Source organism: Bos javanicus, chromosome 11 (genome assembly GCF_032452875.1).
Source record: "Bos javanicus breed banteng chromosome 11, ARS-OSU_banteng_1.0, whole genome shotgun sequence".
Classification (NCBI taxonomy): domain Eukaryota; kingdom Metazoa; phylum Chordata; class Mammalia; order Artiodactyla; family Bovidae; genus Bos; species Bos javanicus.
In genome coordinates, this window is record NC_083878.1 from 66,440,824 (window position 1) to 66,578,672 (window position 137,849).

The 137,849-nt window shown below is 38.8% G+C and overlaps 3 protein-coding genes across 3 annotated transcripts; 1 reads left to right on the forward strand and 2 right to left on the reverse strand.

Annotated features, from left to right (window-relative positions):
- Window positions 1-222: 222 nt before the first annotated feature.
- On the reverse strand, window positions 223-29,533 carry DNAAF10 (dynein axonemal assembly factor 10). Its single transcript, XM_061432831.1, has 8 exons — window positions 29,196-29,533; window positions 15,739-15,839; window positions 13,258-13,388; window positions 10,654-10,755; window positions 8,402-8,517; window positions 7,559-7,693; window positions 4,302-4,399; window positions 223-1,211 (listed from the first exon to the last, which is right to left on the reverse strand). Exons 1-8 carry the CDS (start codon window positions 29,376-29,378, stop codon window positions 1,004-1,006), a joined length of 1,074 nt encoding a protein of 357 aa, XP_061288815.1. The 5' UTR covers window positions 29,379-29,533; the 3' UTR covers window positions 223-1,003.
- Window positions 29,534-29,760: 227 nt separating this feature from the next.
- On the forward strand, window positions 29,761-39,418 carry PNO1 (partner of NOB1 homolog). The gene is made up of 7 exons (XM_061432832.1): window positions 29,761-30,106; window positions 30,331-30,480; window positions 32,636-32,719; window positions 32,907-32,967; window positions 33,207-33,324; window positions 37,710-37,780; window positions 38,675-39,418. Exons 1-7 carry the CDS (start codon window positions 29,900-29,902, stop codon window positions 38,740-38,742), a joined length of 759 nt encoding a protein of 252 aa, XP_061288816.1. The 5' UTR covers window positions 29,761-29,899; the 3' UTR covers window positions 38,743-39,418.
- Window positions 39,419-46,234: 6,816 nt separating this feature from the next.
- PPP3R1 (protein phosphatase 3 regulatory subunit B, alpha) lies at window positions 46,235-108,026 on the reverse strand. The gene is made up of 6 exons (XM_061432833.1): window positions 107,466-108,026; window positions 69,938-69,977; window positions 53,583-53,759; window positions 52,455-52,514; window positions 51,054-51,238; window positions 46,235-46,434 (listed from the first exon to the last, which is right to left on the reverse strand). Exons 1-6 carry the CDS (start codon window positions 107,466-107,468, stop codon window positions 46,387-46,389), a joined length of 513 nt encoding a protein of 170 aa, XP_061288817.1. The 5' UTR covers window positions 107,469-108,026; the 3' UTR covers window positions 46,235-46,386.
- Window positions 108,027-137,849: the final 29,823 nt, after the last annotated feature.

A 137,849-nucleotide genomic window follows, 5' to 3' on the forward strand; every position in this document is an offset into this window, starting at 1 on the left:
AATTTTCTGAAGTTAATATTATTCAAACAAGTGACTTTCTAAGAACCCCTGAAATCACAAGAATTTTATGAGTGTTTTAGGTGGTTCTGTCTCTTGAAGGAAGGGGAGTAGTTACTGAAAGGGTGATGAATTTAATGTCTCTGAGCTTAGTTGCAGACATGGGCATTGGACAAACAAAGTGACTTAAGAGATACTTATTAATAAGCATTTACAAAGCAAAAGAAGGGATGATGCTGGTTTTATTATTCCCGTTAAAAGAATCAAAACTTCTACAGACTTCAAGAACAAAATTTATTCACAAAATATATTAAAAAGTTTGACAAAAAACAAGACTACAAAAGCCCCACAGTTTTACACATCTCAACATCATCACAGTCAGCAGCTGAAAAGTCTCCAGTATTCAACTTGTTTTTTAAGATTAAAAAAATTTAAAAAAGAAAAGTCTTTTCAAAAGTCTCAATCACAGCATTTCATTCTGAGTTAAATCGCTGAAAACTGATGACCATGTCACTTTGGTATTTTATAGAATAATGTTCTTTTTGGAGATTTATTGACACTGAAATATCTCAAAGTGTATTTATTTATGAAGGTTAATTCACAATAGTCTTACCAAGGTAACTATTTTAAAACAAATTAAATCACTACTACAAACCTGTAAAGACTAAAATGCAATACAAGTGTAATTACAGTATATGAAACTCTCAGGACATAGAACAAATTTAAAATAATTAATTATAGAAAAGTTTCAACTTTTATTGGAAATGGAGGGAGAGGAACAGGATTGGCTCTGAAGACCTTGGTGCCAAGAGCAAACCAACCACCCAGTCAGGACGCTGGTCAGGCCGTGTGACCTCCCATACCCAGAGAGAGGCTGGCCCAGAGGTTTGCATCTGAGGCCTTTTCTCATCAGTCAAATCGCACTTTGTTCAGTGAGGGTCAGAGGATCCCAGAACGTATTCTACATTCTCTAAGTATTTGCTTTGGAGGGTTTCAAGTCCAAAGATCAAATTTTGTGGAGTTTCGTAACGATCAGTACTCTCACCATCTGGTCAAATGAACTACAGATGCACAGACCCCTCTTATCCGGACTCCAGTCCAAACTTGAAACGGGCTGAGTAGACAACGTAACATTCTGCAGAAGGCTGACGGAGCCCGCAACTCCCATCTCTACACCCTCGGAATCTTTCTTTGATCGCTGAATCGGGTATTCGCTGAAAATAAGATCAAAGTGTAAGAGGAGATAAACCTAAGTATTTGTCATTTTATTCTTACACATGTGCTCCAACAGCTATTTTTATTTCTCACTTGACTACTGGAACTGATAAATCCTAAGGCATCTTTCTTGGAGAAGGAAGTGAATACATTCTTGCCTGGAGAATTCCATGGACAGGGGGAGCCTGGCGGTCTATCGTCCATGGGGTTGCAAAGAGTCAGACACGACAGTCTGCCTAACACAAGGCATCTTTCTAATGTTGAGTTGTATCGCAATAAGGAGACAGTATTTCAACCTCAAGCCCAAACCCCACAGATCTCATAAAAAGCCATTACTTCTACTAAAAACGTTGAAACATCATTTCTGTTCAGCATGAGTATTTTTTATTTTACTATAAAAGTTCTAGATTGATCTAGCATCTTTAATAAATTGACCTGGTGCTCTTCATCATCTTTTACTATAATTCTCTAGATGTGGATTGTTAGATGCCACAAGTAACCTTTGCCTTACAAGTAACATTTGCAGAACCTCATCTTAATACTTCCAGAAAGGGAAACTGATGCTGGTTTCTAAGCCCAGAGCTCCTCCAAGCTGAAGGACCTTCTATGTACCATTTCTAAGGGAAAGAACTACTGGGAGGAGATTTTAGATCTAGACATCATTGCCTCAAAAAAGAAAACAGTGAGTTCTAGAACGTTTGATCTTCTATCAGCTAAGAATATAAAATTATAACAGAAAAAGAACTGAAGGTTAACAACTCATAAATACGATTTGGTCTAGATTTGAGAAAGTGAAAAGTGAAACACCTGTCCCCCATGGAGATATGCTCCTAGTGAAACACAGGGGTATTCCTCCAAAGGTCTTTTAAAGCCTGTTAGGTATCAACTATGATTACCTTTATTTCAAAAGTAGTAATAAAGGCCAAGACTTTAAGAGGCATGAAGCAACTCAGAAGCAGAACAGAAACAAAGAAATGATAAGCAGATAACTGCCTATCCTTTCTTTCTCTCAGACCCTACACCTCCTTTTAATTTTTAAAAAGAATACAACATTCAGATGAATAGACAGATTACAGAACATTTTCCATGTCTCTTGGCAAAGGCTGCAGTTGTTTAGTATTTAAAAGATAATAAAGATCTTTTTTTTCCCCCTAAATCCCCCATAACACCTATTTAAGTTTTAGAGTGGAAACTGATCACAATGGCTGAGAATAGGATGTGGAGCTCACCTCTCCCCACAAACACATCAAGAACAGGAAAATTCTTACTGAAAACTAACTGGAAACTGGCACAAGGATTTCTGTACAACCACGGCTATGAGGAGAAACACACGGAATTGGGAAGGGAAGAAAAGAAAAGTGTTCAGGTCAGGACCTGGGCCCCTGGGAAGGGACTCAGAGGAAAAGGGAAGATACACAGGCAGACACCCACCCTGGGAAGTAGGTGATGAGAGCTATAGAGCGGGTGCCTCCAGGTCCTATGTTGGGGAGACAAGTCCCCTTGGCTGCTTGGAGGGCCATGGGACTCACAAGAAGGCTGTAGCCTGGGCCCACCTCCCTGGCTTCTGTTCAGCAACTTGGGATCAGACCCCTACCCTAATAGGGCAATAATGGCCACTGAACAGAGGGGAGGTCCTACCACATCCCTGGCTCCAGCTCGAGCCCCTCCATCTCCAGCCATACCCCCTACCAGAGTGATGGCTGCCAGCTACCCGGAGGAGAGATGCAACTTGTGTCCACATCAGATCCTGCTCTCTCACCAAAGGAAGTGGGCACACGCAGTCTCCCACCTAAGAACCCCCTTTAAGACTTAGATAGGTACAGAGGCAGAGAAAGTTAAGCAAAACAGAACTGCACTCAATTGAAAGAGCCAGAGAAAATCTCTGAAAAAGAATAATGAAACAGAAATAAACAATTTACCAGATAGAGAATTTAAAGCACTGGTAAGAAAAATGTTAACTGAATTAGGGGAAAATCCAGATGTACACAATGAAAATTTTAACAAAGAACTAGAAAATACATAAAGACCATTAAGAACTCAATAGGTGGAAAAAAAAAATACTAAAAGGAACAAATAACAGACAGTGATACAGAAGAATATATAAATGACCTGAAAAACAGGATGATGAAAATCACCCAACCAGAGAAGCAAAAAGAAAAACACATTAAAAAAAATGAAAACAGTTTAAGAGATCTCTGGGATGACATTAAGTATACAAATATTTTAAAGGGAGTAAGAGAAAAACAGAAAGTCACATACAAAGGAATCTCAAGAAGGCTATCAGCTCATTTTTCTGCAGAAACTTTGCAGGCCGGAAGGGAGTAGCACAATACACTCAGAGTGCTGAAGGGGAAAATCTGCAACCCAGGATGTTTTGCCTGGAAAGATTATCATTTAGAATAGGAGACATAAAACAACTTCTTAGACAAGCAGAAACTAAAAGAACTCAACAATACTAAACCTACCCTAAAAGAAATGTTAAAGGGTCTTCTCCACGTGGAAAAGAAGAATCTACAGGAAAGGCGAAAGCCCACTTGGAAAGGCAAATATATAGTAAGAGCAGACGTGCAAACACAACGACAAGGTTCTTCCTGGAGGTTGGTCAGCGTCTTCAAGCTCTGTTTCTGTCCTATCATAGTGACGTCACCTGAACTTGGGCAAGTCAATTATCAGGCTCTAAAACTAAGAATTTCAGCCCCTTTCCTTTCTTCCAGAGGTACTGTTCTGATGACCGAATAATATTTCACAAAAACCTTCCATCAAAGTCTTCCTACTAAAAAAAACAAACTAGCAAAAACCACGATTTCAAATTTATGAAATGAAGTGTTCATGAGCTACTCTAATGTATGGAACATACCACTAAAAAAATATTTGTTGTGTTAAAAGGTTTACGTTGATATTTATAAAATATAAATAAGTATATTAGTAAAAAAAAATGCTTAGAAATTAGTTCTTATGTAATACCATGACATTTAAAATCATATCAAAATGAACTAAGTCAAAGGAGGAAAAACAGAGAGTTTAATCGAATCCTACTTTACGCCCACAAGTAACCTAAAACAGAGCACCATGCACTGGGAGAGACTTACTACTTCCAGAGGTGCAGGCTGCCGGCGCCTCCCGCTGTCAGGAAGACCTCTCGGTTCTGTGGCAGGTGTCGGACCTGCCACACAGTAGATTTATGAGCCTGAACAGAACAAGAGGCACACAAGCGGTGTATAAGTTTTTAGGATAAAGAAAGACTACCCTACATAGAGAACAGACTTCCGGTTGCCAAGGGAGAGGAGGGGTGGGGGTGGGAAGGACTGGTAGTTTGGGATTAGCAGATGCAAACTCTTATATACAGAATGGATAAACAACAATGTATGTCCTACTCTAGCACAGGCAACTAAATTCAATATCCTGTGACAAACCATATTGGAAAAGAACATGAAAAGGAATGGATATATGCATATAACTGAGGCACTGTGCTGTAGAGCAGAAGTTTATACAACATTGTAAGTCAACTCTACTTCAATAAAATAAATTAGAAAAAAAGACTGTCCTAGAAGAGAAACCTGTAAAAACACAATTTTTACCTCTATCAATGACAATTTCAGTAACTTCGATCATTTCAATTACTGTTATAAAAGTAATTACTTTCTGGCATGTCTCTCTTTTTAAACTTTCTTATTTGTAAATTAAAAAAATTTTTTGGCTATACTACATGGCTTGTGGGATCTTAGTTCCCCAACCAGGGATTGAACTTGGGCCCTGGGCAGTGAAAGTACCAAGTCCCCTGGCACTTCTCTTTATAATGGCTACAGAGATTTATAAGGACCCATCAGAAATTAGGAAAAGAATAATTTTTCTTGTTTTATAAAGCAAAGTTCTACTGGACTTAAAAAAAATATATATCAGATTAAAAGTCTTAACATTTAGCTTCACAGTATCATATAAATTATGCAAATAGATCTTATACATTTAAATATCTTTAGCTCACTCTATGGAGGAAAAAACCTCAAAATACAAAAAAAGAAAAATATTTTCTAAGGGGAAAAAAGGATGGACTGAACTTCTTTTTAACAACTTTACTTTTTTAGAGCAGTTTTATGTTCACAACAAAACTGAGTGGAAAGTACCAAGAGTTTAATGTAAAGCTCCAAGTCTTATCTGTAATTTACACCACTGGACTTGTCTAGTCTTCAAAACAAGGGTCAGGAGGACTTACAGACGGTGTTTATGGTTATAACAAGCCCGGTCCTTTATCACTGATATTAAAGATAGAAATAGCAACTGGATGAATGTTAACAGCTTGTAAATCAATCCTTATGGTGCTATATTCACTGTGGGGAACTTCAGAGAGAGAGGGTGGAGGGGGAGACAGGAGGATGGGGGAGGGAGAAAAGACTTGTGCTTCATAGCAGTAGTGAGACCAGCTAACTTGATTTAAGCCACACATAAGACATGTGCATTTCAGTTGATCAGTCTTGACATATGATTTTAATAGCCTTTTAAGAGAATTACCATCAGCAGAGAAAAACACATATCTCAAAATACACACTTTAAGTATGTGAGAGTCCTCAAGTGACTAGGTTCAAGCTGTTAAACCTTAATTTGTTTTGTAGCTTAAACTTCTATTTTTCTCCTGGAAGCTGATAAAAAGCAAAAAGTAAGAGGGGAAATGACTAAAATACACCAGTCTTTTATTTGACAGATTTAGCAATTACTGGATTAACTAAATGTAACAAAAAAAATTTTTTTTGGAGACACATTGTACTTTCCAGTTAAGGAGAAATGTGTTAAGGACTGTACTGGGGACAATTTAGTAAGTGCCTTATGTTGCATATGGACTTCCCTTGTGGCTCAGCTGGTAAAGAAACCACCTGCAATGAGGGAGACCTGGGTTCGATCCCTGTGTGGGGAAGATCCCCTGGAGAAGGGAAAGGTTACCACTCCAGTATTCTGGCCTAGAGAATTCCATGGACTGTATAGTCCACAGGGTCGCAAAGAGTCGGACAGGACTGAGTGACTTTTACTTCACTTATGTTGCAATAGATACTTAATATATCCTGGAATGACAAAGGCAAAACAAAATTACAGTGGCTAGCTAGTTACCTTAAGATTACAGTTCATTGAGCAGTAACAGTAATTTGTATGCAATAATAATTAGTTTAATAATATTAAAACAAAATATGAAGGTCTAAGAAGTACTACTGACTCCATGATAGAGGGAAAAGGAGAAAGGGAGTGAATTTTTATTTCCTGAGCAACTTACATAATTTAATATTATGGAAACTACAAATCTGAGACTGATTTTTCTTTTCTTTTATACTCGAGGAAGCTCAGAGTCACATTTCCAACTCATCTCTGGCAAATGACAGGATGTTTCAGCAGGAACTTTATGCCAACCCCTTACTCCAGATGGCAATTTCATTTTTTTAAACCAGTGCTTTCCACTTGTGCTGCTTTCTTCAACAATTTTTCTAATGTTGTAATACCAAATGTTTCCCTCTAAGTTCCCTCAAATACTATTTGGAACAAGGCAAAGTATACATATGAGGCTTCTCTGGTGGCTCAGCGGTAAAGAATCCACCCATAATGCAGGAGACGCGGGTTTGACCTCTGGGTTGGGAAGATCCCCTGGAGGAGCCTGGTGGGCTACAGTCTGTAGGGTCGCAAAGAGTTGGACATGACTGAGCACACATGCATATATATGGGTACATTTTTGAAAAGTATATAATTAGTATTATGTTAAGGTATATATAGGGCTTCCATGGTGGCTCAGATGGTAAACAATCTGTCTGCAATGCAAGAGACTGGGTTTGATCCCTGGGTTGGGATACTCGCATATACCTAAAAATATATAATTGGGTATTAACACAAGTATATTTATTAGGAAACACAAGACTATGTTTTGTTAACCAAATTCTTTTTCTTCTTAATTAAAAAAAAAAAATCTGATAGTTGCTTTACAATGTTGTGTTAGTTTCTGCTGTACAAAGTGAATCAGCCACACATATACATACATACTCTCTTTCTTGGATTTCCTTCCCATTTATTGTTGACTAATTTCTTAAACCAGCTAGTTTTCTTGTGATTGCTCTTAAACTACAAAATAAGAGTCATTACCAACAAAGGCCTTAATTATTAATATAATCAAGAAATACGAAACTGACAAACTTTAGGAAAGTATTCTTTGCACAGAATAACTTATCAAGATCCTACAAGAATATATTAAAAATAGCTCCCTTCATGCAAAAAACCTGGAAGGAACTTGGTGACTCATTCTATTTATTAGTCTAAAGCAAGCTATTAATACGAACACTCCTCTTCATAGAAAGGTATTTATTTCCCTCATCTTTACCTTTTCTGAAACAGAAGCAAAACCTTTGGTTGGATGCTGTGTTCTCATGTCAAAAACATGAAACTTTCCTTCCAGAGATGTAGCTACTAACTTATTCATACTTATGTCTTTTCTGTCAAACTCCAAGCTACACACCTGAAAATAGAGAATATTTATGAGTGATGCTCCAATGATTATATCCAAGAGTTTCTTTCAAACCAAGTAAAACAACTTTAACATTACTGGCTCATGTGAAAGCACTTAAAAAAAAAAATCATTTTATCTTTTGAATCTGTATACCAAATACTTGTAACTAGAAAATTTTCTTTTCGGTTAGTAAGGTCCCAAAATCATCAAAGGCACTGAGGTACATTTGGAAAGCCATAATTTAACATTTTACCATTATTACATAATGATTTTATAAAGTTAAGTCAAGGCTGACTAGAGGAAACAGGAAGGAACCACATTCTTCACTGAAGATGTACAACCCGGGAACCAAAAACCTACAAGTACCTGGGAGTCAATTACAGTCTCGGGCTTCCTGATATTACCAGAAAAGGGCCTGGTACCAGCTCACTTTAACATCACACTGCGTAGCCCACAGGCGTCTAGAGATGGGCTACAGGGGCGGTGACCCACTAGGCACTGTCACACCACATCTGGGTGTGTGTTCTCCTTCTGAAGACAGCGGCCCTGATTTTTAATCAGATCCTCAAAGGACTTCACAGACACTAGAGGTTAAGAACCATCCATCCATAAAGGGGTTTTACTGAGACGAGTTATTAGGGGTGCTTTCCTTTTGTAGTTCAGAGGTACTTGGAAAAGATATTCAGAGAAACTGCAAAGAATGTAAATGCACATTACCCCATTTTTTATATTTGTCTCCCACCGTAAGGACATATTTCTGAGATCAAACAGCTTGATGTCTCCGTTGTCATAGCCAGCACACACAACACGTTCCTCTTGATTATAAGCATTGCCTGGAAATCAGGACATGATATTTCAGATCTTTTTAAATGCTGATTTGAAGGCTGCTTAAAAAACTTATGGACATCTGAAACTAACATAACATTGTAAATCAACTATACTCCAATAAAAAACAAACAATAATCTTACAAAACTACACAGGTAACTTGTACCAAATCAGGTGAAGAAGTCACATTGGATAGAATCTCATTTTACTAATCCTACAGGACACCAAGATTATTAATTTAGTATCTGATATTGTTTACCAAAAAAGCTCTTTATTGAGATTCTGTGCTCAAGAGATATATGAAAGTGTTTACTGGATTTTAAATTGAAAACAAATATTCTTTCTATACTCTGTTTGCAAAGACTAACGATTTAAGCATAGCAGAGTTTGGTAGAATAAATACAGTTATACTTCCAATGCTTTCTTGGAATGCAAATGGAAACTAAACTTATTTATTTTGCAAAATGTTGTTCTGGTGTTATCAGATGCTCACAGTTGAAGTAAATCTACAACCTGCAGTTGAATTCACCTTGCTCAGATCCAGGAATTTTTGGATTATTCCCTTTTTTTATGAACTCTAGCCCTGCATTTCCACTGGAGGGTTCACCGAGATGACATGACAGCAGCTGAAACTCCTGATGTCTAAAACTGATGGCATCGTCTTCCTTTAAAAACTATCATATACTCTGTGGAACTTCTTCAATATACATCATTCACTTCATAGTCAACCTCAAAATTCAGTCACTTTGGACATAATCCTTTCCCTTGTTCCTCATCTCCCAAAAAACTGCCAAACTATATTTATTTTGCCACATTATTTCTGAATTTACTCCTCTGTTCCATTCTCACTGCTTCTTAAACCTACATATTTCCTGGAATACTGCAAAGAGCTTCAGAACTCACATTTCCTCTGCCACTCCTCCTGCCTACACGACCACAGTGTAAAGCTAAAGCTCTGATCCTATCTCATCCTTGCAGAAGCCTTCAAAGGTTTACCGCTACCTCCAGACCATCTACACACCTCTGGCTGTGGCCACGTGCCATCTTTAAGGCTATTCCTACCTCCATTCCTTCTACATACTCTTCTTCCAGTGCTTGAAATCTCCCAATTTCAGTGTTTCAAATCCTACATGTCCTTGGACTGAGGGCAATATGTTCTTTTGCCTCCCTTGGGATTCCTTCTGTATTGATCCATGCCTCTGTGACCTTTTATCCCTCTGACCTTGTACGAGTGATACAATTAATGTATCACTTTTCATACTTGTAGCGCTTTTTATTAAAGTTACCAGGTTCTTTAAGTTAAAATAAGAGTCTGCTTCGGATAAATGTCCTTTCTTTAAATTTAATGTCCTATATTTAAAACTGTACTTACATCCCTTAGAACAATGATTAAAAAGCCTTTAATGGACCCAAAGTTAATTATTTTTTAATTATTACATAAATTTTACATGATGATTCTAAACATTAATTCTGAAATTTCTTCCCAAGTGTGCATGTTTTTGGTTTATATCGTTACTTATACACACACAAATACTAATTATAATATATACACATAGAAATCTCCCAATTTCAGTGGTAATTTAGTTTTAAAAGTATATTGATAGAGGAACATGGTTATAAAATTTGTAAGATATAATTTTGTAACAGTGTAACTATTTTTAGAAAATAAACACACACTGTGTAGAGCATAATGTAAGATTGGTTAGGTTACCATCTAAGGCTCTACTTAATTTCACTAACGGCATTTGGCTCTCAACTAGGTCAATATTACCAAGTTAAACAGAAATAAATAATAATAGTCCATATTTTTGAACACTTGATATCTAAGCACAGTTCCAAGCATTTTACCTGTATTAACTCTGAATCCTCATAACAATACTATTAAGTAAATTCTATTATGACTTCCTTTTTATAAATGAAGCAAGCAAAAATCAGAGAAGCCTGATAACTTGCCCCAGGTCACAAAGCCAGTAAGTAGCACAGTGAGAATTCAAACCCAGGCCCAATCACCATGTCTATTTGCCTCGATAAACTGCCAGAATAATGTACACAAGAGATTCTAAACCGACTATCAGGACTTTCCTAAAGCACTGTGCTTTTTATAATCTGGTATTTCAGGTGTAAGAGTCCTTTGGTAATTTACCAAATGCCACAGTCCAACAGTCTCTCTTGTTTTCCCCCTGCACAGGTTCCATATTAGCAACAGGATCATCTTTCTGCCTTGGGTCCCACACCTTTACGGTTCCTGACAGAAAAAAAAAAGGAGTTGGCAAAATTCAATAGTGAATGATGGCATTTCTTTCTGCATTCTCTTCACATGGCTTCCTATGTACATGGAGATATTATAGATGTTACAATATCTGAAGAATAGTCACGTATTTCTGACTTGTTATTGGGCAAGTTGTACTTAATATAAGAGATACAACCCACATGTTATACCGTCTGCCTTGATTTCCAACTAGTAGATACACAACAAAGCTAACAACTGTTCTTAAGTCATCAACAAGGTATGACTGATAAGGTAAACACAATGTTATGTAATTTAAACCATGCCTTACTTTCTTGATTTAAGCCTAAAACAAATGTACTATTTATTTAGAATAAAGCAAGTGTCATTTTAATGTTTTCTCCTTAGTACCCATATATCATTGGCATTTTTCTTATACATATAAATAAACTAATTTTTACACCTATGATTTCTTATATGAAGCTTTAGAATACCATTTCATATACAATTCAGTTTAATTTCCCCATGACAGTAAAGAAGGAAGAAGTTAATAAAAGTAACCAATAATTCTTCTCAATTTAATTTTAACTCCCTCATTTTAATGCAAGTTATGGGAAAACTAACTAGTGTCACTGATTTTGAGAAACACAAAGACATGTAATAAAATGGTTAAAAGGCAAGTACCCAAGTGAGAACAGAAAAAGGGTTAAAAAAATCCTTGAAAAGGATAATAAATGCAGGAAAAGGGGAGATATTTCAGTAGACTTATGGCCAAGGATAAAGTTGGTCATTATAAAGGTTACTTCAAGGAAAAATAAATTTCCTATAAATGTGTAAGTTATTGTAATTTCTCTATGCACTTCCCTGGTGGCTCAGTGGTAAAGAATCTGCCTGCCAATGCAGGAGACACCTGGGTTGGGAAGATCCCCTGGAATAGGAAGTGGTAACCCACTCCAGCATGCTTGCCTGAAAAATCTCATGGACTGATGAGTCTGGGTGGGCCACAATCCATGGGGGTCACAAAGAGTTGGACATGCCTGAGCATGCATGTTATACATGACAGAACTCATAAAAATTGGTAACATTAAGCTTGTAATAGTTAAATGAACAAAGAACATAAATAGATAATCTGCAAAGCAAAATTAACTAAAAAAACAAATACAGAGAGACGTTAATGCAAGTCAGGACAGGATAGCATTTTTATCTCTAAAATTAGGGGGAGAAAGGAATCAATGCTGGTGGGTAGACTGGCAATCTACCTCATCTACCATAGCTGATAATGGTAAATAGGTACTTTGGGAAGTTTGACAAGTTTCTTAAATGATAAAATATGATTATTCCAAGAGTTACATTCATGATGATACTCATTTCATTGTCAGTCTCCCAAAACAACAAATAAAACCTTAATGCAAATCGAATGCTCATTAACAGGGGCATCGCTAAGGAACTGTGATACATTCATAGGATGGAATATTATAAAGCATCAAAATGATACTTATGAAGACCACACCAAAACAGCAATATGATATGACAAAACATTAAATATAAAAAGATTAAGATACAAAATTGAGAAAACTGGGAATTCCCTGGCGGTCCAGTGGTTAGCACTCCCTTACTTCCACTACTAAAGGCAAAGGTTCAATTTCTAGTCCGCATGCCCTAGTGAAGCCAAAAGAACAAACAGACTAAGACAGAACAAAACTAAACCATATTAACCCTGATAAAACAGTGTTAATTAATAAATTGTATCTTAGACTGGAAAGGAAAACCAACCTGATATTTATGCTAGTGTGGTAGACTGTAATTTTTCCTTCTATATTCCATACTGCTTCTATGATTGGAAAAAATATTTGATTTCTAAAACACAGCTGCTCTTAAGAAACTGTTAGAAAATTAAATTCCACTTTTCTGTGAAAACAATTTCTTCATGGTCTTGAGCATTAAAAAAACCTAGCCAAACCAATAAAGATACCAATCACTTAGGTCCCCCTTCTGCAGCAACAAAAATTCTGACTCTGTTATAGTCACAACAGCTCAGGACCCCAAAAGGCCTGTTGCTTGTTTGTCACTGCGGGGGAAAAGCAGAGTTGGAGCTCCGGAAGCTTCCTGCAAAGCTCAGCGGAAAGACCACAGACTGCAATGTTCAACCAGCTGTCAATATGACAATTTTCACAAGTACTAATTCTGCTTTTTAAAAAAAGAAAATGAAAAGCTGCCACCCACAGTATATCGTCAGCTACCTCAAAAATTTCTAGAGACTTTTAAATCCTCAAGGTTCAGAGGAAACTATGGTTGTTAATAGCTGAACTAGCTCAAGACTAAAATAGTAAGTGCTATGCCTCTATCTCAAAATCTCCCCAAAGCCTGAAACAATTGAGGGATATACAATCAAACTTGCCCATCAAAAAAAACAGATTTAGGGGGTCAAAGACTGAGGAAGACTTCCACATATATTGTTGCACAGAGACTTAACTAAAAAAAAAATAATAATAATAATGTACACAGAATATTCTGACTTACCATCTCGGCTACCAGTCACAATTTCAGGTGCCCCTTCCCCGATTCCAAGTCCACCAACACCATCTATAGTATTTATAATTTCTTTATGGCCCTTTACAGAATACACTGGGACCTCTGGAGCTTCCAAATTCCTGGAATTTGGAACAGAATACAGCTTCTTACTTACACACACCCCAAATGTTTAGTTCACTACTCAAATCTAAGAATGCAGGCCATATTGAGATTTTTGATTAAAAAATAAGGGTTTTTCAATTAAGATAATTTATACATTTACTTCCAAATTTTCCTCCACACTTTAGCTTCTTTCAAGGCCTCTGTGAGAGCTGTCATCATTCAACTTGGAATTCTAACTCCTGAGCCCATTTTACTCAATGATCCTCAAAGACGACTGATCCAGGACCTGTGCACATGAATCCACCAGGGATGTTTCTTAAAAAAATACAGATTCACAGGCTCTTCCCCAGACATAATGCACAAGTATCTCTGGGGTGGGGCCCCAAAACTGTTGACTCTCTAGTACACCAAGGCTGATAATACTGCTTTAAATACAGAGTAAATTCAAAGTGATTTAGAATGTTTCCAAAGTGGGCCTTGGTAGTTTGATCTTGAGATCTTTTGAGAGATAAAACATGAGTAGCGTTTGCTTTGTATACATTTCTTCCTTAATATTATTTTCTGAGTTCCACACTGATTTTCATCTAGTTACACTGTTCAGTTTGTCGTCATGCTGATCACAATAAATATTACAGGCAAACTAGCTGAAGTCTCTAATTCTAGGTTAGTTAAGTGAAGGGAGTACTGGAAAGCACCTACTTTTATGTGTCTGAATCTATGGCTGCTGAGTGGCTCAAATAGGTTATGCTAATACACCTTTCTCTTGTCTCTCTCCATTCCACACCCCTCCTTCTGCTTTTGTATTGGAGCCTCTACCCACATTTCTTTTCAGCAAGTCAGTTTTCAACAATACTTATACTTTTTCTCTTTAATGAACTTAGTTCTTCATGACATGTAACCTCAACTTACTACTAGGCCTAGATTTATCAGTAAAATCTTGCAAATAAAATTTGAGACATTCACCTGGTTCAGAGGTGATGTTTATCTGTGGCGTTAATTGTGAAAGCGTCAAGAGACTAAAGAGGACTGAGCTTCTGTTTAAAAGAACTGGTTTACTCTTTACATAGACTTTGAAACATCAGTGCTTTTAACATGAAATTATGACTTACCAATGAAAATAAAGCAGTAATACCTATACTAGGAAGCTCCGTTAGGAAGATAGTCAACTGTTATATTTGTTGCACACTTTTGTGCTGAAATGTATCTATTTAAAAAAATAACACTCACACTGGTCTCTCTCTAAGTTCTTTGTAAGTACATGACACAGCAGGTAAAAATTAATGCATTCTGCATTCTAGTAAACACCAACTTAATTGCATGTGTGCTCAATCGCTCAGTCGTGTTCGACTCTTTGCAACCCTGTGGACTGTAGCCGGCCAGGCTCCTCTGTCCGTGGCATTTTCTAGGCAAGAAAACTGGAGGGGGTTGCCATTTCCTACTCTAGGGGATCTTCTCGACCCAGGGATCGAACCTGCATCTCTTGCATCTCCTGCACTGGCAAGCAGATTCTTTACCACTGCTCCACCTGGGAAGCCTGCTAATTATTAAGAAATTAAAGCAAATGGAATTAAAATAGCTTCATTCTATACTATATTATGATTCTAAGACAAATAAATATGCCAAAGTAACTCAGTTACAAAATAGCAGATTCTAAATTAGAATCAAAAAAGATCACAAGGTAGGGAAGACAGGTCCTCTAGAACATTATTGTATACTTTACATGATTAAGAGATAGTCTTAAAAAGTTTTTACAGAGGAATTTTGATTCATTCAATTCTAAATATGAGGAAATAACTCTAGGTAAAACATGAAAATTAAAAGCATTTGGTACTACTGAGATTTTGCTTATTCAAAACAGGTTTGTCTTGATTTACTCAAGAGATGTGTTCCTAAAAAGTTGTGCTCAGATGTAAGTTAAAGCATAAAAAGAAAAAAGTTTAATGAACTGGGAGTTCTATGTTAAACAAATTAAAACATACAAAAATATATTATTGTGTAATGCCAAATATCTTCTTAAAATGTAAACAACATCTGATTTTTCAGTGTTATACATGAGCATTGTTATATAATGTATCCTTCATTATATGAGGGAATAGCCCTTTATTACAAATATAGGTGTTAAATGCTAGCACTAAACAGCATGTGTGGAAACAAATATTAATATTATTTGAAAAAGCTAAAGAAAAATGTTAGTATTTTGAAATAGATTTGAAATGTGAAATCTAAAAGTATATATTAAAAGGTAATTGCAATATTCTTATAAATAGTTAAAATTTAACAAAAAACATCTTAGAATTCTTTCAGTGGAAGCGTAACACAACTATCAAAGAAACTGCTTCTGTCTTCACACTGATGAAATAATCTTACCATATATGAAGGTTTCCAGCAAAATCTCCAGTGGCCAGATATCTCTGCTGTAAAGATGTTGCGCCAAATGTTCCACATTTAATGGGTTTGGCCTTTTCAATCTTAATAGAAGGGAGGGAGAGAGGATACGTTATTTAGGTAAGCACCTATTTATGGCTCTATTATGGGAATTAAATAAGGCACACAATTTTAAAAAGCAATTAAAATGTTTTCTGATAAAAAATTATCATGCTTTTCCTTCAGTAATTTTTGTATAGTCTAAAAGTACAGGCGGGCTTCCCTGGTGGCTTAGCTGATAAAGAATCCACCTGTAATGCAGCCATGAAATTAAAAGACGCTTGCTCCTTGGAAGAAAAGCTATGACCAACCTAGACAGCATATTAAAAAGCAGAGACTTTACTTTGCCAACAAAGGTCCGTCTAGTCAAAGATATTGTTTTTCCAGTAGTCATGTATGGATGTGAGAACTGGACTATAAAGAAAGCTGAATGCCAAATTGAACTGTGGTGTTGGAGAAGACTCTTGAGAGTCCCTTGGACTGCAAGGAGATCCAGCCAGTCTATCCTAAAGGAAATTAGTCTTGAATATTCATTGGAAGAACTGATGCTGAAGCTGAAGCTCCAGTACTCTGGCTACCTGATGTGAAGAACTGACTCACTGGAAAAGATCCTGATGCTGGGAAAGACTGAAGTCAGGAGGAGAAGGAGACAACAGAGGATGAGATGGTTGGATGGCATCACTGACTCGATGGACAGGAGTTTGAGCAAACTCCAGAAGTTGCTGATGGACAGGGAAGCCTGGTGAGCTGCAGTCCATGGGGTTGCAAAGAGTCGGACATGACTGAGTAACAGAGCTGGACTGAACTGAAAAGTACAGGCAGATCTTGGGAGATTTTGGAAGTTTGGTTCTAGACGACCAAAATAAAGCAAATATTTGCAATAAACTGAGTCAGATGAATTTCTGTTTCTCAATGAATGTAAAAGTTATGTTTATACTGTCCTGTAGCCTATTAAGTATGCAAATCATTATGTCTAAAAGACAATGTACACACTTTAATTAAAAAATGTATTATTGCCAAAAAATTGCTAACTCCTTTGATCATCCATGAAAAGAAACTCCTTATCCATTATTGTTTTCTAATGAGACTGCAGCAATTCAATCACATCTTCAGGCTCAACTTCTAATTCTAGTTTTCTTGCTGTGTCCACCACAACTTCAGTTACTTCCTCCACTGAAGTCCTGAACCCCTCAGGTCATCCATGAGGTCTGGATCAACTTCTTCCAAACTCCTATTCGTGTTGATATTTTGATCTCCTTCCATGAATCACCAACATTTTTAATGGCATCTAGAATGGTGAATCCTTTCCAAAAACTTTTCAATTTACTTTGGCCAGATCCATCAGAGGAATCACTTTCTTTGGTAGCTGTAGCCTTAAGAAATGTATTTCTTAAATAACAAGACTTGAAAGTTGACATTACTCCTTGATCCATGGGCTGCAGAATGGATGCTGTGCTAGCAAGCATGAAATCAATGTGAATCTTATGGGTATATCTTCATCAGAGCTCTTGGGTGAGCAGGTATATTGTCAGTGAGCAGCAATATTTTGAAAGGCCTTTTTTTTCCTGAGTAGTAGCTCTCAACAGTGGGCCTAAAATATTCAACAGTTTGTTGTAAAACAGATGTGCTGTTATCAAAGCTTTATTGTCCCATTTATAGAACACAGCCAGAATACTTAGAATAACTCTTAAAGGAACTAGGATTTTCAGAATGGTCAATGAGCACTGGTTTAAAATTAAAGTCACCAGCTGTATTAGCCCCTAACAAGAAAGTCAGCCTGTCCTTTGACTTGAGGCATTGGCTTCTCCTCTCTCGCTATGCAAGTCCTAAATGGCATCTTCTTCCAATAGAAGGCTGTTTCATCTACACCAAAAATCTGTTGCGCAGTGTAGCCTCCTTCCTGAATTATCTTAGTAGGTCTGCATAACTTGCTGCAGCTTCTGCAGCACCTGCTACAGCATCTTCTATCAGCACCTGCTACTTCTTTAGTTTTATGTTAAAGAGACGGCTTCTTTCCTTAAACCATACGAACCAACCAACTTCTGCTAGTTTCCAACTTTTCTTCTGCTGCTTCCTCGCCTCTCTCAGCCTTCAAAGAACTGAAGAGAGTTAGGGCCTTTGCTCTGGATTAGAACATTCACACCTTGGCTACTATTTGATGCAAGATGCCTAACTTTTGGCCCATCTAGGCTTTCAACATGCCTTCCTCACTAAATGTAAACATTCTTGGTTTTTTTATTTAAAGTGAGAGACCTGTGACTCTTCCTTAGAGGCCACTGTAGGGCTAATTTCAATAGGGAGCCCTGAGGAGAGGAAGAGGGCTGGAGAAAAGTCAGCAAGTGAAGCAGTCAGAACACATACAACATTTACCAATTAAGTTTGCAGTCTTGTCAGGGTGTGGTTGATGGCATCCCAAAACAATTACAACATCATCATCAAAGGTCACTGACCAGAAATCACCAAAACAAACATATTACAAGAATTACCAAAACATGATACAGAGACACAAAGCGAGCAAGTGCTGGTGGAAAAACAGTGCTGATAGACTTGGTCAGCACAGGGTTACCAAAATCCTTCAATTTGTAAAAGATTCAGTCTCTGAGAATTCAATACAGAGAAGCACAATAAAAGGAGGTATGCTTGTATGTCAAATGAATGAGTTTTGCCTTTCTTCTCATCTCGCTAATAAGACATTAAAATGCTGATACCGCTAATATCTCCACTGGTTTGCAAATATGAGATTTCAGCTTTTAATGTGGTATTCTTCTTTAAGAGCCTCAAATAAAAGGATATAATGAAGATATTACTCTTCCAGGTGACAACAGGAAGAAAAAAAAAACTTATGTGTCTTGTATAGTTTTCCCTGCAGAATCCTATAAACTGAGAATGGTTATGTCTGATTCTCTCTGAGACCGTTTTAGTGCAAACAGATGTGGATACCTGTGTGCACCAAAGGCACAGCTGTTAGCATGGATTAGCCCATGTTTTGATATTTCTTTAATTTAAAAGACTGTTGGGAATTCCATGGAAGTCCAGTGATTAGGACTCTTGAGCTTTCACTGCCAAAAGCCTGGGTTCAATCCCTGCTTAGGGAACTAAAATTCCACAGCCACTTGGCCAAATAAATAAATGTAAATAAAAATAAAAGACTATTGTTCTAAGTCTATATATAACAGTTGATCCTTGAACAGCATAGGAGTTAACCCACATGTAACTTATGGTCAGCTCTCTATATCCAAGATTCCTCTGCATCCGTGGATTCAACCAACCATGGCCCATGTAGTAATGTACTATTAACTCTTGAAAAATACCTGGGTATAAGTGACCCATGCAGTTCAAATCCATGCTATACAAAGGTCAATTGCAGTTACATCAGTAAAACAGCCACATGCAAACTCCACCTGTGCATGTCACTGAAGTCCATCGTGGAGTCTACATGTCTAGCTGCCTTGGCCCCTGGAAACTCTAGAGGACATGGAAGTGAGGTTCTATGGAGTCACAAACAGTTGAACACCACTGAGTGAGTACACTCACATATATACACACATCCACACATCACACTCTAGCTGCAGAATAGCACCTTCCATTTACTGTCAGCTCAACAGGGCAAAACTATTGCTCTTATTTAGTCTCTTGCAATCTTTAACTTTTTTCTTTTTTGAATTTTTACTGCAGCTGATTTACAATGTTATGTTTACTTATTCATTTTTAATTTTTGGCCATTCCCTGCAGCATGTGGCATCCCAGTTCCCAGACCAGGGATCAAACACACACCCGCTGCATTGGAAGGTGGAGTCTTAACCATGGGACTGCCAGGGAAGTTCCCTTTTTTTTTCTTTTATTCTTAACAAAAATAGTACATGTTCCCTATAAAGATGCAAACAAAACCAAAGACCTGAAGGGTGAAAAGTAAGTTTCCCTTTGACACTCCCCAGAAGTAATCCCCATTCTCTTAGACCCTTTGCTACATATAGATTTGGTTTAATACAGAGAGCATCATAATATCAATATATTATCCATTGACTTGATTTTTTTCACTTAGAGATATATCTGGATGAATTTTTTTTCTCTCTACAGAGTTCCCCAGTTTCTAGGGCACTTTCCCTGTAATCTTTGAGTTGCTGGGCCAATCTTCAACCCTACCACTAGGGTTGGCCTGTTTCATATATTTTGTGAAAACAATTTTCCTACCACTTTCAATGTCTGGTTGGGTATTTCCACATAGGATATATGTAGCAATTTTCAAAGAAGAAAATAAAAATTCACTTAACACAAACTATAACTGAACTTCTCTTTCATGATTCAAAAGAAATCATCATGCTCCGGGGCTTTAGAAACTCCCAGCCTGCTGAGCTTTCTGCTTGGGATCTGGATGAACTAGCGGTTACTAGGTAGCCTGGCCTAAAATAAAGCTGGGACTCTTTGGAACTGTCCAGGACCTTTTGATTAAATTTTGTTTAATCAGACACCTACAGTAACATGGTGGTAAAAGATTATATTGATGAGAATAGAACACAGAATGTTAATTTTTTCTCCTTTTTAATACACTGGTGATCTGAGATAGCATCAGTTACATTTGACATCAGAAAACTGCTATTTATCTATTTCAGCTATTTTTCCAATTTTATGGAAAACGTATCTTACAATGGGACACCATGGAGGATCAAAGTTTCGTCAATTTAATAAAGCAGTTTCCAATTCCAAATCATTTACATCCTCCCCACCATAGGTTCAGTCAGTCAGTTCAGTCGCTCAGTCGTGTCTGACTCTTTGCGACCCCATGAATCGCAGCACACCAGGCCTCCCTGTCCATCACCAACTCCCGGGGTTCACCCAAACTCATGTCCATCGGGTCGGTGATGCCATCCAATCATCTCATCCTCTGTCGTCCCCTTCTCCTCCTGCCCCCAATCCCTCGCAGCATCAGAGTCTTTTCCAATGAGTCAACTTTTTGCATGAGGTGGCCAAAGTACTGGAGTTTCAGCTTTAGCATCAGTCCTTCCGAAGAACACCCAGGACTGATCTCCTTTAGAATGGACTGGTTGGATCTCCTTGCAGTCCAAGGGACCTCTCAAGAGTCTTCTCCAACACTACAGTTCAAAAGCATCAATTCTTTGGCGCTCAGCTTTCTTCACAGTCCAACTCTCACATCCATACATGACCACAGGAAAAACCATAGCCTTGAATAGACGGACCGTTGTTGGCAAAGTAATGTCTCTGCTTTTGAATATGCTATCTAGGTTAGTCATAACTTTCCCCACCGTTCCCTTCCCCCAAATAAAATACCTGAAACAATATGTTAATACTGATATAGCTAATCACTCAATTAACTAATTAATCATTGTAGCTAATCACCTAGTCACACTATTAGAACACAATTTCTATAGCTAAACTAATTCAGACTTCCAACTTGGACCAACTGAAGAAACAGCTCCCCTCTCCTTCCTCCCACTTGTCTCACACAGGGCCTGGCTCTCCCCCAGCTCCAGGTCACTGCTAATGACTCCCTCAGTCTAAGGCAGAGGATGTGAACAGGCCTCTCAGGTAAGAAACAGGTGGGCCCTGAGGGACAGGAATATGCTTCCAGGGACTTGGGTATTAAGAACTAGAGGAGGGCTTGCACCGTATATTGATATAACTCTCTGGGAAAATTCTTCCCCAAATAGCCTTGGGAAGACTGGTCACCCATTGTCTTCTCTTCCACTAGCTAGAGATTCTGCTTCCCATAATTCTACTGCTTTCCCCAGGAGTCTCTGATGGAGTCTCTCTTCCTCCTAGGTCATGAAAGAGAAAAAAGTTGACCCCTACTTTTCAGTCCCTGTAGGAAGCACACAGTTCTAAGTGTTTACTGCTACTAATAAAAAATTGGGAAGCCAAAGTTTTCCTCTGTTATGGCTTTACCTAACTTTTGCCTTTAGACCCTGTGGAATAGAGAAGACAGAAAACTGCAACCACTGATCTTCCAGTACCAACATCAATTCACAGATACACAGATACACACACACACACACACACAGAGCTAATGGATATTTTTTTCTCAGGTTTAAGTTTTCTTCAATAATTTTTTTAGTTTGTCTGTTAGGAAATACCAGCTAATAAACACCAATAAGAAAACCTGGAAATGAGGATTAAAATTTTTATGTATGGTTACTTCTTGTGATGCAAATATCAAAATATATATAATATATATACTCAGAGTATATGTATTTTTTTCTACTGAGAATATGTATCCTTGTGCAGAGGTGGAACTGATTATTACAATATTTCATGTTGTTCTAAAAACCACACCACAATGGCCAGATGTACTGACACCTGAACACATCTGAGAATCCCTACCTTAGGAGAAAACAACCTGAGAACTACTCTAATATTAGTACATGGTGGGGCCTATACTAGATAATTTAATGTGTATCATCACATGAATTCTAAAAGAGGGGTTTATTGCAAATAATGAATGGAATGAGATAAAAATGTATCTACATTTAGAGGCACAGACCCACAGGAGTAGCACCAAGGCCTGTGGTATATAAATGTACAAAGCCCTTCGAAGGCTGACCTTGCAGGTCTCTCTGACCTCATTTCCTGCTTCTCTCCTTTCACACTCCAGCCACACCCGCGGCTGCATTTTTGCTCTTCACCAGTCACGCTGCCTCAGGGTATTTGCATTTGCTGTTCCCACTGCCTGGACTGGTCTTCCCTCCTGTCATCATGATTTCTACCAACGATTTCAGCTTAGATTTCAGCTTAAATGTCAATGCCTCTAAGAGAGCCTCCCCACCCCTCTAATCTTAAGTGAAACCCCCAAATCCCAATCACTTTCCCTGTTTAATCTTATTTCACTTATCAACAAAACTCTTTTATTCACTCAATTATCTATTTCCTCCCTTCCTAGAATGAATACCACAGGAATGGGGCCCTCAACAACTTGTTCAACACCTAATTGGTGCTCTGCTGCTGCTAAGTTGCTTCAGTCGCGTCCGACTCTGTGCGACCCTAAAGACGGCAGCCCACCAGGCTCCCCTGTCCCTGGGATTCTCCAGGCATGAACACTGGAGTGGGCTGCCATTTCCTTCTCCAATGCATGAAAGTGAAAAGTGAAAGTGAAGTCGCTCTGTCCTGCCCGACTCTTAGCAACCTCATGGACTGCAGCCTTCCAGGCTCCTCCGTCCATGGGATTTTCCAGGCAAGAGTACTGGAGTGGGGTGCCACTGCCTTCTCCTCAACATTTGTTAAATGAAAGTATAAATGAACATGGATTAACTTCTCAGTCCCAGTGCTGGATAGAGGGAAACCACTGCTGGAGGTCATGTTCCCTTTTCTCCTGTCTTATTTTCACCTGACAGACCATAGTTTTCAGTGTCATTTTATATGCAATAATAAAAACAGCATCCATATATGGAACACCAATGTATCAGATACTGTTCTAGATGTCCTTCTGTGCTAGTCCATCCCTTCTCTAACACACGCCACTGCAAATTAAGTGTTTGGGACACCCCTTTCCAGATGACAAGCAGGTTCAAAAGATGAGGAGACTCGCCCAAGGATCCTACAGTCAGGTAGATTCCAAGCTCTTTCTACGACACTAGGCTGTCTCCAGGACTATATGTAAATCAGTTAAATAAACATTTCCTATGTAGCCCCCATTCTATAAACCCGAGCCCTTAGAAGTCCCAAAGAAATGCTCCAATCCTTAACTAGACTGGTGAGGTAAGTAAGGCCTGACTTAAACCTACTTTCAGATTTGTGTCCTTTGGTTTTTACCTTCATTTTATGTCTTCATAAAATGTAAACATGATATTTATGCTTCCTGTTATTTTTTTATTCTTGTGTCCTTTTATCAAAGGATAGCCATATATTCTTCTATCAAAAAGATTTAACTAGTGGTCCGTTGCAAATGATGTTTAAAGAATCAAATTAAAGATAAAGAATCAAATTAAACTCAAAATACAGAACCATATTGAAAAATAAACTCAAATGTGTAAACATCTTGTTATCTGCACAGCAGGGAGGGCTGTGCTTTGCTCAGAAAGGCTGAGCTAGGTTGGCAAGTGGACTTAAAAAAGCAGAAGTGTTTGCTTTTTCCTTAGACATTCATGGAAATGATAACATTAGCTAAATTAAGAAAGGACATTGGAGTAAAGTTAATTTTTCTTTTTAATAGTTCATAAAAGGGACCCCTCCTTGTCCCTGTTAAATGTTTTACCTTTGGAAAAGATGTAAAGAATTCAGAGGACACTTAAGTTTTCCTGCTAGAAAACTGGTTTAAAAAAAAAATGGAGATCTATTTTGCAAAATGTGTTCCACAAAGTAAATTAGAATATATTAACTTTTGCTATGATACTGAAAATGACCGTGGATGACAGACATATTTGACCCCCAGTTGTTGGTTCTCTTTGCTCTAAGTTAAGGTGATTAAGGAAGCCATGATCGATAATTCCAGCAGAGCTATTTTTATTCTATCTGTGGGTGGGTCTAGTACAGCTTGTCAGTATTTCCTCCTCCACATCCTGGCACTACTTAATTAACATTAAAAGGTTTAGTCAACCAAATGTTAACAAGCAGTAAATTCAGTGGCACAGGGGCTAAAAAAGCAGAACTTTATTAGATTATTACTAATTTTTAAAGTGTAAACATCCCCAAATGTGGCACTTTTCAGGGCCACCCCTAGTCCTTTGGGCCAAGTGGTGGTGGTTGGGGCAGTGGGGGGAGTGGGGAGGTGGGGGTGTGGGGGTGGGGGTGGGGGTGTGGGGTGGGGGTGTGGGGGGGGTGTGGGGGTGGGACTGTGGAAGGCGCCCTCTACAGGCTGATGGAAGTTTCGCACAGGAGGGGAAAAGCTGGAGAGAGATGGATTTCAGCCTTCACTTGAACCCTTGGCCAGATACCTGTGTGCAGTTTAACAAACTACTCAATTGTATATGAAGACCCTGCCTTCATTCCCTATCTATCTGATTAGTAATAAGGAGGCACCAACAAAGACCCATTTTCTTCCTTCCTTTTTATCCTGCACCCAAGGACTCGAGCACAAGGCTTGAGGTAGTTCTACAAGGATAAAATCAAGTTTCCTAATATTTTATGTTTCCTAATTTTTTAACCAATAATTCAACTAGCACAATGATAGCTAGAAACTAACTTAGCTCTAGAAGAGGGAAAAAGAGGGAAAAGAAAGGAAAATGCATTTGGGAAGCTCCAAAGGTACCTATGTGGCTCCATGGTAAAGAACCCGCCTGCCAATGCAGGAGGCTTGGGTTTGATCCCTGGGTGAGGACGACCCCCTGGAGGAGGAAATGGCAATCCACTCCAGTATTCTTGCCTGGGAAACCCCATGGACAGAAGGAGCCTGGCAGGCTGCAGTTCATGGATTTGCAAAAGAATAAGACACAACTTAGTGACTGAACAATGAAGACAGACAACCCTACTACTCATTAGAATCATCTGTTGGAAGTTTAAAAAATACTAATGTCTGGGACTCAAACTAGTCTAGAGGCAAGAAAGAGTCCAAGTGCATCAGTTTCCAGGGGTGGAACCAAGGCATGAATATTTTACAACACGTACACCCAAGAACACACAACACAACAGTAACGATGCACATTCAGATGCTCCTGGTGCACAGTAAGAGCTGAGAATCACTGGGACTGTTCTTAGCCTATATTCTTTTCCACGGCATCATCACAGCCAAACACAATGTAAGCTCTCAAATCTGTGCATTTGTTTTACCCTCACTTTAGGCAGTAGGCTGTTTAGGAGGAAGGACTCATCTTTCAAGTATTTCTGGTCCTTCTTTATCATAGTACCTTGAAACGACAGGTTCTCAATGGAAAATTTATGGTAGAAAAAGAGAAGACTCAAAGGATACAGGTGAAAATATAAAAAGTGGATGACATCAATTTACTTCTTTTCCCTAACTATATTTTTGGTATATTCTATCATGAACATACATTACTTTAGTTAAAAAGCAAAATTATTCCAAGAAAAATGCTGCTAGAATCTTCCAGAACTCTAGAAGAGACAAAGAACACGATTTCTCTTTATAGAACAAGTGTATTCATGAAATGTACACAAGTCATAAAGCCCTACTAAAAATATGTCACAAAACTCAACTCTGGTTGAATATGGTGAACTATTGGGAATAAATACTAGTTACTCAACTCTGGTTGAGTTTTGACTAGTATTTATTCCCAATAGTTCACCATATTCTTTCTCCAGTTTCAATGTTTCCTACGTGTTCAAACTCCTGGCCTCAATCAATTAGTGATTAATAAATCAATATTTAAATGTTCCAAGTTATATCCTTTTACAGACATAAATTCACTCATTCTTTTAACAAGTCATTGATTGAGTGGCTGCTCCTTTTATACCACACTAAAGAAAGAACTGTCCTTATTCTCTGGGAGTTTACAATCTAATTAGAGATACATGGGACAGAAGGATATATTTCTAGCACAGATAATAATGGTACTTATGTACCACAGGAAAGCAATAAAGAAAAGTTACTTTATGTGGGGATCAGGAATGAGATGTCAACAGTCAAATAATCTGAACTGGATCTTAGAATAGCAACAGGTGACTGGGGGCTAAGTGATGAAAAACGTAAGGAAAGGTAGGAAAGAACATGCCGTGTTTAGGAGCAGAGTGCCTGGCTAGCAAAGACAATCTGAACAAGAAAAGTAGCATTCATAGAATTTAAAATGGGATGAGGCCTTACATACTTTCTAATCTAAGCTTTTCTAGAGAAAGTGTATGCATCCTTTGCCTATCAGTTGAGGCCCTAACTCCTCCAAGCAGATTCTCTCCATAGTTCTTGGTCCCTGGAGTTACAAACTTCCCTGTAGTCTATGACAATGCTAACATCTGAATATAACTGATTTTTTTTTTCTAGGGAACCCAAATAAAGGCATTTAAAAACTGGTAAACAGATATAAAAATGTTAATATCATTATTCTCCAATTCTTCCATTAGTGTAATCTTTACAAAACTTGTAAACCTAACCTTGCCACAAGCTGCTTAAAGCCCTTCACTGATGTCCCATTTTTCTTACAAAAACAGGCATAAATCTTTTAAATGATCTACAGCATTTGCAAGGCCTCCTCTCTGCTGTTTTGTTCCAAAAGGAGATAATCTCTCTCCCTCATTGCTGAGCTGTTTCCTCTTGTAAACCTCAACTCCTAATTTGACCTAGTTAGCTTTTACTCTGGAGAAGGCGATGGCACCCCACTCCAGTACTCTTGCCTGGAAACTCCCATGGACAGAGGAGCCTGGTAGGCTGCAGTACATGGGGTCGCTAAGAGTCCGACACGACTAAGTGACTTCACTTTCACTTTTCACTTTCACGAATTGGAGAAGGAAATGGCAACCTACTCCAGCATTCTTGCCTGGAGAATCCCAAGGTCGGAGGAGCCTGATAGGCTGCTGTCTACGGGGTCGCACAGAGTCGGACACGACTGAAGCAACTTAGCAGCAGCAGCAGCTTTTACTCAATGCAAATCTGGTTTTCTGGTTTTGTTTTTACTCTCATAGAACCATGTGCCTTTACATTAGAGAATTCATCTCAGTTTGTGTTTTATGTATTGTTAGTTTGATTATTTAATTGATTCTCTCTCCCACTAGAAAAAAAACTCCATAATAATCAGGGACATTGTCTGTCATTTACCAGCCGGAGAATACCAGGCAATCAATTGACACTTGTTGAAAGAGTAATTGTTTTGGATTGTCTCCTCCAATTACATAGCAGGCATCCTAGTGCCTGCTTTGGCTCTGCTTGTATGACCAAGTACTTTACTATCTTGTACCTATTAAAAGACTCTCCACAGACAAAGAACTAGTCTCAAAAATATACAAGCAACTCTTGCAGCTCAATTCCAGAAAAATAAACGACCCAATCAAAAAATGGGCCAAAGAACTCAACAGACATTTCTCCAAAGAAGACATACAGATGGCTAACAAACACATGAAAAAATGCTCAGCATCACTCAGTATCAGAGAAATGCAAATCAAAACCACAATGAGGTACCATTTCATGCCAGTCAGAATGGCTGCGATCCAAAAGTCTACCAGCAATAAATGCTGGAGAGGGTGTGGAGAAAAGGGAACCCTCTTACACTGTTGGTGGGAATGCGAACTAGTACAGCCACTATGGAGAACAGTGTGGAGATGCCTTAAAAAACTGGAAATAGAACTGCCTTGCTGCTGCTGCTAAGTCGCTTCAGTCATGTCCGACTCTGTGCGACCCCATAGACGGCAGCCCACCAGGCCCCCCGTCCCTGGGATTCTCCAGGCAAGAACACTGGAGTGGGTTGCCATTTCCTTCTCCAATGCATGAAAGTGAAAAGTGAAAGTGACCCAGCAATCCCACTGCTGGGCATATGCACCAAGGAAAACCAGAATTGAAAGAGACACGTGTACCCCAATGTTCATGGCAGCACTGTTTATAATAGACAGGACATGGAAGTAACCTAGATGTCCACCAGCAGACGAATGGATAAGAAAGCTGTGGTACATATACACAATGGAGTATTACTCAGCCATTAAAAAGAATACATTTGAATCAGTTCTGATGAGGTGGATGAAACTGGAGCCTATTATACAGAGTGAAGTAAGCCAGAAAGAAAAACACCAATACAGTATACTAACGCATATATATGGAATTTAGAAAGATGGTAACGATAACCCTGTATGCGAGACAGTAAAACAGACACAGACGTATAGAACAGTCTTTTGGACTCTGTGGGAGAGGGAGAGGGTGGGATGATTTGGGAGAATGGCACTGAAACATGTATAATATCAGATATGAAACGAATCACCAGTCCAGGTTCGATGCATGATACAGGATGCTGGGGCTGGTGCACTGGGATGACCCAGAGGGATGGTACGGGGAGGGAGGTGCGAGAGGGGTTCAGGATGGGGAACACGTATACACCCGTGGCGGATTCATGTTGATGTATGGCAAAACCAATACAATACTGTAAAGTAATTAGCCTCCAATTAAAATAAATAAATTTATATTAAAAATAAAATTCAAAAATAAAAAAATAAAAGACTCTCCACAAACACACGCGCACTGCACAGAAACGCCTCGAATTTAAATGTGAAGTCATAACGTCACCTCCAGGGACCTCGCACTGGACTGGGAGAGGGGTGGAGATGGCTGGAGGAAGGGACCAGCAAAGCACGAATGAATTAGCCCGATGAGAATTCAGGTCTCGAACCAAGGCGTTTTACGTCCGAATTATTCCTCAATCTGCGGTCAATTTCGCTATTCCCGCGCAGCTTCAGCAGCGCTTTGAGGGGACGCTGGACAAAGGCTCTGGCAAAAAGGAACGCACAACTCCCGCCCCCAAGATCCGCACTCCCCTCCAGCAGCAGTCCCAGATCTTGGAACTGGGAGGTCTCGAGCCGGCACCCACCTCCCGCAGCAGCTTTAGGTCCCCTTGCTGGATCTCGTACAGCTGAATGACGCCGGTGCCCCGTGCGAAGTTGCCCATGGTCACAAATTTGGCGCTGCAGGGCATCCACTTACAGTCAAACACCGTATAATTGAGGCTCTTCTGGATATGGGAGATGATCTGAGGCTTCTCGAAGGCCGACATGGTCCAGCCGAGAGATTTCGCCTCCGCCAAGCGGGACACAGCCGACTAACCCTGACGAAACTAACCTGGAAACCAGAGTCCAAACGTTATGGCTAGTTTGTCCCTCCCGCTTGCCGTAGGCGCCCCTAGAACCCTAACAAGTAGTTTTAGGTTTCTCAGATAATGCCGGATGCTCTAGTGCAGGCATACAAGAGTTTCCTTCCCCAACAACACAAACTTCTTTATGGATTTACCTATTGCCTTTCGTACAGATACAGATTATGTGTTATAAAGCGTGCTGATTGCGAGAGGTGGGGGCAGAAGGCGAACCTAAGAATCAGGCATATTTTAGGACAGCCCTTCCCCCTCACAACAAACACGCACAAACTCCCGCTTTAGGTCCCCTGCTGGGGACGTCTTAGGAAAGAGGGCGGAGCCCTGGGGCTGGTTGGCGGAGGTTGGGGCCTGCGAGGCGCGCCTGCGTGGTATAGCCTCGCACGTGTTGGAGCTGGAAGTTGAGGTTGGGCTGGAGGTTCTGGAGAATGGAAAGCGTGATGGAGGCACAGAGCTCGTTTGCCGAGGACGGCTTCAGTCAGGTCACCCGCAAAGGTGGCCGGCGGGCGAAGAAACGGCAGGCCGAGCAGCCGTCCACGCAGGAGGAGGGAGGCGACGCGACCTGTATGGACACCGAGGAAGCCCGACCCGCTAAGAGGCCCGTCTTCCCGCCCCTCTCCGGGGACGGGTTCCTGGTACTGGCTGGGACCGAGGAACAGGAACGGGGCTGGGGCCAGAGACGGGTCGGGCCGGTGGCCTCTGGGTGATGTTGACGCTTTTTCTGGAGTGAAGCTCAGAGCGGCGACTCTCCTGGTGTTTAATCTGTCCAATTAAAGGACGCTTTTTGAGGATCAGTTGTTTTACAACTTCATCCTCATTCCTTTAGACAACTGCTGAGTTGTGTTTTCTTTTGTCATAGAGTGGGAAAGAAGAAACCAGGAAAATTCCAGTCCCAGCTAACAGATACACGCCACTAAAAGAGAACTGGCTGAAGATATTTACTCCTATTGTGGAGCATTTGGGACTTCAGATACGCTTTAACTTGAAATCGAGAAATGTTGAAATCAGAGTAAGGAGACTATTAACCACTTTAAAATATGCTGGGGTTTTTCTGTCCTAGGAAGAAAGAATAGACTTTCTAGGAATTTTTAGTGGGACTTACCTTGTTGAATGAGTTTCTTCCAGTTTGACCTGAAATTATACTAAAATACCAGCTGCGTCTCAGCACATTTTTAATAGTGTTCTGTGTTGATTGATTAAAGGGTTAATAAAGAGGTTATCGTAAACAGATGTATGTAAATGAGCAGCCGAAGTACTTGCTGCAGTACAGGTACTATATTTTAGTGTTACTTTTTAGGAAAAAACAAGTTTTGAGAGTAAGTGTAAATTATGTAAAAATATTTGTTCATTCATTGCATGATGTCAGTCTAGGAGGTGGACAATTAAAATTAATAGACTTTGGGGTTTTTCCTGTGGGTTCCAATTTTGCATCAGAATCAGTGACCAAAATTAATTATCATTATCAGGGCTGTTATAAGACTTATTTCTGTTGAGGGATTAGAATAATGGAGCAAAAGAGGGGCACTGTTTTAAATAGTTGGCAGAGTTTAAAATACAGAACTTGACAGAATTTCTCTTTGTTCTCAGTTTCATTTAGGTTTTTTTGGTTTTCTGCCAGAACTTCTTGTCTGCTTATAAGTTTGCTTTTTTTATTCTCTTTAAATCTCATTTCGCTTCTCCATCCTTTTTGCCAGAGCCAGATTAATTTTCCCAGACCACACTGCTTTTATTGATATCTTGATATCTTCAGTATCTCTGAAAGATAAAAGTATTTGAATTTGCCTTTGAATTAGGAGTCTCATTCTCAAGTCCTCTTACCATTGCTTTGAACATTTTCCTTGTCCCTCCTTAATGGATGGATTTGCTCTGTGAAGGCCTTCTCCCTACTTCCTTTTCCTTCCTACTTCAGTTTCATCATCTTTTAGAGTCTAGCTCAAGTTCTTTCTCCTTTACTGTCAGTCCATTTTTTCAGTCTAGTCTTCAGGGCTTAAACTTATGTTTTGCTGATTGATAAAAGGCTTAATAAAGAAGTTGTCAGAATCTCTTGATTATGTATTACAGCACCATCAGTTTGGACTCCTCTGACATTTGTTGATACTGCTCTGTGCCAGTGTGTGCCACATAGTGGTGCTTTGGCAGGCATTACATCATTTTGGTCTTGAGAACAGCCCTGTGAGGCAGATAACATACCCTATCTAATAGATGTGAGGAAACTGGCCAAGGAGTATCTTGGGCAAAGTCATCAGTGCTAGTAGGGACCTCTCAGGCTCTTCTGTTCCAATTTATTTTACAGATAAGAAAACTTAAGGCTTAGAGCATTCATGAGACTTGCCTGAGGTCACATATGGAATTGGGCCTGGAATCTATAGTTTTAAATGTGCTTTTACACAACCCTGCAAGGTTTCAAAGTTGTCAAATACGCACACAGTCTCCTCAACTCAACTGTGAGTCTGTGTGGGACAGCAGAACTCATGGTTTTGGAATCAGATCCGTGTTCAGATTTTACGTTTTCATTTTGGTACTTGAGTTTCCTCTAATGTAAAAGTACTTATCTTGCTTAAATTTAGGTTGACATGAAGATCAGAGCTATAGTGTGTCAAGCACCTTTGCAGTGTCATGTCATTTACAGGGGTTGGCATTTCATGAAGAGCGCCTATTTCTGTGATTATCAAATAAAATCTTTGAGGGCAGGATCATTGCTTAAGCCGTTCTTGGTAGTTAGTACTAGACTTGTTGCTTTGGGAAAGAAACATCAGCACAGGAATGGTGGTTGAAGTGAGACCTGGACTCCCAGGGAGATGGCACTGAAGAGGACCAGCTTGGATGGGAATGAACTGAGGACGGAGGTCCTTCAGAGTGGGAGTGAGTGGAGGGATCTCGCCAGTAGCTCCAGAGTCAGATCAGCCATGGAGTGCAGTCGGTCTTTTGACAGTGTTTGGGGGGAACTGCCCAGCCCTGGAGCTAGCCAAGTTTTGTTTTGAAAACTAAACACAGTACTTACCTCACCAAAAACTGGGTCACAGAGAATATATTGGGAAGGGTGATGGTGAAGGAAATTGCAATAATGGGTAAGGTCAGTCCTAGTAGTTTGCTAGAATGTTGCCGTTTTCATTTCCAGCTATAATTTGTGCCTCTTACCCCACCTTTTTTTTTTTTTAAAACAGACTTGTAAAGAAACTAAAGATGTTAGCGCCCTGACAAAAGCAGCTGATTTTGTGAAAGCCTTCATTCTTGGGTTTCAGGTGGAGGTGAGTGATTTCATGATAGCTGAAATGGGGGCTCAGAAAACACTCCACATGAATGTTTTGATAGATTTGGGCATTTTTTTGTTTTTTGAGTGTTCTAGTTTTACAATTTATGAGTTAGCGTAACACTCACGCACTCACACAGGTACTTGAATGGAAGCACCTCATAGTATGTATTTCTGTATTGTAGGACGCACTTGCCCTTATTAGACTGGATGACCTCTTTCTAGAGTCTTTTGAAATTACAGATGGTGAGTGTATGGTGGTCTTTTTGTATGAACTCCTGGATGGTACTTTTGTACTGCTGACTTTGTGTTCTGCATGACTCTCAGCTTTCCGGTAGCATCAGTTGAGCTGTATTCTTAGCAGCTTTTTAAAAAATGCATGTTTTGTGTCTTTTAGGAGGGAAATTTGGCTAATGATTAAACATCTGTGGAAGTGGGTAATGCTGCAATGGCTTCCTTCCTGAGGTCTTGCTTTTCTCATTTAGTTAAACCTTTAAAGGGAGACCACCTGTCCAGGGCAATAGGCAGAATTGCTGGCAAAGGAGGAAAAACCAAATTCACCATTGAGAACGTGACCCGGACGCGGATAGTTTTAGCTGACGTGTAAGTATGTGATCTTGAGAAAACTATTGTCATAATTTACATTTGGTCTTTTGCTAGTTTCAAGAAGTGATTAAGATTGTATTTATGCATGACATTAACCCCTAAATCCTTGTGAGGATATGCTTTTGGCTGAACAGTTACCTACTCTGAGAGCAGATTTAGTTGAGAAAAATCTTTAGATGTTATAGCTTTTTTCTCAATTTGCAATGAAGGAAATGTTGAGAATCACTGTTAAATTACATGACAGGGGAATATTTAAATAGTATCACGGGAGCGTATTAAATCCGTAGAGGAGAGCAAGAAGTACACGTGTTCAATGCCATCATGAATCTTTGCTTCAAAAAGAGAATAGTCTTATGGACATGGGAGAGGGGAGGACAAGGTGAGATGTATGGAAAGAGTAACATGGAAACTTACATTACCATATGTAAAATAGATAGCCAATTTGCTGTATGGCTCAGGAGACTCTAACAGGGGCTCTGTATCAACCTAGAGGGGTGGGATAGGGAGGGCGATGAGAGGGAGGTTCAAAAAGGAGGGGATATATGTATACCTATGGCTGATTGATGTTGAGGTTTGACAGAAAACAACAAAATTCTGTAAAGCAATTATCCTTCAATAAAAAAATAAAAACAAACGTATATATACACATGTGCATGCACGAACATATAAAGGCCTTTCATAAAGGGAAGATGAGTGTTGCACGTTGTTGGGAAAACTACAGAGCAGTTATATATGAACATCAATAAGATGATATGGGCTTAAAATAAGGGTGCAGGAAGTCAAGCTAGGATTACCCTTCTCTGCCTGCGGGTGAAGCCGCTCTGTTACCAGCTTGGGGTTACTGGCAGATGGCGCAGAGATTATACAGTGCCGAGAAGTTGGGAAACGAAGCAGTTGAATGAGGAGGAGGGATCTGCCTGCTGCTAAATCCAGAAATAATTTTATTTAAAGTCATCTCATCTTTGCTCTGAGCTGAGGGGCTCACTATTATTTTCAAATCTAAATTTTAGACTGTTTTTTATACTTAAGTGGAAAACTGTTAACGCTGCATTGGTGGCCCTGTTTACCTAAAGGTAAGTGTGTTACAGCGTTGACCTTTCATGACTTGAGCCTGGAGATGGGGCTCCAGAGTCATGGGAAAAGCTCTCTTGAACTAGAGATTTCTCATACTTTGAAATATTATATACAGTCCTAATAGTTTTTTAATTTAGAAGTTTTAAAATGTAACTGATTTGCTGTAATTCTAATTATTGTTAGGACATTATATTAAGTTTATAATTTATAAAAGCTGCCCTCGTAACTTAGATGGTAAAGAATTTGCCTGCAATGCAGGAGACCTGGGTTTGCTTCCTGGGCCGGGAAGATGCCCTGGAAAAGGAAATGGCAACCCACTCCAGTATTCTTGCCTGGAGAATCCCATGGACAGGAGCCTGGCAGGCTAGTCCATGGGGTCGCAAGAGTAAGACACAACTTAGAGACTAAACCACCACCAAGTATTATTTCTAAGGCTTGGGTTAAAATCTCCTTGTCAAATTCATTAGCTGTATTACAGTATGATTTTCATTCAGTTAAAGTCACCTGTTTTAGGCATGTAATTCAGTGAGATCCTGGCAAATAGTCTCTCTAGTCCTGTGACCCCTCCACACTCAGCTGTGTCACCCCAAAAGTTCCCTGTGCGTCTTTGCGGCTCTTCCTGATTGCCAGGCAGTCACTCATCTTTCTGTCACTAGGGTTTTGCCTTTTCTTAAAATTCACATAGGTAAAAATACACAGTATGTAGTCTTGAGTGCATGACTTCTTTTAGATAGCATGTGGTTTCAAGTTTCTCCAGTTTGTTGGTGGTTAGCAGTAGGTTTTTTCCAGTGCCAAGTACCAGCAAAGAGATACACCGTCCTGCACTTTTTACTGTAGGTAGGCTAGTTGGAAATCCATGTGTGCAGCAACTCATGTTAATTATGACATAGCCATAAGATGGACTGCTATGCACCCGTAAATGTTCTTTTTGATGAGTTGCTGAAAACCTGGCAGAGTAGAATGTGAACACGATATAAAACTAACATCCATTTGTTCCAGATACATTCAGTATATCGAATGGGAAAGAATGCTGCCTATGTCTGGAGACCTACATACATCCCATTCCAACTACTGCCCTGAAGCTTTGGTTGTTTTAGTAGCTAAACTACTCACCCTGTATGTGCTTTTGCTTCTCTATTTCCTGATCTTTCGTGCCTGACTTTTACAGTTTTATCAAAGTTACATATACACATACTTAAACTGCCACTGTCTACTTCCATTTCCACCTCCTCTGAGGGAGGGAATTTCAAGTCTTCAAACTGAGATTTTCTAGCTAAGCTTTAAACATTATTTATCTCTATTTCCAAATATCTCTATATACCAGCTTCATTTTTTCCCCTCAGATTCACTGTTGATTTTCTCCTGTGAAAGAGGAAGACTTGTGCTTTTTCATCCCCACCTCCATCTCCACCCTGCCAGCCTTTTAGCAGGCCAGTTTGCTTGCCTTGCCCTGTACTCTGTGGGTTTTGTTCAGTTCACGCTCAGTATTGTCTGAGTGTGAAACTGGTGCTGGAGTATTAACAGCTGAACCAGATAGTATCCTGTGTTTATCTGTCCTTTGCACCTTTGTTGTCACATGAAGAAATAATTCTGAATGTGTCTCTCTGCTTCCTCAGTGTTGCAGTGACTAGAAAGCTATACCTGTATCTCCTCTTGGTGGGCTCAGACATATGAGACATTTTATAAGTCTCTGCTGGAGGTTTCTGTTCCCAAAGCACTGTCCCCTTCTCCCTGGCCCCCAGCTGCCGTCCTGGCTTTTCACCATTGCCCTTTGTGGCCTTCGGTGTTTGAGCCCCTCGGTTCTTGGATTCTTTGTCCCGCTTTGTTTTGGTGGCACAGATGGTCCTGGAGCTGGCTTAGCATAGGAAGGACATTGGTGAGACCTGGTTTTCAAGATGTCTTCCACTCTTGTAAATGATTTTCATTCAGAGCTGCTTCCAGTAACTTCATCTTCTAATCTTTATTCAGTTTTCTTAATACCCTGTCCTTGATTCATGAGTGAGTGAAAACTGCTTTTCTCATCTCACTAGTTTTGTTTTGCTTTTCTCCCTGCAGAAGTTTCTGTACCGCTTTCTTCGCCTGCTGGTCACGCCGCCTACTCTTTTGTATGAGATGCTTTCCTCGGGTTCTGATCCCTTATAGTGAGAGCGTCCTGTGTAAAAGTGGGACCATGAGGAGTAGACCAGAAACCCTGGGCTCGGGGCACTTGGAGGTGGGGGTGGGGGAGACTGGTGGACTGTTGGGCTTCACTTGGGTGATTGCCAGGCTGTTCCTTTGGGAAGCCCTGATGTCAGTATCTTTAGTCTTTCCCACTGAGGCCAGCTTCCCCTGAGACGTATTCTCCAGTCCTTCTGCTGACAAACGTCTGGAAGCCAGTTGTCTCTCTCTGTGCGGACGTTCACATGACATTGCCTCCGTTCTGGTCATGGTCTTCCTACTTGTGCTGTGCCTGGTGCCCCTGGTCGAGACCCCAAGTCTCTCACCTTCTCCAGTGAGCAGCTTACCACCTTAATTTTACTGGAGTAAAAGGGTAGTTGGATGGTTGCCTGTTGCCTAGAGTGGGGAAGAAAACCTGGGGATCATCTTGAACTGACTTTAACTTGTTCTCTTGTTTTTAGCCTCAGTTTTACTCGTTTCAGAAATGTCTGAGCCTGTGGTGTGAAGAGGGTTCTGCTTTGGGAAAGGGTTCTTCCCCTGTAGATTTTGGCTTCAGTTTCCTAAGTTTACTGATATTTTGGAAGGTGAGCTCAAAAAAGTAAAATGCTATAATATCAGTCTAATTGGAGCCATTCAGCAAGGAATGCACGGTAAAAAGGGTCTGGATAATCCTCAGTGATGAAGAAATTTAGATCATTTTTAGAAATATTTGCATTTGAAATCCAAATTATTTTAACTAAGTATAGTTAATGCATCTAATTTGCATCTAATCTCAGTTCTGCCAGTGTGTCATCTTGGCCCGGTGTTTTGATTTCTCCCAAACTTCTTTCTCATCTGTAATGTGGGAATAACTTCTAATAAAGCTTGTGTGAGGATTAAATGATAAGAACATGTATATAAAGCCCTAGCGTATGCAGAGTACTGAATGGAGGGAAGCCATTATTCACCAAGAATCTTGAAGAACTTAGGTTTTAATTCACTTACCAAAAACCCTTCCTTTCAGAGTGGATGGTAGTATATTTACAGTGTTGGGCCATCACCACCACCTTTATGTAGGAATCCGTCTGTCATCTTTCCAGAATTTCTGGATCATGGGACTTAGTTAAGTAAATGCTTTTTGTGGCTAACTTGTCTCACTGTATCTCTTGCAGGAAAGTTCACATCCTTGGTTCTTTTCAAAATATCAAGATGGCAAGAACCGCCATTTGCAACCTCATTCTGGGTAACCACAGTCTCTTCCTCTGCTGTTTTCTCTAAAGGAATAGAGAATTTAGGAACTCAGATCACATTGCATATCACTTTAGCACCCAGTTGATAAAGGTAGCAGGCAGAAACTCTTGGGGTTGGCAAGTGTTGGCCCAGAGAGGAAGCTGGAATATTTTCGCTTGGATTCCATCTGTGAGCCCAAGAGAAAGGGCTTATTGGATCATGTTGCTTACATCATGGCTGTGTCCCCCTGAGGAGACGCACTGGGACTCCTTCCAGAGTGGGGGGCAGGGGGCAGTGTTTTAGGTTCAGCCAAAAGGGAGCTGCTGATTAGCATCAGCCGTTTTAATTACCCACTTGGTCCCATCTTCAGACCATAAAGTACTGTCACCTGTGGTCAGAGATGCAGGCTATAGCGCTTGTTGGGAAAACATGGAATTCGCTGTGGTGTCCAAGGCTGGGGCTTCCCGGCTGGAGCTAGTGGTAAAGAACCCGCCTTCCAGTGCAAGAGATATGAGAGATGCAGGTTCAGTCCCTGTGTTTGGAGGATCCCCTGGAGGAGGGCATGGTAGCCCACTCTAGTATCCTAGCCTGGAGAATCTCATGGACAGAGGAGCCTGGTGGGCTACAGTCCATGGAGTCACAGAGGCAGATACAACTGAAGTGACTTAGTACGCATGCCCAGGTCTGACTGGACCAGCTGCTTTTCGAAATACTTTGGCAACCTGGTGTCTTTGGCACTTAGGATTTTAAAGTATTGGGAGAGTATTTATATGGTTTTCTTTATGGCTCTTTTGTTGATTTAAGGAGGATCCAGTGGGAAAAAGTCCTAGGCAGTGTTGCAGGCTATTGTCTGTCTAGCATCTATACATATATTTGTGAAGATAAGTGTTTTTATTTTCTCCTGCAGGAAATCCTCCATCAAAGGTTTATGGCAATATTCGAGCTGTGGCTAGCAGAGCAGCAGACCGATTCTGATTTCACATCAAGGACTTTTAATCTTTGACCTCTATAGACAAAAAGACTTTACTTCTACGCGTGGTCACCGGACACTGTATGAAGAACTTTTCAGTCATGGGAACCATTTATTATTACTAGCACATTAAGTATAATTTATCATTGTTTCCATTTTAAATCACATGTAGCAGGTTTGCATAGTTCAAATCCTCTTATTTGGGGGGAAACCTCTTATTTTAAGCAACAGTTCTTTATTTTCTGAGTTTTTTATTTATAAATTTGTTTTCTAAATTTATAAACATTTCTTCTCTGTCAATTGTAATTAAAAGAATTATCTCAGAAAATCTGTCTGAATTATGACCCTTAATAGTGAGTGGTGTGTGAATATTTTAGACCCAGGTCATAAACAGCAGTTCGAATATACTCTGTGAAATAAGAAAGACTAATCTTTGCACCTCTTTTTGCAGTTTTTAAAAATAAGTGTTCAATAAAAACAGTTAGACCTTACCAGTATTGGGTATATTTCTTCTAAGTAGTAAGGTGAAATGTAATAAAAGAATTTTTACCCCTAAGAAAACTATTATATTCTGCAAATGTAATAGATTGTTTTAACAAGCCTACATGTTCTTTGATTCATATTACGCATTTTTTTAATGAAAGGAACTCACTTCATTAAATTGTGACTGTGATGATACTATTCTTTTGTATATTATCTCCACAACCCTTGACTAAAACTTTGAACTTTAATTAGAAAGTACATGTAAGAACTAGAACAAGTATTAAGTATTGCTATTAAGAGTTCTATGTGTTACATATGCCACTGTCCCGAACTAGCCTGTACACTGCATTGGTATTAGACATACTTAGTATTACAGTGGAAATCCAGTGGGAAATGGCTGGAAATGTCCCAGCAGTATTTTTTTTTAATCCTTTGGCAGCACAGCAGCATGGAGAGAGTATGTGTATGATACCGTTTTACTCCTATCTTTTCGGAAAGTTGGAATTTGTTGGCACTTTGTTGGTCTGCACAGGCTTCAGCAGGTACTTGCCTACTCCCTGTGCCTTGTCTAAGAAATCAGATACAAAACTCTGACCACTGAGGGTGTACTTTTCTGAGGTATGGGTCCACAGTTTTCAGAGCGCTTGGACTGAAATGAACTATTGCTCGGTAACCATAAACATTTTATGTTTTTTTTAAAAGCATACTTTTGACTGGGAAAACACAGGTGCTCTGCTAAACTATAGTTATCTTTTGGTATTATTTGTATTTCCTCTTGAAAGTTTCTTACATAGTTAGAATTATCAGTAAGAGAGCAATGTATTTCTCTGGCAGTTGCTAAAATCTGGGATACTGTTGAGCCTCTCCCTGATCAAGCATCCCCGCCCAATAGGGAATTCGTACTTCTTGGGACTTTAAAGAGAAACAAAATGTTACAGGCGTGTGTGCTCAAAGTTGTGTTGGACTCTGTGACCCCATGGACTATAGCCCACCAGATTCCTCTGTCCATGGAATTTTCCAGGCAAGAATACTGGTGCAGGTTGCTATTTGCTACTCCAAATTCAGTTCAGTTCAGTCGCTCAGTCGTGTCCAACTCTTGGCGACCCCATGAACCACAGGCACGCCAGGCCTCCCTGTCCATCACCAACTCCCAGAGTCCACCCAAACCCATGTCCATTGAGTCAGTGATGCCATCCAACCACCTCATCCTCTGTTGTCCCCTTCTCCTCCTGCCCTTAATCTTTTCCAGCCTCAGGGTCTTCCCAAATGAGTCAGCTCTTCGCATCAGGTGGCCAAAGTGTTGGAGTTTCAACTTCAACATCAGTCCTTGCAATGAACACCGAGGACTGATCTCCTTTAGGATGGACTGGTTGGATCTCCTTGCAGTCCAAGGGACTTCCAAGAGTCTTCTCCAACACCACAGTTCAAAAGCATCGATTCTTCGGCACTCAGCTTTCTTTATAGTCCAACTCTCACATCCATACATGACCACTGGACAAACCATAGCCTTGACTAGGCGGACCTTTGTTGGCAAAGTAATGTCTCTGCTTTTTAATATGCTGTCTAGGTTGGTCATAACTTTCCTTCCAAGGAGTAAGCGTCTTAATTTCATGGCTGCAATCACCATCTGCAGTGATTTTGGAGCCCAGAAAAATAAAGTCTGACACTGTTTCCACTATTTCTTCATCTATTTGCCATTAAGTGATGGGACCGGATGCCATGATCTTAGTTTTCTGAATGTTGAGCTTTAAGCCAACTTTTTCACTCTCCTCTTTCACTTTCGTCAAGAGGCTCTTTAATTCTTCACTTTCTGCCAAGGCCTCTTCCCAATCCACGTCTCATGCACTGGCAGGCGGATTTTTTACCTCTGCACCACCACCACCACCACCTTACCCATTCTTAGAATGGAACAGTAAAGAAATGTAATCAATTTGACTACACGACAGTGGCAGTTGATCTGGTAGTTGATTTCTTGAAATTCTCTAAGGCCTGGAAACTAATACTGAAAACCTTAGCCATGCTGATCCATATTTCTATGGCATCTATCATGCTACCCTGCTATTAGTGTCTGCCTCCCACCCTAAAGCCTCTGATCTTTCAATGCTCAGTATGTAGTACAACTTCTGATAACATCATGTAACAGTTTATTAACATATTTATTGCTGCACTGGCTAGGAGTATTTTCTTAGTGGCTGATAAGGGAAGAGACCTTGGTGTTTCCTCCTATTGTTCCAGAAGATTTGGACTCCAGTTCTCATCCTATTTACATAAGAAAGCTATGTTCACTGAGCCCTGGGGAAGAGACATAACTCCTGATTACAGAGCCATGGGACAGCATGCTTAATGTTAGGTAATATTGAGTATACAGTGATGATGAACATAACCATCCTATAACTTGTAAAATGCTTATATTCTACAAATGTCAGTGACTTAATTTGGTGAAAGAAACTTATTATTCAGGGACACCAATAATCTTGAGGAGGTTTGGGAGAGCAAGGATTCACTATTTTGATCCGCTTAGCTGTCAGATTTATGATGCCCAAGGGCTTCCCTGGTAGCTCAACAGGAAATAATCTGCTTGCAATGCAGATGTGGGTTCGATCCCTGGGTCAGGAAGATCCCCCAGAGAAGGAAATAGCAACCACTCTAGTATTCTGCCTGGGAAATCCCATGGAAAGGGAAACAGTTCATGGGGTCACAAGACTCGGACACAGCTTAAATGACTAAACCAACAGGGTTAGTGAAAGGTTGAAGTGGCAATGGACCTTAGCTTAAAATGTGAGCTAATGTAATGAGAGATTTTTGGGCATATGGCAATCTCTGAAGACTAAGAATTGTTTCAAGACATATATGATGAGCTTGAACACCATTTCCTCCTAAGTCCTGGACAGAAAAACTGAGATTCTTTTTCTACCATCTCGTCTACCCTAAATTTTAAACCGTGGTAAATTATACATGATTCACCATTTAACCATTTGTACAGCTCAGTGGCATTTAAGTTCATTCTCCTCCAACCATCAACCACCTTTCATTTCCAGAACATTTATCTTCCCCATCTAACACTGTACCCATTCAACACTCAACTCGCTATTTTCACCTCCTCCCAGCCCTTGGCAACCACCCTAGTACCTTCTGTCTTCATGAATTTGATGACTCCAGGAACTTGCATAAATTGAATATAGTATTTGTTCTTTGGGAACTGGCTCTTTTATCTTAGCATGTCTTCAAAGTTCATCCATGTTACATAGTATGTGTCAAAATTTCCTTCCCTTTGTAAGTGAATAATATCCCACGTTTTTCGTATCAATCCGTCATTGATGTTTTGGTTGCTTTCAAGTTTTGGCTATTGTGACTAATGCTGCTATGAATGTGGGTGCACAAATACCTCTGCAGGTCCCTAGAACTTCTTGGGTAAGTATCTAGAAGTTGTACTGCTGGGTCATACCAGGTTCAATCCCTGGGTTGAGAAGATCCCCTGGAGAAGAGAATGGCAAACCACTCCAGTATTCTTGCCTGGACAGAGGAACTTGGCAAGCTACAGTCCATGGGGTCACAAGGTCAGGCATGACTGAGTGACTAAACACACACGGTTAATGGTTTGATTTTTTTGAACCATTATACCGTTTTCCTCAGTGACTTCACCATTTGATATCCACACCAGCAATGCACAAGCATTCCAGCTACTCCATATCCTTACCTTTATTTTGCTAATGGCAATTCTAATGAAGTAGCATCTTGTTTTTACTTGTATTTTCATAATGACTAGTGATACTAAACATCTTTTCTTCTGGCACTGGCTATTTATGTTACCTCCTCTGGAGAAGTATCCAAGTAATTTGCCCATCTTCTAATCAGGTTCTTTGTTTCTGAGGACTCTGCACAGTCCAGCTAACAATCTCTTAGCTGATATGTGATTTACAAGTATTTTCTCCCATTCTGTGGACTGCTGTTTGACTTTAAGTCATCTTTTCTACTCTTAAAACCATCAGAACTAAGGAAAGAAAGGGAGACCTAGAGCTGAAATGTTACCTATTGATTTAAGCTTAACTAACCCATGAAGAGTCAGAGAACCCAGTGTTTAGTATCTCATAACTAGTGCATGCCTGACAATATAGGTGTTCTGGGTATAAAACACCAAGAGCCTGTATTTCATCTGGGCCAGGTACATCATTTACCTGTCGCAAGACTCTCAAGTCCTCATTATGGTGCAGGCATGGCGTAGGAACCCTACAAAATTGTTGAATGAATAAAAGTCCCAATACTAATGCTTATGAACAGTAACAAAAGTACTGAACAGAAACTTAATATCACAACCTGTAGAAACAAGGTGTTTCCTACTTTAAGTATTTATTGAGTAAACACTAAGAGCTAGGCAGAATCTAGACAACCAGGCCTATCAGTGAACAAGGGACAGAGATGCCTGCCCTTAGGGAGCTTTCATTCATGTTATTTGAATAACCAGGGAAAATAAATACAAAATGAATCAGATAAGAGGAGGTTAAATGTTATGGAAGAAGACTGGGGTAAAAGGAGAATCCGATGTTATTAGTGTGTTTAAATGGTGGCCAGGAGAGTTCCTGTTGAACCACGACATGGCCGAACCCCTCAGAAGCATTCCTTGTCAGGAAAGAGGGTGCAAAGGCCTACAGAGGAAGCAAGGAGGCTGGAAGGAGAGGCAGGGTCACAGACTGGGCTCTCCAGGTCATATGACCTGTGTTTTCACCCAGTGACAAGGCAGACTTACTTATGGTTTATAGTCAAAAGATCAAACATCAACCTACCACAGTTTTTAAACAATCTAAAAGAATGAAGAAAGACTATCCAGTGGTGCTAGCGGTGAAGAATCCACCTGCCAATGCAGGAGACGCAAGAGATGCAGGTTTGATCCCTGGGTCAGGAAGATCCCCCTGGAGGATGAAATGGCAACCCACTCCAGTATTCCTGCCTGGAAAATTCCATGGACAGAGAAGCTGGGTGGCCAAACAGTCCACGGGGTAGCAGAAGAGTCAGATATAACAGCACACGTGCACACACACAATGGCTGGGAAGCCTAAAGACCACTGCAGATACACTCAGTCAAGTTTCAAATATTTTATTTCCTTATTCATACAGTATGAAGTTTCCTAAAGATCCCACAACATGATGTTTCATGCAGAAGAAAAACTAAACATTCAACATAAACCATCCCCCCGCCCCACCCACCCACACACACTAAAAAAAAAAAAAGAAAAAACCCTCATTCCCCAGTAAGGAAATAATGTTTGCACTATTTTTTCTGTAACGCCAGCCAAGATATGCACAAGCAAGAGAAATAGAAAGCATTTGCTAAAATATCTGTAACAAATACTTATGTACAAAAAATTCACAAAAGACGAGCTCCCCTCTTGAAGCAGAGCACATGGCGGTTGACACTGGAACAGATCAAGCCACTGGCTGGGGTTGTGAGCCACGCACTCATCCAGAGGGAGAAAGTTACAGGTGGAGATTTTCAGTTTGAACGTTAACATTTCCAAAGTTTGGCAACATTATGTTTTAAAATTATGCAAATTATGTAAACAAGAGGTACATTTTAAATTGATCTACATGCAAAACTCCATGTCATGCAAGGACACCAAGCACCGGGATTTCTCTCACAGACAGAGCCCATGGCGTGCAGCACTCAGTTGAAGGAACAGCGGTGGCAGGCGGGCGTGCCCAAAATTAAGATGCTTTCAACCTTGATTCAACCTGCCCTTCCCCACTCAGAGTATAAAACCAATTTTCTACAAAATCTATTATAGGGAAAGACTACAGTCCTACAAAGCTAACCAGAATGTTTTCTTCCAGCCAATAGTACCTTTGCAGAAAAGGGAAGGGATAATAACATCAATTGGCGGAGCGTGGTACACTACTTTTAAATCACACAAAGTATTAAGTTACCCGAGACATCTTCGGGCAAAGGAAGAACACCATCATGCACTCTCTATGCCTTGTGGTAAAGAAATTTAAGAGGTATAAATTTGGATATAATTTTGCTCTTCTGTGGCAAACAGTTTAATAAGGTTTCTCCCAGGTAAGTCATATGTAAGTGTATGTGGGTGTATAGATACACACATGCACATTAACCATCACTGGTTTTTAGATTAGCTGCAAGTCTTCTGAAACAGAGAAGGGAAAATTTATGGTTTAAAGGTAAGTTTAATGACAATTTACCATCCATGTAATGAAACATAAACGGATATCCTGAGCTATTACATGATTATTTCCGGAACTCTTCATTAAGTCATGTCTGAGATCAAATCAGGATTGCCTCACATAGCTTCTGTCCTTTACGAATAAAAATCACGACGAACTGACACTGACTCAGGGACACCTAATGGACGCAATGGCTCCTAGTGATGAAGTAACAGCAGGAGGCGTAAGCTCTGTGCAGTGACTGCATGAACACAAGAATGAGCTCATGGCAGCAGCGCTCGACTCTACTTTCTCCTCAAGCAGAGACGTCATCAAAGCTGCTCAGCAATGAGACACAGTCCCTGGAAATATATCATAGGTATAAATTAAGTTACAAACTCCTTTGTTACAAAAATGTAATCAAGGTAAATAATAAGATGTTAACAAATGCTTTGTCAATCTCTCAAAGGAGAAAGAGCAGGCAAAGGAAAACAGCTGGCCTAACACCCGGCTCAAACTGTACAATCTTCGATCTATATATAAAACTGTGTGAAATAAAAGTAAGGATGTTGAATGTTCTGCTTGGCACTTTTGTACTCTTTATCATTTTTGTTTCTGAATCAAGTATATTAAATTAAAGCCAACCTACTACACATATAGAAAGCTACATATATCTATATATAAATATTTACATATGTATATATAGATACTTTCTTGTTATAAAAGATGAAGAAAAATAAATTAAAAAGCCAACCCCTTCCCTTTCTTCGCCACATTGATATGCTCTTTTCATGCTGCTGTCCTTCAGCTTTAAAGTGCTACACTGAGTTATTGAGAGAATAAGAGTTCAATAACACTTAGTTGGGCTTCATGAGGCTCATGTTGGAAAATGTGGCTTCACAGAGAAAAATACTTCCATTTAAATACACAGAGAGCATTGCTGGACGTCTTGAGCAGATCTTCAGAGATGGAGAAGAAAGCAAAAGTGTTGGGTGGTACTCTTTACACAAGAGTCACACGTCTACCACCATCTTTTTGTGGATATCTAGGCCGCCTACAACCTGAAACAGACAGAACAGACCACACTTGACCAGGTTTGAGGGACTCCGTTGCACCAGTCTAACCACCCTACCGAAACTGCAGTTTAAAAAAGCACACTACTTTAGCCATTTCCAGAAGCTGCTCTTCTTTTTTTAAAACTTGCACTGCCTTTTGTTAGAATTTTCAGGGCTTCTTGCTCCCAGGATAACAAGCATTTTCTTGCGCTCTAACACAAGAGATGGCATATTTTTCCGTAAAGGACTAGGCAGGAAGTATTTTAAGCTTTGTAGGCCATGTATAGTTTCTATTAAATTTCCTTCTTCCTTTTTTTTTTTTTTAAACAACACTTTCAAGTGTAAAAAAACTTTTTTAGCTCAAAAATATAAAAAATAGGCTACCGGTAGGATTTGGCCCACTCTTTCCTTTGCATTTTGACATAGACTTCAGTAATTTAGTATCAAATGTTAACTAGGTGTTACTATAAAAACTATCAAAAATCAAATACGGGCTTCACTGTCACTCTATTCTAGAATGTATCAAAAAGTAATGAATAAAATTTTCTGCACATTGCTCTTCCATGGGGTCAACTACATGTAGAGTTGTTACAGACACCTCTGTGAAACATGGCAATGTCAAAGTGAGATTACCTGTAGCATTATTTGGGGATAACTTTTATTACGCAAAACCTACATAAAATAAGCAAACCATAAAGGTTAACAGCTTGGTCAATTTTCAGAGTGATGACCCAAGTAACCAGCACCCAGGGCATCACCACGGCTCTTCTGCGACCCCCCTCCCACCACTACCTCCCTCTTCCCAAGCCACACCTACACAGAACTAGTCACTACGACTTAACACCACGGATTAGTGTGATCTGTTTTTACACACTTTACAAATGAAATCTTTCATGTCTGTCTTGTTTCACTCAACATTATGTTTGTGAGATTCATCCATGTTGTACGTAGTTGCATCTGCTACTATTTTTGAACTTTTTAATTTTTATTTGAAAAATAAAGCTTAAACAGCCAGCTAGTTCTACAACTCCTGTCAATGAAAACAGCCATTTGCTATCCTGTCCTCAAATTTCATTTTTTACTTAGCAGCAATCATTTAGAATTTTCAGCTGATGTTCAGTATTTGCCTAGAAGACTCCAAATAACATTCCTACATTGCTTCTTCTTAGATTTCAAGTTTTAGATATTATCCATCAACTTCCCATCACAGGAGATGCAGCTTTCACATCCACACACACACACCTCTTTCCTTCATCTCCTATCCTACATCATCTCCTACCCCACACACTTCCCACCTCTCCCATGCTTCAAAGAGCTGCATTTTTTTTTATTAGACAGAAATTCAGCCTTTAATTTATGACTACATAAAATACTACTTATAGCAGAAGAGAACTGTGTACTATGATTACTTTTGCTTCCCTGCATATTTGCTTTGCTACAGTTAATAAGTGATCTTTTTCTTCACTGGGTGTTCTATGCATTTATCATTAATTCAACACTAAACTTTGCTCTAAAGGCACTCAGATGTATTGTATCAAGCTATCGATTTTATTATTTTCAAATCACTCCCAGAGTTTTTGGACTTACTCCCATCCAGGTTTGGCATCCATGGATCCTCCTAGAGATGGCTTTCTCTCCCGCCTGACCCTCTGAGCTTCCTATATCTCACACTGACTTCTTTTTTTGATTTATAACCTTTTCATAGTGGGAGCACATTTTCTAGTACTTTCCCAAAAAGGGAGGAGGACTTGCAAACCTGAAAATGTCTGATTCTATCATCCAGTTTGAGTTTACTGAGAATTCTTGTTTTGTCTTCTATTTTCCAAGTTGCTAAGTGAGAAATTTGTCACCATTACGATTCTTGACTCTGTATGAAGCCCTTCCCCTATGCCTCTACCTTAGCTCTTTGGAAGCCTGTAAACCATCTCTTTGTTTTAAAATTTCATGACAATGTACCAAGGCCCAGATTATTTTTATATACTATGCTGGGTACTTGGTACCCAGTTTCCTTTCAGTCAAGGAAACTCATTACTTTTGATTCTGAGATAATTTTCTGATTCATTTTTGATGATTTCCTTCCCTCCAATTTCTTTCTGGGATCTAACATTTGGATGTTAGACCTCCTAAGATGAATCCCAACATTTAAATTTCCTAGAGCTCTTTTATACATTGTCTAATTTTTGTTTCAAAGATCTAATACATTATATCCCTGAGGGTAATAATGACAGATTTCTGTTCTACTTTTAAAGTGTTTACTGCCCTTGCATAGCCTGCTTCAGCATGCTTCTTTTTCAGGTTTGAGTTCATCTCTGTAATCTGTATCAGAGGTTTTCCTTGAATGTCTGGTGATCCTAGGCTCTCTCCTCATGTGGAAAGTGCCGCCCCAGAGCCTCCGTGCACAGGGCAGGGCTGTTGACTGTGCGCTGCGCTTTGAACAACTGGGTAAACACCATGTCTAAAGGTCAGCTTTCCCAAACAGGGCTTTCCCACCTCTTGCCTAGAGGGTACAAGTGTAGCTGCCAGGGAATCAAGTAAGAGAAGAAGGCTGGAGGTGTCAAAATGCAAATACGCTGTTCTTCACTTAATTCCACCCCCTGCCCCCCGCCACACACACACCCCGAGCCCTATTTCACTCTTGCCAATCTCCACTACAATGCAGGAGAGACTGAAGAGAGTCAGGAAGGGGATCTTGTGTTCCACGTGCTTCTTAGACAGACTTAAGCCATTCTCCTGTTAGCCCCCCTTCACACCCACTTTCAGTCATGTCCCCACTTTCTGAGCCTTTCAGGAGTTCCACATTATAAACCAAGCTGCTTCTCCGCTTTCCTAGTTGACAGCTTAGAATTTTCACTCCTGTCTGCTAGCCACTCAACTTTATAAATTACCAAACTGAGTGACCATCCTCTCCGCTATTCTCTGGTCCTTGTGGGTTTATAACCTTTTCTTTTTAACCCATTTAATTTCAGTGAAGTTTTCAAAGGATACAAAAGTAAATACATGCGTTCAATCCATCAACGTTAATCCTGTCACTGATCATTTATAAGATTTGCGTACAGTTAAGTGTTCTGAAAATATTAGAACAGATACGTAGTGTGTGATCTTTTGAGATAACTCTCTCTTCTGTTACAGCTTAAGAAAACAGAATAAAGAGAACTCAATAAAGCCCAAGATATGAGCCTGATAAATGTTACCAAAAGTTGGCTTAATATACAAACATTTTCATTCATTCCTGAACTATGCCCTCCAAAAATACAAGTAAGGGCAATTTATCACAAAGGCTGAAAAATAAACTCAAAGCTCAGCTTAAGCCTTCAGCGTACAAAGCATAATTTTTATACCTAGGGGATGTATTTCCTTCCACTAGTAAAGTGATTTACATGTAATTTTAAGTTACAGTTTATATTTACTAAATGCAAATAGTCTTCACTTATACACATCCCTTCACGTCACTCCAGCCAAGTTCCTCATTTTTGTTTTGTTCCCTCAAGTCTTGGAATTTTTTTCTTTTTTCCCTACTTTTGAAAACTGGCTGCTATCTATGATGCCATTACCAGGCTAGTCTCATGTCACGCACACTCCGATGCCTGCCCACGGGAGTCGTCTGGCAACAGTGGAGGAGGCGTGGCAGAGGGAGAGGACGCACCTGCAGCAGCACCCCCGGCACTGGTTCCCATCCCAGGAGTTCAGCCTCTCTAACTCTCTTCCAAGGAGAACTAGCCTGTTCTTTAACTAGAGCACCACCCTACTTTTTTGAAACAAAATGCAAAGATCTCATTCCCTTGAGATGAAAAAAGATCCTTGAAGTATAATGTGAACTTCTACTTAAAAGCCAAAGTAGCTACTTAAGTCCTTATGTAACATATGACAAGCTAATCTGTTTTCGCTGGTGTCCTCTAAGTAAAAAACGAAGAGGAAGAAAACCTTCTATAGAAGCATCCAGTGATGACTGAAAATTTTCACAACGTTTTATTTTCTTTGCATTTCCTTTGGATTGTCCAGCATCTTCAATTTACCGTTAAAACTGCTTATGACACATCAGAAAGTTACTATCTCTGTTTTAGGGGCAGCAGCCACAGAAGAGAAGCAATAAACAGGAAGCTGAGCCAGTGCCCCAGTTCCCACCAACAGCAAGTCCTCCAGGACTTCTCACAACTGCAGGCTATGCCTCTGTGGAGCCCTTGCCCCAGATCACAAAAGCTACCCATAGTAGCTTAGAAAAACAGGAGAGGGGAAAACAAATCACCTCTTTACACTGCCTCGCTGTTGAGTTTGACAGATAGGGACTCCATTTCTGTCATACTTGTGACCAAGCCTCTGAATTCCTAGCTGAAATTCATGAACTCTTATTTCCTAATAACCTAGCTGTTCACTTGGGAGGCTACCAATAATAAGTAAAAGTGACTAATACCATTGTTGTGGCATTTTATCAGACAATCACTGAGAGTATTAGTTCTTGAGAATAATTAGTAATTAGTAACAGTTACAACAAAGAACACCTGGGGCTATTGGGCAAAATCAAACAAATTTCTAGGGCAAAATATAACTATAAGGAATTCTCTACTAAGTGATATTAAAAATGTTTTTATGAAACGTAACTAATGAAGAACTAGCTTTTTTGTACTTACAGCACAGAATTCTTCAAAGGATATTCTTCCATCCCCATCCTTATCTGCATTTATTATGGTTTTGTCTACAATTTGCTGTAACTGTGTATCTTTCAGATTGTTCCCCACCATCATCTTTAGCACCTGGAAGAGTTCCCCGTTGGAAATATAGCCGTCTTTATCCATGTCATAGATACGGAAAGCAACTAAAAAAGAGTAAGGAAAAATCAATGGCAACTGCATGGTAATCACGAACACTGTCAAAGAAAGAGAAGATAGTAAGTTGCCCAGCATTTAGAATTCTACCATGAGGACAGCTCCTTCCTACATAGAGATGTTGCTTTTAGGTGAAACTGGGAGAAGGCAACGGCACCCCACTCCAGTGTTCTTGCCTGGAGAATCCCAGGGACGGGGAGCCTGGTGGCCTGCCGTCTATGGGGTCGCACAGAGTCGGACACGACTGAAGTGATTAAGCAGCAGCAGCAGGTGGTTGTGGTTGCAAGTATATGGTCTATGGAGTTAAGACTGCCTGGGACAATTAATATAGCCTAGAGTTTAAGTCATTTACTCTTTCCTAAGCTTCGGTTTCTGCACATATAAAATTGGGGCTAATAACAGTTCTAACCTCCCAGGTTCTTTACAGCAGGGGTCCCCAGCCTCCAGGATCTAATGCCTGATGATCTGAGGTAGAGCTGATGTAATAATAATAAAGTGCCCAATAAATGTAATGCAACTGAATCATCCCAGACCACTCCCTACTCCCAGTCCATAGAAGAATTGTCTTTGACAAAACTGGTTCCTGGTGCTGAAAAGGTTGGGGACTGCTGCTTTACAGTACTGAGTGAGATAATACACAGTCAAAGACAGCAACTGTTACTACTATTAATACTATTCTCATTTATATCAAGAATTCATTTGCAAAGGAAGTTAGCATATAGCTTGTGCCTCAGAGGACTGTTATTGAACATAATGTCTCTCCAGTTAAGAGCCGAATATTTTAAAAAGATACCAGATGTTCCCTGAAAGAGAGGCAAGCCTACATAAACCAAAATAGTAAACTTCTGGCTAAATAATTCTGAATACAAGTGTAAATGAAGTGAAGCTAATCATATTAAAGCATTTCTTCTCACTTTCATGCCAATATTTTATATTACTTAACCACAAATGGAATATAATCCTTAAAAACTGTGAATCAATTTTGTGTATTGTACACCTAACTTATAAGCAACAATGACACATCATTAAAAAATACAAATTGCAAATGTCCAAAAAGGATTTTCTCCAGAATGTAAAATTTCTGTTATGTCTACTAAGGATCTAGAATAAAAGATTCCTTTTTAGAATATTTTAAAAGGTGGTTATAATGTAGTATGGGGTAATGGTCTAAGAGGAAGAATGAACTCAGTGAAGAAAAATACTTACACCTCAACTTCTGTTCCTTATCTCCTTTGACACTGAACTGAGAGACTCCCTCAATGAACTCTGAATAAGAATAAAAAACATTTACAAATCAGAAGTTTCAATTTTTTACCAAGAAGAACAATATACACACGCTCATGGACACAAACCCTACATGCTCATAATAGAATATTTTCCTGTTCCAAAAGAAAATATTACTAGTGGCATTTACAACTGAAAGAGACAAATTTGAACCTTCAACAAACAAGTTTCTACATATAATTTGAACCTGGAACTCTCTCAAATCAAATCAACTTCAACAAGTTGATTTATTTATTATTATTATTATTATTAATTAGTTGCTACAGAGAATAACACTCAAAAAACATATTCTTTAAGCTATTTAACTCTATATTCTTAGAATATGACTATATAAGAGGGCTTAAAAAATATTTAAATCGTTTAGCAGAAAAAATTGGGAGGTTTCTCGTTCCAAAATTCATAATCATTTACATAAACTGTTTGAAGTTTCGTAACAAATGGTCATTTTTCTTCACTGCTGCTCAACACTAAATCACAACCAGTTTAGACCCCCTTCACTTGGACAATTCACTTCTTCAAATGAAAATAACAAAAACTGTTGACTTCCTGATGAAATTAAAGGTTTATTTAAAGTGTAGAATCAAATGGCTGACATTAGCAAAAGCACTACTGTCTTTGTAAAATCTAGATTAACTAAATTAATCCCTTCTATGATAATACGCATATCCTTCTGACTTCAGCTTTTTTTTTTTTATTGCTGACTTATTGTTAAAGTCTCATTCTTTTAAAAAACAGTTTTTTAAAAATGTGGCTTCTAATATTTTAAGTTTCTCTAAAATTTTCTAACAACAAAAGAAATACTAAATCCCATTTTTTAGATTACCTAAAAGAACACTTCGATCATTTATGTCCCAAAAAGTACAAGGTCTTATTAGTTTATTAAAGTTCATATATCACAGACTTTTAAGTTTTAACAATCTACTATTATAAGAAAACCAGTACTCAAGGACATTCAAGAAAAAATCAACTTTCCAGACATTTTTGTACATAGAAATGTAAGACTATTCATAGATTATCTAACTTGCAGTTTAACTAAAAGTACTTTCTTACCTTTAAAGTCTACTTCTCCATTCCCATCTGTGTCGAATATATCTATTACTCGCTGTACTAAGGGATTCTGTTGTAACTCAGGTAGAGACATGAACTCTTCCACACTCAAAGAACCAGAATTGTCCAAATCGAGCTTCTTAAATCTCTTTCCTAGCCTTTTAATTTCATCTGCATCAACTAAAAACAAACAAAAAGGAGCAGCACGATTTACCAAATGATTGTATGATAACTACAAGAAAAAATTCAGCAGTTATCCAATAGTTTAATTTTCAATTTAATTTAGAGTTGAACATACTATGGACTAACTTCTTATAACAAAGAAAATATATCATGAAATTTTTTTCGTTACCTCTCTGCTTGTCTGCACCCGCCATAACATACAACCAACTGTATGCTGAGTACCAAGATATTACAGGATTGACAATGCTAAGCTGATCATGAAAGTCAGGTGGTTCATATCAGGTGGACTAAATCAATCTCTGCTATGTACACCAGGCACTCTGATTTTCATTTCTCTTTTCAAATTTTAATTTAGTTTATTTCTAACAGTTCATGGTTCAAAATCTGAACAAGGTTTGAATACAGTTCAATATTCAAAGTCTCCCTCCAATGCTGCCAGCTTCTTGAATATTCGTCTAAAGATCATTCTTCGCAAGTATGAACAAATAAAACCCAGCACTTTTAAATTTTTAATTAAATTTTAAGAAAAAAATTAATAAAAGTTAAATATTTTTAAAGGTTACTTTTCATTTACAGTTATTACCAATCTCCTAACAGTTAGGCACAGATCAAATCCATCCTGGCAACACCACTGAATGTTTCAGATATGTACTTCTAAATATAAAGAATTCCAACTTTTGGCACCATCTTTCATCGAAGATTTTTTTCAGCTACTTGGAATCACACTCCCTTTAAAACAGATGAACAAGGAAAAGCAAACAAACCTCACCCTTTTGACTCATCTTGTGACTCAGAGATACTGTTTTTCATGTTTTGCCAAGTTGAGACTCATGCTATTTTTCCACTTTTTGTAAGGATACCTCTGGGAGGAACTATCTTTTCTAGTAGTTCAAAGTTCCTACATATTCAATTTAAACTATACTATACAAAGTATTATAACAGATAATCTTATAATCATAAATATGTATGCCTCTAAAAATTAAGATATTAAAAACAGATCTTTTAGTCTGAGTTTCTAAAATACAGCTACTACTAGGGAATGTTAACACAGAAAGGAACCAAATTAAATTATTGAGACCTTACCCAGATCAATGCACCCTTGAATATACTCAGGAATAAATGTGCAATCTAGATGGTTACTTATTTAAAGAAGTTATTTCAAGAATCTTATTAGTATTAACACATAAAATAATTAAGTTGCTTTCAGAGATCTCATGATGCTACTCTAAGTTTAAATGAGTATTTCTAATTGGACATAATAACACTAAAGAATATATAATATTAATACATAGAAGGTTGCTTATCTATTCATCATTGTCTCAGATAAAGAAATACCAACAATTTATTATATATATATTTTTTTCTCATTTAGAAAGAAGAATATAAGAGATTCCCAACAGTAGCAAAGAGATGTAGGCCTTCAAGCACTGTTATTACTAAACACACACACACAGGCGCGCGCGCGCACACACTAAGCTGCTACTTCACTGTTAGGTGGTTTTGAGGTTTCTCAGAATGTAAAGGAAAAGAAATAAGCAGAATGGTAGAAAAACAAACTTTCCTCAAATTTTAGCCAATTCTCAAAATTTGTATAATAGTAATGAACAAAAAACTAGTCCTTCAAAAAATTCTAACAGCCACTTTATAAATAATTTATTACCTATTGGTTTGTTAATGACTTAAAAACAAAGCAAGTCTATCAAATCCTTCGAACAATAATAGTTATTTTCAAAGAAACAACCAAATGTGACGTGGTATCCTGAACAGAATCTTGGAAAAGAAAAAATTTTTCAAAGTCCCCTTTTTTTCCCCACTAAAATATAGAGCTTACAATGTTGTAACAATGATTAATTTCTCGATTTTGATAACAATAATTGCATTTCAAGTCTGTGAAATGTTAACATCAGAAGCAGCTGGGTGTGTGATAACTGAGACTTCTATTATTTTTGCAACTTCTTGGTAATTTTTCCTTAAGTCTCCTCCAATTTGTGACAACTCAATTTTTATCTTGTCTTTCATAACTTTGAAACTTTTGATCCAGTATTTTGTAAAATGTCCTCCAGCATGAATTGCTGGGTTTTTTTTTCATGATTAGAATGCATTTGGGGCAAGAATACAGTAGAAATAATGTGCCCTTCTGACTTCATCATTGTCAAGGGTGGCCAGAGGGGTTTCTGTCAGATTTCTCCACTATAAATCTACTATTTTTCCCTTTGCATCGAAAAATAGTGGGAGGAGTACTCGAGACTATTCAAATATCCTATTTTCTCCTTAAACTCTGATCTAAATTTAGCACCATCTTAGGTAGGTCTTGTTTGTAAAATTTTATTTCTGTGGTATTGCTTAATAATTTGTTCCCTCGTTATTAACTAGGTTGTTAACTGTCAAAAAAAGACTACCATATGATTAAAGCCTTACAGTATTGTCAATAGAAGCTATTGGGTAGGTTTTCAACATAAAGACTAGTTTAAAAGTTTTAAAGTCTTCTGTAAAATTCAGTCTATAAGAGTAATGACTGTATTTCCAATGTTATCCCAAATAAGAAATCAAAACCACCAGGGGGCGCAGAAGAGAACATTACAGATAAAAACCTTCATAAGCAGCTCCATGGACTATAAAGAAAGCTGAGCATTGAAGAATTGATGTTTTCGAACTGTTGTGTTGGAAAAGACTCTTCAGAGTCCCTTGGACTGCAAGGAGATTCAACCAGTCCATCCTAAAGGAAATCAGTCCTGAAAATTCATTGGAAGGACTGATGATGAAGGTGCAACTCCGATATTTTGGCTACCTGATGCTAGGTACTGACTTATTTGAAAAGACCCTGATGCTGAGAAAGACTGAAGGTGGGAAGAGAAGGGGACAACAGAGGATGAGATGGTTAGATGGCATCACTGACTCAATGGACATGAGTTTGAGTAAGCTCTGGGAATTGGTGATGGACAGGGAAGCCTGGTGTGCTGCAGTCCACCAGGTCACAAAGAGTCGGATACAACTGAGCGACTGTAATGAACTGAACTGAAGCAGCTTCAAAATACACACCTAATTTTATAATGACCTTCTCTATAGACTAACAGTCTAATATTTATGTTCTGCACAGAACAGTTTGACAATGAAACAAAACAAAGAAAACTCCCTATTAATACTGAAAGAGAATCAAAAAGGTGTATTATGAAATATGGACATTTGTACTGTGTCTTTTTCTTACAAGTGAAAAACTTTCAACCACTTTTAAAATATTTAGATTTTAGGGGGTATATCACAATTTTCTAAAGCAACATGAAATATGTGCTTTTGATGTTTCTAGATTAAATTATTACATACTTTCAAACCTGGGTTCCCTGCATTGCAGGCAGATTCTTTACCGACTGAGCTATGAGGGAAGCCGACTTTAAAATATTAATTATCAAATATACAAAAACAAGACATCAGCACCAACAAAAGGATTATCAAGTTGTAAATAAAATGCTAAAAAGAAATTTTAAACCAACTCTGGGAATCACTGCAGATGGTGATTCCAACCATGAAATTAAGACGCTTACTCCTTGGAAGCAAAGTTATGACCAACCTAGATAGCATATTCAAAAGCAGTGACATTACTTTGCCAACAAAGGTCCGTCTAGTCAAGGCTATGGTTTTTCCAGTGGTCATGTAAGGATGTGAGATTTGCACTGTGAAGAATGCTGAGCACCGAAGAATTGATGCTTTTGAACTGTGGTGTTGGAGAAGACTCTTGAGAGTCCCTTGGACTGCAAGGAGATCCAACCAGTCCATCCTAAAGGAGACCAGTCCTGGGTGCTCATTGGAAGGAATGATGCTGAGGCTGAAACTCTAATACTCTGGCCACCTCATGTGAAGAGTTGACTCACCGGAAAAGACCCTGATGCTGGGAGGGATTGAGGGCAGGAGGAGAAGGGGACGACAGAGGATGAGATGGCTGGATGGCATCACCGACTCGATGGACATGAGTCTGGGTGAACTCCGGGAGTTGGTGATGGACAGGGAGGCCTGGCATGCTGCAATTCATGGGGTCGCAAAGATTCGGACACGAATGAGCGACTGAACTGAACTGAACTGATACACCTACGGAAGTAGTGCTGCAATCGAGACAAAAAGCACATGTCTATCTTCCAAATGTTTCCTTGGGTCCCTTTCAATCAATCACAAACACACCCCACTTAGCTCCCCACCACAACTCCAGGCAACCACTGATTTGCTTTCTGTAACTAAATTCTGTCTAGAATTTCATGTAAATGTAATCAGACGTATGTACTCTTCTTTTTCTCATCAAGTTTCTGACATTAATCAGGTTGGTTCATATGTCAGTAGTTTCTTCTTTTTTACGGCAGAGTAGTATATATATTCCATTGTATGAATACTTCCCAATCAGTTTAAGTGTTCATCTTTAATAGACATTCCTATTATTTCCTATCTGAAACTATTAGGAATAAAGCTTCTAAGAATATACTTAATCTTTGTGTAAACAAATGTTTTCCTGGAATTGCTGGATCATAGGATAAGCACATGTCTGACTTTTAGAAACTGTTAAGAAGTTTTCCAAAGTGGGTGTGCCATTTGACACTCCCATCAGCACTACCTGAGAATTCCAAGGGCTCTCTCTACCTCCTTGCCAGATCATAGTATTTTGAGTCTTTTTAAGCTGAGCCATTCTGGTGGATGGCAGCAGTATGTGATTATAGTTTTAACCTGCGTTTCTCTGAGGATTAATCATCTTGAGGATCTTTTTTCATGTGATTATTAGCAACTCATATATCTTCATTTGTTACGTGACTTCAAATCCTTTATCTCTTTAAATGTGAAAGGGAAAATGTTAGTTGCTCAGTCATGTCTGACTCTGCAACCCCATGAGCCTCCCAGGCCTCCATCCATGGAATGCTCCAGGCAAGAATACTGGAGTGGGTAGCCATTCCCTTTTCCAGGGGATCTTCCCAACCCAGGGACTGAACCCGGGTCTCCTGCATCGCAGGAGGATTCTTCACTGTCTGGTTGTCTTTTAAAAGTTGTGTGATTCTCTTTTTAGACTGATGGTACAAGTCCTTTGTCAGGTAGAGGTATTTCAAGTATCTTCTTTTACTTTTTAAAAAGGCAGCTTTATATGCCGCTTGTAAACTGCCTTTAAAGAGTAAAAACTTTCAATTTTGATGAGACCCATTTTTTTCTTTAATGATTCACATTTCGCAGATCAACTAAAAATCTCTGCCTATAATAAGATTTTGGCTGATGTTTTCTTCTGGAAGTTCCATAGTTGTAGCTTTTATGGTTTAAATTTATGACTAAATGTTTTCTGTATATAAGTTAAGGGTAAACTTTCATTCCAGCTATTTGTTTAAAAGGCTCCCCTTACAATGGTATCTTCAATGTTTTTGTCAAAAACCAATTAACTATACAAATCAACAAATTGTACCTTAAATTCACAAAATGTTACATGTAAAATATCCAATTAAAAAATGTTTTAAAAAATCAAGTGAATAAAAACATACAGGGGTTTATACCCTCTAGATTTGCTTATCTATCTTATGTCAACACCATAGTTTTATGTTTCATAGTAAGTCTCTAAATCAGGGGACACTGTCCTCACACTTTCTTGTCCCTTTCCAAAACTGTGCTGGCTCTTCTAAGACCTGTGGTTTTTCTATATAGAATTAATAATTATTTGGTAGTTTTTATTAAAACCCTGCTGAAAATTTGATTGAGATTGTCTTAACTCTACAGATCAATCTGAGTCAAACCAATACCTTGAGAGTATCAAAGTCTTCCAATCTAGGAATATGGTACCTCCTTCCATTTATTTAGGTCTTTGTAAGTTTCCTCTCAGTGATGTTTCATAGTTCAATGTACAGATCTTAACATCTAGTTGATTAAATTTATACTTGCATATCCCAATGTTTTTATTCTACTATAAATAGTATTCTTAATTTCATTTTTTTCAATTGCTCACTGCTATTATATAGAAATTCCACTGGTTTTTGTATACTGTCCTTGTAGCCTACAATCTTGCTAAACTCACTTCTTATTTCTGGTAACAGGATTTACTACAAACACAACCATGTCATCCTAGAATAAAGACAATTTTACTCCTGCCTTTTCAATCTGAATACATTTTATTTCGGGTTTCCCTTGTGGCTCTGCTGGTAAAGAATCTGCCTGCAATGCATAAGACCGAGGCTTGATCCTTGGGTTGGAAAGATCCCCTGGAGAAAGGAAAGGCTAGCCACTACAGCATTCTGGCCTGGAGAATTCTATGCACTGTATAGCCCATAGGGTCATAAAGAGTCCAAAATGACTGAGCGACTTTCACTTACATATTTTATTTCTTCTTCTGGACTTAATGTACTGGCTAGAACTTCTAGTACAAGTTTGTCTACAATTAGAGTGAAAATCTGCTTTTTTCCCCCAATCTTACATGGAAAGCATTCAATCTTTTATCATTAAATAAGTATGACGTTAGCTGTAGGGTTTTTTTTGTAGGTGCCCTTTATCAGGTTGAGAAAATTCCTTTCTGCTCTTAATTTACCGAAAGTATTTACCATTAATGGGTACTGAACTCTTCAAACAAATACTCTGCTACACCTACTGAGATTTTTTTCCTCTTATTATGTCAATATAGTGAATCACATTGATTTTCTTCAGTTAAAACCATACTCCTGGGATAAACTCCACTTGATCATGCTTTACTGTCCTTTTTACACATTTATGTGACTTCAAAATGTTTAAGGATTTTTGCATCTATGTTCATGGTGAATACAGGTCTATAGTTTTCTATAGCATCTTTGGTATTCAGTTCAGTTCAGTTGCTCAGTGGTGTCTGACTCTTTGTGACCCCTTGAACCGCAGCACGCCAGGCCTCCCTGTCCATCACCAACTCCCAGAGTTTACCCAAACTCATGTCCATTGAGTCGGTGATGCCATCTAAGCATCTCAACTTCTGTCATCCTCTTCTTCTCTTGCCTTCAATCTTTCCCAACATCAGGGTCTTTTTCAAATGAGGCAGCTCTTCGCATCAGGTGGCCAACGTACTGGAGTTTCAGCTTTAGCATCAGTCCTTCCAATGAACACCCAGGACTGATCTCCTTTAGGATGGACTGGTTGGATCTCCTTGCAGTCCAAGGGACTCTCAAGAGTCTTCTCCAACACCACAGTTCAAAGCCATCAATTCTGTGGCGCTCAGCTTTCTTTATAGTCCAACTCTCACATCCATACATGACCAATGGAAAAGCCATATCCTTGAACAGACAGACCTTTGTTGGCAAAGTAATGTCTCTGCTTTTGAATATGCTATCTAGGTTGGTCATAACTTTCCTTCCAAGGAGTAAAGCGTCTTTTAATTTCATGGCTACAATCACCATCTGAAGTGATTCTGGAGCCCCCAAAAATAAAGTCAGTCACTGTTTCCACTGTTTTCCCATCTATCTGCCATGAAGTGATGGGACTGGATGCCATGATCTTAGTTTTCTGAATGTTGAACTTTAAGCCAACTTTTTCACTCTCCACTTTCACTTTCATCAAGAGGCTCTTCAGTTCTTCACTTGCTGCCATAAGGGTGGTGTCATCTGCATATCTGAGGTTATTGATATTTCTCCTGGCAATCTTGATTCCAGCTTGTGCTTCATCTTTGGTATTGCTATTGGTGTAATGCTAGCTTCTATTTTCTGAAGGATTCTAGATTATGACTTTCGCTCCCCCCTTCCCCCGCCCATTAAATGTTTGCTAGAATTTACCAGTAAAGCCATCTTGGCCCTGGAGATTTCCTTGTGAGAAAAAATTCAATTTCATTAATAGATATAATGCTATTAAGATTTTCTATTCCCTTTTGGGTCAGTTTTAGGAACAGGTATATCTTCAAGATATCACAGATTTGGTTCTAGACTATTGCAAAAAGAGCAAGTCACATGATTTTTTGGTTTTGCAATGCATATATAAAAGTTATCAATATGTTTATTCTGTATTCTATTAAGTATGCAATAGCATTATGTAAAAAAAAAACCTACAAATAGTTTATTGCTAAGAAGTGCTATTATCTGAGCCTTTGGCAGGTCATAATAGAAACATCAAAGATCACTGATCACAATCCCCATAACAAATATAACAATAATAATGAAAACGTATGCAATATTGCAAGCATGCTAAAGTGAAATACAATAAAAAGAGGTCTGCCTGTATTTGTTTTTCAAGGAATTTGTCTTTTTCATCCAAGGTGTAGAACTTACTGGAATAAGACTGTTTATAAAGTTGCCTTGTTATTCTCTTAACATGTATAGGGACTGTAAGTGACTTCGGCCTTTTCATTACTAATACTGGAAACTGTTTCCTTTCTTTCTTCTGGAACGCTCCTTCAAAATGTGAACACTATGTAACACTAACTTCTACTTTACATAAGGACACAGTCAAAAATGATCCACCACATCAAAATTCACAAGGCAAATGAATACTATCCAAAGATGTCACAAAAGAAGCTACACACTTAATCCAAAAAAACATTCTTAGAATTTTCAGAGCTTACTGAGTTTCAGAAGAAAATCTGTCATAGAAAAGCCATGTAATGCAAAAAGCTGGAAGAAACCTTGGAAATGAAAAACTCCAGATGAGAAAAAAAGACCCAGAGAGTTAAGTAAAACTGCTTAATCTGAAAAGCTTGATGGTAAAAGCTGGATAAAGGGATTTCTTGAAATACTTTATAATTTCTTTTCCTTGTTAGTTCCACCAGAAGAGTTAACACGGAATATTGGGCTAAGAGATACTAAATATTGCTGTTCCTCAACTCAACCTGTCAAACTCTTGGGCCAAGTGTGGAGAAAAGGGAATAATGACAGTATTTCCACACTGCAGGTAGATAAAAACCAAAAAACATATTTCTAAGATGTTCTCCAACTGGTTTTCCTGCTGAAGGTGTTTGTATTGCTATTGTTTTTCCTCCTTTTGTTTATTTACACTGTGGTTCAAATAAAAATATGCAATAAGTTAATGAAAAAGCATATATTATAAGGTCAGATAACACATCTTCAAGTTTTCTAAGTTATCAATAACTTGGCTTATAAGTCATATTCTTAGGAGGGAGGTTCAAGAGGGAAGAAGACATATATATACCTATGGCTGTTTCATGTTGATGTATGGCAGAAACCAACACAACACTATAAGGTAATTATCCTCCAATTAAAAATAATTAATTTTTTAAAAGTCATATTCTTTTTTCTTTTAACCTAAGTATACTGTGTATGTCAGTAACATACCTTATTCAAAAGATGTGGCTCTCAATGATTTCCATTGTTTTGTAAATCAAATCCAACCCTAATTCATTACACCACATTCTCCAAGCTTTCCTTTTATCTATTTCTATATGTTGTGCTTGAATATGCTAGCTGTCCTTTTCTTTAGCACTGTATCACTCCCCACCACCAACTCCCGCCAAAATACAGTATTTTCACAAAATCAAGCATATTCAAAAGTCTTCTTTTACTTTCAGGACCAATCAGTCAAAAGACTTATTTGTGGCTGCTCCAGAGCTCAATCTGGTTTATTACCAAAAATGTAATACTGCATACTGCAACCACAGTCTCTGCTTTTTTTTTCTTATTGACTTGCTTTTTATGTTAACACTAAGAAATTCCAGCATACAATTTATGTAATGGCTTTTACTTTTTTCTTGATGATGTCTTCCACAGACAGTTCTGGCTTCTTGCTCTAATTTGAACCACCTGCTTTCCAGGCCCCCTGGCAGAGCTGTTATCCTGGGATTTTCACTGGTGTCTTAGAGATTTAGTTTCTTGGATCTTGTTTCTTCCTTTTTTCTCTAACTTCTATTTCACTTTTCTGGGTGCATATTTAAGAACTCATGAAAGGTAAATTTTGCCAAGTCCTTAAATTTCTGGAAATGTCTTTAATTTGATCTCTCACCTGAGTAATCATTTGATTGATATCAAATTCTGGATTTAGGAACTCAGAACTTTGAATTAACTGCCCTATTGTTTTCTAATACCTATTGCTGCTGCTAAGAATTCCAGTGCCAGCAGACTCTCATTTTTTTGAGGCCAAACTTTTCCCTGTCGAGCAGCTTCTAGGGTTTTTCTTTTTTGCTTTTGGACTTCTAAAATTACAAAAGAGGTTAACACCAAATATAGACCTCTTTTAATCTAAACTTCCCAACTATGAGAATGCTTTTCCAATCAGAAGATAGGATTTTCCAGATGAAGAAAATTTTCTCCTACTAATGCACTGGTTATTTTTGCTTCTGTTTTATCTACTACATCTTTTGAGATGTCTTTTAGGCAGATGCTATTACATTCTGTATTGTTCCCCAAGTTCCTTGCATATTTTTCCATATCTTTTGCTCTAATATTCTGAGAAAGATCCAAGAATTTACAGTTTTGCTAAATGCCTAGATAGGTTTTCTCACCAGCTGATGCAACTGTCTTCTACATACCAGCTACAAAACGATTCAAATCTGTGGTAGACTCTCAAATTACTACATGCCATCGACTTTCCCTGCAAAAACTAAAAATGTGCAAGTGCTACCACGATGCCAAAATCTGACAGTACAGATAAAGAAGACAGAGGTAGCACTTCATTCTTCTTAAGACTATTCACATAAAAATCCAAAATATTTAGAATATAGCAGATCATCCAGGGATTTTCTTTTTTTTTAAGGTACTGTAACTACAAAACAAGGTAGCAAATTCAAGCCTAGGTGTTCAAAATTCGTGCACTATACTTTATTACTCAGCAATAAAACTTTACTAAAGGAAAGAGAATGTAAGCAATTCTCAGTGGACTAAGTGAAATATAGTAGAATTCAGGATCGCTAAGCAACTGATAATCATGGTTGATGGAGTCTTGATGAATGATTTGGGAGTAAACCAGATATTACTCTTTAGAATACACAACACTAAATAAAATAAGAAAAAAAAACAAAAAAATTAAAAAACAAAAAAAACAATAAAAAGAAAAAAAAAGAAGATATAGAATACACAACACTGAAAAATTATAGTGAGTTAGACTAGTCCATATAAGAAAGGAAACATAAAGGAATGCAGAAGTGAAAGAGGAAATCAAATTAACTTTAGATTAACTTTTTCTGTGAAAAAGTTTTGTTTTCAAAATAAAGAAACATCCAAGTCTAAGTAAAGAATATGAACATGTAAACCTCCCTGAGACAATCTGACTGTGAGCAGAAATATTCAAACCAGAAACAAAACCACTTAAATATGAGACTGTTGACTTAAAACGAGAGCAGTGTCCTAGTGGCTAAAGGTGTCTTCAAGGTTTCTACAGATAGTTCATTATGCAAAGGGAAATGTTCCTTCAGAGCCTGCCAAGCTCCTCTTGGGTCACCGTCTAACAAAAGAAAACTGAGAAATCTCTTCAGATAAAAGACTTTTTTAGTCTTTCAACTGCATTCAATCTACAAAACAGGCCTTACATTTACCAATTTTATTAAAATTATTCAGAGTTATACTGGTTTTATCAACAGTAAAAAAAAATTAGTTGAATCTGACTTTCCACTCACTTCCACCTGTGCTCCAATCTAGCCCTCTGCTAAACTATCTAATCTAGTATCTTGTACTCAGCCATTTTTCCAAGTTATCATGCCAAGTTACAACCACAGTCTTTGACCAAATCACCCCAAAAGAGTATACATTTCCTTTTCCAGACAGGTTAGCCAACAGAAAGAACAAAGTCACAATGGCCAAGAATAATTTAATTCAACAAAAATCAAATACTGAATTAAGAGACATTAAGAGACACACAAAATCAGAATACCTAAATATATCTTAGACAAGTCCTATTTTTCCATAAAATCATTCATGTAGACAAACAACATTAATCTGATAAGAGTTACTATAAGAGAGGCTATACAGTATTGATTAAAGATACAACTCTGGAACATGATTGCCTGATATAAATCACAGCTTTGTTACTTTACCTGCTGCTGTCTGATCTTAGGTCAATTACTGATGTCTCTGTTTTTTCATCTATACAATGAGAAAAGTAACAACACTTCTTTCATGAGACTATTGTGAAGGTTACAAAATAAATCTATGTGATGTGCTTAGATCAGTGCCTGGTATGTGTTAAATGTCATGTAAGTATTCGTCATTATTTATGAAAACAAATGGAGTGACTGGTAACTACTGGGTTTTTTGAAAGATACAGTCTTTAAAATTATCCAACTAGCTGTCTATACAACCCAGCACTGAGCTCCTACTAGCTTATTCAGTCAACAGATACTTATTCAGCATCTGCTCTTTGCCAGGCATCACACTTCCGCTTCTATTGTTAACACCTCAATTCTTTCAGTGGTGAAAATGAGCTTAACCACCTCTTATTATTATTAAAGCTAGTTGTGTTGCAGGCCATACTTATCTATACTTAAATAATAATTTCTCCTTGATATTACTCAGTTATTTTCCACTTTTTTTCACTTATTAAAAAAATACATATAAAGGGAACTTTAGACAAATATAAAGATTGAGAGACTCATAATGAATCCCACATACCCATCACCCAGTTTCAATCATTAACACATTAAAAATCTTACTTAAAATCCACTTCAAGTATTTTAGAGCAAATCCCAGACATAGTAGTACCATGTCCATGTCTGTTCAGTATTTACCATCTATCTCTAAAATATTCTTCTAACTAAAACAGTAATTATTACTAATTACTTCCCTGACAGTAAATAATCAGTGTTCAAATTTCCCCAAATACCGCAAATGATTTTACAGGTTTTTTTTACTCCATCGGATTTAGCAATGGGGCACTGTGTCAATAAAATGAAGCTGACCTTAATAGTAACAGTTTCAATAAAAGTAGGAGATGAAAGCCAGATCTGAGCAGGCAAAGGAATTAACAGAAATAAGGAAATGGATGTCACTGTATATACTCTTGCAAAGCTCAAATATGACAGAGAAGGGAGAAAAACTGGGAGATACATGCAGGAACAGGATCAAAGGGGAGCTGACTATGTAAACTGATGAGAAATGAAGCTGCAGACATAGGTAAAAATGGAAAGAAAACTAAAAAAATAAGGCCCGAGAGGTGAGGGGAATGAGACCAAAAGCACAAGTGCAGAGGCTGACCTTGAATACGGGAGATAACCCAAACTTTGACGCTGAAAGCAAAGAGCTATTAAGTCTGACTAAGAGAATGGGAAAGTGTCTGTGTGTGGCAGGCAGCGGGTGATGGAGTGAGGAGGTAATGAGGTTAACACTTTGAAATGGCCTCAAGTTTTCTTAAGCATTTCTTAACGCATTAGCATTAAGTCACTGATTAAAAGTAGGGTGCTAGCAAGAATAATGCATGGGGTTAGATAAAATGTCAAAGATCTGGATGGAATTTACAGACTGAAAGAGGCAAATGACCAGACAGATATAAGAATTAATCAGCATTCAAATCTTATGCATATTTCAAAAAACAATTTCAAACATTACCCTTTCCATGAAGCTTTTCTTAATTTTCTTAATCAATGGTAATTTCCCCTCTTGGAGCCTTTGCTTTTATTGCTCATAATGGTTTATTTCCACTGGGGAAAAAAATGCATTTCTCTTTCTCCTAGTTGCTAGACTGTAAGCACTCTGTGGGTACTTATCTTGTGTCACACACAAGATTATAAACAGTACTTTACAGTATATAATTTAGAATCTTACTACCTTTTGCAGTACAATTTAAATACTAAAAGAGCCAAAGAGACAGTAACTACTGATGACGTGAGAGGACTACAGAAGGTCTCCCAGAGAACACAGACCTGAGCTAGGTCTTAAAAGGAAAAAAAAGGCACAAGCTGAACAGGGAAGAGTGTAAAGTCAAGTGTCTCAAGGATTGGTGTTAACACTATACATGGTAAGAGCTGTTTACAAATAACACTAAGCTCTCTCATTAATAAAGTTTTGAAAATGAGCAAAAAAAGACTTACTACAGTGTGTGGGTGGGGGAAAAGTTGTGGTTTTAAAGTGGATAAATTCAAATTCATCCAAATCATGTATAAAATATATTATATTCTAGTGAACCAACTAGGAAGTTCGAGGAAGACTACATTTTTACTGGATGACAGAAGAATTCAGACAGACTCATCTAGTTGAACAATCACTGACAAGTACAGATCTTTAGTGACAAGGTTCAAGCCTCCTCAGAGCACAGATGAAGTCAGAAGAAAGAAGACTTAGTTCTGAGGATAAAACTGAAAGAAACAACTTTAACAGTGTATGAAATCTATTTCAAATACTATTTAAAAAAAAACTTGGCTTTCAACATCTTGGATACACTGAAGGGAACACCATCTTGCGTTTTGCCCTGGTACGTTTTTCTCCGCAATCAGGTAAATGACCCTCAGTCCCAGATTTACAGAGAGAGCAGAAGGTTAGAACCCGGGATGTCCTGTCCCCTTAGGACAACCTCTGCTCCCTGATCAAGAAACAAAAACTAACCTCCCTCATACCTTTCAGAGTCGTACTCCCCACAGCCACCCCCAACTCTATTTGCAGCCTGAATCCTAATTAATTACAGGCTTCTATAACCCATTCTTAGCCCACTAGCAACAGGAGGAATGACTACACCATAGGCTCAAGCTGAACAGGAAGTGGCAAGGTACAATTTTGAGCAGATTTCTAAAGAAACTATATAACTGACATATTAACTATGGCATGGACAAGAATTATAGATCGAGGTAACACTTGGAGCACTAGTCTGTTAAGTTACTCTACCTTGACCACATTTCACAGGTCAGACAAAAATAGCCATAGACAATACGTGAACGAATGGGCATGGCAGTGTTCCAATAAAACTTTATCAACAGAACTGTTGGTAAGTAGTAGTTTACCAACCTCCGGTCTAGACAGTCATGATTAATTGTGGTTTTGGTCTATTCTAACAATACACTGGATACAACATTTTACCTTCATGTTTAAGAGAGAAATATACAGCTATGTATGATCAAAGTTATGTAACAACTTCATAAGGGAAAGCTGGGGAGCAAACAGTGAAATAAAATGTAAATAGCAGTAGAGATGGCCAAATTATGGGTAATTGGTCAGAGTGTCACCACAAAAAATTTTTTTTAATTGTAGAAGTTACAAAATAGAAAATAAAATGGAGTACAATGTATTAATAAACAAGTAATTTAAGCTTATGGTAACTGCTATAAAGAAAATAAACAGGGTACTATCCTTGTTAGAGAGACTGAAGAGAGTAGAAAAAGAGAAAATATCTCCAAAGAGGGGACATTTATGCTGAGATCTGAAAGACAATGAAGTCAGTCAAGAAAAGAGGTGATGTAAGAGCATTTAACCAGAAAGCAAAAGAAAGCAAAGGTGCTGATGATAAGGAAAAGTGAAAAGAAGTGTCAGTCGCTCAGTCGTGTCCAAGTCTTTGCAACCCCATGGACTGACAACTGTTCTGAGAAAAGAAAGGAGACTGAAGAAATGATGAACAATGGAAAAATAGTTTTAATAAGACAAACCTCATTGCAAAGTAAGTTGTCTCCAAACAAGGCATGACCAACTTCATCACACAGGGATGGCAGAAAAGGCAAGGAAGGTTCAGAAGAGTTTGGGAATTCTGGAACCTCAGGATTGTATCTAAATTTACCAAGGGTCCCCATTCCAATTCCCATGATCTCCCTTCTTCCCTAATCATCGTACTTCCACGCAAGAGACCTTGTGATTTTTATTTAAGCTCCCTGGTCCTCTGATCCTTGAATCAAGAATTTGTAAGACCACCATGTTCTTTATATTCTCCAGTATAGTCAGAAATAACCAGCCCACTCACACTTCTTATACTCCTCATTCTCCCCAGAAAGGTCTTATGCAATAGCTGCTTAGTCTACCAGAGTTGTGCCTCCAATAAGCATTGATTTTACATAGCCACAGGCTAAATTGTTTACTTGAAGCTTTTTTAATCTGAAAACTTCTATTGGGTTAAGCCACTGAAATTTGAGGGTCAATTTGTAATTACAACACAGTGCAGACACTAATAGTAAAGAGATCTATTAAAAAAATATCTTTCACTATTCTGGTAACCCAGAAAGACTCTAAGTCAAATTCATTAACCATTTAAAATGGCTAAGAACCAACTTTGCCATACAAATACACAGAGGTTTACGATTTATATACGTACATATACAAAGATGTGAAAATAAAAGAAATTCTTGATAAGAATATTTCACTTACAGTGTGAGCACATTTCCAAAGGATAACTTGCCTCATTTCCCTGGAGAAAAGAAATAATAATAGTTAGTCACAAAATTGGCACAAATGTATTTAGAAGACTGAACTTGAGTATTTTGAGTCATGAAACATTGAGCAATAGCCATAAACAAATGTGGCTAGACTATAAATATTTTTTTTATTTTAAAAAATTATACAATATGATGAAAGGGCTCTTGCATCAAACAGGCCTGAGCTGTAGCTCTGTCACTTAAGACATAAAAACATTTGATTAAAATTTATTTTACATATTTTTAACACCCTAAACATACTGTATATCAAATTTTTACAGACTGTCAATGCTCTAACTTGTCTTGCTGGATGAACTCATTTTTGGGTGGAGTTCAGAATAAAGCTTCTTCTGCCATCTCTCTTTAACTGAAGAGTTTACTGAGACTTCAAAGTTGCTAAGAAAAATCTGTTACCTTTTATACCTGCATTGAAACTGAATTTTCTATATGCTATGCAACTAAAATAGGAAAAATAATAGGAAGGTAGGTCCAGTGTAAGACAGCCAGCCACTTGAGCTCCAGTTTTTTTTTTTTCAGGAGAAGTCTTATCTCATGGATAAACTCTAAGTTAATACAATTTACCTGGATTCCTAACTTAAAATTTTATTTAAGGAAAAAAGTGCTGAAGAAAAACTACAGACCTGATCCAAGGCCTACATTTAACAATTCTTGATGACTTGGTACACAGAGGTCAAGTAAGTTGGTGAAAATCAGGCCATTTGATTAATAATAGAACCAGGTACATGTGTGCACGAGTGCTAAGTTGCTTCAGTCATGTCCAACTCTTTGTGATCCTGTGGACTGTAGCCCTCCTGGGTCCTCTTGTCCATGGGATTCCCCAGGCAAGAACACTGGAGTGGGTTGCCATTTGCTACTCCAGGGGATCTTCCTGACCCAGGTATCGAACCCACATCTCTTATGCCCCCTGCACTGGCAGGGTTCTTTATCACTAGCGCCACCTGGAGTAGCTCTGAATCTAAAACGGTAAAAATTCCAAGTGTAACAGGCTCACGTGAAGTAAAAATGATTAAGAAAATTTTTGAAAAAGTCAACAGAACTTAAAAGTAATACAAATTGAATTTTTAAAGTTCAGCAATAAAACTGAGTATACCTTGCATCCTATATTCCAGCTATCTAATTGTGACCCTGTCTAGCAGGCAGTGTACAACAGGATTAACACTTAAATATTTGAATATACCAAAGTATTCCAAGAAGTTACTGAATACAGTCTGAAATGAGAAATATCATTTTAATCTTGCAAACTAGCTTTTAAACTCTTCAAAGTATTCTGAGTAAACGTAAGGTCTGAAAGTATTCTGAGTAAACATAAGGTCTAAGCAAAGTTTATCAGTAAATTAGCATCTGTAATTCTTATCTTGCCAACAATCTTTTCCTTGAAAATTATAGAAGCTTATTTAACTGGTTAGTCTAATTTTAGGTCAATTTAAACATCAAATATATATTAAAACAGAGACAGAAGTAGCAAACATTGATTAAAAAAATGACATTATTAATGAGCAGAGAGAAGAGTTCTTTTTATTTTGCATTTTATTCAATTAACCTTAAGATTCTTACCATGATTCTTATCTCTTACTGTCTCACATATTTAAAAATTCCACTCTACCTTACAATTAAGTATGTTTCTTATGAGGCTCTCAAAAAAGTATGCTGCTGCTGCTAAGTCGCTTCAGTCATGTCTGACTCTGTGCGACCCCATAGACGGCAGCCCACGAGGCTCCACCGTCCCTGGGATTCTCCAGGCAAGAACACTGGAGTGGGTTGCCATTTCCTTCTCCAATGCATGAAAGTGAAAAGTCAAAGTGAAGTCGCTCAATCGTGTCCGACTCTTAGCGACCCCATGGACTACAGCCCACCAGGCCCTCCATCCATGGGATTTTCCAGGCAAGAGTACTGGAGTGGGGTGCCAAAAAAGTATAGTGATCCTTACACTGTCACTGTGAGGTGTTTTTAAAATGATGTAACTTTTTAAAATGTTGTTTAAATGTTAAAATGTAATTGGTTCATAAGTGAAGGCAAAAGGGTTATGTAGTAGTCTCAGGGAGGACTTAGAAACCAGGTCCTTGTTTCTCCAGCCCACTGACCTTCACAGTGTTATCACTTCTTTATAAATGGTACCATCCATCCTCTCTGCCTGTATCACTTCCTTCTAAGCAATCACAAGACCCAAGGATCAATCTGGCTGGGTTTCTCAGGGCTTTTCCATCAACAATGAATGCTTCACCTCTCTCCTAAACTTACTTCAACCTTAACCTGTCTAGTTTTATACCCAGAAAGGTATCTTCCAAATATTTTTTTAAGATTTTATTTTTTAACTTTACAATATTGTATTGGTTTTGCCATATATCAAAATGAATCCGCCACAGGTATACACGTGTTCCCCATCCTGAACCCTCCTCCCTCCTCCCTCCTCATACCATCCCTCTAGGTCGTCCCAGTGCACCAGCTCCAAGCATCCGGTATCGTGCATCGAACCTGGACTGGCGACTTGTTTCATATATGATATTATACATGTTTCAATGCCATTCTCCCAAATCATCCCACCCTCCCTAAATATTTAATACTAAGGTAAAATGTCTTTCCAAGATACCCAAAAATTAAGAAAAATATACATTTTCCTCATTTTTAAATGTCTTTCAAATGTAACTTTCACTATTTAACACAAACATAACAATGTACTATAGAGTATATAACATGTAGAAATAAGACGTGTAACCAAGAAAAATGTAAAAAATTAATATATTTGTCAAGATCTTATACTACAAGGGAAACATTACATTATTTGAAGGTAGAGCATGATGAAGATGCATATTGTAAACCCTAGAGCAATACTTTATAATAAAAAAAAAAATAAAATGGAATCATAAAAACAATCCAAAAAAAGGTAGATAAACAGGAAGCAAGGATCAAAAATCAAATGAGAAAAAAATAGTAACTAGCAATTTAGATTTAAATTCAAGCATTCTGAGAATTATATTATGTTTGATATAAATGGCCTAATAACTCCAATTAAAAGAATATACAACTATATACAAGAAGCCTACTTTTCAGATAGGTTGAAAGAAAGAGATATACCATAAAAGCAATAATCAAAAGAAAGATACAGTGGCTAGCAATAATGGACAATGTAGAGCTCAGAACAAGAAATATAACCAGTGATAAAGAGAATTATTTCATAACCTTAAAAAAGTCAATTCATTTAGAAAGATGTAACAATCTTAAATATACTGTGATATGTAATGAGAAATATCCTTGGTCCTCATTCATTTCTAGCATAAGAACTCCTTAGAATGTTTTAAGTGAGGAGAGCTATCGAGATTTCTTTTGCTCTATTAATGACATGACTATGGGAAAGGACCAAGGACAGGGGCTGGTGGCCAGGGGAACCAATCATGTGATTAGAGACTGGACCTTTCAGCCCCACCCTCCAGCCTCTGGGGAATAGAAATGGGCTGGGGGTTAAACCACTCACCAGGGACTTCCTGGTGGTGCAGTGGGTAAGAATCTGCCTGCCAACGCAGGGGACATGGGTTCGATCCCTGGTCTGGGAAGATTCCATATGCCGCAGGGCAACTGAGCCCATGCACCACAACTACTGAAGCCCGCACATCCTAAAGCCCATGCTCTGAAATAAGAGAAACCACCCCGATGGGAAGCTGGCACACCACAGCAAAGAGTAGCCCCTGCTCGCCCTAACTAGAGAAAACTCGCACAAAGCAGTTAAGACCCAGCACAGCCAGAATTACCGATTAAAAAAAAAACCCACTCACCAACGGCTGATGATTTAATCTGGGCTGGAGACTGAACTCAACCACCACTGGTGAGTGGTTTAACAATCATGCCAAATAATGCTTCTATATAAGGCTTCTATATAATGAAGCTTCCAGAAAAAATAACAAAAATAGGGGCCGGAGACCCCTTCTGGGTTTGGAAGCACCTGGAACAGCATGGAAGCTCCACACGCCTTCCCATGTACCTCTTCCATCTGGCTGTTCCTGAGTTACACCCTTCTATAATTAGCCAGTGGTCTAGTAAGTAAAATGTTTTGAGTTCTGAGATGCACTAGTAAACTAACCAAACTCAAGGCAGGGGTTGTTGGAACCTCCAATCTATAACTGGTTGGTCAGAACCTCAAGGAACAACCTGGACTTGGAATTCCCATCTAACGGGAGGGTGGGGGAGGAGTGGAGGCAATCTTGTAGGTCTGAGCCCTTAACCTGTGGAATCTCATGCTATCTCTAGATGAATTGAGTTGAACTGTAGGACACCTGGTATCCAAGAATTTTGTAGTTGTGTAGGGAAAAACTCATTGTAACTGGGTCCCAGAACCCTTTCCTATATACTGATCCCACAGTAATCACAGGGGATTGGTTCCAGGACCTGCATAGATACCCTAATCCATGGATTCACTTTGATCATGGAGTACTACAATATTTGTTGGAAAAAAAAAAAAAAAATCCCTGTATTAGTAGACTCACACAGTTCAAACACATGTTTAAGAGCCAACTGTATGCTTAATAACAGCTTCAAAATTAAATGTGTGAAACACAGAGAACCGAAAGGAAACAGACAATCATATTTGCAGATTTTAACATTTCTCTCACTGTAACTGACAGAACACAAGCAGACCAAAGGATAAAGTAAACACAATTATGGAAGATCAGAATAACACAGTATCAACCAAGATGTCCTAAAACAACAAAATACTCTATTCTAGTGCACATGAACATTCATGAAGATAGACATTATTCTGAGCCTCAAAAAAAAAAAAAAAAAAAGGTCTTAATAGAGGACTGAAATCATACAGAATATATTTTCTCATTACAATGGAATTAAACAAAGGTATCTGGAAACATTCAAATATCTGAAAATAAACAACAAAATTCTAAATAACCCAAAAGTCACAGAAGAAATGATGAGAGAAATAAAAATATTTTGAACAGAGTGAAAGCTGAACTGATCAGAATTTAAAGGCTACAGGTTAAGTAGTCTTTTGAGGAAAGTACTACTAGAAGAGAAGTCTAAAATGCAAAATTTGTTCCCACCTTTAAAAGCCAGAAAAAGAATAAATTAAACCCAAGGCAAGGGGAGAAAGAGAAAACTAAAAACAGAAATTAATGAACTAGGAAGTAGACAAACAGAAACAAAAATCAGTAAAATCAAAACTTTATTTTTTGGAAAAGGTCAATAAATAACACCCCAAGCAAATCACTACAGATCCTATAGACATTAAAAGAAAAATAAGTGTATATTAAAAAGATATGAAAATAAAATGTTTAACTCAGCTGAAATGGACAAGTTTCTTGAAAAACTGAATCTACCAAAACTGACTCAAGAGAAAAAAAGAGGTAAGTTGAACAGATCTATTGCTATTAAATTGAATTTGAGGGGAAAAAAAAATACCTTTAACAAAAAAACTAAAGACCTGATGCCTTCACTGGTCAATTCTATCATACGTTCAAAGTCCAAAAACATACAAATTCATTTAGAAAGCAGAAGAAATAGTTCCTAACTCATTTTATGGGGCCAGCACTGCCTTGACAGGAAAAGCAGACAACTACATTACAAGAAAAAAAAAACAAAAAAACTATTCTCCAGTATTTCATGTCCATGGATACAAAACTCCTTAACAATATTTGAACTGTGGTGCTGGAGAAGACTCTTGAGAGTCCCATGGACTGCCAAAAGATCAAACCAGTCAATCCTCAAGGAAATCAGTCCTGAATATTCATTGGAAGGACCGATACTAAAGCTGAAACTTCAATACTTTGGCCACCTGATGCGAAGAACTGACTTTGGAAAAAACCCTGATGCTGGGAAAGATTGACGGCAAAAGGAGAAAAGGGCAGCAGAGGACAAGATGGTTGGATGGCATCACCAAGTCAATGGGCATGAGTTTGAGCAAGCTCCAGGAGTTGGTGAAGAACAGGGAAGCCCAGCATGCTGCAGTCCACGGGGTCACAAAGAGTCGGAAACGACTGAGCAACTTTCACTTTCACTTCACTTTCAGATTCACTTTCAGATTTTAAAGTCCATGAAGACAACAATTACTATGTTTTTATATCCCTTGCCAGGTTTAACATTATCCTAACTTTATTGAAGGAAGAGTTTTATAGGTACATATAAAAATCTACATAGCTTAAGGAATTTGGTTTAGGTGGACTTTTAAGCATCAGTGTGTTGAACAGTGAGCCTGTCCCTTCAAGGAAAGCAACTGATACATGAAACATAAAAGAGAAAACCTCAATAAAGAAATAAAAGATACAAAGAACCACCAAATAGCAACTTTAGAACTGAAAAACAATAACTGATACAGTAATACAGTGAGTAAACTCAACAGAATAGAGCAGACAGAGACAAGAATCAGTAAACTGGTAGACAGAGGAAAAGAAATTATCCAGTCTGAACAACAGGAAGAAAACAAACTGAAAAAAATAGTCCACAGAGCCTTGGGGAATTATAAACTGAGGGATTATAAAAAAGGTTTAATACCTGTCATACTTCTGAGAATGAGGAGCATATTTTAGAAGTTATTAAAATGGTCTGACTTTATCCTTGAAAAAAACTGATTTGTGAGAAGTTAACAAATTTGTTTTTCAACAGATATAGACACTTGGACTGATTCTAACTTTCCCCTTAAATCTATGCTACTCAGCATTAAAAAAAAAATTATTATGATTACAATTTTGGTATACATAAAAATCAGTAAGAACACTAGAATATTTTCTAAAGAAATTTTCTGGCAAAGAAATGCAAGTATTTTTGGATCTCTTTTATCTCATTTTGTTTAGAGTTACTTTGATCTTAAAGTGTCAAGATGTGAGAGAACAAAAATAAATTTTATAGATACATAAAGTTTAGAATATTTTCAAAGGGCATGCTGTCAGAATATTTAGACATTCATCTTTATCTAGTAGACTTTAGGTCATGACAACATTGTCTTATTTGGTTACAGGTTCTTCTTGTGAACTATAAATATTATTTCAGTATTAAGAGTACATGCTTGTTTATCTGAAGAACATATAAATGCTTAAAAGATAGCCAGTATGAAATGTATGCATCAAGGAAAGTAGAACTCTAAACTTTTTTTAATAACTAAACTTTTAAGAATTTGATTCTCCCAATATTGAATTAAGGATAAAATTCAGTTCAGTTCAGTCACTCAGTCGTGTCCGACTCTTTGCGACCCCTTGAATCGCAGCACACCAGGCCTCCCTGTCCATCACCAACTCCCGGAGTTCACCCAAACTCACATCCATCGAGTTGGTGATGCCATTCAGCCATCTCATCCTCTGTCATCCCCTTCTCCTTCTGCCCCCAATCCCTCCCAGCATCAGGGTCTTTTCCAATGAGTCAACTCTTCACATCAGGTGGCCAAAGTATTGGAGTTCCAGCCTCGGCATCAGTCCTTCCAATGAACACCCAGGACTGGTCTCCTTTAGGATGGACTGGTTGGACCTCCTTGCAGTCCAAGGGACTCGCAAGAGTCTTCTCCAACACCACAGTTCAAAAGCATAAATTCTTCCGCGCTCAGCTTTCCTCACAGTCCATCTCTCACATCCATACATGACTACTGGAAAAACCATAGCCTTGACCAGACAACATTTGTTGGCAAAGTAATGTCTCTGCTTTTGAATATGCTATCTAGGTTGGTTATAACTTTCCTTCCAAGGAGTAAGCATCTTTTAATTTCACGGCTGTAATCACCATCTGCAGTGATTTTGGAGCCCCAAAAATAAAGTCTGACACTTTCCACTGTTTCCCTATGTATTTCCCATGAAATGATGGGACCAGATGCCATGATCTTCGTTTTCTGAATGTTGAGCTTTAAGCCAACTTTTTCACTCTCCTCTTTCACTTTCATCAAGAGGCTCTTTAGTTCTTCACTTTCTGCCATAAAGGTGGTGTCATCTGCACATCTGAGGTTACTGATATTTCTCCCAGCAATCTTGACTCCAGCTTGTGCTTCTTCCAGCCCAGTGTTTCTCACGATGTACTCTGTATAGAAGTTAAATAAGCAGGGTGACAATATACAGCCTTGACGTACTCCTTTTCCTATCTGGAACCAGTCTGTTGTTCCATGTCCAGTTCTAACTGTTGCTTCCTGACCTGCATACAGGTTTCTCAAGAGGCAGGTCAGGTGGTCTGGTATTCCCATCTCTTTCAGAATTTTCCACAGTTTATTGTGATCCACACAGTCAAAGGCTTTGGCATAATCAATAAAGCAGAAATAGATGTTTTTCTGGAACTCTCTTTGCTTTTTCCATGATCCAGCGGATGTTGGCAATTTGATCTCTGGTTCCTCTGCTTGGAGAATTTTGAGCATTACTTTACTAGCATGTGAGATGAGTGCAACTGTGCAGTAGTTTGAGCATTCTTTGGCATTGCCTTTCTTTGAGATTGGAATGAAAACTGACCTTTTCCAGTCCTGTGGCCACTGCTGAGTTTTCCAAATTTGCTGGCATATTGAGTGCAGCACTTTCACAGCATCAGCTTTCAGGATTTGAAATACCTGAACTGGAATTCCATCACCTCCATTAGCTTTGTTCGTAGTGATGCTTTCTAAGGCCCACCTGACTTCACATTCCAGGATGTCTGGCTCTAGGTGAGTGATCACACCATCGTGATTATCTGGGTTGTGAAGATCTTTTTTGTACAGTTCTTCTGTGTATTCTTGCCACCTCCTCTTAATGTCTTCTGCTTCTGTTAGGTCCATACCATCTCTGTCCTTTATCAAGCCCATCTTTGCATGAAATGTTCCCTTTTTTTGAAAAGGATAAAGTAGGTCTTCATAAATGTTCCTTATCCAACTGAGTTGTTTCCCCAAAGTATATTTTTCTGAAGTTTTGCTTTTTTTTTTTTCCTTCAAATTATGAATGAGTGGGACTTCCCTAGTGGGTTAACAAACCACCTTGCAAATGCATGTGACATGGGTTTGATCCCTGGTCGGGGAACTAAGATCCCACATGCCACAGGGCAACTGAGCCCACACAACACAACTACTGAGCCCGTGTGACACAACTAGAGGGCCCACGTGACACAACTGTAGAGTCCATGGCCAGCAACAAAAGATTCTGCATGACGCAACAAACATCCCAAGAGTCTCAAGTTTAAGACCTGAGGCAGCCAAATAAATTAATAAATACTTTTTAAAAAATTATGAATGGGTCTCGAATTTTATCAAATGCATTTTCTTCATCAACTGATATGATCATGTGATTTTTGTTCTTCAGAATGTTAATATGGTAGATTATATTAATACTAAAAAATTTTTTTTCTTTTCAAAGGGAGTGAAGAAGAGAATGAAAAGGCTGGCTGAAAAAAATGAAGATCATGGCATCCAGTCCCAGTCCCAATTCATGGCAAATAGATGGGAAAACAATGGAAATCGTGACAGACTATTTTCTTGGGCTTCAAAATCTCTGTGGATGGTGACTGCAGCCAGGATATTAAAAACGTTTGCTCACTGGAAGAAAAGCAATGACACACCTAGACAGTATATTAAAAAGCAGAGACATTACTTTGCCTACAAATGTCTGTATAGTTAAAGCTAAGGTTTTTCCAGTAGTCATGAACAGATGTGAGAGCTGGACAATGAAAAAGGCTGAGTCCTGACGAACTGATGCCTTCGAACTGTGGTACTGGAGAAGACTCTTTGAGAGTCCCTTGGACAGCAAGGAGATCAAACCAGTCACTCCTAAAGGAAACCAACCCTGAATATTCATTGGAAGGACTGATGCTGAAGCTGAAGCTCCAATACTTTGGCCACCTGATGCAAAGAGTCGATTCATTAGAAAAGACCCTGATGCTGAGAAAGACTGAAGGCAGGAGAAGGGGATGACAGGATGAGATGACTGGACGGCATCACAGACTCATGGACATGAGTTTGCACAAACCCCAGGAGATGGTGAAGGACAGGGAAGCCTGGCATGCTGCACTCCACAGGGTCGCAAAGAGTCAGACACAACCGAGCAACTTAAGAACAGCAACCTCAAATGAATAAATCTCTGGATGGTTATTTAGAATGGGATAAATATAACAGACATTTACATTATTAAACAAGATTTGATATTACTATACTACCTAACTGGGGGATTTCCCTATAGATGGTAAAGAATCTGCCTGCAATGCAGGAGACCCTGGTTTGATCCCTGGGTCAGGAAGATCCTCTGGAGAAGGAAATGACAACCCACTCCAGTATTCTTGACTGGAGAATCCATGGACAGAGGAGCCTGGTTGGCTACAGTCCACGGGGTCACAAAGAGTCAGACACGACTGAGTGACTGACACTATTTAATGTTAGTTGATTTTCAAATAGTGAAGCAGGCCTGCTGCATCCATGCAATGAGCCATACACAGTTATGACATTAAAAAAATTTTTTTTATCTAATGTTTAATTCTATTTGCTTACATTTTGCTAAGGATTTTTGTACCTACACTGATATGGGAATACTGACCTATAGTTTTCTTTGTACCTTCTTTTTTTGGTATCAAGACAATAGGACTATTTAAACTATCTATTTCATACTGGGTGAAATGTGGTGGTTTGCATTTTTCAAGAAACTGGTCCATACGTCAAAGTTGTCAAATTTAGGTGTGCAGAGCTGTTCATAATATTTATTATCTTGTTCACATATTCGGGGTCTATGATAATACTATTATGTTTTATTCCTGATACTGACACTTTGCTTCTTCTTTAATTTCTCTCAGTGTGGCTAGAAGTTTGTTTAGTAATCTTTTTGAAGAACCAGCTCTTTCTTTCACTGATTTCCTTTACTGTCCCTCTGTTTTCAATTACCCTGATTTCTGTTTTTATTTCCTTCCTTTAGTAAGGAAATAGATTTTTCTCTTTCTTCGGTTCTTGAGGAGGGAGCCTTTTTTCTTCCTCTCCTAGGAATCCAATGACACAAGTGTTAAATCTTTTTTATAGTCCCACAGTTTCCTGAAACTCTGTGGATTATTTTCATCATTATGTTTTCTTTCTGTTGTTCAGACTAGGTAATTTCTTTTCCTCTGCCAGTTTATTGACTCCTCTGTTCTCTTCTGTTGATTTTACCCACTACATTACTGTATCAATTGTATTTCAGTTCTAAAACTGCCATTTGCTTCTTCTTGGTTAGATTTAATAAAATTAATACTTTTTACTGCTTTCCCAATGATATTGAGAGAAACTGGTGTTTTTTTAAACTGCAACTGCATGGCAGTGAATATAATGACTTACTGATACAGTACAGTGTCATTGTTTTCATTCATGCTAAGGTATCAGCAGTTTTACCAGTCACTGCTTTTGCACCATCAGTGCAAATGTAAACAGAGTGAATAAAACAAATATTATTTCTGTGTTATAATGAAAACAGCTTTTGCTCGTGGACCCCCTGAAAGGGTCTTGGAGATTTCCCAGTTATCATGAACCACTCTAAAAAACTGATGATCCAAACATCTTCTTATTTAAATTTTGCCAATTGAGAAAAGCAGCATTTGAAGAGAGATTCACCAGTGAAAAAGAAAATCTAACATAGCAACAAAGCCAGCAGATGATGCATCTGTTCTACTTTTTCTAATATTCTATTATGGTTCCACAATAATAGTCTATATTATTCTACAATACATAAATGTGTCCCAATAGCATTCTTTATGGGGAAAAAAAAAATCTTGGATCATGTATTGTGGTTAATAGCCATGTCGCTCTTAATTAAGAGTACTTTAACTGGAACAATTCTTCAGTCTGTTTATGTATTTCGTAACTTTGATATTTATAAAGAATACTCGCCAGTTATTCTGTAGACTCTCCTTCAAAGAGTTTACCTAATGCTTCCTCATGATTTGATTCGAGTAAAATACCAAAGAGGTGGTAACATGTTCGTGCCAGATAGTGGGGAAAAGATAATGTTGGTTTTTCTCATTACTGATAACTCTGATCACTTAGAGGCTTTCCTGATAGCTCAGTTGATGAAGAAATGCCTGCAATGCGAGAAACCCCAGTTTGATTCCTGGGTCAGGAAGATCCTCCAGAGAAGGGATAGGCCACCCACTCCAGTATTCTGGCCTGGAGAATTCCATGGACTGTATAGTCCATGGGGTAGCAAAGAGTCGGACATGACTGAGCGACTTTCACTTTGATTGATCACTTTGACAGATTTCTCCTTCATAAAGTTACATTTTTCCCTTTGTGCTTAATAAGCATCTTGTGGGAAGATATTTTTTGGTCTATGTAAATATCCAAGTTACTCCTCAATTTTTCATCCACTCATTTTAACATCAACTGATGATTCTAGTCTGAGTCAATTATATCATGATGGCTGCTGAGTTAGCCAGCCTCCAAGATGATTTCCACCTCCTGATATTCCCTTGCCTCGTGTGACTTATATAATCCCCTTGCCTTGCGTGACTTGCCTTTAACCAACCAAGTATGACAATATTAAGGGGATACCACTTTTGTGATTAGGTTACAAAAGACTGTGACTTCCACCTTGCCAACAAGTCTCCTTCTATAACCTCATTTTGCACGCTTTAATGAAGCTCACATAGCAAGGTGACCTCTAGTCAACAGCCCACAAAGAACTAAATGTTGCCAACAACACTGTGGAAGTCAGATTCTTCCCCAATCAAGCATTCAGATGAGACCACAACCCACAGACTAACACCTTCATGTCCGTCTTTGCAGTTTCCATCAAGTAGAAAACACAGCTAAATCCAGAGAAACTGTAAAATAATATGTTATTTTAGGCTACTATACTGTTGGGTAATTTGTTCTGAAGTAATAGGTAACTGACACAATTGCCATATGGTATTTTTCTAATTTCATCAATCCTTCAACATTTCTTATTTGGCTTCCTCCTGTAGGAAAGATTTCTTTTTCCTCAATGTCCACATGTACTTACATATTTCAGCATGGACTTAATGGGTTTATTTCAATGGGTTATAATCTTCTGTCATCATATCTAACGCGATGTTTAAATTGTCCCACATGTGACCTGTGGGAACCTTCCCCTGTAGGCTAGATCCTGTGTTCTTTTAATACATTCCCATCATTTTATGAGCCTTCCTTACCTTCGGGCACAAGACGCTGCAAGCATACACTGCACTTTGCCTGCCCCAGTCCTGAAATCAGCTCTCCAAGGAGCCCAAGATCCTTTTAGTGGAGAATGGTTAATGGTAACACTTCATGAAGAAAAGTTCTTAATTTTAAAGCAGCCTAGCTTATTCATCTCATTTTACACTATGACTAATTCATAACACACTCGATTACTTTTTCACTGAGCTGTCTGAATCTAAGTATAACTTTGCTATATGAATTTGTAACTGTTTATATTGCTTTATTAACATTCTGAAGTATTTTTCCGCACATAAAGAGCCTCCTATTTATATCCTTTAACAGACCCATGAGCGAGGAGAGGGAAAAACGCCCATCCGTGTGCAATACAATATGCGAGGCATGATCAAAGCATAAACACTGCAGGTTCTCAAGTCCCCTAAACACACAATTTGAAACTGCAGGGGGGCTATGGACATGAAGGTAGATATATCCACCAAGTACAGAACCTGCACTCAGAGGAAAGATCGTAACTAGAGATATGATCTTGGACATTATCAGCACACAGATAGTAACCTTCACCACTCAAAGGGGAGTTCATTAAAAAAGGAAAACAAAATAAACAATAGCAAAATATTAACACTTAAATAATTAGATGAGAAATTCACTAAGAACAGAAATTATTAAAAACAGGGAAAGAGTCGGTAGAATATGGTCCTATTCAAATAATTTAATATTCCATCATGGCTTTATCATAATCTATATTATTCCATGATGTTTTCTTAGACCATACAGAACATATATAGTATTTTCACTCTATTATGGATCATATTCTAATACGGTTCTAAAAATTGTACAAGGAAAAATTTCAAGTAAGAGGGAGTTAAGAGTCACAAAGGGGACAAATAACAATTATTTCCATGGCAGGGGTAAGTTCAGACTTCAAAACTTGTACTATTAAAAATAAGATATAACTTTAATTTGATCAATAAGTTTTAAGTTATGCAGACTGCTACACAAAGAGTAATTACTAACACTACCCCTAAAAAACTCTCACTAAAATTATCTTAATGGGTGGCATTTTCATCTGCTTTTATTCTAACAATAAAATTAAGATTTTTCTTCAAATTAAGACAATATATATAAAAGTTCTAAAATCCTTCAGATACTTTAAATATACCCATCTAAATTTCAGTAATTACTTTATTTCAAACTAAACACGCAATAGGGATTGACATGTACACACTGCTATATTTAAAATAAAATGCCTTTTCATGGGGAAAAGACAAGACTGCAGTACAATAAATGTTGTTACTTTGTTAAGTTCTAATGGACTTTTGTTAAGGCAAAAACTGATGGATCTAGAACATAATCTTTAAGTTAGTTTTGTGAATATAAACAGGGATGGAAAAAGAATAGTTAACTTTGTGGAATACAAAAAAATAAGAAGAAATACTATGTGCTGTGTACTCCATTAGCAACTTCAGGTACCTTATCTCATTTATCTTCCAAACAAACTTCTGGGTAGATGAAGTGTCAAGGTTAACCAGTTTGCACAAGGTCACACAGCTGGTGGTAGTGGAGATCAAATTTGAACCCAATCTAATATAATTTCTATAGTATTCTTACCAATATATCATAAAGCCACACCCTTTATGCATTATACAAGAGAAAGAAGTCAGGAAACCATTTTCATCACATCTTAGAACACTTAAGTTCAAAGAGGCTTGTCGCTAACAACTCATACTAACAAAGCAATTTAAAATATGTTGCTCCTATATCTAACACAATGGCAACAATCGCAGAAACAGGACAATGAGAGGGTGTGATATAGGTGGAGACAGCTGAGAGGAGGAGTAAAGGAATGGAAAGTATAAAATAAATGCAAATCGTCCAACAAATTCTTGCAGGGAACAGTACTAATTTGGTACTATATTTTACTTTAAAAACATACACAATCCCAAAACAAAACAGAAAATTCTAAAGTCACAGCATGTTCAATAATTATAATTGGGAAAATAATCTCTAAACAGAGGAAATAAAGTCCCAGTAGTGGAAGAGTTATGGACTATGATAAGAGACCACAGGATATAGTGGCTACAAGATACAGCTCTAGTAGAGAGAATGTATGGTGATTATGGAGAAGGCCAAGGAACGCTAAAGCAAGGGTGAAAATGAAGAAAACACAACAGTAGAACCTAGAGAGGCAACAGGACACAGGTACTTAAATTCTGAATGAAAAGTGTTTTATCCAGAAAAATGTTAGATGATAACAATGAGAAGAAATAAAGGAAGGTTCAGTCAGATAGAAGGAAATGATTTTGCAGGAGAAATCAGAAGTAATAATCTGTAAAGCAGCCAGATCAAGTGTACTACCTCAGGTATTTTTTTAAATTCAGATACAATTTACACACAACATTGGATTAGTTTCAGATGTATAACACAATGATTCAATATTCGTATATACTGCAAAATAATTACAATAAGTCAACATTCAACACCTTAAATAGTTAACAATTCTTTTTCTTATAATGGGAACTTACTTATTTTTAATTGAAGGATAATTATTCTACAATATTGTGTTGGTTTCTGCCATACATCCACATGGATCACCATAGGAATACATATGTCCCCTACCTCTTCAACCTCCCTCCCACCTCCCTGTAAGTTTTCATAGAGCACTGGTTTGAGCTAAGTCATGTAGCAAATTCCCACTGGCTATCTATTTTATATATGGTGCATGTTGCCATGCTACTATCTCCATTCATTCCACTCCTTCCTCACCTCTCCAAGTCCCACTCTGTTTTCTATGTTTGCATCTCCACTGCTCCCCAGCAAATAGGCTCATCAGTACCATCTTTCTAGATGCCATAAACATATGTTAATATATATTTTGCTTTCTGACTTTACTTCACTCTGTAAAATAGGCTCTAGGTTCCTCTACCTCATTAAAACTGACTCAAATTGTTCCTTTTTATGACTGAGAAATATTCCATTGTATATATGTACCACGGCTTCTTTGTCCATTCATCTTTCAATGGATATCTAAGTTGCTTCCATGTCCTAGCTACTGTAAATAGTGCTGCAATGAAAACTGGAGTACATGTGTCTTTTTCAATTATGGTTTCCTTCAGGGTATAGGGTTTCCTTGGTAGCTCAGATGGTAAAGCATCTGCCTGCAATGAGGAGACCTTGGTTGGGAAGATACCCTGGAGAAGAAAATGGCAACCTATTCCTGTACTCTTGCCTGGAAAATCCCATGGACAGAGGAACCTCGTAGGCTACAGTCCATGGGGTTGCAAAAAGTCGGACATAACTGAGCAACTTCACTTTCACTTTTCTTTCTTTCAGGGTATATGCCTAGTAGTGGGATTGCTGGGTCATATGAGATTTACTCCTACTTTTTTAAGGAATCTCTCTCCATACTGTCTTCCATAGCGACTGTTACCAATTTACATTTCCACCAACAGTGCACAAGGGCTCTCTTTTCTCCACACACCCTCCCCAGCATCTATTGCTTGTGGATTTTTTGATGTGTGTGAGGGGATATCTCATTGTAGTTGTGATTTGCATTTCTCTAATAGTGAGTGATGTTGAGCATCTTTCCATGTGTGTATTGGTCATCCGTATCTTTGGAGAGATGTTTGTATAGGTCTTCTGCCCATTTTCTGATTCAGTTGTTTGTTTTTCTGGTATTGAGTTGCATGAGCTGCTTGTGAATTTTGGATATTAATCCTTCGACAGTCATTCTATTTGCTATTATTTTTTCCCATTCTGAGCATTGTCTTTTCACCTCGTTTATAGTTTCCTTTGCTGTGCAAAAGCTTAATTAGGTCCCACTTGTTTATTTTGGTCGTTATTTCCATTACTCTAAGAGGTGGGTCAAAGAGGATCTTGCTGTGATTCATGTCATGCAGTGTTCTGCCTATGTTTTCCTCCAAGAATTTTATAGTTTCTGGTCTTATATTTAGGTCTTTAATCCATTTTATCTTTGTGTATGGTGTTAAGGAGTGTTCTGATTTCATTCTTTTACATGTAGCTGTCCAGTTTTCCCAGAACCACTTACTGAAGAGACTATCTTTTCCCCATTGTATATTCTTGCCACTTTTGTCAAACAGAAGGTACCCATGGGTGTATGGGTTTAGCTCTGGGCTTTCTATCTTGTTCCATTGGTTTATATTTCTGTTTTTGTGCCACTACCATACTGTCTTGATGACATTTTAGTATAGTCTGAAGTCAGGAAAATTGATTACTCCAGTTCCATTCTTCTTTCTCAAGACTGCTTTGACTATTCAGGGTCTTTTGAATTTCCATAAGAACTGTGAAATTTTTTGTTCTAGGTCTGTGAAAAATGCCATAATGGGAATTTCTAAGAGCTACTCTAACAACTTTCAAATACACAACACAGTATTAACTACAGTCACCACGCTGTACATTTCCATGACTAATTTCTCCTATAACTGGAAGTTTATAGCTTTTGACACCTTTACCCATTTCCCCCACCTACCATCCCTTGCCTCTGACAAACACTAACTGTTAATCTGTTACGTGTAAGCTTGGCTTTGGGGTTTTGTTTCTGTTTCTAGGCTTCTACATGTAAGTGAGATCATAGGGAATTTGTTTTGCTCTGACTTATTTCAATTAGCAAACTGCCCTCAAAGTCTGCCCATACTGCTGCAAATGGCAAGACATTCTTCTTTTCTATGGCTAATATTACATCATATATGCAAATACATATACCACAATTTCTCTTAACCATCCATCCATCCATGGACACTTAGGCTGCTGCATGACTTAACTACTGTAAATGCTGCAATGGATGGGGATGTATGTATCTTTCTGAGAAAGCTTTTTTCATTTCTTTTGAATAAATAACCCAAAGTGGGATTGCTGGATCATATAGTTAGTTTTATTTTTAATTTTTTAAGGAACCGCCATACTTTTTTCCAAAGTGGCTATACCAATTTACATTCCTCCAAACAGTGCACAAGGATTCCTTTTTCTCTGTATCTCTGTCAACATCTGTTGTCTCGTTTATGTTTATATATATGTGTGTATATATATACATACATATACACATATATTAGTCATTCTAACAGGTGTGAGAACCGTATCTCGTCACTTTGATATGTGTTTCCCTGATGATCAGTGATGAACATCTTTCCATGTACCTGCTGGCCATCTGTATGTCTCCTTTGGAGAAATGTTTGTTTAGATTCTCTGTCGAATTTTCAGTCAGACTGTTTTTATTCAATTGAGCTATATGAGTTCTTTATATATTTTGGATATTAACTCAAGATACATAATTTGAAAATATTTTCTTCTGTTTGGTACGTCTCTTTTTCATTTTGCTGATGGTTTCCTTTGCTATGCAGAAGCTTTTTAGCAGTCCCAACTTATTTATTTTTGTTGCCTTTGCTTCCAGTGTCATATCCAAAAAAATCAAAGCCAAGATGCATGTCAAGGAGCTTATTGCCTGTGTTTTCTTCTAGAAGTGTTATGGTTTCAGGCCTTATGTTCAAGTCTTTAAACAACTGAGTCAATTTTTGTGTATGGTGTAAAACAGTGGTTCAGTTTTCCCAGCACCACTGAAGAGTCTATCCTTTCCCCAGTTTTATATTCTTGGCTTTTCTATCATAAATTAACTCACCAAAGATGCAAAGGTTTATTTCCGGGCTCATTATTATGTTCCACTGATCTGTGTCTGGCTTTATGCCATCATCACATTGTTTTGATTATTAAAGTTTTGTGAAGGTTTTTTGTTTGGCTGGTTGGACATTTGGGGTTTTTTTGGTCCCACCTTGTGGTATGTAGGATCTCAGTTTCCTGACCAGGAACTGAACCTGTGACCTCTGTGTTGGGAGCACAAAGTCTTAACCACTGGGCAACTGAGGAAGTCCCAAGGATTTCTTTTTAACAATAGCTTTATTGAGATAAAATTAACAAATCACATAATTCAACTAAAGCATATAATTAATTCAGTGGTTTTTAGCACAATGACAGCAGTGTAGACATTACCACAATTAACTTTGGAGCATTTTCATCACCCTAAAAAGAAAGTCTATATCCACTGGTAGTCCTCCCATCTCCCAGCTTCACCCCAGCCATAAACAACCACTAATGTATAACTTTCTGTTTCTACATACTTGCCTATTCTGTATCCAGAATACGTATCAGTAGAATCATAGAATAAGTATTCCTTTGTAATTTTTTTTTTTCCACTTAGCAGATATTTTCTAGATTCATTCATGGTTAAGAAAAAATTTCTTTTTACTGACAAATAATGCTTTGTTGTATGTATATACCAGATTTTATTTATTTATCCATTCTTCAGTTAATGGACATGCAGATTATTCCCATTTGGGGGGTTACTATAAATAAGGCTGTTACAAACTTTAGTAAATGTTTTTCATTTAATGTCTTATGAGTATATACTTAGGAATGGAATTACCAAGTCTTACAGTTGCTCTCCGGAGAAAGGAATGGCTACCCACTCCAGTATTCTTGCTTGGAGACTTCCATGCACAGAACAGTCTGGTAAGCTACAGTCCATGGAGTCGCAAAGAGTCAGACACAACTGAGCTACTCACATTGACACTCATGTGCGTGTGCACACGCACACACACACACACACACGTAACCCTATGTTAAACACTCTGAAGAACTATTTTCTAGGGCAGGTACAACATTTATAACCCCACCAGCAATGTTATGAGGGTTCCAATTTCTCCACATCCTCAACACACACCTGGTCTTTTTTATTATAGCCATGCTAGTGGGGTGTTAAGTGGTATCTCTCTGTGGTTTTGATTTGCATTGCCCTAATTAAAAGACGCTTACTCCGTGGAAGAAAAGTTATGACCAACCTAGACAGCATATTGAAAAGCAGAGACATTACTTTGCCAACAAAGGTCCGTCTAGTCAAGGCTATGGTTTTTCCAGGGGTCATGTATGGATGTGAGAGTTTGACTGTGAAGAAAGCTGAGCGCTGAATAATTGATGCTTTTGAACTGTGGTGTTGGAGAAGACTCTTGAGAGTCCCTTGGACTGCAAGGAGATCCAACCAGTCCATTCTGAAGGAGATCAGCCCTGGGATTTCTTTGGAAGGAATGATGCTAAAGCTGAAACTCCAGTACTTTGGCCACCTCACGCGAAGAGTTGACTCACTGGAAAAGACTCTGATGCTAGGAGGGATTGAGGGCAGGAGGAGAAGGGGACGACAGAGGGTGAGATGGCTGGATGGCATCACTGACTCGATGGACGTGAGTCTGAGTGAACTCTGGGAGTTGGTGATGGACAGGGAGGCCTGGCGTGCTGTGATTCATGGGGTTGCAAAGAGTCGGACATGACTGAGCAACTGAACTGAACTGAATGACTAATGATGTTGCACATCTTTTCATGTGCTTATGGGACATCTGTTTATATTCTCTGGAGAAATTTCAATTCAGATCCTTTGCCCATTTTTTAGTTAGGCTGTTTTTTTATTGTTTAGTTTTAAGAACTTGTTATAAATTCTAGGTAGAAATATGGGGTCTATGGTTTTGGTTATGGAAAACTAGGTACAGAAAATATTTATGTTAAGAGGCTGACAATACTGGGTGACAGTTATATATCGGTGAGGGAAAAGATACAGTATACTATCAGAAGCCAGGTATAATTCTCACTACCAAAATTCCCATCAAAAATCTGTGACTTCTGTTCAGAGTAGCAAATAAAATATTGATGAGGTTGTTTTTAAGACTATAAGGCCTATCCCCTGGTCATGTAAAGTAATCTAGCCAGCTAGTAAAAACTCAGCTGCCTGAGTAAGGAATCTGGTCTTTTTCTGGTATGTAAGAAACATGAAAAACACAAGGAGACCTAAGAAAGAACCCTGCTGTGAAACGTGCAAGTTTTTCCTCCCTAATAGAAAGACACTTGAAGTGTTACCTGCTCTTCTTCAGTCAGATAGCACTATCTAAAATTATGACAGCCCTCTCCTGACATGCAGAGCTTTAAAGTACACTGGACCTATGTCTCTGGTGAAACTGATGAAGACTGTTGAACTACTCTGTAACTCTGACTCTGGGCTTCTTATTCTGTGAAATAAAACATTCCTTATTAGTTGGGAGGGTCTTGTTACTTGTATTTCAAAACATTCTGATACATTTTCTACTTTGTCCATAAGCAAATTAACTGGACAGAGCTATTACAAAAATAAGGATGAAGTAATTATGAAATCTCTGGTTCCTCTGCCTTTTCTAAAACCAGCTTGAACATCTGGAAGTTCACAGTTCACATATTGCTGAAGCCTGGCTTGGAGACTTTTGAGCATTACTTTAACTAGTGTGTGAGATGAATGCAACTGTGTGGTAGTTTGAGCATTCTTTGGCATTGCCTTTCTTTGGGATTGGAATGAAAACTGACCTTTTCCAGTCCTGTGGCAACTGCTAATTTCCTAGTTTGCTGGCATATTGAGTGCAACACTTACACAGCATCATCTTCCAAGATTTGAGATAGCTCAACTAGAATTCCATCACCTCCACTAGCTTTGTTCGTAGTGATGCTTTCTAAGGCCCACCTGACTTCACATTCCAGGATGTCTGGCTCTAGGTGAGTGATCACACCATCGTGATTATCTGCGTCGTGAAGATCTTTTTTGCATAGTTCTTCTGTGTATTCTTGCCACCTCTTCTTAATATCTTCTGCTTCTGTTGGGTCCCTACCATCTCTGTCCTTTATTGAGCCCATCTTTGCATGAAATGTTCCCTTGGTATCTCTGATATTCTTCATGAGATCTCTAGTATTTCCCATTCTGTTTTTTTCCTCTATTTCTTTGCATGGATCATTGAAAAAGCAAGAGAGTTCCAGAAAAACATCTATTTCTGCTTTATTAATTATGCCAAAGCCTTTGTGTGGATCACAATAAACTGTGGAAAATTCTGAAAGAGATGGAATACCAGACCACCTGACCTGCCTCTTGAGAAACCTATATGCAGGTCAGGAAGCAACAGTTAGAACTGGATATGGAACAATAGATTGGTTCCAAATAGGAAAAGGAGTACATCAAGGCTATACATTGTCACCCTGCTTATTTAACTTCTATGCAGAGTACATCATGAGAAATGCTGGGCTGGAGGAAGCACAAGCTGGAATCAAGATTGCCAGGAGAAATATCAATAACCTCAGATATGCAGATGACACCACCCTTATGGCAGAAAGTGAAGAGGAACTAAAAAGCCTCTTGATGAAAGTGAAAGAGGAGAGTGAAAAAGTCGGCTTAAAGCTCAACATTCAGAAAACTAAGATCATGGCATCTGGTCCCATCACTTCATGGCAAATAGATGGGGAAACAGTGGAAACAGTGTCAGACTTTATTTTTCTGGGCTCCAAAATCACTGCAGATGGTGACTGTAGCCATGAAATTAAAAGACACTTACTCCTTGGAAGGAAAGTTATGAGCAACCTAAACAGCATATTAAAAAGCAGAGACATTACTTTGTCAACAAAGGTCCATCTAGTCAAGGCTATGGTTTTTCCAGTGGTCATGTATGGATGTGAGAGTTGGATGTGAGCGCAGAAGAATTGATGCTTTTGAACTGTGGTGTTGGAGAAGACTCTTGAGAGTCCCTTGGACTGTAAGGAGATCCAACCAGTCCATCTTAAAGGAGATCAGTCCTGGGTGTTCATTAGTAGGACTGATGCTAAAGCTGAAACTCCAGTACTTTGGCTACCTGATGCGAAGAGCTGACTCATTTGAAAACACCCTGATGCTGGCAAAGATTGAGGGCAGGAGGAGAAGGGGCCGACAGAGGATGAGATGGTTGGATGGCATCACCGACTCAATGCACACGGGTTTGAGTGGACTCTGGGCGCTGGTGGTGATGGACAGGGAGGCCTGGCGTGCTGCGGTTCATGGGGTCGCAAAGAGTCGGACACGACTGAGCGACTGAACTGAATTATGAAATCTAGACCTCCCTAGAATGTTACATACTAGTTTTCAGAAGTTTGATTTTTAAAGCTGTGAACAGTACTTTGCACTGTATCAAGCATCCTAGGTGACTTCCTTACCCAATACCCACCAGAACTCTAAATCAAGCAATCCTGAGGCCACTTTACAGATATATATTTCTCCAGTATAGGTCTTCCAATTCTACAGCCGACATACCACATCACAGTATGTCTCATAGTATCAAATAAAATACACTAAAAACAACATAACTGATAAACCATAATGGACAAAGTAAAGAATGTCTGTGAGTATAACTGAGTCCCTGTGCCACACAGCACAGAGGGGTACAACGCTGTAAATCAACTATACGTACAAAAAAAAAGCAATACAGTCAACAACAAAATGATTACAGTATTCTTTCAGCACTTAAATAATTACTTGACATTATACAACTCTATTAGATGAGTAATGTGACTAAAATGAATTTTTAGAATGTCCAAAGAGCTGCTATATGTTGTTTAAACTGGGCAAGCAGAGCGACTAGAGAAGTCCAGCACTTTCTAATGGCTCTACTGAAGTACTTACACTGTATTAAAATCTTCCCTCTACACGCCTGGGTCAATTTATGCTGTAAAGTCTTTGGGGCTATATATTTTTTTCCTGTCATCTCTGCACCTACCACTATACTTGACATTTCAACATATGTAGTAGGTGAAGATAGATGTTTGCTAAATTAAGAAATTAAAGACCTAAGAGTCGCAGTTCTTCTTTACCAGTTGTTCTAGAAAATGTTAAGGTAAATCAGTTTAGGTCAACAAAACTAAACATTATTTATAAATTTTGAATGTTATTTATTTGTGAAAGAATATTCTTACTGTTTAACAAATGACATGTAACTGACACTTTACTCAGATATGTAAAAAGAACCTTAAAGAATAAAATAATCCTGTAACTTTTAGAATCAACAGCAGTTTCCACTTTGGTAGCTTTCCAACTGTGCCTAACCCCTTGTGTTTTCTAACTGTTTATTCACAGGACTTTCCAAGACCCCCCCACCATGGCCCAAGATAGATGTAACTCATTCAGTTGCACCTCTGCTGGCTTCCCAAGTACCTACCTGCCCACCCAGCATTAGCATTTATATTCCAGGAGCATACCACAAAGGCAACTGGCTAAACAGAGATGAATAAAAATGCATCCCCCGCCCTAGAGATTTCACAGCACTTAAGAGTGAGGCAATGAAACACAATGAAATATGGGATGTAGTATAATGAAAGTTACTTACAAATGGCCATTAATTACCTTGAGGAGTTGGGAAATGCAACTGGAATAGGATCCTGAAGTTTGCCAGAGAAAGCAAATGAAAGGACACCGCAGATGGAATAAATGTATATACAAAGGCACCAACAGGTGAAAAATGAGGCATTTAAGAACCAAGAAGTTTGACTTGGTTACAGCATAAGCCTGGCTAGAAACAAGGATCAGAACATAAGTGCCACGCAAAAGAGTTTAAATGTTGAATTCTGGAAGACGTGGCACTGACTTTTAAATAAGGTAGTAACACTAGATGTCTTTTTCAGAAGACAAACTCCAGTGGTAGTATGGAAGACAGAATGAAGAACCTAGACGCAAAAAGAGCAAAGAAAGCATCAAACAGGCTACAGAAATAGTCCAGGTAAGAAATAAATGGAACTGCAATGATGCCAGAAGCATAGGGATAAGGTTGATTCAGAAGATATTTTGGGATCTAAATGACAGGGTACATTTACTATAACATAATACTTATGTTCCTGAAAAATCTTCATGGTCTAAAAACTACACCTTAAAACAAAGATACAATCAATCACAGTTTAAAAATAACATGGCTTAAGGAAAACAGCTGGAAGCAAGACACTCAAAATCGGGGCAACTCTAACCAGACTACTAACAAAACCAACAAGAATCCTAACAAAAAAATTAACACAGTTAAAGATGTGCTAAATAACTAACAAGCATGGCACTAAAAGTAGGCTCAAAGTACAGGAGTGCTTCCAGAACCTGCCAGACACCAAAACCTGCATATGCTCAAGTTCCGGAGTTCAGCCCTCTGCAGATGCTATTCAACCAACCCCCGCTCTTGCAGTACTGTATTTATTGAAAAAAATTTGCGTGTAAACAGACATACCAAGTTCAAATCCATGTTGTTCAAGGGTCAACTGTAATAGAAAAAAGTGTAAAAGGTATCTGAAGCTAAGTTACAGAAACAAAGAAAAAACAATGCACAAAAAACTGGGGCATGGAGAAGAAAACAGCAACCCCACTCCAGTATTCCTGCCTGGCAAAGTCCACAGACAGAGGAGTCGGCCAGGCTGGTGGTCCATGGGGGCTACATGACTGAGCAGAGTGTGCATGAGGGTGGAGGGAGTTAGGTTGATAGCAAAAAATTGGTAGAACTAAAAAAAAAAAAAAACAAAACTGAGGGAAAGGAAATGTGCAATAAAATCTTCCAACACAGATAAACTGCAAGTATCAGTCCAGAGGAAGAATGCAGTGTATGGACAGAGTATACAGAACTCTTTGCTTAGCACAATGCTGCTTTCAGCTATGTTAACTGTATTTTAGATTCAGGGGCCACTACTGATGGCAGGAAGCATTAACATGCTGGGAAAACAGTCCATTTTCCTCTTTATGGATAGTACGTGAGCCAGTCTGGAATGCCCCAGAAGTCCCTCGAGTGAGTGACTGAGTTGCCCATCCCCAAACCACATCAGGTGATGTTCCTGTGTCACGCTTTCTTAGTACAGACCGTAACAGATGACTGCTTAAGACTTAGGTAGCAGTGAAAAGTGAAAATGAAAGTCGCTCAGTCGTGTCCTACTCTCTGCGACCCCACAGACTGTACAACCTGCAAGGCTCCTCTGTACATGGAATTCTCCAGGCCACAATACTGGAGTGGGTGGGGATCTTCTCAACCTAGGGATCGAACCCAGGCCTCCTGTATCAAAGATGGATTCTTTACCATATGAGCCACCAGGGAAGCCCAAGAACATGGGAATGGGTAGCCTATCCCTTTTCCAGGGGATTTTCCAGACCCAGGAATTGAACCAGGGTCTCCTGCATTGCAGGCAGATTCTTTACCAGCTGAATAAAAGGTATACCAGGTTTCCAGAAAGGAGCAAATGGACAGATACTGTTTCCATTAAGAAAAATTAAGGAATAATGAAGCATAAATATGAAGATAATATAATGAATGGGGTTTTAGTTACGTTGAGTTTAAGGTGTTTTACAGACATCCTCATTTAGTATACATCCAGTAAGCAATTATGGACTAGAGAAGAAGAGAATAATGTGGGCCAAAAATATGAATCATCAGTACATAGAAGATGGTGAAACTCTGAGAATAAATAAAGAATTCATGAACTCACTCAATTTACTCACTCAACAAGTATTTACTGAATTCCTATAGTATGTAGGAGCCTAGGCTGGCAGTGATTTCCAGACTCTCTAGGGTCACCTGTCTCTCAAGTGTTTATTCCCACTTTACACACATACTAAACAAGGCCTACAGAGTTTATGGCATTTGTTCAACGTCAAACAACTAGAATTCTCAACTAGAATGTGGCCACCTGATGCAATACTTTGGCCACCTGCAATCAAGATCCAACTCACTAGAAAAGACCCGGATGCTGTGAAAGACTGAAGGCAGAAGAGGGCAACAGAGGACAAGATGGTTGGATGGCATCACCAACTCAACAGACATCAGTTTGAGCAAGCTCCAGGAGATGGTGAAGGACACAGAAGCCTGGCACGCTGCAGTCCATGGGGTCGCAAAGAGTCGGACACGACTGAGCAACTTAACAACTTAGCTAGAAAATGGCAGAACCAGAGTCTACAGTCAAATCTTTTCAACCCCCAATCTCATGTAGATAATTAGAAGATTACTGGCAACATAGTAATTTTCAGTGACATGTAGATGCATAATCATTCTAGACCAGCACTATCGAATAGGCATTTATGCAATGATGAAAATCTGCACCAATATCTGCACCAATACTGTAAGAACAAGCTACAAGCAGCCACTGGGCACTTAGAGACATTATGACAAAAGAACTGAATTTACAATTTTATTTCATTAAAAATTTTTTAAATAGCCACATGTAGCTAGCAGCTACTGAACTGGACATCACAGATCTAGACTGCAGTAGACTGAAAAAACAAGAAAATGAGCAAATAAAGTAAGTCAAAAGAATGATGGTCAAGAGTGACAGCTAGATACTGAAGGCAGACCTGAAGTATACCTGTACATTCATAAATTCACTATTTGAGAAAGATTATTAAGAGCTAGTTTATAATTCATGAAATTCTATTTGTTAGGAAAATAGATGCAACATAAACACACATTAAACCACAGGTTTCCCTTATTACCTATTAGCATTGGTTTTACCTGACATTCTAGTTTTTATTAAAAATTGTGTTACAAGCAAATAACAGTACAGGCTGCAGCATACTGCCTGCCTGTAACACAGGATGCATGTGGTGCTGCACGCAGGAGGATATGAACGAAAACTCACCCTGAAAACTATAGACAGTAAGGAAAAGTTCATAAAAGTGCTAACAGACAGCTCTAATAATGCCAATGGTAAAGGTTGGACTCTTTTTGTAGGTAGTTGTGCTTCACACTCTCATCCCTAGGTTTAAAACTGCATACCTAATTCTAAAATACAAGTAAAAACACACAAGTTAAAAAACAATTCTCTGTAATTGTTCACAAAAGTCAAGAGACCTGGCTAGCGCACAGATGAGCTTACTAACGCTCCTGGAATACAAGTCAAAGTGCTATCTTCTTTACAGAAATGCTTCTAGGATGGCAGTGGGGCTACCACATGACCCTGCTGTCAATACTGGTAAGAAAGAGCTTTAACTAACAGAACAGAACTCTGAGAAAGTAACCTGTAAGAACCTATGACTTGTTGTACCTGTGCTAAATTTTAAAGGATTTCCTATAGAAATCGTCTTAAGTTTTAAACATTTTTTACAGTACACGACTATAAAAACCAAAGACAAATCCAGAAACATTAGTCACACTGCATTTCAAATTTTTATTCCTGCACCAGATCTATACATTAACTTTGTGCTGTGTGTTTAGTCGCTGGGTCATGTCCAACTCTTTGCCATCCCATGGACTGCAGACCACCAGGCTCCTCAGTTCGTGTGGATTCTCCAGGCAAGAATACTGGGGTGGGTTACCATGCCCTCCTCCAGGGGATCTTCCCAACCAAGGGACTGAACCCAGGTCTCCCACACTGCAGGCGGATTCTTTACCGTCTGAGTCACCAGGGAAGCCCATACATTAGCTATAATTACTGTCAACCCAAGACCACAAAGGAGGTTTGGGACTCTAAGGAGAAAACTCAGAAAGGGATAGAGTGAAGATGGACTGCTAAATAAACAGTTTATTTGGAAGGGTAAAAGAGGAAGACATTTAACTTGGCAAGCCTGAAATAAAATGAAAGCTTTCTCCACTACACTTTGAAGATCATTTTCTCTTTTTTAATTTAGAAAATGGCTATCGATGTTGTTAACACTTAATAAGATGCTAAGTGGGAAAAATAAATACAAAAAATGTTCTAGTGAAATATTATTTTCCCTAAGAGTAATTTTTATAAGAATACTGTCATAGTTCATGCTGAAGTACCAATCTCAACCATTATGAAATTGCTACCTAACTTAAAGTATGCTGAATTGTTTTGGCTCAATGTTTACATCTCAAATATCACTAAAAACCTTGGAATAAAACTGATTATAATGAGTAAACTAGAGCATGGCATCATTAAAAATCTCTTTAAGTCTCACCTTAATAAGAGCTAAATTACAAAAAAAAATTAATAAATCCACACACTGGCATAGCTTTAAGAAAGGGACATACACACACAAACACCTTCTAAGAATATACAAGAAACTTAACAATGATCAACACAAGAAGAAGGAATGACCAGGAAAGATTTATTTTCCACTTCATAACTTTCAGTATGGTTTTATGTTTTAAGTAAATGTATTAATAGTGTGTTTAGAACTTTAAAAATGTCTTAAGACTATAATCTACAACTAGATGTTCTCCTTATCACAAAACCTAAAATCAGAAAATAGTTCCTCTTAGAACCAGGTAATTTGATTAGAAGTTACTAACACAAAAACTGAAAATAAAGCCCCTGTTTCCTACATGAACTTTCTAGATCTTGGATCCATCTATTATTTAATATTTACCTAATACCCTGTTAACCACCTATCAAATCTTTCAAAATCGAAATTATAATTGTGTCCCTACTCCTCATCCTCAATCCACCCAAAACACCTCAGCATCAGTCTCAACTTCAGCAGAAGACCTTGCCTCATACTATCTCCAGTTGGTGAGATGATTTGGGGGTCACCTGGTTTGAACTCCATTATTAAAACATACCTGTCGTCATGACATACTCGCCTCATCTTCTTTTCTTTCCCTCTCTTTCCATGTCCCTCTTTTCCTTTTATCCATCTTTTTTTCCTACCACTTCTTGGGCTCATTCCATTCAGTTCAGTTCAGTCACTCAGTCGTGTCCAGCTCTTTGCAACCCCATGAACCGCAGCACGCCAGGCCTCCCTGTCCATCACCAACTCCTGGAGTTCACCCAAACTCATGTCCATTGAGTCAGTGATGCCATCCAACCATCTCATCCTCTGTCGTCCCCTTCTCCTCCTGCCCTCAATCTTTCCCAGCATCAGGGTCTTTTCCAATGAGTCAGCTCTTCACATCAGGTGGCCAAAGTACTGGAGTTTCAGCTTCAACATCAGTCCTTCCAATGAACACCCAGGACTGATATCCTTTAGGGTGGACTGGTTGGCTCTCATTCCATTAATCATCCTTTTTCTCACAGTTCCCTCTCCTGGCTTTCTTTTAACTCGAAGGAACTATCAAGTATTACCCCAACTCTAAACCACTCAAGGTAACCTTTCTTTGTCCATTTTCCATTAATGGCTCAAAAAGTGAACTGACACTCACTGCCTCAACTCTGTCATCAGGATTTACTCCTTTATTCCACTTATTCATCCACATATTCCTTCTTCAAACACTACTTAATCTCTATCATATATCAAGCATTTGGACTATTAACAATGAAAAGACAAAGACAAGGCCTCTGCATTCTCAGTTTACATTCCTTTGCAATCTTATTTTCATTACCTGGGCTTAACAGAACTTACTGTCTTAAAGATTATAACTTCTATAATAGTTTTCATTTTTAGCTCCCTCTCTCCCATGTTAATGGATGAGAAAAATCTCTCTTACAGTCTAAGGAGACTTATATTCCCTCCTACCTCCCTGGGGCCCTCAAAATATTAAGAATTCCAACTTTTCCCTTTGAATCTTTAACTGCTCCTTCTTTCCTGGTTCATTCCCTTAACCCTAAAAATAAATTCTTCCTCAAACCTAAATTTTCTAACTTTCATCATTTCTCCATAAATTAAGCATTAAATAAGTCTATTCTCAATCTCATTTATTCCTCAACTCACAACATCCTAGTTTTCCCTGCCACCAGTACAAAATGTTGTTCTTCTCTAGTACTATTGCCAAAGTCACCAGAACTTGCCGGCTCCCTCCAAAAGACCCTTCTCAGTTCTCCTCTTTCCTGATCTCTGCAAAATCTACACACTACTGACTCCTTCAAATGTGACATCAATACTCTCATTCTCCAGCTATCTCTCTGGCTTATTTATTCTCAGACAACATTCACAGGTTCACCTGCTATTAAATGCGGGGTTCTTTAGGGTCTGCCCTCATTGTTTATTATACTCTTTCTCTGTAGGATTAGGCTGCCCTGGTGGCTCAGTGGTGAAAAATCTGCCTGCCAATGTGGGAGATCCAGGTTCAATCCCTGGGTCGGGAAGAGCCCCTGGAGAAGAAAATGGGAATCCACTCCAGTATTCTTGCACAGGAAATCCCATGGACAGAGGAGTCTGGCGGGCTGCAGTTCATGGGGTCATAAAGAGTCAGACGCAACTTAGCGACTAAACAAACAAAAAGATCTATAGGCTATCATTCAGTTTCATGACTTCAACTGCTACCTAAAACAAATACAAACAACACTCAAATCTTTAATAAAAGCCCAATTCTCTTCTACATATCAATATAACCAATTATCTGTTAGCCATATCCACCCAGGTGACCCATGACTACTTTAAATTCACTGTGTCCAAAGTAGAAATCATCATCATTCCTCCCAATCTCCTTCTGTTTCTCCTAGACAGAGAATGCACATTTCTAACAAGGTCCCAGATGATGTCCATGCTGCTAGTTCAGGATCCTTATTTTGAGAATCACTGCTCACACATATGCTACCTCTTTCTGCCTCCAGGCTGTCAAGTTCATTCTGCTATCTCCTAGGCCATGGTATCTATGCAGCAGGTACTGTTAATATTTCACAGCACTCTATTCTACTGAACTTAGAATCCTGCAACACAGCATTCTAAGCATTATTTACCAAACGATAAGAGAAGACTAGAGATGAAACAATGGTCATTATAGCAAATTGGAAGTTTCTTTAGTAAGCAATAGCATTCTAGTATATCCTTAGAAACAAATCTTAATCAAGTACACAGAGGCTTGATAAACACCACACAGTGGCTGGCACTATTATCTATCCAGTCACCCAAGCCAGAAGCCCCAGCAGGATTCACCCCTGTCCTTCCCCAGAAACTAAGACAACCAAGTCATACCTTCTACCCTCTAAACGTGTCTCACACCTGGTCTCGTCCCTCCATCTGCACTGTTACTACATTCTTTGAGGTCCTTATTTCTCACGTGACTGCAGTAACTTTTTAACTGGTCACCATGTCTACTTTCATCTTTCCTATTTTACCCCCAGACCATCAGATTCATCTTTCTAAAAACACGAATGAGACAATGTTATTCTCCTACTTAAAAACAATAGCTTCCACAGGCTTTAAGAAAAAAAAAAAAAAACTTAACTCCTGCATGTGTTAAGCAAACCCTTCTATAATCCTGCCTCCAGCTACCTGACCACCCTCTCTCTCCATGCCACCCTAACCAACCCCTTACCTACCAGCCATGCTGAACTTCAGGCCTGGATATTCATACCTCAGTGTCTTTAACCGTAAAGCTTTCTACCTAGAGTGCCTTTTCCACTGGCTAAATGTTCATTCTTAAGACTCAGCTCAGGCACCATCTCTTTTAGGAAGCTTTCTTTGAGAGACATTTATCTCTCCACTCAATCCCCAATAGTTTGGATTACACCTCTTCCCGTGTTTAGTCTTGGCTTGTTCACCCAGTTGATCAAGTTCCCGAAACTACAATTATGCCTTCTGTTTATATAGTCAATGTTAGGAATATTAACAGATACTCAGCTAAAAGTCAAATAAATACATTCCAAGTTGTTCTCTGATTCCTCTGCCTTTTCTAAACCCAGCTTGCACATCTGGAAGTTCTTGATTCAAGTACTGCTGAGGCCTAACTTGAAGGATTTTGAACATAACCTTACCAGCATGGGAAGTGAGCGCAATTGTCTGGTAGTCTGAACATTCTTTAGCACTGCTCTTCTTTAGAACTGGGATGAAAACTGACTTTTTCCAGTCCTGTGGCCACTGGCGAGTTTTCCAAATTTGCTGAGATATAGAGTGCAGCACTTTTAACACCATCATCTTTAATATTTTAAATAGCTCAGCTAGAATTCCATCACTTCCACTAGCATTATTGGTAGTAGTGCTTCATAAGGCCCACTTGACTTCAGGCTCCAGTCCTTCATTGGAAGGACTGATGCTGAAGCTCCAATACTTTGGCTACTTGATGCCAAGAGCCGACTCACTGGATAAGACCCTGATGCTGGGAAAGGTTGAAGGCAGGAGCAGGGCATGACAGAGGATGAGATGATTGTATGGCATCATGGATTCAATGGGCATGAACTTGGGTGAACTCCTGGAGATGGTGAGGGACAAAGAGGCCTGGCATGCTAAAGTCCATGGGGTGGCAAAGAGTCAGACACAACTGAGAGACTGAACAACAACACTGCTCTCTAAATTGTTGTTAAGTCATGTTCAACTCTTCTGTGACCCCATGGACTATAGCCCACCAGGCTCCTCTGTCCATGAGATTTCCCAGGCAAGAATACTGGAGTGGGTTGCCAATTCCTTCTCCAGGGGATCTTCTCAACCCAGGGATTGAACCCTTATCTCCTGCATTGGCAGGCAGATTCTTTACCACTGAACCATTCTCTAAATGGTGGCTCTCAAAATTTAGCATAGATCAGAATTACCCAGAAGGCAATATAAATCTAGACTGCTTGGCCCCACCCCGGAGTTCGCGATTCAGCTGGTTCAGCGTGGGACCTAACAACTTTCCAGATGATGCTGACACAGCTAATACAGGAATCACATCTTGAGTGTCAGTGCTCCAAATATATGCAGTCTCTTCCTCACTCCAGAATTTAAAGTCTTTCCCCAGCTGCATCCATCTCTGCCTACTGCAACCCGAATAATCTTTTTAGACCCAGCCCAACTGTCATCTCCTTCATAAAATGTTCCCTAATCCCACAGAAACTGATCTTGCTCTTTCCTTTATTTGTATCCAGCCTTGCGTACATTATTCATATGGTAATGAATGCTAATTTTTTCCCCATACCTATTGGCAGTTGTCTTCCATTCTCCATTTAAACGAAAGAAGGAAACCTGCCTTAATCATTTTAATATTCTCTACAACCTAGCACAGTAACCAGTGAAGAGCAGATGAAATCTACAAGCATTTGTTGATGTGATGAATCCCTGCTGACTGCCCAGACTCTGAGCCCACAGTCTGAGTCGCTTAATCCTCCTGGCCCAAGCTGACTTCTTACACTGCTCTGTACTTTTTGCTCGCCTGACTACCTATGACAGATGCCTGATCCTCCCACACTTATCTGTCCCTCTTATTACTGACTGACCCTTAGTCAGCTTCTTTACCTTGTACTCTGAACCTTTTTATTTTTTTAAACAACTATGGGACACAGTAAGTGGAGAAATTTTCTCTTTATGATTGTTTTCAATTTTAATTCTGCTGGTCATAAGGCAGGTTGCTTGCCTTTTTTTTTTTTTTTAAAGTCGCCTTTCTTGGTCAGAGAATCCAAACTAAAATATCCTGTGTACAACCCCAACTGCAGGTATTGCAGACAGCAATAAATATGCTTCGGGCTCTCATCACAGATAGTGGAGATAATTTTAATAAAAAGTTTAGAAAACACAAAAATATAAAAGGTCACTTATGAAATTTAAGGTTGCCCTAAGAAACAAAATTGAAAAGAATAGCTAATTATTTATACAGTATGTTCATATATGTATCCAAAACTAAATCTGTATTACCTATCCCAACCAAAAACCTGGTCATATTTCTGAATTACTCTAAGAACATAGTAAAAACCACCTCTGATAAATGAAAAGTTAACTAGTGCCCTTACAAAGTTTACTCCTTCAAAACATATTCAGAGACTGTTTTCAATTACACCCATCTAAACAAGCAGAGTCGGACACGACTGAGCAACTTTCACTCACTCAAACAAGCATTCTACTTCATTATTTTATTCTTATTCTATCTACCTCAGCATGTCAGTAACACTGAAGTACTCTATCTAAAACTATACATACCTACCTAAAGAAAAAATTGTGATGACATTCAGTTATTTCAATAAACAAACATTCATTTATGTAATCACAGAAAACTGATCATTAATGATTCAAGAAAAATTCTTAGGAGCTCAGTACTCACTATTTTATATGGGAGACATGCATAATTTTCAGCCCACTTGCTCAACATTTTAAGACTCAAACAAAGATAATGAAGAGAGGGAAAGATACAACAGGCAAAAAAGAAGTTGGCTACTTTTAATGTAGCAACTAAAATTAATACCTGTCAAAAGAGCCTTGATCGGTTCATTTCAATCTCTAAGCCTCTGTGCTTTCCCCTTACTTGAATCACTAACTCACAAATTAAAATCTATTAACAAAAATCTAAGGATGTCCATGATACGCAGGAGGAATTACAAAGATTTTCCAAAGACAGTGAAAGTTTTCAGAATTACATGATCAATTAACAAGAAAATGAACCAGATCATTCCCAACTCCTATTTCTTTGTTAATCAATACTCCATAAGGCACAATTGAGGTACAGGCTTGACACGTTCGAACCAGCGCTATACTCAGAGGACCAACACAGTCCTCAAAGTCGAGGCGCCACTGTCATGACAAATTATGCCCTGAAATGGTATTGAGAGGACGGCAGAAAAAAGAGCCAAGAGCGAACCAGAAAATAAATACTAAAAAGGAAACTGGAAAGAAGAGGGAAATAATGACCTGGAAGAAAAAAATATCCTAGGGGAAGTTGAAAATATTTTTGAAAGATAAAGAAACACTAACTTTCAAGAAGATACATTTAAAAGCTAAAAGAGGATTTCCCAAATTCTGACTGTAGTTCAAGAAAAAAAAAGGGGGGGGCTGGGGAGAGGGGAGAGGATGCACCACAGAGGGGAAAAGAACTATTTGGAAGTCAGATCATTCTCCTATACACTACATAAACAAGACTAGGTCTTTGTTCCTCAAAACATATCCTTTATAAATCCAGGTTAAAAAAACACTGGACAAAGATCTTCAAGATCTGGACCCTCGGGTAAAATACGTCTATAAGGAAGCTGTATTAAAGCACTAAAACACAATTCATAACTCCAAAAGATTATGCCAAAAAAAAAAAAAAAGAGAGAGAGAGACTGTACTATGAATGGCTCTGATACAACTTGTTTTTGTAGCACTCTGGAAAAACCTAAGTTTTGACTTTTGAAGGCCAAAATCGTCTCGAAGCTGCCTCCCAAGTTGGCAAGGAAAAACCTCCTCCACATATCAAAATCACTAATCATTTCTTAAGTCTGCTCCTAATCTGAATTTTAAGGACACTAATAGGTGCACTTGGGGCTTCCCAGATGGCTCAGTGGTTTAAAAAAAAAAAAAAAATCTGCCTGCCAATGCAGAAGACGAGGGTTCGATCCCTAGGTTGGGAAGATTCTCCTGGCAAAGGGAATGGCAACCCCACTCCAGTATCCTTGCCCTGAAAAATCCCATGAACAGAGGAGCCTGGTGGGCTATAATCCATGAGGTCGCAGAGTCCGACACGACTGAGCACATACACAGTAGGTGCATTTAATCATTTGTTCTATTTTTTAAATAAAAGCTGACTTACTTGACTACGGTCACTTTCTCCCCCCACAATCACACTAAACTGATCTCGAGTTGCACGCAGTCCACAGAATTTCTCTCTTCACTCACCCACCACGCTATTTTGAAATACTTAAATTCTACATACAAGGTGAAATACAATACAATTAAAAGCTGCAAGACATTACTCAACGCCTAGCAATCAGTCGGAATAATCTTCGGACAACTGTTCAAAAACTTTTAGAAATAGCCTAACGACCAAATCACCTGTTCGGATATCTGATCTAGATGAAAAAGCACTGCAAACTTTTTCTACTCTGCATGCAATTCTTGATTACAAAGAGAAAACTCCACGGGCTAGCCGGAGCTAGAGAACCGGTAGGGTAACAGGCTAAAAGGGCGTCGGTGATTTCTTGGCTACAGTGACAGAGGCGGGAGACACACCCCTAGCGTCGGTCGGAAACACTACAGCAGTGAGTTCTACCTAGGGATTAATGTGAGGGTAAGGAAAGACAAATTTAAATCGCCATGATTCAAAAACAACCACCGGAGAGACTTACGAAGGTAACAAAGAAAACGAGAAACCCTTGGCAGTCAGTAAGCACTAAAAACAAGTATCCCCGTTTATCACAGTCCGAGCTACACTGGGCTCATGAATCTACACCTTGGACCTTTCCGGTTCGCCACTGCAGAGAAAAAACCAGCAGCGAAGAAGGAAAAAAAAAAAAAAAAGCCTCGTAAGGTTGCAAACGGCAGTGAAATAAACACTAACGGGAGAGGGGGGAAGTAAGTGGCAAGATTCCTGCCAAGACTCGCTGCTTCAAAATAGAGTGGGAGTGGGAGAGAGCGCGGCCCTGGAGAGAAAGTGGGTCTTATATAAAGAGCCATTCGCCACCTATGATTGCCGTAGGATTCCGAAATCTCCCCGAACTTGAGAGAGTGAGTCTGAAGCTGAGAGGGGGGCTCCACGTGGAGGAGGGTCCGGAGAGAGGGAAAGCGGGCCGATCTGGGGACAGTCCCGGGCGGACGGCCGGGGTGGCTGGGGGTCGAGGCCCCGGCGGAATCCCAGGGGCAAGGGGGGGAGGGGGCGGAGGGGCGCCCCGCGGAGGCCCGGGGGCGGGCGCGGGGGCCCCGCCGGGCTGTCAATCTGCCGCCCGTCGCCCCCGGGCCGCTGGGGCTTCCTCGGGTCTCTCGAATTTTCCACCGGGGGAAGCCGCCCGGGGGAGTCGGGGCTCGCCCCCGCCCCTGCCCCTGGAAGCGGCGGGCGGGGAGCGATGGTGCGTGGGGAAGCCGAGAGCTCACCATTTTGCTTGGCGGTCGGCGGCTCGCTCGAACAGAGAAGAGTGTCGGCGCTCTGACGGTCTCCCGCAGGAAGCGGCGGCGGCGGCAGTGGCGGCGGCGGCCCAGCTACGCTCGGCTGGGGCGGCTGCGGCCCTCGGGACGCCCGCGGGGGAAGGGGGGGTGCAGGCTGGGGGAGGGCAAGCGGCGCCGCGGGGAGCGCGCCGGCCGGGGTGACTGGACACGCGGGAGCTGGCGGGGAGAAGAGAAATTAAGGTCGAGATTCAGAGACGGAGAGCGCGGGAGGAGACTCGGCGAGAAGTGGAGACAGAGCAGGGAGGGAGGCGGGGGAGAAGGGGGCCAAGCGGCTCGGGGGCTGCAGCCTCGCACTCGTGCTCGCGCCCGCACCAGAGCCGTGACGGACTCACTGCAGTGGCTCGCACTGACCCGCAACCTCAAGGCACGAAAAAGGGGGAGGGCAGGAGAGGGAGGGGAAAGCGGAGCGCAGCGGCGCGCGGGGCGGAGGGCGGGGGCGCGCGCGGAGCCGGCGGCGGGGGCGGGGCTTCCGCGAGCGCCGCACATCCGGGAACCCGCGCACCCGCTCGGCGGCGGCCGCGCGGCGCTCTGTCGAGCTCTGGTTGGGGAGCGCGGAGCGCGCCGGCCGCCGCTGCGTGCAGGGCGGGGGGAGCGCGGGGGCGGGGGCGCGGACGTCAGTGACGTCGCGTGGTGGAGCCCTTCCTGTCATGTGGCTGGAGGCGGGCGGGGTGGAGGGTTGAAGAGGGGGAGGCTGAGCCGAGAGAGGGAAACGAGGAAATACGAGGGTTCCCTGTGAGGGAGGAAGTGCGAGGGGTGCGTGAGCCTGGGCAGAGGGAGCCTTGGGCCCGGGAGTGAAAACTCGTAGGAGAGGAGAAACAGATGAGCGGCCTTATCTGAGTCGGAACACCCAGACTCTTCACCAAAAAGAGGCCGACCCCAGCCCTGGGGCTAGAGGGAATCAGTTTGCGCCTGAAGACAGGTATCTTTGCATCAGTGTGATGGCTTGGATGCCCTACAGAATGCATGTCGCATCTAGACACTTGTCACCCAGGTGCAGCGCCCGCAGGCCCACATTCCTATATAGGTTGGCAGTCAGGAGCCGGGTTGGGAAGACAGGAGGAGGCTTGCAGAGTCAACAGAACAGACGATAGAGAGGCTGCCGCGAAGCCCTTCGCACCCAGCTTTTCCTTAAACCCGCCAGGCTACCTTTTTGACGCGGCAGTGTTTTGGTGAAACGTTGAAAGACCGATTGCGCACTTGTCCCTTTCGTAGGGCTGTATTCACTTTGGTGGTAATTACTGTTCTCAGAAAATTGGGACGACAGTGGGACGTGGTAAAAGCCTAAAAAGGACGTGGTAAAAGCCTTAGGCTTAGCCTAAGGAGGAAAATTATGTTCAGGGATAAAGAAAAAGAGCTGCCAGGAGAGGTGTGATTAAGGATAATGATGGAAGCATTTTGCAACAGTTTTAACCAGTTACTCCTTTTCAGCTCTTGATAATCTCGTGTGTGTATGTGTGTGTGTGTGTGAGAGAGAGAGAGATGTTTACTGAGTGGTCAGAAACTCCTAATGAACAAATTCTTTTCAGTAATTTTATTAAAAGTTATAGTATTTTTAAAGGCAGTCTGCTAAAGCTCCTTACGTGGGTTTTCTTCTTACGCGCTAATCATTTTTCTGTGTGATAAACATTCATCATTTGTAATAGAAACTCAGTGATGTGCCCTAGAGATGTGCAACTCACCCTTCGTCCCCGCCTCTTCTTTAAAAACTACTTTGTTTCCGTTTCAGGGTAAATAAGGAAAAGTAACTTTGATGACAAGCTGTATCACATAGCGAATGTATGGAAGAAAGGCCAAGAAATGACCCTGTTTCTTCCACCGTTCAATCTGTTAAGTCTTGACTTAGATATGTTGCTATTTAGATTCTAATATGTTTTCCAAAACAGAAGGAAATTCCTAAGGTATATTGTCATTTATGTTTGCTAGGTATATTATTTTTAATTAGTTTTTCATCATAAAATTAAGACAAGCTCACTTTTTAAAAGAACAGTATTTTAAAAATTCCTCCCCCTCAACTCCACCTCTTAGAGATCATCACTGTAACTGCATTTGTGTGTCCTTCGGATACATTTAGTGAAAATGAAATTATCATTTTGAGTGAGGATTAAATACTGAGAAGGAATTTAAGCTATATGGAATGAAGTAGGTTCAAAGTGACCCATAATTTTGTCATGATTTGTACCAATGCAGACTATAATCATTCAACAAATATCTATTGTGAACTTATATCAGGAATTTAAGAGTTCAGAGCTGTGAAAGATTGGCTAGCCTTTGTGACTAACAAAAGCAAGAAACACAAGGCCAGTTCACTTGTTTATTGGCATGCTGCAAATTTACGGGAATTCACCACTTATATTCTCTCAGTTTTGTATATACTGCATAATATACAAACTGGTAGCATCTCTGACTCTGAAACAGATTATTCTGAATTCATTAAGAGAGGTAAATCCAAAATGCACCTTTATCATCCAGGTTTTTCCCCTGAGGTCAAAATAGAAAGTATGGTAATCAGTCTTCTCTGTCTTCTCTAATTTTTTACTAAGGGAACAGGTACCTAGTGGTCCTGCCAAAAACACACAAGGCAAAGGACATATCTAATAAGTGGATTATTATATACTAGAAAATTTAGCATGTAAAAGATGATTGTTGGGGAGTATTATGGAGGTAAGTCGGAGGGAGAGACACTTAAGACAGAGATACAAGTTACAGGAATGGTAACAGCTAGTATGAGGTCATGAGAAGTATCAATAGTGGAGAAAAGGAAGGGATCAATAGGAAAAACAGGGAGTAAAAATGGACTAACTATGCAATTTAACCAATGTAGGGAATAAGAAGAAGGGAAATAAAAGATGACCATTATAGTTGTAGTTTGATGACAGAAAATAGTGATACCATTGAGAGAAACAGAGATGTCTGGAGAAGTTTGATTGCTGAGTGGAAAGAGATGAGTTTGGATTTTAAAATGCTAGTTCTGAGTTGCTGGTGAGATATCAGAAGCTGGAACTGCAGGGTAGAAAGGGAGAGAGATGTAGGAATCATCTCAAAAAAAGAAATTGAAATCTTCAAGTGTCCCCTTATTCAGTCACAAGAAAAAGAAAGGACCCCAAGATCATCATAAAGCTAAGAAGAAAATTTTTTTGAGGTTTTAAGAAAAAAAGTAATGTTTGCAGTCATATTTGACTGCACAACAGCTTTAGACTTCAGTGTCTCTGTAATTATCTTTCTGAAGTTAGCTATGTCACAGGTAATTTTATCAAGGTCATTGTGATATACAGAAATCTACCTGATAAAAAAGGTCTGATTGTGGTCATTTCCTTATATATCATATATAAGAGTGGTGGAAGAACTGAATTACCGTTTCTATAGTTGTTTAAGACATTCCTGTGCAGTATTACCCCCAAATAGGCGCTGTCATTCATGATTATTTTGAATGACAATGTGGTCAACATAAAGTTAAATGGTTTAACTTTTATACTCATTTAACTTTATACTCATACATGGGAAGAAAATGCCAATTGAAAAAGAATCAAAACAACTTGTAAATAACGTCTGTTGCTTTTTAGTACACATCTGTTAACACAGAGGAAACATCTACCTCCCCTCCTAAATAAAACCATATATGTCCCAGCTCAAGAAGCCAAGATTTAAGAATACTTTGTACCTTTCTGCCATCCAGTTTCATATAAAATTCTCTTTGCTGTGAGCATCGAGGTTGCATGGGGAAAAAAATCACTTTCCTTCCTAGAATCTCCTTTTATACCAAGAAGAAAGCAGGGATGCCAGGTAGCCCCCTGCTCCATGCTGTGGTTGAGGGAGCTAGCCTCTTCCTTAGCACCTGAGTTGGCAGGGAAGTGGCTAGTTCCCTTCTTGCTAAGCAGCAAAGGTAGGAACCAAGGATTCCAAGTTCTATCTTGGAAACTCATTTCTCCATAGAAACAATTTTACAAAGAATTCTGTAAACAATGGCCTTCCTACAAAAGCCTGCTTGTATTATAATGTAGCTGAAACTCTGTATTTGCTATTAAAAACACAATGATAGAAATCAATGCTCTTAAAATATATAGCTTTATGAATTAATGAATTTGGGAGAAATGTGTACCAAGTACTGGGTGGATGTTTTTTTTTTTAATTCTATACATAACTATTTTTAAAACTATGGAATTGTATACAACTTTTCGAATTAATGTAAGAGAATGAATAATATTGAGTCTGTTCAAAATAAAATCTGTAATTTACTTTTCAGATGAAACGCAGGTTAGAAATATTCTTTAATTAGGAAAGTTTCTAAAACTTTTTCAGTAAATTGGCTATATAAATTATTTTTGTATTATATACAGGACCAAAAAGGAAAGGGGGGTGAAGGAACTTCCTGAGATTTACTCCTGAACCACTAAAATCCACATCTAATTCCATGTGTTGAAGGAAAAATTCACAGTGTTTTTGAAGGCAATGTATTAACACCTTTTACATGATGAGCTTTATTATATTTCTAAACTGATTATTTTTCTATATGGTAAGTACATTATCATTAATTAAGTACATTGTAATTGAGTAATTATCTGCATAAGTATAACACTTGAAACCATGAGAGAAAGGTCAGAAATCAGCATAGAAGCAACTGGGCCAGACCAAGGGCAGAATAAGTGGCTAAAAGAGAAAGTAATGACGGGAACAAAAACAAGCTAGACAGAAGGGCAGGAGATCCAGCGCAGATGCTCAGGAAGCCAAGGGTCGGGGTTTCAGGAGAAAGGAGTGGCCCAGCAGTGTTGTCAAGGAGGGCCAAGTCAGATGGAGCAGCACAGGCTGCTGGCTTACATTCATATATATGCACTGAGATGTCCTAGTGTGTGTCTTAAAATAGTCTTTCTGAGTTAGAATTCTCATTTCTTTGGTCTCTTGCATATAAAAATGAGAACCAAGGAAAAGCTGTTATAGTATTTGCATTTTACTAGTTTACAAGAGTATTTACCTTACAGCATTTATCTAAACAGTATTTATACTAAGCGTATCAGAAAACATGATTTAAATGAAAAACAGATATAACACTAGAGAAGACTTGTTTGTCATACTTGTTGACTCACATATATACTTACACACTCACATTATCCACGTGTGCTTCACAGGAGACCGTGTGTAACACTCGAGTGAGACCCTAGTTCTAATCCTACCTCTGACTACAGTCCACTTCTATGAATTGAGTTTTCCATTTATAAATTTTGGATAGTTGTTTAAACCTAAGTTTGTGCTGTGTCGTTTGGTAGCCTTCAACCACTTGTGGCTGTTTACATTTAAATTAATTAAAATTGAGTAAAATTAAAATTCAGTTCTTCTGTCTCATTAGCTACATTTCAAGTGGTTGATAGCTGTACCTACCTTGTGGCTACCATATTGACCAACACAAAAGTACTATTGAACAGCTCTGTATTGAACAAGTCCTTTACCTGAGAACATGCATCACCAACCACTAACAAGTTTATTTGTTATGAGGGTAAGCAAATTTCAAATACAACAAGTTAATTGAAACTAGTTTAGATGCCCTTGGCATTTGAACAAACAAGTAATAGACACTAAAAAAAACAAAATGTATATTGGAACAAACGAGAATGGACGAATCTCAGGGGAAAAAAAAGCCTGTGTGTGTGAATATATTAGAGAGACTGAAAAAAACAGTTTATTGTCAGTACTTTTACTAAAATGCATGTATTCTTTATTAAAATGTTTAATATAGCTTTTTCAATATCTAACTATATTGCAACAAACATACTAAAATATTTAAATTTATAAAAATATTTTTAGCAACTGCATAGAACTAATAGTTAATATACTTTGTTTTCACTAAAGAGTTTTATTTTTTACTATAATCTGGTTTCTGTATTTTACCCACAGCATTAATATAGATTTCACGTAGCACTCAGGATACTATAGAGAAGTTTTAAAATGCAAAGAGAATGTGTAAGAGAGAAAGTATTAAGCCTGTCATCTCACAAAGATTCCTAAGAGATCTTTAATAAATAAGGGATCAGGGTTTCAGTTTTATATTCCATCTAAAAATAACATTCCTTAGTGCTGAATCAGGAGTTTGAGCGTGCAGCAAACTGAATCCACTTCTTTCAATCATCAGGGGTTTTCTCAGGGAATTTTCAAGATAGACCTTGGCTTCCAAAGGAAAGGCAATGAGTAAAGTAGCAAAAAAAAAAAGATTGATTTGGCATAAAATATCCATTCATTGACTTAACCCATCTGATATATGAAAAGGTATGCACACCAGGATCAGACTAACCCCAAGAAAAGGGAACATTATTTTGTAGATTATAACTGCAGGTACTAGGAATTAATTGTTTATAAGATGGCAGATCTCAGAGGTCCCCCTGACTTCTCTAGGGAGTGAAGACGCAATGCAATGCCATTACAGTGGCGTTAAGAGAAAGCCATACCCTCATGATATGGTAAGCCATAAACTGGTGCTTAGCTTAGCCTGGCATTTTCTAGATGGGTGTGTGCAGAGGGGGGAACACTGAAGCTCAGTATTAGACATTTGTAACCGGTCCTTCATGCCATTGTTTCCACTAGAGGGAACTACTCTGAATGTCTCACTTTTGAGGGAGCCTGGTTCTCTCTTTTGTCTGACTCTGGACGCTGGGCAATCGTTTAATGACATAAATGGAAGGGCTTAATTCTAAAGGGCCCTTGGAGGAAAACCACTGGATCAGTAACAAGGTTATGGAAAATGTTTTACATATAGAAAATTACAGAACAGGAAAATTATCTGTAATTATGTCAGCAAGAGATAATCATTGTTTATATTTGGATGTGTATCCAATCTTTTTTCTATGTATATATAATATAAAATATATAATTATATATTAAAATATATATATATGTGTATAATTGGGACCTACTGTCTTATAATTTTCTACTTAATATTTTGGAAATGTTTCTCCCATCTGTACATATTCTTCAAGAATATGATTTTCAATGTATATGTGTTCAGTAATGTTAATGTATGCCATGATTTATTTAACTAAGAATCTCCTATAACTTAATTTTTATTTTGGTTGTTTTCAGTTTTTCCTATTACATTATATATTAAACACTTTTGTAAAATCTTTGTGCACATTTCTGATTTTTGCTTTAGGATACATTAATAGTAGTGGAGTTTCAGAACCAAAGGGTATAAACATTTTAAAGGCTTTATATTATATATATAGAGAGAGAGAGAGAGAGAGACAGAGACTCTGATTACTCTCAAGAAATTTTGTAGATTTCCCACCAGCAATGCACATTTCTCAACAGCAGTATAAGCTGTGTATTGGTATTTCTTTTAAATGTAGATAAAAAAAAAAACTGGCACCTCATCATAATTTGTATTTCTTGGTTTACTAGTAATATTGAACATTTTTCTTAAATTTTGATCTTTTAACTCAACTGCTGAGAATATATTCCTGTGACTTACCTGTTGATTGCTCACTTTTCTTGGGGAAGTTGGTCATTTTTAGTGATTTATAAAAACTTTTTGTATATGAAGGATATAATCCCCTTATCATGTTTTGACTAGGTTTGTGGCATTTTTAAAGATTATTTTCCCATTCTGAATATGGGAGGGAAATAATATATGAATGATAATTTAAAAGTTAACACCTTTAATATATAAATATTTTCTAGTTAATTAAGAACTTTTTTCATATAGTTAATCTATCTCGCTCATGCAAAACATTATAAAGTATATATTCAATGGTTAGATTGGAAGGTAGACTATCTAGTAAATTACCAACCACTCTTTACTTACAGAGAATAGGTTAATTAATGCTGATTTGACAGTAGCTACTTACTCTGTTTTCTATTGGATAGCAAATTCAATTCATTCAAAATTTTATTTGACCTTAACTTATCTCTCAATCATATTCTTCAATGAAGAGGAAAGTAGCATATGAAAGTGTTGCATCAAAGACACATAATGAACTATATAACAACCAAAAACTGAAATCTTCAGAGGCTGAAAACTGAAGATATCTTCTGAAAATGTCAATGATCTAGGGTCAACTGTATTATTTTGTCTTATGTATCAGTTGCACACATAGCCTATACAATGTATATGGTTATAAAATGTATGTGTATATGGTTATAAAATGTATATGTGAGATACACATTACTTTATGTTTTTTCTCTATCAAGTACACACACTACTCAAAACATTTTACAAAAATTTATATCACATTTTTCTTTCTTTCCATGGTATCCTAAGTAAGATAAATGGCAGAAGATTAAACCAGCCTTTTATTTGTACATACAGGTAACTGCAACACAGTTCCTCTACATTTACAATTCTATGAATACGTGAAAACAATTTGCTTCAACAAATAAGTAACATCATAACTAAATACAGTCATAAGCCCAAGATCCATTCTGGGTAGTTAATTCTCATTCTGTTTTTCTGTTGGAATGAGTTCCTTGTGCAATATTTTAAATTAGAAATATCTTTAAAAAAAAAAAAGAATTGACTAGTTATACCAGTTTTTCTTGTAATGATTAAAATTATCATAGAAATTTGTTTTTGCGGGGCAAACTGGTTGGAACCAAATTTGAATTTTTCACTAGCATATTCTCTATACTGCTGTTCTTCCAGAATATGTAAGAGTAACCAAAAGGCATATTTTAAAGAAATATACTTGTGCAAATAAAACATACAATATAATATTGTAAATTAATAATATTTAAAAAACTATTCAGTAAATGAACCATGCCTGCATAGTCAGGATTGTATCACTAAAATAAAGTATGCTTTTTAAAAAGTAATTTCCTCCTTTGAAAAGAATTTATAAACATGTATGAGATACATAATATTTATAATACTGTAAATAGAACTTGTTCTATAAAATTAGCAAATTGCACCAGTGCTAAAGTTCTCAAGGTCACAGCAGGAAATTGCAGTGTAGATGCATTTTATGCATTTTGTCAGATTGGGGCAGTCAATTGTATTTCTAAGAAAGTGTTTTCATTAAAAGTTGTACTTTTTGAGTAAGGCTGAAGTGTTTGGTAAATAAGTTTCATCCAGTGAATTCTGTGTTTTCTGTGATTCTAAAGAGCATCTTCAGGTCATCACAAAATACTAACCACTCTACGTGACGAATCAAAGGGAAGAGAAATGTTAGCATACAAGCAGACAACCTTTGTGTTGGGGGCCAGCGTGAGGCACTCCGCCTGTGGCAAAGGTCACGAGGAAGGAGGCTTGACATACGCAAAGGTGGATCGAGCCTCAGGAGTCCCCCTGGAAATCCTCGAGCATCTACCCCCATGACCAGAGCCTGCCTACTTTACTACTTTGTGCTCTCACCTACACCTCTGACTTTACGGGGGGCTGTCCCCCACCACCTCTTTCGGAGAAGGAGTTCACTTAGAGCTCCAGTTAATAAAAACTCCTGGGCGTGACGAGTGTTTTAACCTACAAACTCCTCTGAAGGTTCTCTAGCCTGCCTGACAGGCTTGTCCGGCCACATGTGATTGCTCACAGCCTCCCAACTGTGAGAGGCACGAGATGCTTTAAACCTTCTAAAAACAGGTTTCTTAGAAAAGTTAGAAAACTATTAGTATAAGTATAATGGGCTGATTAGAAATTGTATTGATGAAGGGTTTTTCATTTGTTGAGCCAATGTTTGTTGCTAAGTCTCCATATCCCCTGCCCTTATACACATTAATGAATATATAGAAGAAATAAGTATTAACCCTTGATATTAATCACGTTAGACCTTAGGCTAAGTAAATTCTTTCCTTAACTAAAACCCACTACACCCTCACCCTATAGGAATGTAACTATTTGGGTGGCATCTGTTTTAAGAATAATCACCCCTGGAAAAATAAGTGTCCTGGTTGACTGACCGCCGTCACAAGGAGAGGGTCATAAATTGTCAGCAGGCCCCCTGGCCAGAAGATGATGTAACACCCCTAAGACCTCTGTATACATTTGTATGAAGCACCTGACTTTGATAAAAGTCTGGACTACTGACCCCGCGTGACTTTTGCATAATATCTCTGTGTATAAAAGTAGACCATGGAAAATAAAGAATTGGGATCACTTCCTCGAAAGACTGGTCTCCCCATGTCTCTCTCAAATTCTGGCTGAGTCTCCATCTGGAGTGCGGAACCCGCCATCCTTACTAATTATGCCTGGGCTTCTAAGATCCAACCAGGGAGGCCTCAGTGTCTCCTCTCCTTCGGGAGAACGGAAGGACGCCTGCGGCCTACGTAAGTGGTGCAAACTTCTTGTCTTGAAGTTTTATTGGTCTCCTGCATAAACCAAGCTACCCAGCCTCTTTTTTCCAGTGAATTTTCCTACTGAGCTATCCTCATTCTATTACTCTTTACATCTTTAATTAATATCTAATTGAAGCTATTGTATCCTGATCCCTGCCGACGCCGTCCCCACTTAGAACTCCCTGGATCAGCCAGGGCTGGACCCTGGCACCATTGCCCAGAAGCAATAGAGTTTCAGGGCCCATTCTACCTTAGACACAAATTTTGTCAATGATGATTGTGTTTAGTAGTCTCAACTAGCTTTTTCCATTGTTTTTCTTAAATAGCTGCTCATATTAGTTCGGAGGCACCACTATAATTATTAATTACTTCTAAGCGAAGACTCTCATTCACTATCAAAGCATTTACAATTAATAGGACTTGTATCCTTTTCCAGTGTCAGCATCAGTAGCCTTAGACATACAGTTTGCCTAGAAACAAAAGGACTCTGCAAAGAGCAATGGGGAACAGTGAAGAGTGACACAATGAGGAAACAGTAGAGCCTCTGGTCCAGCACAACAATTGCACTCAGGTCCACCCAGAAATCCACATTCTAACTGTGCTCTTTCCTATCACCACCCCTCTTTTCTTGCTCCTACACTAATCTCAAGCTCTGAGCTTTGATATCCTCACTTTACACTCTGGCCTAACGCACACTCAGTCCCTAGGGCCCCTTGTTTCCTTTTATAGGATTCTATAAAACACTAAAATTAGCAATTAGAATGTATCCACCCAAGAGCCAAAGGATGGTGTATTTGCAGAAAGCAGGTTACAGAAAGTAATTGATTGCAATGTCTAAATGCTGGGTAAATACTTGGCTATGACTGAACAGAACCTCCTTCTGTCTGTCATGCAGTTGAATAAACTGCAAAGTAAAAGCACAACCTACCAGGATATATTTTAATCTGCTATTCACTACCAATCTTGACACTGTGAAAGAAAGGCTTTCTTCTAACACAGCAGTCTGGAACCCTATGGTCCTTTTAAACTGTGACTATATCTCTCATTTGTACCTTTTTTAAGTTCTGCAGCAATACAAGAAACTCTTCTTAATGATATAGGATAAAGGATGAAATGAAAACTTTTTGTATAGTAGTAGTCACTTTAAGTTAGCTAAATATGTGCATGTTCAAGATCTGATTAGTAATGGATATTTTCAGTGTGGAAGAAAACCTCGTTAATCCTGGACACTGGAGATGTTGACATTCGTTGTTTGCATTTAGAAGATGCTTTGAGAAAAAGACTGGTCTTTGAAGGATGAAGACAAAGTGATCCTGGTACTCCAAATATGTGTGTTTAAGAGAAAGAACTTAGGGGGTTGAGATCAAGAGAGTGGGCTCAGCAGAACCAAATCAACCAGTGGTTGAAATGCACGTGTTCTTGTGCTAGAGTAAATAGGCAAGGGCTGCAGGATGTTTACACAGTGGTGGGTGGAAGGATTAGGCACTATAAACACTAGTTTAAGAACTTTGAACCCCAACAGAGTGCTCCAGTATTGGCTGTTGGAGAAGCAAGGAGGGATCTGAATTATTACTGGAAGAGCATGGGGATGGGTATGAACAATTCATAAAGATTCAAATTTAAGCACTTTGAAACTCATATATTTTTAAATCTTTTTAGTTGACTGAAAATTGTTTCAGGCATCTAAGAAGAGTAAAGATTAAGTGCTGGGCCTGGAAGTAGAACTCAGATCTGTGTGAGTCCAAACTCAAGCTTTTCACCACTGTGTTATACTGCTGTTTGGTGTATAACCATGGTGTATTCCTGTGTGACTGTGTATGTGTGTGTGTATGCACACATGCATCATTTTTATATATTTGATTTTCTTTTTAAAATAGGATCTAAATGCTAGAAAGGGTGTCGTCAAGAAAAGAAAACCCTCCGATGTTGGTGGAAATGTAAATTGGTACAATCACTATGGAAAACAGTATGGAGGTTCCTGAAAAAACGAGAATAGAACTACCATATGATACAGCAAGCCCACTCCTGGACATATGTCTGGAGAAAACCATAATCCAAAAGGATACATGCACTGCAGTGTTCATTGCAGGACTGTTTACAATAGTCAAGACATGGAGATAACCTAAATATCCATCAACCAATGAATAAAGAAGATGTGACATATATATATATATATATATATATATATACACATATATATATATACACACGTATACATATTTATGTGCATGTATGTTAGTCACTCAGTTGTGTCCAGCTCTTTGTGACCCCATGGTCTGTAGCCCACCAGCTTCCTCTGACCATGGCATTTTCCAGCAAGAATACTGGAGTGGGTTGAAACTCTATTTTACAGGGACTCTTCCCAACATGGGAACTAAACCTGTGTCTCCTGCATTGGTAGCGGATTCTTTACCACTGAGCTAACAGGGAAGCCTATATACGCACATACATGGAGTGGGGGGAGGGGGAGGGAGAGAGAAAGAAAAAGAATGGAATATTACTCAGCCACGAAAAAGAATGAAATAATGCTGTTTGCAGCAACATTGATGGACCTAGAAGCTGTCATACTAGTGAAATTCGAGAAAAACATATATGATATTGCTTGTATGTGGAATCTAAAAAAAATGGTGCAAATGAACTTATTTACAAAACAGAAATAGAGTTAAAGATGTAGAAAACAAATTTCCCTTCTTCAAGGGATCTTCCCAACACAGGGATTGAACCTGGGTCTCCTGCATTGCAGGCAGCTTCTTTACCATTTGAGCCACCAACTTATGCTTACCAGGGGGGAAAGGGCATGCTAAATTGGGAGATTAGGATTGACATATATATATACACACACACTACTTTATATAATATAGGTAACTAATAAGGACCTACTATATAGCACAGGGAACTCTACTCAGTACTCTGTAATGACCTATATGGGAAAAGAATCTAAAATTAGTGGTGAGATACATATATCTATATCTATATATATATAAAATGTGCTTTGCTGTACAGTAGAAAATATCACATTGTAAATCAACTATACTACTGTAAAAATTAAATATAAAATAGAATCATGCTGTTTTGTAACTACTTCCCTCACCAACTCTTTTCTTTTAACTTTTTATTGTATTTTGGGGTAAAGCTTGTTAATGGGCTTCCCTGATGGCTCAGACAGTAAAGAATCTGCTTGCAAAGTGGGAGACAGATTTGATCCTTGGGTGGGGAAGATCTCCTGGAGAAGAGAACGGCAACCCACTCCAGCATTCTAGCCTGGAGAATTCCACAGACAGAGGAGCATGGTGGACTACAATGGGCTGCAGTGGGCTGTGGTCCATGGGGTCGCAAAGAGTCAGACACAATAAAGCAACTTTCACATGTAGCTGTTAACAATGTAGTAGTTTCAAGTGGGCAGCAAAGGGACCCGGTCATACATATAACATGTTTCCATCCTCCACCAAACTCCCCTCCCATCCAGGCTGCCATATAATATTGAGCAGAGTTCCTTGTGCTATGCATTAGGACCTTGTTGGTTATCCATTTTAGATATAGCAATATGTATATGTCCCTCCCAAACTCCCTGTCTCTTCCCCCATTCTTCCCCCAACTCCAGCAACCGTAAAGTCTGCCTCATCGACTCTTTATATTCATGTAACACACTAGGCTTTGGAGAACTCTGATAAAATTGGTTCCAGGGCCCCAACCATAGGCCTAAGAACCATATTTAAACAAAGTCAATTCCCAATTCATAAAAAATGATCTCAGAGGCCATACTAAAGCTACCAATGACTTGAGCCACCAGTCTGTCAGAGAGCAAGCCCAGAAGTTGAGATGAAGGAAAAGACAATGACTGAATTTCTCTGACTTTGTAAAAATAGTCAAATCATGGAGACATTTGGAAACATTCATAACTTTTTTCTTATTTGGAATGCTTCAGGCTATTGTGTAGAAATGGCAGAGATATAATCCTCCTTTGTCTTCTCAATTAGTGTTTCTACTTATTAGATAATCATATATAAGCTTAAAAAATTACAACCTTGTTTGTAAAGTGAATAAATGTGTTTCTAAGATACACAGGAAGCAGACATATGAAGAAAGAAAGTGAATTTTTAAACTATCTTGTTTTCATTTTAGACCCAGCCATGGTTTACTTGCTTCGGTCCTCCATAGTACTGATTTATTTTTTTATATTTCATCCTCGGAGTTTGTGATTATGTGAGGTAAATAAGACAGTGATTCACTATTTATTAGATCAGATTAATATGGAAGTTGGTGTCCATAAGATCCAGGTCCTTAAGTTTTGACCTACATTTTGCTCAGTATTTACTTAATTTTTTCATGAAAGCAAAATTCCCCTTCCCTCCAATTCCTCCACCATGTGGATGGAGTAATCACAAGAAATTTTGGGGTCCATGTGCTTTCAGTTCAGTTCAGTTCAGTCGCTCAGTCGTGTCCAACTCTTTGCGACCCCATGAATCACAGCACGCCAGGCCTCCCTGTCCATCACCAACTCCCGGAGTTTACCCAAACTCATGTCCATCGAGTCGGTGATGCCATCCAGCCATCTCATCCTCCGTCATCCCCTTCTCCTCCTGCCCCCAATCCCTCCCAGCATCAGGGTCTTTTCCAGTGAGTCAACTCTTCACATGAGGTGGCCAAAGTATTGGAGTTTCAGCCTCAGCATCAGTCCTTCCAATGAACACCTTAGCAGGGTATAATTATTGTTCAAATGAATTGGATTTTTAAAATGGCTTCAGAAAAAGAAAAGTAGAAAACGTGTCTCTCAACATCACAATCCCTATCTAGGATGCATTTTCACATCTCTAACGTGAAGAGTTTAGACTAGATGAGGACTATTCATCTTTCCTTCCAGTTCTAAAGGTCTATGCTTCCATTGTTCCCAACAGACCTTGTGAACCTGCCAGAACAAAACCCAGCAAGCTCCAACTGCAGCCTCTGAGAGAAACAAAGAGGCTCCTCTTCATTTCTTGGGCTCAGAAACTATTTCTCCTCAGAATCTCATTTCAGTGGCTGCAAAATTGAGACCTGCCACTTTCATTCCAACCAGGATCACATGAATTAAAGTCAGAGAGAATCCAGGCATTCTTACTCAGGATACACACGTGAAAATATATTTAAAAACTAAAGCTTGAAAATATACTGATAGAAAAAAAAAGTTTCCATGACAAAATGATTTTTAAAAAGGGTAGAGGTACATTTCTTATAAAGAGAGCACTGTTGGAAGGTAACCTTTAGAAAATGGTATAAAATTAAAAATTAAAAATAAATTAATGAAGAACTCATCAAATATCCATTGGTCACTAAGTACATTCATAGAAAAAGACTAAACCTCCAAAGACAGCATTCAAAGAAGGCTTTTGCAGTTTCAAAAGATGTTTATCTCTGCCCTGATTCAACTAATAAAATACTTCCTGAAGCTTTTTTAAGGAAGAAAGTCTACTAGTGGATTAGACTCTAATGTCCCAAGAGAATCTTTGGCATACAAATAATTTACAATGCCCATATTACTAGAAGAGCAAGTGATAAATGGGAGAGAAAACAGTTTGAAAATATTTAGAAATAAATATTTTGTGTCTCCTGAAAATAGCACACACAAAAGGAGAATTAGTTAAAATTTCATGTACTCACTTAAGGTAGTTAAAGGCTCTGTTGTCTTCCTTCACTTCAACCTGCATAAATTTCTAGATTTTTTAAAAACAAAATTCTCAATTATTCTGTATTTATTTTATCTGCATTAGATTATTATGCAATGAAAATGTTTCCTGAAGATTCCATGGGTGATACAAAGTACCAGTGTGTGCCTGGCACACATACCGTAGTATAAACTGTATTTAATCTACACTATCAAAAATAAACTGAATCCACATCCTAAGAACCAATCTAAAACTTCACTTCTTTATGGTGGAATTAGGTGTGTTTTAATTCCAGGTAATTGATTAAGTCTAATTACCAAAATAGAAAGCTTCTACTTTGCTGGCAGGCAGTGTTATAACTGGGGCACACCACCGGAACATAGCACAGGAATTAAAGAACAGATTCGAATGGTAATTCACCCACATTCTCCTCCTGAACTACACCCCCATGTATCTCTTGCATGCAGAGCTCTCTTTGAAGCTCTGAGAGCTTCATGCGTGGGAAACTAGGGGAGTCAAAGCTGCCTTATACAAATGCACATGGTTTGGAGTCCAGGAGATGCTGAAAAAGACTATTAGTAGTCTCCTTCTGGGAAGCTCATCTGAGTATGAGACCCTCACATTTTGCATTTCTTGTGCCTAGGGTATTTAAATTGGTGGCCTCAATCTTATAGCACCAGGGTTTGTTCTCACACTCAGTTCACATAGATTTTTTTTTTAACCTACTTTGACGAAAAAAAAAAAAAAAAAGGGAGGGGGAGCAAAATAGGAAAAGAAGGCAGGGGTGGGGAAGAATAAATCATTATGCAGCTCTCAACCTCCACAGGGAAACAGCAGTACAAACCCACAGATCCAGAATTGTCAAGCAATGCGGCTGTTTGTTTACAAGTCACAGAATCAGTTATGTAACTAGGTAAGTCAAAGAGATCGAGTAAATGTTGGAAGGACAGAGAAGACCAGTACTTTTTGAATTAGTCAAGAGACTTCGTGTCTGAAATGGATTCATACAGACTTTCTATTTACCTGTTTTTAGTTACTTTGTGAATTTTATTTTTTGAGTTAATTGTACCAAAAGTACAGTGTTTCTATGTAGATAATGACTCCTTGTTCTTTATCATTGATTTTGGATACCTGAAAGCACTTTTTCACCATGGGATTTGTTAAGGTGACAGCCAGCATTTATGAGGGAAATTGGAATAGCTTTTTATCTGCTGACCTAGAATTCCTGTCTGATTTAGCAGGAGAATGTATTATGAGACCAATGGATCAATTCTAATTTCTCTCTACCCCTCACCCTACAACTTCTTTTTTAAATTGGTTATTTGTTTTATTTTGTAAGTTCTGGGACCATATAATGTCTATAAAATGAAGACCTTTAAATTTATTTCTATCTCAATAAATTTGGGGGAGAACTGAAACTGTAAAAATTTCAACTCTAAAGAGAAGTTAGAAAATCAAATGATTTAAATGTCATTATAGTGGACTATTCATTTTATAAATAAGCTATTCTCAGCAAAGCTCTTAAATAAAAATATTTATTTTCTTTTAAATACCTGCATTTACATTTAAAACTTTTTAAAAATATGATTTTTTTCCCTGAAATACTGTAGCCAGAATTTAGTGCTATAAGTGTAATTAATCAACTTCTGATAGTAGGTTAAACTCTGAGGTTTCAGCCACTAAATTTATGGAACATTGTTTTCTTTCTCATCTAGCTAACTTGTCCTTCAAATTGAGTCGATTCAGTGTCATATGTTACTCCCTGGGGAAAATCTTACGGGAATTGTTGGAGAAGAATTATGTTTTTTTCACCAGGCAGACAAAAGCTGAATTCAGGCCTTCAGGGGATCTCCTGGGGGGTTTTCTACTAATGGTGCCAGAGCCCCAGGACCAGAAGGGACCTGTACAGCTGAGACTGGTACCCAGAGGGCTGCTCAGCTGTTGCACCTGCCACAACAGACACTGAGAATGGGAGTAAGTCCAAGCCAATCTTTCAAGGTGTAGAGGGAATGGCTATTTTGTTTTTGTTTAATTTGAGCTTGGCATAGGGCAGGATATCTGGTGTCTATGTCCTCCTATTTAAGTTAAACGTAGGGCTGAGTTGATTCATTGTCTAGAGATAAGAGGAGTGCAATCAACTCCTATAGAAGACCTCTGTTTATTGGTAATATTTCAATGAATGTATGTTCCCAGCCCAGGAGCATCATTGAGCCTCCATAATCGGGAGTCTGATATTTACCAGCTTAGAACAGTGATTGATGTGAGTTTGATAAGGGATCTCCATCCATTTAATTATCAGTGAATGTTAAATAGGAATATGAATCAAAATGAAAGGATATAGATAAATATCTACTTCAAATTGACTTCGTTCAATTGCTATTCAAATTCTTAGGTACTTCTGGACTTTACGGCCCTATCATTCCAATAATCAGCAATTTTTGTGGAGGTAGATTTCATACATATTCATACACTGTATTTATTGTTAGTCATTAAAGATAGTGATAGTGTGTAGGGTATCTGTAATTTTTTTTGTTATCTTTATCTTGTCTTACCTGCTGTCTAAAAGCATCAGAAAATACATTATCATTTAAATGATCATCATAATTATAATCCTTTACCAGTAATGCCATAATTTAAATAATGAGCTTAACCTTTCAAAGCACTCTTAGGAATATGAGCTAATTTATACATTGTTAGAGTTCATTGTTACTTATGTACATTTCTCGGAGATGTGAAATGGCATCTTGTCTTCACAAGGTGAAGATGGGATGGATTTTAAACATTTCAGAAATTAAATGTACTTCACTTCTAAATGTATATTATGCTTCAGTAGAAAGTTTAAAAGCTTTGATAATATAACATGCATTTTGATTTGGCATAAGAAAATTACTGAGTGAACTAAGTAAATTCTCAAGAAGAGATAAAGGTAGCTTTTCCCCCCTTCCATAAAACTTTATAAAGGTGTCTTTTAAAAGTGATTTTAAACTACCTGTCTTTCAAAATAACTTTTACCAAATGATTTGAGGATGCTCTTGAGCCCTCTAGGAATGGAATTGAAGTTCTGTTAGAATATCTTAGTTCAATTTTTAAGTTTGGAGAGAGGTGAGAAAAAGAGAGGAAAGGCACGTAGTGCAGAATGGGTTGGGGGATGGAGCTTTAGGTGTAACCTCATGGAGGCAGCTGTTTGGGGTTGTGGAAAGAGCATGGACTGTCCAGAGGTATGAATTTCAATCTCTGCTTTGTTATTTAAGTTTACCAAGCCTCAGTTTCCTCATCTGTGATATGAGAATGTGGATTTGCAGGGGTAGTGTTAGTCTCTCAGTTGTGTCCAACTCTTTGCGACCCCATGGACTGTACCCTGCCAGTCTCCTCTGTCCATAGAATTCTCCGGAGAAGAATACTGAAGTGGATTCCCATTTTTTTCTCCAGAGGATCTTCCCCACCCAGGGATTGAACTGGGGTCTCCTGCATTGCAGGTGGATTCTTCACCATCTGAGCTATAGGGAAGCCCCAGGCAGGTGCAGGGTAAGTGTTCAATACCATTATTGCAGGCAGGAGACAGCAACCAGGAAATGACCCCTTGGGTTTCCTTTAAGTGCTAAAATTAAATCACTGTGAAATAGATGAACCAATTCCCTTTCAATAGTGAGGAGTTGAAAATATCCCCGAAGATGGCAGCTATTAAAGTGGGTTTTATTAAAAAAACAAACAAAAAAAAAAAAACACAAACCTTCTTCCTTCGGCTTTTATCAACTACAAATGAAAGCTACTCTATTCATAGTCTGAAGCACAGGAAATAAGCTTTTGTAGCATGCTAATATTTTTCACCTCAGGAAAATAATTGTTCCTAGGGAAGCCAAATGTTCCTACACTTAATCCTACTGTTTGAAGTATAAAGATTTGTTACATTTTTTGCTTGAGTTGAAAAACCAAGGACAGTTTTAAAAACTTTAAGCAGTGATCAAGTGCCATATAAATTCTGTGTTATGAATTACCTGAGGACGTTAATGGAGTATATTATAAATAGTAATTAATTTTTACCAACACCCTGTGGTAAAAGCATTATCATCCTTCCTCCCCCTTTAACAGGCAGGGAGACGAAGATTCCATGAGACCAAGCAACTTACCCTGGGGATATGTGGAAGGTTACCCAGCCAGAAAAGGGAACCCAGGAGGTTGGAATCAGAGCCTTATGTGTCTACAACTTAAGAAGAGACTCATTCGTCACATATGCAAACATTTCTGCTTCTATTTAGGTTGATAGAGTTGAGGGAGAGTGGTTTGGGTGTCCTCCTGAGACTCTCAAAGATGTTAGCTATTTCCAGGACCTGCAATCACAAATCATGTTTTGGTCGTACTAACACTTCCAAGTCTGAGATCTAAATTTACTTAGTAAATTTCAAATTATTCCTATAGATGGTTTTAAAATGGAATTTAATTAAAAAAAATAAAGATCAAAAGGAACAAGGAAGATAAAAGATTTTTCTCCTTAAGCAGATAAGGGATTTACATGTTTATTGTGTTTTTACTTTTATTTTGTCTCAACATTGTAATTTGTAAGGTAGTTTGCAGATTATTTTATAATCTCTTCTTCTGTGAGTGTTTATAGGGAACTCAGTAAAGGTTTATTGACTGAAATACAGATACCCCTCTCAGTGATCAACCAGTGACTAGTATAGAAGTGAAGTCAAGTCACTCAGTCACGTCTGACTCTCCTGCGACCCTATAGACTGTAACCTGCTGGGCTCCTTTGTCCATGGGATTCTCTAGGCAAGAATACGGGAGTGGGTTACTCCAGGAAATCTTCCCAACCCAGGGATTGAACCTGGGTCTCCTGCACTGCAGGCAAATTCTTTATCCTCTGAGCCACCAGGGAAGCTCGACTAGAATAGAAGGTTTTATAATTGATAACACAATATATACACAACTGCTTATTCAGACTTTCAGTTAACAAAGCACATTTAGTGGTTTAACCAAGCAATTTGTGATTAGAAGAGTCCTAAGAAGGATCCAAAATTAGCCATTATGGCTTCGACTCAGTTAGCTTTGATCAATAAACACCTCATTCTATTTCTTCTTCAAAAGCTAAAACTCTGACAACTAGAGTCTGATTTATGACTTTAAAAAAACAGAAAGAGATGGAATGTGTCACGAGTCAGAAAAACATACATTTGTCCAAATTTTGTTTTCAGAAATATCACTTATCTTAGCCAAGAGTAAATACCAGAGGTGGCTTGGTCATCAGTATTGGTTGGTATTGAAAACTGGAAGTCACCATCACTAGGTATCTTTTTTTTTTCCATAATTAACTGCGAGATTGGTTTATGTAGCACGCATTTAACTCTTTTCGGTCATATTTTTAGAGTTGCTATGTTTAAAATAACACCTAGAAATTGTTGACTATACAGAAAAATAGAATTGAATTTGGTATTATGAGCTAGGATTCCACGTCAAGGTACTTCAGTGTACTTCTGAAAATAAGTCTTGCAAATGTTTTCCACTAGAATATTTATGGATGTAGTAATTTAGGCAGTCATTCCCTAGACTAGATTATGACATGCCAGTAGCTGAAAGATGAGAATTAAAACCTAAAGGGTCCAGTTGCAACTAAAGAGACCCATTTAAAAAAAAAAAAACACACACACAGTAAAAATATTTTCTAAAAAAAACTCATTTTTTTTTTAGATTGGTACAAAGTTAAAAAGGTCCACACATTTGGAAAATTCTCTTTATGACTTTTTCTGACAGACCACTTTCTTTCCTATTTGTGGGTTAAAATAAATAACTCCTGAGATTTTAATTTTAGTTTCTCAAACAAGGCAAAACCAGTTGAACGGCTTTGTATTATCTCCTGATCCAGGAATTGAGGCCAAGAGTCATGAAAAAATAACCACAAGTTGACTTTTTGTGTTTTGTAGGTTAACACCAGCAAAGAAGGGGGTGAGTTGTTTACATCCTTCAAAATAATTTCAGAAGAAATAGAAGTCTTATGCTCACTATTAATCCTATTATTTCCCACTCTTTTTCTGGCGAAGAGCTTACAAATGTCAGTAAAGGCCTTCTCATGCAGAAATTACTGAGTTTAAATACATGTGAAATGCCATTGCTTCCATACATAGCTTTATAGGCCACAAGATCAAAGTTGTTAACATATATTTTAAGAGCCTTGGCCCATTGATGTTCTTATAACCACCACATTTTAGAGACCTTTCTAAATCATGAGTTAGGTGAAACAGAGTAAAGAACCTAAGAAAAAAAGTAGGCAAGGCTGTTTCATTGAGCTGTCCCTTTCCCCTCTGGGGCTTATTAACTACTACACAAACAAGGCTGCCTCTTATTTAGGCTTATTTGGTATTGGTGCACACTTCTAAGAGAGTGGAGTCAGTCCTCCAGAACTGGCTGTCTCCTCTTGAACAGTTTGTTGTTCGTATTTCAGTTGATTTTTTTTTTTAATTTAATTTAATTTTGTTTTTTAACTTTACAATATTGTATTGGTTTTGAATGCCAATTTTTCACTTCATGATGTCAGAGTATCTGATACTGATTGAATCAATGGAGGTAGCCTAGGGTGCAAACATTTCAGAATAGGTGCTGGCACAAGTTGTTTGATGTGGGGGCAGAAAAAGACTGTTTAGAAATATCTCCTCGCTTCGCCTCCCTCGCAGGGTTACAGTGGTTTACCAGGCCAAGGATTAAACAAAGAAAGGAATCCATTTTTAAAGGCACATCCTCTAGATGACAGATGCAGAAGCCACATGTGTTGGCATTTCATCACTGATAGTCTTATTTGAGTATCAACATTTATCTGAACACAGAGGAGGACGGAGCCAAAGAGCCAAACTGTGTTTAATTTGGCCTCATGAAATTCATGTTTGGGAAAAACTTAGGGGTACAGAGTCTTCTGCACATTCACATATAACACCCATTACTGTTAATAGGGATAACCACATTTGCTGAAAAGAAAACATGCCCTTTAGAACTGAGCTTAGACCTTGGGGATGGAAAGCGCTCTCCAGCTAATAGCTGATGGGAATTGTACCATCTCAAATTTGCTCCCTGATGACCTGACATCATTGAATTTGGAAAAGCAGAGCCAGGTTCATCCAGGGGTAGCAAAGAAAACTGTTTTCAAAAAAAAAGAAAGAAAGGTGATTACACTCCAGGCTTTTAAATTAAGCCACAGAAGTCCCTGACTAATTATATCATGAAAACAAGCTCCATCTCTAACTTCCTAGGAAGAGACTGTGGTGGTGATGGTAGATTTATTCTTGTTTACTTCTTTCAACCAGTCACATTCGATAAGTTTCTGTTAAAGTAATAAAATTAGGCTCATCTTTAAAAAATTGGATGAAATATTTCAGTTTGGAAACCAAATGACACTTCATTTTCAAGGATTCATGGTCAGAGGAAAAAGAGGGTAAAAATAATCTTGACCTACAGAAAATCACAAGCCTTGGGTTGTATCCCATCCCTAACCTTCCTGACTCCAGATGTGAACAAGAGGCCAGTCAGTCCCTGAAGCACCACAGTATTTAAAAAAAGATTGTTGCGGGTGGAGCATATTGGGAGGGTCCAAGGAAAGACAAGAAGTAACTGAAGAGCATAGTCTTTATCTTTAAAAAATGTGTAATGAAAAAGTGTATACAAAGTATAAAAAGTGTATATCATTACAAAGCATGTGGATGTTTACTTTCACTTTCTGCCTTGACCTTTCCTCCCCTCTTGGAGAGGACAGGGTTGGGAGGAGGAAGACTAAGGGTTCTCAGTAGTCTGTCAAATGTGGTGTAAACAGTAGTCTGTCAAATGTGGTGTAAACAGATCTTTAAACAACAAGAGCCCTTCACTAGCTTCAGAACAGGATAAAGATTAAGAAGACAAGCTTCAAAAATAGATAAACCCGAGCTTGTCACTTGAAACTTTCTGTATCTGTAAAATGGAACAATAATGCTAACTTACAGGATGGTTGAGGAAATCAAATGAGATGAGATATATGAAATACCTAGCATCAGTTCTGTTCACTTCAGTCGCTCAATCGTGTCCGACTCTTTGCAACCTCATGGATTGCAGCACGCCAGGCTGCATCCCTGTCCATCCCTGTCCATCACCACCAGGACATCACCCTGTCCATTCCCTATCCATCACCAACTCGCGGAGCCTACTCAAACTCATGTCCATAGAGTCGGTGATGCCAGCCAACCATCTCATCCTCTGTCATCCCCTTTTTCTCCCGTCTTCAATCTTTCCCAGGATCAGAGTCTTTTCAAATGAGTCAGTTCTTCACATCAGGTGGCCAAAGTTTTGGAGTTTCAGCTTCAGCATCAGTCCTTCCAATGGATATTCAGGACTGATTTCCTTTAGGATTGACTGGTTGGATCTCCCTGCAGTCCAAGAGACTCTCAAGAGTCTTCTCCAACACCACAGTTCAAAAGCATCAATTCTTCTGCACTCACGTCCAACTCTCACATCCATACATGACTACTGGAAAAACCATAGCTCTGACTAGATAGACCTTTATTCACAAAGTAATGTCTCTGCTTTTTAATATGCTGTCTAGGTTGGTCATAACTTTTCTTCCAAGGAGCAAGCATCTTTTAATTTCATCGCCGTAGTCACCATCTGCAGTGATTTTGGAGCCCGAGAAAACAAAATCTATCTCTGTTTCCATTGTTTCCCTGTCTATTTGCCATGAAGTGATGGGACCAGATGCCATGATCTTAGTTTTCTGAATGTTGAGTTTTAAGCCAAATTTTTCACTCTCCTCTTTCACTTTGATCAACAGGCTCTTTAGTTCTTCTTCACTTTCTGCCATAAGGGTGGTGTCATCTGCGTATCTGAGATTATCGATATTTCTGCCAGCAATTGTGATTTCAGCTTGTGCTTCATCTGGCCCAGCATTTCACACGATGTACTCTGCATATAAGTTAAATACGCAGGATGACAATATACAGGCTTGATGTACTCCTTTCCTGATTTGGAACCACTCTGTTGTTTCATGTCCAGTTCTAACTGTTGCTTCCTGACCTGCATACAGATTTTTCAGAAGGTGGGTCAGGTGGTCTGGTATTCCCATCTCTTTAAGAATTTTCCACAGTTTGTTGTGATCTACCCAGTCAAAGGCTGTGATGTAGTCAATAACGCAGAAGTAGATGTTATTCTGGAACTCTCTTGCTTTTTCAATGATCCAACGCACGTTGGCGATTTGATCTCTGGTTCCTCTGCCTTTTCTAAATCCATCTTCAACATCTGGAAGTTCACAGTTCACATACTGTTGAAACTTGGCTTGGAGTATTTTGAGTTTACTTTGCTAGTGTGTGAGATGAATGCAGTTGTGTGGTAGTTTGAACGTTCTTTGGCATTGCGTTTCTTTCCATGAGGTTTGGCAAACAGCAAGAGTTCAAAAGAAAAGTAGAAGAAAACCATGCATGTGTGTATACTCAGCTGTGACCGACTGTTTACAACCTGATGGACTGTGGCCCTCTTGGCTCCTCTGTCCATGGGATTTTCCAGGCAAGAATACTGGAGTGGGTTGCCATTTCCTCCTCCAGGGGATCTTCCCATCCCAGGGATAGAACCTGCACTGTAGGTGGATTCTTTACCACTGTGCCATCTGGGAAGCCCATTATTTGGATCGTGGCTAATATTCATTTAATATCCAGTGTCCTTTGCATGGAATGTTCCTGACTCTCCCTTCTGGTATTTATCTGTGGCTCAAACAGCCACACAGGGAGTGTCAAGTACAACTCTGTAACCTTGGTGACCTTCTTTTTGGGTTTTATCCAGAGATAAACTCAGCATGGTGCCTCTGCTCGAGGGATGGGGTGAGGTTAGGGGTAAGGCAATGAGGAATCATGCCAGATCCTGTGGGGATTACAACGGGGAGCATGCCTTAGCCATGCCAGAGCCACTGCAGACACCTCTTGTCATTGCACCCTTTGGGACTGAGTTGTTTCTGTGTGCCAGGCTGGCCTCATTGGTATCCCAAAGAGAGCACATGAGTATTTTCATTGTGTCCTGCTAGACTATGCCATCTAGCAGGATTGGTGGTTTTGGAATGCAATATTTCCCTGGTAGCTCAGATGGTAGAGAATCTGCCTGCAATGCAGGTGATCCAAGTTCCATCCCTGGGTCAGGAAAAAGCCTTGGAGAAGGAAATGGCTACCCACTCCAGTATTCTTGCCTGGAGAATTCCATGGACAGAGGAGCCTGATGGGGGTCGCAAGGAATCAGACATGATTGAGCGACTAACACTTTCACTTTTCGTTGCTTTAGAACAAAGGACAACACATTAGCTAGTTCAGACCACTCAGGATAGGAAAGAAGTCCTGCTGAAAAGAGGGAAATCTCCCAGAAATGAAATGGCACATGCTGCATTATCGAGGGATGGAGAAAGAAGATAAGTGTAACGTTTCTGTCTCCTGCCCACATCAACTGAGGTGATGGAAGATGTGACTGTCCACGAGAATTAAGGGTAAGTGGATGGAAAGAGAGGCCTGGGTCTGGAATGAGGGAACCTCAGGTGATGCAGTTGCATCACAGAGAAGAGTTCGACTATTTTTATGCAGCTGATTAAGATTTGACTTGGGGGTATCATTGCAAAGTGGTAATCTGGAAATGAATGTATGTGAACAAAACTGTGTACACTTAGATTAATATGGAAAGAACATTCTTTTATTTGAAAATATTTTGATACCAATTAGATAGGAAATCCTCTTCTCACACCTAAAGAAGGAATAAAAAGGAAGCCTAAGGGCTTGCAGCCCTGAGCTCTAGTAGTTGGTGCCTTAATTTGTTTCACTCTTTGAAATTAGAAGTTGGATCCACAAACGGGTGTCATGGATGAGCTCAAGAAGCGTCAAGGCCATCCAATCTGTCCTGCCACTAGTGCCACCTAGTGGCAGCCAAGAAGATGTGTAAAAGTTGCTGTAAAAAGGCGACAAAAACCTACGTCCACAGACCTCATGGTTAAGAACAAATTGAAAATGTGCAAGAATTCAGAATAAATTGTCAAGGGTTCTTCTGCTCCCTCTCCCAACCCCACTGCTCATCCTTATTAATAGTAACTTGCCTTTACTATGTATTTCCTCCAATTCTGACCTCTCTCTTTCTCCTTGTTTCTCTCTCTCTCTCCCAATCTACCTACCTGCCCTTAGTTTTTAAAGACAGAAATGAAATCAAACTAAATATTATGGAGTGATTTTACCACTTACCAGATATCTTTTTATTGAGTAAGTTGATTTACCATGCTGTGTTAATTTCTGCTGTACAGCAAAGTGATTCAGTCATACATATACATACATTCTTTTCCATTAGGCTTTAGCTCAGGATATTGAATGTAGTTTCCTGTGCTATATGGTAGAACCTTGTTGTTTGACTTAACAGATACCTTTAAACTTATTCCATAGCACAGCAGACTGTCACCAAACGACCCAGACATGACAATTTGCTCACAAGCTCCAGTGTTAGGTTGGCTGAAAGAGTTATGTGGGCATTGAAACTGCCTTCCCTTGGATGAGGTTCTAGACTCCAGCTGGCCATTTTCACATCTCTTCTGCCGAATCTATATGGCCCTCATTTCCTTAGAGGTAGAGCTACAGCCCCTCTGCCTCTCCACCGTGTGGTCTAAGCTCTCTCTGTATTCTCACCGACCCTTAACTCCTCCTTCAGAGACCTCTCTGCCCCCACATGCTATTGTCTCAGTTTGGCCTCCTCATCTCTCCCAATGTGGATGCTTCTCTACTCCTCTCCCTGCACCAAACAGGGAGCTCACTCTATATCACACATACCATCCTGTTACTTTATGCTTCAAATATCCCCCCGGCTCCCATTTTCTTTAGAGGAAAGCCAAAGCTGCTCAGCGTCTATGCAAAGCTCCTCGTGGTCAGGTCTAGGTCTCTCTCCTCCTCCACTATCCCCTGTGTTCCAGCCGCCCAGAATCCCTTCTTACAGAGTGGATCGTATGCCTTCACCTGCCCATACCCTGTCATACCTTCTCTATGCCTCAAATGTGCTTTCTCTCATCCTCCTGAAGGGCTTCTTCTCATTGGTCAAGATGCAGCTCAAATACCATCTATGAAGCTGCCTTCCAACTCTTGCAGGCTCTTCCTCTCTACTTGTGTGTTTTATATCACTTTCTAGCATAGCATTTTTAATTGTAATTACCTGGCAATGAGCAACTCGAACATCTATTGTAGTACTCTTTTCATTTTCTGTCCTACAGAGTAGCTGGCACATGAATGTTTGTTGAAAGAAGAATTGTACATTAAAGAGAAGGACTACCATCAAAAGACCTTAGGGCAATGGTTTCTAAACTTTCAGATAAGGATCACAAAGGTGCTTTTTTAAAGCTGAAGTATAGTTGACTTACAATGTTGTTTAATTTCTGTACACTTTGCTATACAGCAAGGTGATTCATTTATAATATATATATATGCATTCTTTTTAAAATATTCTTTTCCACTATGGTTTATCATAGGATACTGAATATAATCCTCTGTACTATGTGGTAGGACCTTGTTGTTTATCCATTCTATATACAAAAGCTTACATCTGCTAACCTCAACCTCCCACTCCATCCTGCCCCAACCCCCTCCTTCTTGGTAAACACCATGCAGATACTCTGGATCTCCTCCCAGAGAGTCCACCTAATTTGGCAGGTGTGAAAAGGTAGAGCTCAGGAATCTACATTTTAACAAGCATCTGAGATCATTCCGACGACCTATGAGAGGCCAACCCCCAGAATGCAAAGCAAATAGTCTGAAAAAAAGAAACAGCAAAGAATCTTTGTTCCTGGAGATAGCATACATTGGAGAATGTGCTTATGCCCATAGGAGTTCCCTTGATGCAGTGGTTGTTGGTACTCCTGAGAATAAATGGATATTAGTATAAGCTGGAGAAAGCCACAGTGCAGTGAATTCCCTGAAGACTCTCAAGAAGCATCAGGCTCTATGCACAAGGGCTGGACTGTTTCTCTTTCAGAACAATTGTCGTCAACTCCCATCTGTTTGTTTTGTTCCAAGAGTCACTATTTAGCCAGACCCAAGCTGTTTTCATTAATATGTTGCAATTGTGAAAAGCTTCCCTTTGGATGTTCTCCAAGCATTTTAGCGGCTTTCAGCCTGTCTTCCCTTATTCCCTCAGGGAGGAACAAGTACAAGTTCACGCCAACTCATTGGAGAGGCATTGCTCAAGAGCAACTCCTGGGGCACCAGATGCAGACGGGAGGGAGAGAGTGGGAGAGCTCCCAGCCCCCTCCCTCTGTTCTATCTCCTTTCCCCACCCACCCTGCCAAATGCTCCCTGGTGTCTTCAGCAGGTGGCTCCCACCCCTGCCTTCAAGTCTGCTCAGGCAATTTCCCTCCTGAGATAAATGAGCTCCAAAAAGATTCCCAGGTTCTAGACAATGCGGAACTGCCAAGGACCACCTTGGCCGAAGCAAAAAGCCAAGACTGCAAACCCCTTGCAGAGACAAGAAGTGGACACGAATTAGGCACCTGTGTGGAGGCGGGTCTTTCAGCAGCAGATGTTCAGTGGGGGCAGAGCTCCAGTTCTCCCAGAGTCCGTTGCTGCAACCTCCGCCATATGGATTTGCCTAGACTAACCTTGACTTCTCATTCCTGTGACTTTCCTTCTGGTGAAACTCTTCTCAGCTCTACAGACTGATTTCCTCAGATTCACTGAAGCTAACCCAGTTGAACTAACCCAGTTTCTGATTTAGGTACTTCTCTGACCCATATTTGCTAGATTCTGCCTTCTCAGGGATAGCCTCCTTGGCTTGCCTGATCTTTAGTCTCAGGATGCCAGCCTCGATGAAGACACATAGAGGATCAGTAGCTCATCTGTGAAAAACATTGAACTCTTCTCTGATGGTTTATGAGAAACATTTCACTTGTCAGTTTTCCGTAAGGATTTATATAAATGAAGGAAAGAGGAGAGGACTGCCCTGATAGCCACCCATTGGAAGTCTGTTCAGTGGACTGCCCTCTGGAATTTTATTCCCTGATGCTTTGTAGAGACGGTTTGACTCTGACAGCTTGATTTCTAATCTCCTGGGCCTTTTTGCATCAGTGTGTTCAGGTTTTTAAAAAGTAAACATACAGTAAAACTAATGTGTTTTAGTAAAACTAATCTGTTTATGTTTGTGTGCATGTGTCTTGCATACAGTTCTATGAGTTTTAACACCTTTATAGACTCATGCAAGTATCACCACTAACAAGATACAGAACAATTCCATCACCCAAGAAACTCCCTTTGAATATCCAAGGTTTATTTTAAGGCCTTAATCACATTAAAAAACAAACAAACCAGGAAGTGGTTAATAAGCTCCATAGAAAAGCTAAAGAAGATAATCTGTGTGCAATATTTGAACGGAATTGTCATCCCTTCATCCAAGGTTAGATTACTTCTATAGGATGAGGACAAATTCTCAC

Coding starts and splice junctions, on each gene's coding strand:
- DNAAF10 (XM_061432831.1), bottom strand. CDS start 29,378: ATGTCGGCCTTCGAGAAGCCTCAGATCATCTCCCATATCCAGAAGAGC. Junction 8,518..10,653: donor CTGTTGGACTGTGGCATTTG/GTAAATTACCAA, acceptor CCTGATTTCCAG/GCAATGCTTATAATCAAGAG. Junction 4,400..7,558: donor TTGCTTCTGTTTCAGAAAAG/GTAAAGATGAGG, acceptor TGTTCTGTTCAG/GCTCATAAATCTACTGTGTG.
- PNO1 (XM_061432832.1), top strand. CDS start 29,900: ATGGAAAGCGTGATGGAGGCACAGAGCTCGTTTGCCGAGGACGGCTTC. Junction 30,107..30,330: donor TCTCCGGGGACGGGTTCCTG/GTACTGGCTGGG, acceptor CTTTTGTCATAG/AGTGGGAAAGAAGAAACCAG. Junction 32,968..33,206: donor GTCTTTTGAAATTACAGATG/GTGAGTGTATGG, acceptor TTTCTCATTTAG/TTAAACCTTTAAAGGGAGAC.
- PPP3R1 (XM_061432833.1), bottom strand. Junction 52,515..53,582: donor TGGAGAAGTAGACTTTAAAG/GTAAGAAAGTAC, acceptor ATTCTTATTCAG/AGTTCATTGAGGGAGTCTCT. Junction 51,239..52,454: donor TAAGGAACAGAAGTTGAGGT/GTAAGTATTTTT, acceptor ACTCTTTTTTAG/TTGCTTTCCGTATCTATGAC.